Source organism: Coturnix japonica, chromosome 1 (assembly GCF_054131305.1).
Source record: "Coturnix japonica strain WE chromosome 1, WE-NBRP24, whole genome shotgun sequence".
Taxonomy (NCBI): domain Eukaryota; kingdom Metazoa; phylum Chordata; class Aves; order Galliformes; family Phasianidae; genus Coturnix; species Coturnix japonica.
The window spans coordinates 154,658,887-154,803,065 of NC_140663.1; the positions used below are offsets into that span (position 1 = coordinate 154,658,887).

At 41.6% G+C, this 144,179-nt stretch overlaps 3 protein-coding genes and 2 long non-coding RNA genes across 14 annotated transcripts; 2 read left to right on the forward strand and 3 right to left on the reverse strand.

Annotated features, from left to right (window-relative positions):
- Positions 1 to 20,199: 20,199 nt before the first annotated feature.
- LOC146762794 (uncharacterized) lies at positions 20,200 to 24,043 on the reverse strand. 3 transcript variants are annotated; one of them, XR_014948691.1, is made up of 4 exons: positions 23,774 to 24,043; positions 21,816 to 22,115; positions 21,458 to 21,498; positions 20,200 to 20,327 (listed from the first exon to the last, which is right to left on the reverse strand). It is a non-coding gene; the product is annotated as an uncharacterized LOC146762794 (long non-coding RNA). The 3 variants fall into 3 exon arrangements; XR_014948687.1 differs by having other exon boundaries at positions 21,458 to 22,115; XR_014948688.1 differs by lacking the exon at positions 23,774 to 24,043 and adding an exon at positions 22,802 to 22,837 and having other exon boundaries at positions 21,458 to 22,115.
- Positions 24,044 to 29,366: 5,323 nt separating this feature from the next.
- Positions 29,367 to 37,470, reverse strand: DLEU7 (deleted in lymphocytic leukemia 7). Its single transcript, XM_015851993.3, has 2 exons — positions 36,988 to 37,470; positions 29,367 to 29,629 (listed from the first exon to the last, which is right to left on the reverse strand). The coding sequence occupies exons 1-2, from the start codon at positions 37,468 to 37,470 to the stop codon at positions 29,426 to 29,428; spliced, it is 687 nt and encodes a 228-aa protein (XP_015707479.2). The 3' UTR covers positions 29,367 to 29,425.
- A 25,450-nt stretch (positions 37,471 to 62,920) lies between these two features.
- On the forward strand, positions 62,921 to 103,041 carry RNASEH2B (ribonuclease H2 subunit B). Of its 8 annotated transcripts, XM_015851854.3 has the most exons (12): positions 62,921 to 63,050; positions 64,574 to 64,659; positions 73,700 to 73,771; positions 76,834 to 76,941; positions 79,430 to 79,506; positions 81,275 to 81,395; positions 85,408 to 85,472; positions 86,337 to 86,442; positions 90,112 to 90,190; positions 91,130 to 91,172; positions 95,807 to 95,887; positions 97,841 to 98,512. In XM_015851854.3, the coding sequence occupies exons 2-12, from the start codon at positions 64,626 to 64,628 to the stop codon at positions 97,946 to 97,948; spliced, it is 894 nt and encodes a 297-aa protein (XP_015707340.2). In that variant the 5' UTR covers positions 62,921 to 63,050; positions 64,574 to 64,625; the 3' UTR covers positions 97,949 to 98,512. The 8 variants fall into 8 exon arrangements, 7 of the variants coding, with proteins under 7 accessions (XP_015707340.2, XP_085392344.1, XP_085392342.1 ...); XM_085536218.1 differs by lacking the exon at positions 64,574 to 64,659 and having other exon boundaries at positions 62,921 to 63,120; XM_085536216.1 differs by lacking the exon at positions 64,574 to 64,659 and having other exon boundaries at positions 73,700 to 73,870.
- A 5,109-nt stretch (positions 103,042 to 108,150) lies between these two features.
- Positions 108,151 to 119,490, forward strand: LOC146762795 (uncharacterized). Its single transcript, XR_014942138.1, has 2 exons — positions 108,151 to 117,629; positions 118,514 to 119,490. It is a non-coding gene; the product is annotated as an uncharacterized LOC146762795 (long non-coding RNA).
- An 11,525-nt stretch (positions 119,491 to 131,015) lies between these two features.
- Positions 131,016 to 139,216, reverse strand: C1H13orf42 (chromosome 1 C13orf42 homolog). Its single transcript, XM_032445263.2, has 3 exons — positions 138,299 to 139,216; positions 135,430 to 135,580; positions 131,016 to 134,354 (listed from the first exon to the last, which is right to left on the reverse strand). The coding sequence occupies exons 1-3, from the start codon at positions 138,710 to 138,712 to the stop codon at positions 134,113 to 134,115; spliced, it is 807 nt and encodes a 268-aa protein (XP_032301154.2). The 5' UTR covers positions 138,713 to 139,216; the 3' UTR covers positions 131,016 to 134,112.
- Between the last annotated feature and the right edge of the window lie 4,963 nt (positions 139,217 to 144,179).

Consider the following 144,179-nt stretch of genomic DNA (forward strand, 5'->3'; position numbering starts at 1 on the left):
GATAATTTGTATTCATCCAGATGCTGGGGAAGTTGTCCTGTTTCCAAGACGTCTAGCGCGTGGACTCAATAGGTTCTGGATGGCCTTTGTAACCCTGAAACACAAACCCTCGAGTGCTGCTGCGAGCAACAGATCCCTGCTGAGTGCAGGAGGAGGAGATGACCGGGCAGGGCTGACATTTGGGTTCCAGGTATCTTTGGGACATAGCACCCGGCTGGCCCTGACCTTTCTGAGTGTGCATTATGGCCTGCAAGATGTTGAAGCCTCTCACTCACAGAGATGGCTTTGTACCTTATCTTATTGCCCAAAGCAGAGCACTTAAACATTTTGTGTGCACCTTCAAACTTGGGCCCTGGCTGCTTGGCCCCAGTGTCTCTCCCTTCAGCTGTTTGGCTGGTATTCAATTTTATGGGGGGGATTTGATTTTTTTCAGTTTGGGTTTCTATTTTTTTGAAAGACTGATCCATTCTATTGGCTTTGAACTTCAAAAAGCATTTCAATGGCTAATTCCTAATGGAAGAAATACACAGAGTTTTGATGGAGCAAGAGGCTGTGAAGGCAGCCCAAAATGGAAAGAGCAAGGACTCATTTTCTACAAAAGGGTTGCTTTCTCCTTGATTTCTTACAAACGACTGGGGACACAGGGAGAAAACAATGGCCCTGGTGTTTCTTATTGGCACTTACCCTATCCGTAGAAATGGAGCTGTGTGCACGCACTAATCCTACTCCCAGCAGTGAAAACTGCAATAAATCTTCTAGTTTGGAGCAGGTTGGTTAGGTTGATGTGGCCGTGTCATCCAGTGTCCTGGTGGTGCCCCAGGGAGGGCAGGAGGAAAGGAAAACTGCACACTCAGCATCACAGCGCTTCAGAGCACCGGATAGAGCCAGGCAGGCAGTGCCCAGCCCCGCTTGATGATATTCATTTCACACAGCCCCTGCCTGTTCCAGCTGGAACGATAGGAGATGCAAACTTTGACTTCTCCGCTTGAAAGAGATATTGTCTGATGGAAGTGTGTGGGTGGCGGGTAAAACAAGCAGCTAAGTGTCAGCACAAGAAGCAAACATTCTCCTTCCCTGCTCTGCCCCCTCCCGATGTCGTTTTTGACGTAATGAGCGTTGCTCCCAATTTTCCTTCCAAACAGGCATTGCACTGGTCCCCATGGCAACTGTCATGCTCAAAAGATGCCCTGTCAGGAGCCATGAAAGGCCCAGAGACATTTGTATCAAATGGTCACAACCACCCTAGCTAATGCTTAACAAATACACTGCTAGGCTGCATTCGTCAAAATGAAGAGTACAAACATTTGTGTTCCATTAAACAGAAATTATTAAGACTCGAATAGGAAGAAACCAAACTGGACTATTTTTTTGTGTATACAGCTGTGTTATGAAGTAATACAGGGAACGTTAGTATGAATAATGATTGCACATGTGCATTCAATTTATTTCTTTTACTTCTTCTGCGGTCTCCTTTAACCCTTTTCAGAAATCAAACACAGGTCTAACAGCTGGTTAAGACAGGGATTTCAACTGCTGCTTTCACACTGCTGAGGTCCAATAGCACTTCTTTATTTGAAGGCACGCTGGGTCACCGGGAAGTTGTGCTTTTGAAAAATGTTCACATACATGATGATTGAGCACATAAATGTGGTGGTCAGATTTTTACCGGGGAAAAGAAATGACACAGGTTGTATCCTGAACCGCTGTGCATCCTTATACCTTCCTGGGCTGCAGGGAAGCAGATCTGATTTATTGCAGCTGAGGACCTGGCCTGGGGTCCAATGCATTAACAAAAAAAAAATAATAGCAATAGTGAATTGTGCTTCTAGCTCAGCTGAAAATCAAAAGTGAAAGTTGAGGAAGAAAGCAGAGCCTCCTCCCACCGCAGCTCTTCTCCTGGCTCGTTGTCACAGAGCATAATTTAGAGCAGCTCCTTTTACGCCTTGCTGAAAGTAAACAACAAAAGTAGACTGTGCTACACGGCCCAACAATGGCAGTCTGTGCTCAGTTCTGCAGGCCACAAAAGGCTATGATGGCTTTGCTTTCACCGGTCAGCTCAACCTCCCTTCTTTTCTTCCAAGAAAAAAAAAAAAAAGAAAAGAAAAAGAAAAGTTGGCCAGGATCCTGGTTCAGCAGTGGGCCCAGGCCAACTGCCCCATGCATGTGTGTCTACCCATGCCTGGACTGCCTCTGTCTTCGTTGTTCATAACTCTCTTCACTTATCATTGCATTTTCTTGTTTCAATGTTCTGACTTTGCAGGCAGCAGAAGTAATCGCTATGGAGTATATATTTCCATCACATGAAGCTTTTATTCCCTCAAGGTCTGGTTTTGCAACAGTTTGAATGCTTAAATATCTGTGCCAGGACTCCTACCTCCTCCCTTGCTTTCTCCTCACACTCCCTCCTATCTCTCTTTAAGCCTGTGAAACTCCAATTATCCCACTGAACCTGCATCTCTCAGGCTGAACTGAACAAGACCCTTATCCCAGGCTGGGCATGTGGGAGGGGAGGCAGCAAATGGAAAACATTTATCTTTCTAGATGTAATTGCAAAACAGGAATTTGCTGTTCCACAAGCATGCACATATCCAGATCTGGACTTCTACAGAAAAACTAACTTGCAGGGAACCACAGAACCCCATCATGGCTGAGGCTGGCAGAGTCCTCTGGGTCCCACTGCTCCAGCCCATCCTCCAAGCACCCAGAGCAGGGTGCCCAGGGCCATGTCCCCGTGACTCTGGGAGATCTCCAAGGAGGAGACTCCTGGGCAGCCTGTGCCAGTGCTCCATCACTGCACAGCACAGAAGGGCTCCTGGTGTTCAGAGGGAACCTCCTGTACTTCAATTTGTGCCCATGATATCTTGTCCTGGGAGTGTCTGCCACTGAGAAAAGTCTGGCTTTGGTATCTTGGCACCCACCCTACAGGTCTGTCTACAAATACCTGACTTTTCCAGGTTGAACAATCCCAGCTCACTTGCTGCCTCTGAAGGGACAGGGGAAAATTCCACCTGTACTTGTGCATCATCCCAGACTGCCCCAGTCCTCCAAAGTGCCTTTTGATAGCCCTCAGGCTACTCTTGGCAACTTCATTTCTGCCAGTTTCAATTATCATTAAGGAATAACAATCAGGTGAATCACAGTCTTTTAGTCATGTCCCTGATCTGGGCCCCAGGGAGGCAGCACATTTCCCTACTGGCAGGATCTGCACAACATATACAGCCCTCTGTTCTTTTCAGAAGGGAGTCACCTACAACAATTACCCTTCTTTCTTTCTTGGCAGAGGCAGTCTTGAGGTGTGGAGCTGATTTTCTCACCCTAGACAAACTCTTGAGTGGACCATCCACCTCATCCTCACTTATGTGTCCCTTGATTTTCAGAGCCTCAAACCTATTACATGGGAAGGCAAGATAGGTAGGGAGGGGGTTTGCCTGCCATGCTGAAATGAGATCTGTCTCCATTCTCCCCACCTCTTAGGTCCCCTCACTCTTCCTGACAGCGACAGAGCAGGGACACCCAATTATTTGAGCGGTATCACCCTGGTGCCTCATATCTGAGCAAACTTGTTCTTATGACTGGATAGTCATCCATCCAAAATATCTATAGTCAGGGCTGAATAACTCAAATTAATGGAAGTTGAAATGTAGGAAAGATATTGCTTTTTCTTTATTTGTTAGAATTTCTACTTTTGACTATAGTGTTTGCTGAAAATCTGCATTTTATTTACTTAGTCTATTTGAATGTGTGGTTATGCCTATAGCGTGAAAATTTTAGTAATATTCTATATAATAATAAATGCCCAAGTATTTTCCTTTGTGTCAGTGAAATTTCTGACAATGAATTTTGACACCCTATATTAAAATAAAAATAGAGAGTTCTTAACTGACTTCTTAGCCAAAAATATTGGCTTAAGAGATGCTTTAGAATTCTCAAGCTGACAGGTTTTTCTATCAGAAAATGTTGTTTGATTTGACCAAATGGAAAATTCCCATAGCACTGTACTGAAACTCTAACTACAAATGCAACATTGAATTCCAGCTTTCTTAAAATAGCTGCAAATTATTGCACTCCAGACTACTCAGAAGCTCTGAATTTTGAACCAAAATGTTGAATTCTTGAATGATCAAGGTGGTAAAGCTGTGTAAGGACCCCTTCCTCACTCTCCTCCAGGACAAGAACTGGGAGAAGAAGGGCAAGAGGGAGTCTGGCATATCTAGAAGACATTGGGTTGAAAGCAAGAAAAATAAGTCTTTTCAGTGTGTAAGCTGAGGATGTCCTTCAAACAAGAAGTTCCATATACTCAAAGTTCTGGGCACAAATCTCTTGAGCACACAAAGACGTTAACCCCAGCACAGAAATGCTGTGAGCCATGATTTTTTTGTTGTTTGTTTGGCTTTTTTTGTTCTCTATGACCATATTTTGATGAAGAAGCATTATTTGCTTTTTGTTTGATGTTTACTATGACAAGTCTGGTTCTGGTCAAGATGTGTCTTTGATCTTATGTCCCCAGGGAGGTAGGAAGTGGGATTTCTGGCATGCTATGGTAGAAAAATTTTGTCTCTGTGCAGTTTCCACCCATTTGTTCTATCTTCATCTTTTTCAGCAATAAACAAAGAAACCAACAAACAAAACACACAACGGTGTAGGTCTATTTTGAATAACAACAATGTAGCAACAATATAGTTTTATTGCAAATAATGGAATGTTTTACAGAAAGAAAACAACTTCTGCTAATTTTTAAGTTTGGTATGTACTTTAAAAGAGCAAAGGACAAAATAATGAAGCATGTGAGAGAAACTCCATCTTGATCTCCTCTAAACCTGCTACCAGCAGGCACAAACAGGACCAAACTTCTTTTTGTTATTTCAGACTAACACTTTGTCCATGATTCACGCATAGTTGTTTCTGCAAAGGGTACCCTGTGCTGTATGGTAACACACAGAGATGGTGTTCAACAGCTAAGCACAGTTTACAGTCCTGAGCTCCTGCTATGCAAGTCCATAATCTGGAAGAATTCAGGGCAGGTGTACCCTCAGGTTTCGGAGGAAGGGTTTCATTTATTTCTCTCAAGGGACTGAAAGAGTCTGAAGAGCACAAAAATTACTTAGCTGGTGTTGAAGTCTAGATTGGAGATGTCATCTTTATTTTTTTAATGTTCTTGGCTTTTCCTATTGGCACATGAACAACAACGTGTTACTGTTTTGGAAAGTTTACTTACTATTATTTTAATATAAACCTGAAAAAGACAACAAGATTAATCACTCTGGGATTAAGTATGAAAACTTTCATAAGGAATCTTTACAGTTTATTGAAACATTTACTAACTAATCATGTGAAGATATAATATTTACTAGCCCTTTAAAACTGTGGTTATTTTTCCAGGACATTGGAAGGTCTTTTAAGATTTGTTCCAATCCAATACTAAACAATTGTTCAGGGAGACTTCATATCACAAAATATTGAGCTATTTATCTGTAGGCTATTCCTAACACATAGATGTAGCGAGTTTGCAAGTTTTAGGTTGTCATGAATGTTTCTTGAGGAATGGCCTTGGACAGAAGTAATTATTCTAAATTAAATAAGTATGTTGGTCTTGATTTTCCAAAATACCCCAAGAAACTAGCTCACATTCTAGATCAATGGCCTGCAAAATTTCACTTTGAAATATGATGACATCTTTTACTTAGCGGAGCACAAAAATATCCCTGGAAACAAAGAAACTCTCTGCAGAGGGTCTGATCCTACAAAATTTACCCTCATGAATTACGGTCCTCCAGATGAGTTTTCCCATTGTCTTTAACAGAGCTACTTATCTAGGTTTTCATGTTAGCTGAGGTGTCTGTACCATTAAGTGTTTGATACTTTATCTTAGTATTACAGTTGTGTGCACCATTAACATTGCTTAGTAAGTAAAGCATACAATAGATGCTTTCCAGGATATCTGAACTATTAAAATAAATCAATGGTTGGCCGTTTTCTTGAGAAAAGGAAAATTCTAGCCCTCTAAAAGATGAAGACTTTTGAGGGTCAAATTCACAACCATTTTTACGTGATCCCCAAATCATAGGATCATAGAATCACAGAATGGCCTGGATTGAAAAGGACCACAATGATCATCCAGTTTCAACCCCCTGCTATGTGCAGTGTTGCCAACCACCAGACCAGGCTGCCCAGAGCCACATCCAGCCTGGCCTTGAATGCCTGCAGGGATGGGGCATCCACAACCTCCTTGGGCAACCTGTTCCAGTGCGTCACTACCCCCAGAGTGAAAAACTTCCATCTAATCTCTAACATAAACCTCTCCTGTCTCAGTTTAAAACCATTCCCCCTTGTCCTATCACTATCCACCTTAGGAAGTGTAGGGATGGGAAATAAAACCTCCTGAAGGCTCTGACCACTCTAAGGACAATAATTCAAACTGAGCCAGGAGCTCTGGGTACAGCAATCTGCTATGGACACAAATTTGGGCTGTGCAAGGTCTTTCCTGAGTTTGATTCAAACACACTGACTAAAGCCCTTAGGAATCATTGGAAAGAATACCATTGATTTCTGGCAGAGTCTGGATGTGGTTTTAAACGAGCACTTTGGGATAATGGCTTTGTTACAGACCAGGAACAAGAATGTCACAGGATTTTGTTGCTGCGATACTACAGCACGTTGGAAATGCCGAGGCTCAGGTGCACATGCAGCAGCCCTGAGCCATCTCATATATCCTCTGTGACAGCAGTGAGGCACCAAAAGTGAAATGGGCTCTAGGGTGTTTATGACTTCAGTTTGCTTGCAGTTATACATTGCTTTGGCTTAAATTTCTTTACAAGCAGGACCTTGTCTTGCATAAGATCCGCTTCTTGTTAGCTTTGGCCAGAGCTCCACAACTACCTCTCCTCTCACTCCTGTGCCAAGAAGGTAAATTGGATGTGCAGAAAGACTTGGGCCAGCTTCACAGAGCCTTATCCATAGGAACAGAGTCAGAGAGTCATACAGATGTGTACAGAAAGGCTATTAGATCATCATGCCCCATTTCCCAGGATAAAAGAGACCATGGTTTTGTATTTTTTTAACTCAAGCTACTTCCGTGTCACACTGTCTACCTGTAGTTTCTCCTAATCACAATCTTCCATACAGACATCTGGTCTTGAGGTGAACACTTCTGGTACTTTGGGCCAATAATTTAAATTATTCCAGCTTTCCAAAACATCTGCTTTATTTCTCTTCTGAATTTGTTTCATTCTTACTCTCCATTTCTTAGCACAGTAGTTTTCTCCACTCTAAGTCTAGAGCAGTGCCTTGTGCTGCAAGTACTTGTGGCATATTCAAATTACTGTTCTTCATCTTTTTGATCCGGTCCTTAGGTCTTGCACTGCATAGATGTTTGGTTTTTTTTCCATCCTTTGAATACTTTTCCTGGCTCATTTTCTGCATCTTCTTCAGTTTTTCAACATATAAATACGGGACAGCCAGAACTGTACGTAGCGTTCCAACATCTGTGTCACTGTATCTATGTGCAAATGTAAAATTACATCCGTATTTCCACTAGTTGCTCCTCTCTTTTACATTCGAGACTTGCTTTAGCAAAAGCATTGCCGTAGGAACTCTAACACAGCTGCACATCCATGAGTCCTAAGCCCTTCTCAGTAGTGTTGTTTTCCAAGCCCTGTAGGCATTCTTGCCTTCCTCTGTCCTACGTGCAGAATTCACCTTTTGCTCTATATCACTTTGTGTATCTGCCCAGCCCTCACCGCTTTGTACCACTCTACCAGTTTTAAAGTCATTAAGGTATTTCCAGAAGTAATTTATGTCCCTCTCCAGATTACCAACACCAACATAATCCAGCATGGTGCCCAGTACTAATTTACATAGGGCAAAAGTCTGCATTGTCGTCTGGTCTCTTTTAGGAAGCTTGTGAAGGGCTTGGAGTATATACCATTTGAGGAGCGGCAAAAAGAACTGAGGCTGTTTAGTCTGGGGAAAGGAGACTTAGGGGAGACCTTATTGCTTTCTTCCAGTACCTGAAAGGTGCTAACAGTGAGGTAAGTACTTACACCTTACAGTTGGTCTCTTCTCACTGGTGACAGGTGACAGGACAAGGGGAAATGGCCTCAAGTTGAACCAGGGTAAAGTTAGGTTGGATATCAGGAAACATTTCTTTACAGAAAGGGTTGTTAAGCACTGGAATAGGCTCCCAGGGAGGTGGTTGAGTCACCATCCCTGGATGTGTTTAAAAACAGTTTGGATGTGGTGCTCAGGGACATGATTTAGTAGAGGGTTGTTAGTTAGGGTAGTATGGTCAGGTTGTGGTTGGACTTGACGAACTTTAAGGTCTTTTCCAACTTGAACAATTCCACGATTCTATGATTCAGTTTGTTACCTACTTTAGAACTGCTTCACAAATTCCCTATTGTGCAATGCTGTGTAGACACATGGTTTGATATTAAAGCAAGCAGCTTTCAGTAAGCATTTCACATCTGTTCAATGCCTTTTATCAGTGAGCCAATATCAGACAGCGAAACCAGTTTGTTTTACAAGGCTTGTTTTTCTTTAAGCCATCTTGTCTGGCAGTGCATTCTCACCTGTTATTTCCTTATTGCAGCCAACTGAGCAGTTTCCCCAAGCCTGCTTTTTCACACTGAAAAATGTAAATGAAAATAGATCGAGATGTTTTCTAAAAACATGTTAATTTCCTCAAATTAAAAGAGGGAATGGCCTTAAATTGCAGCAGGGGAGGTTCAGGTTGGATATTAGGAAAAATCAGTTCTCGGGAAGAGTGGTGAGGCATTGGAACCCAGGGAGATGGTGGAGTCACCATCCCTGGAAGTGTTCAAGAACTGTGCAGATGTGGCACTGAGGGTCATGGTTAGGGGGTGTTGTGGGGATGGGCTCATGGTTGGACTGGATGATCTTAGTGGACTTTTTCAACCTTAATGATTCCATGGCTCTATGAAATTATTTCAGTTAATAAAAGGTGTATATGTTATATTCATGGATACAGGGACAATGTGGAAGAAAAGGAAATAAAAAGAAGGAGCATTTTTAAAACAGAACAGAGTTTCAGAGTTTATAAACATTTTTTAAAGCATTTCATTTAAAAATCTGTATAAGCTTTATGGTAAGTATATTTTATAGTTGAAAAACAAATTAGATATATTTTTGGGAGTAAGGCAAAGCACCTTCTTCAGTCTATTTGTATTAAATATTTGCTTCACCCTTTTCCTTCGACATGTTGTATGTTGTCACATTTACTTTATTCTCAGTTCATCTTTTCCCACTCCTTCTCTGTATGTGAAATAGAAGTTCTTTGGTCCACACAGTAAATGCCTTCTAAACAAGCTTCAGCAAACTTGCTGAGGGTGCACTTGCTTCCACTGTAGATGTCATTGAAAAAGATGTTAAAAAACACTGGTCCCAGTACTGACCCCTGAGGGACACAACTCATCACTCATCTCCATTCAGACATGGAGCCATTGATCACTACTTTCTGGGTATGATCTCATAACCAGTTCCACATCCAGTCACCATATTTTTCCAGTCATCATATATTTCCAATTTGGAGATAAGAATGTAGTGGGAGGACAGTTGGACTAGACGATCTTGTAGGTCCTTTCCAACCTTGTGATTCTATGATTCTACGATTGTGTCAAAGGCCTTACTGAAGTCCAGATAGATGACAGCAGTATCATTTCCCTTGTCCACTGATGCAGTTACACCAACATAAAAAGCAACATTAGGTCAAACAGACCTGCACTTGGTGAATCCATGAACCTGTTTGATTTAAGCATGTTTCCCCGAACGCCTAATACCTTTTTATTTTATATTGCTAGCAGAACTGCATACAAAGCATGCAGAGTTCACAGATGTAGCTCAAGTTAATAAGGGGAGGTATGGGGAGAACATAGAATCATCGAATAGAATAGTAGAATCATTAACACTGAAAAAGATCTCTAAGATCATCTAGTCCAACCACCCATCTACCACCAATACTGCCCACTCAACTGTGTTCCCAAGTACCACAACTCCATGTTTTTTGAATGTGCTAATTCCAAAGCTATTTTTTTTTCTTGCTATATTAATTTTCTGTGGTAATGACTTGTTTTTTTGCCCTAACGTTTGTGGTTTAAGGGATTCATCTCAATTACTTAGGTCATCCCCACCGTCCCATCCCTCATCTGCTGAAGGCAACTCTGGCTTTGGGAGAGGGCTGAAAGTCCTCCTGTCCCCATGCTCTCATGCTGGCTAGTAGAAGTCACAGCCACATATACAACCCCCATCTCTGTCATCCTTTGTGTTTGTGCATTACTTATCACAGTGCCAGCACAGGGGAATGCAGCTGGCTTGGAAGAGTGTTATAAAAATCAGGAGCATTGCTTCAAAGTTGCAAATAGGAAGAGTGTCCAAACAAAAGTTAACTTTATTGACATTAGTGGGAAAAGCCCTATTGTGTGGAGTTGAGTGTGTAAATGGTGGTTAAAATCACCTCTAACAAGGAGAATCTTAGTACTTAAATAATGGGATCATAGGGTCATACAAAATCCCCTCTAAGAAAGTAGAGTCTTTATATAAATCCTGGGAGCATAATCCCTCCAAAAAGCTCAACTAACAAAGAAGACTCAGTACATAGATGGCAGGACTACAGGTCACTCAAGTTTAAGTCCCTTCTATAAAAGGGGAATTCAATACTTCAATACTAAGAGAACAGTGTCATTGTGTACCATCATAACAATAACTAAATTATTTTTAAGAGGGAAATATGCAACCTCTTTTGTTCCACCATGAAAGACTGCTGATAATGTCTCAACATGCATTTCTGTGTATCTATAAAGCAAAAAACTGCTCTGCAGGCTTTGAGAGGCTGCCTGAGAGGGAGCTATCCCCAATCTGTATTGCTAGTTTCCTTTCCTGTATGAAGATATGTCCTAGTCCTCAGATTTTACACCTAGCAAATGTTATTCATTCTTCTTTGCTGCTCCTGCTGTTACACCCTGCTTCTGTTGTGCTCCTGTCCCTCTGCTCTGTGCTCACAGAGTTTTCCAGATGGTCCTGACTCCATCTGATCAGCTTTTGTTTGGTCAGAAATAGCCCAGGCTCCCTCAGCCCAAGGCAGAAAACAACGCTTTGCTTCCTGGTGCAATGCATGGAGGCAGGCACTGAAGGTAAAAAAGCAATAACCAAATGAGACATGAAAGGAGATGTGGCCTTCCTACAGAGTCCTTTTTAATAGCAGCCACCCCTGGCATATGGACAGAAGGTTTGGTGTGTGGATGTGCCATTGCTGCAAATGAACATGATGAGCCAAGCTGAAAAGTAGTATGAAAGGAAGGCAGCTGTTCCAGGAAGCCATGGACTTGACAAGTTCCCGAGTTTTGCTATTGCATATTAGAAAAAACTTCTCTGAAAGAGTGGTGAGGTACTGGAAGAAAAGGTTGCCCAGGGAGGTGATGGAGTCACCATCCCTGGAGGCATTCAAGAGCCATGTAGATGTGGCACTGAGGGACTTAGTTTAAGTAAGCAATATTGGTGGTAGGTGGATGGTTGGACTAGATGATCTCAGTGGCCTTTTCCAACCTTAGTGATTCTGTGATTCTGTGATCATGTAGTGTGCTTTGCAGAGTGGAGAGCCCCTGTCAGAAGACACACAGGGCATTTCTTCAGAGGCCTGAAATCAGTTTTTGGATTGCATTTACCAGAGGAAGGAGCTCTTGTCTTATCACCATGAATCATCTTGCCATGATGCATTGCTTCAGAAATCACTGTGTGGAGAGCATTTAGGCTAAATGTGCAACACACTATAATGTAAGAATCAGATTTCACACAAATATTCTTCCATAAAATGAAGTAAAAGTATTTTATTGTGTGTTCACAGGCAAAACATTTTATTACATACATATAATGCAGTCCTGTCTACATTCATATGTGCATTTAGGGAGAGAAGAATATCTCCCATTATGGATATAACACATACATCTCTAACTCAGATGGGCCCACTTGCAGAGATATAAATCTACCAAGAAGCACATATTCTGGCAGGCCTTTCATGTGCTCAGCTCAGAAGTAGTATATCTGCCTGCTGTAAGATCAGCAAAATCCTGAACAGAAGTTACAACTGAATGTTAAGATTCCTCTCAGTGTTTAACAGGGCTCCATGTCATTTGGATTATGTGCCTTACATATTTCTGATAAAAGTGTTGTCTTGATTTAATTCAATAAAGATAACTGGCACTGGCACAGCTGCTCAGAGAAGCTGTGGGTGCCCCATCCCTGGAGGCACTCAAGGCCAGGTTGGATGGGGCCCTGGGCAGCCTGAGCTGCTGGCTGGCGCTGCCACAGCTGGGTGGGCTTTAAGGTCCCTTCCAACCCAAGCCATTTTGTGATTCTATGAACTGCAAAGAAAATCCAGGGTTTCCACTGTTAAAATCCACACTGACTTCTGCTGAATTCACAATCATTTTGCACAGTTTTGGTGAAACAATAATAATAGGAACAAAAGTATCTGCATGCATGGAGTGAATACATGTGCCCATATATACACGATATATACATACTCTCTATAGAAGTCTTTCTGAGAGAAGATCATCCAGGAGGCTGAGTGCCTGTGGAAAGGCACAAGTACTTACTGGCTTTCTAGTTCTCTCTTAGGCTTGACACTGAATACAATGAAATCAAAAGCAGTGATTTCCACAGTGCAGAATCTGGCCTGCTCTGCAACTGTGGCTGAAAGATTTGAGTAAGCTTCACTGGAGCAGAAAATAAAGTGGCAGGCTCAATGTGTGGGGGTGAATTTTAAAGTTAATTTCACGGTCATAATAAAATCCACAATGTTAGTTCAAAAAAGGGAAAATGTAGGATTTGGTCCAGTCTGCAGGCATGTGGGTAACATCTCAGGGAGCAAGCCCTTGCAGTGCCTTCAGCAGACACTTAGAGTTTAGGTGTGTGCTTAAGAGCTCTTTGGGCTGTGACTAATGACTGCTGGTTCAAATCACATGAAATGGCCAAGGGTATGACAGCCTAATCAGCAATTAAAGAGGTGATAAGAGGCACTAGCTAGCCTTGTTTCACTTGAATATCAGTTGGCATTTCCATTATATTCTCTGTGATTATATTCTCCTGTGATCACCATTTCAAGTTTCTGAGAAAAAATAATTTTCCATAGGTGTAATCAGAGCAGCTCCGGGCTTTCCTATTTCTCTGAAGCAGTTTAAATCAGTAAATCTCTGAGGAAGGCACACGCTTGCCAAGATAAGGGTTGTGCCTTGGTTTGAAAAGAAGCTTAGAGCACAGCTGAGGGGATGGATTTGGTTGTGTGTCAGAAAGGTAAAACAAATTTGCTCATTTTTTCCCAATTTCTGCTCCTGGAACAAGAAATCTCGTCATGATGTGGGAAGCTCTGGCCTACAAGTGATTTGAGGTGCAGCAGCTGTGATCCCATTGGCAGCAAAAACTGCTTCTACAGCACAGAGTTTAGAGTATTTTTGTTGCCCATATCTCCACTTCCAACATCTCACCAAGTTTATGGGCTTAATTTTGGTGTCCACTATATACCCAGTCTCCCATCTCAGCCTGAGAGAGCATTAAACACATCACCTGGCAATGCAAAACAATGGCATCCAATGCCCTTCTCCATACAGAAGTGTTTTTATAGTGAATTCCATTGAACTTTTAAAATATCTGGGGGGCTCTCTTAGTCTTCTGTTTCCAACAGTTGTATTTCTTTGGCATCTATGTTGTTTCAAACATACTTGTTGCAAAGACCCACCTGTGATGTACTTAAAGGGCATTATATAAATTAACATAAGTCGTAAATCATTTCAACAAAACATTTGCTCCTTGGAACAAAATCAAACTCAAGAGAGGCTGATACTTGAAATATAAATATATATATGGGACCATGCAGAGAGAATCCCATTCCTCCTGCAGGAGGCCATTACCTCCGACCACCTGTAGCCTGGGGAATGCCAGGACCCACTAGCCCTGAGTTCTCAAGTGGCCTCTCATCCACACCCACGTGGGTCAAGGAAACTGAAGGAGTCTAACATTTGGAATAGAAGGAGTATGTTGGCACAGGTCCTCCCACCTCTCCCATTTGGATGTGCAACTTGCAGGCATAAAACTATTGTTTTGTTTTCTGGGCCTTGCACGGCAGCTGGGCCAAGCTTCCTACTAGGAGTCAGGATCTGCAACCTTATGAAAGTTGCAGGGCCCGGCAGGCTGTTGGTATTTCAGCTGGATCAAGCCCAGAACAATTTTATTTTCATCAGAAATGTTCCCTGGCCCTACCACATATGCAAGCCTACATGAAACCACCAAGAAGGCTCCCTCCCCCAGCTATCTTATTTAGCTCAAATTCAGCTGCCCAGCAGAACTGTTTCTTATCCAAGCCCTTAGAGACGGGAGAGGAGTGCAGAGATTTAATTATAATCTTTCTCTCTCTCCACCTCCCACAGTACACTAATGCTTTTCATTAGCTAAAGCCAAAACCTTGCTTTATAAGCTGTGAGAGCTGTCTTTAAAAAAAAAAAAAGAAAAAGTCCAGCTTTAAAGGAGTTCTGAATGGTAGTAACAGCAGCCTAACCTCTCGTCTGCAGGTGTGGGAGATCTACTTGAGGAGTGTTGGTGGAGAAGTAAGTTTTGAAAGTCATCTGATTCCTGTTTCTGTCCATTGGCTGATTACCACTTATGTTACAACACTTCTGTGCCCACTGACAATTTCACCTTCATATCCAAGTGAATGAGAGAAAATCTCATCATTCGGGAGCTGTGGATGATTTTTATAAGTATCCAGATATTTAGACTTCTATCTGAAGCTTGTCCAAAGATATGAGGCCACTCCTAGCAGCAGCTTGACGAATATCCACAGCCATTTGTTCAGTGTGAGTGCATGTAAGTCTTGAGGATATATTCTTATGGACATCTTACTGGCACAGGTTTATCGGTTGCCCATAGAAATAGAGAAACATAAAATTATTAAGGGAAAGACCAATAAATTCATCCAGTCCAAGCCCAGCCCACCCCCACTGTGCCCGCTCACCACATCCCTCAGTGCCACATCTACACTGTTCTTGAATGCCTTCAGGGATGGTGACTCAATCACCTCCCTGGGCAGCCTGTTACAATACCTCACTGCTCTTTCTCAGGAGATTTTCTTAATATTCAGCCTAAATCTCCCCTGCACATCTTAAGGTCATTCTCTCTCATCCTGTCACTACTAACCTTGGAGAAGAGGCTGACCTCCACCTTGTTACAACCTCCTTTCAGGTAGCTGCAGAGAGCGAAGAATATATAAGAATGCTAAACTGGGACTGAGATTTTTGACCCATAATGTGTTCTGAGTCATCTGACAAAAAGGTGCTGGGCCAATATAAGACACTGACTGAACTGTTGTCCTTATCTTAAGGAAGATATAAAGTTGATTTTCATCAATGAAAAATTAGGGTTTATTTCCAGCGCTTCCCCAGAACAACACTACCCTGAGGTCAGGGAGCACTATGAGGAAGATGGTGACTGGCTTTTCTTAATGGCTGATTTTCTTTCTTCTCCTTTCTTTTTTCTTTCTTTTTTTTTTTTTTTTTTCCTTAAACAAAACAGTTCTTTTCTCCTCATTGCCTGTGATCTGACAGCACTAGTAATGCAAATATTAAAAAGGACCTTGGCAAATCACTATGATGGCTTCAGAAGTATTTGCTTTTGGTATCCGGTAGCACTTGCAAGCTCCAAGTGCTGCTTAGGAGTGCTGGGCTGTGCAAACAGCGCAGGAGGAAATTTTGATGTGTGAAGGGCAAGGGTCTGCTTGGGGGATAGATAAAGCCAGCAGCATAACAAACACCTGCCTCACTGTTAGAGGGCCATCACTTGGGGCCACAAGATTACACAGACTGCAGTTGTTGGTCACACAGACTAACCAAGCAATTAAAGGAGGCAGGAATAAAAAATATGCATGAGAGAGGAGGAGCTGTTGGCTGAGTTGTGTTGCAAGCCAAATTTAGCTGTGTCCCACCGTAAGCTGGCTTTTCCACAGACACAGAAGCACAAATGCTGAAGGAGAGAGAAAGAAAGCACTTTAGAAGCAGTGCCATGGATAGGGACGTAGGGGTGTTCAAGGAAAGACTGGATGTTGTGTTGAGGGACATGGTTTAGTGGGAGCTATTAGTAATAGGTGAACGGTTGGACTGGATGATCTTTTAGGTCTTTTCCAACCTTGGTGATTCTATGATTCAATGATTCTATGAAGGCTTTCTGTGATTCCTTGAGAAATGTTACATAGCCCACTGGTTTTTGGTTATTTGGTTATTTTATTTTATTCTTATTTATTTTTCTGTGTACGTTTTGATGGTTTCTTATCTTACAGTTTTAAGAGGAAACCTGCTGAATGTCTGCAGTGCCTTCTGGCAGTCAGACCTTTTGTTGCTGATCCCTGCGATTTAAAAGCAGTTTAGCTTATCACAAAGCTGTGGCGTAGATCTGGTGCGGTGGGTAGGTTCATTTGGTTTTTAAATGCTTTCTTTTGGATCACTTTTAATCATCACTTACATCACGTACAGCCATTTATGCACTGACAGGTTGATGGGGACTTTAGTGTACATAAAACTTGCTCTGTCAGGACTTATGCCTCTCTGTCAGATTTTATCCTGCAGTAGAGAGGGTTTGTGTGCAGTTGCTGACAGACACAATAAGCTCCTCCAGCAGCTGCAGTCCTGCCTCCCACTGATCTTTCTTTCCCTGCTGCAGGAAGAAGTGCAGAATCAGGCCCAAAAGATGCTAAGCTCCTTAAAGGAGGAGATGGCAACACTGTGGTCATCTTCTGGATCTGATGTAGGTTCTGCAACACCTGGCACTTTCTTCATCTTTCTTTAACCTTGGTTGCAGGAGAATGGCATCAATGAGGAAAAACCTTGAAAAACTTGTGACTTTTCAACCCTGCAGAGATAACTTAAAAGGCAAGAAACCTACAAAACAACAAAACAAATAAAAGTAACAGTTTAAATTAACAAATCACTGAGAAACTGAGAAACCACATGAATTTTAAGCTGATCCCATGATTGTAAAGACTGGAAGCATGACTTGACACTCTAGTTTTCAAACACTGTGGCCTGCTCTGTGTAATTTGGAGGGCAAGCACCAAATGTTTCATCAGCCTGGTGCTGTCACAGGGCTGAGATACACAGATACTTGGTCTACTACAGAAAGCTGCCCAGCATCTGTCATTTCCACAGAAGCCAATGGAAACGGCAAGCACTCAGCTCTGAAGGATCAGGCTCTTAATCATTAATATGTTTCCAGATCTATAAAAAAAATGTTTCCTAAAATACTTTATTTCTTCAAGAAATTCCCTGTTGGCAGGAGAATTTTCATAGCTCCTTAAAGACCTATAAGGAACTGTGCAAGAAATAAAGCGAGGCTTTACTTATGGAAATCAGACCTACTGGAGAGCAACTGGAAATGTTTTTTATGAGTCTTCATAATGGAACTACAGTAGCTGCTCCATGTTGATTTTTATTCTAAGACCCCATGTCTTTTTTTTTTTTTTTCTTCTTCTTTTTGAAGCCAATTTTTTTTCCCACCTGAAACTTCACGTGTGGTCTCTTGGCAAAGAAGAGTATTTTTGGAAAGTTTCAGGCTGATCTGATAAGCCTTTTTAAGTAACGAGATTTGAAAACATGGAGGTATTTGCCTTTTAAAAAATCTTCAAACCTCTCCTTGTTCATTTAGAAGCTGAAAACTGCTTATACTAAAAAATTCCCATTTTGTTTTTATATTTGCCCTTAATGAGATGCAGCCGATGAACACAGTTTTAGTAATTTCAGTGGCATGAATTTGGGGATTTGATTAAGTTCCCAGGAAAGATAACTTCAAAAAGTAGAATAATAATAGCATGAAGATGAGATGGAGGTGTTGTATTGATGGAGGAGCAAAATATTACACTCAGCTGATGTGAAGATATTATGTAGTAGAGACAACAAATACAGATTGATATATACTAGAATCTTTGTAATAACCCCGGTGGTAATTTGTATTAAAATTTTAGAATTTAAAATACCTTTGAGTGAAGCTCATGCAAACAAGTCAAGGGATTTTTATGAGGGATGCACTTGTGATAGATGGCCTGACCACAGAGGTTACTGAAAGTGAGCTCCATTCTTGACTGCTTGCTCTGAGCTTTTCTCCATAGCCATGGCTGAGGCCACACAGCCCCCCCAGGCATGCATTCTTCTCAGTATGATGGATTGCTGACCCTTCCTCCTCCTGCCTTTGTCTTTGATGGACTCTCAAGTTTCAGCCCACAGAGATCTTGCCTCCATTTCCACTAAGTCTGCTTCTGGTGAAATTTTATGCTTTATGCCACTTTGCATTGTTAAAAACAATCATTACTGGAGATAAAGTGATTCGATTCTTCTCTGGGAAGAGTTTTGAAATAACCTTCTTCCTAGTAGACAGGAAACACCTTTACCATCCAGCCTCTCCTCTCCTTTCTTCCCATTCTCTTCTCCTTTTCTTCCTCTCATTCATAAAACCACTCTTGTTTTCTCTATTGAATTTCTTCAGTAAGGAATCGTTCCCTCCCTCCTTCCCTCTCTCTTTTTCTCCCTTCCCTCCCTCCCTCCCTCCCTCCTTCCTTCCTTCCTTCCTTCCTTCCTTCCTTCCTTCCTTCCTTCCTTCCTTCCTTCCTTCCTTCCTTCCTTCCTTCCTTCCTTCCTTCCTTCCTTCCTTCCTTCCTTCCTTCCTTCCTTCCTTCCTTCCTTCCTTCCTTCCTTCCTTCCTTCCTTCCTTCCTTCCTTCCTTCCTTCCTTCCTTCCTTCCTTCCTTCCTTCCTTCCTTCCTTCCTTCCTTCCTATGCACCTTTGCAGTTATTGCTGTAATATGTCTGTGCTGCAGAAGTTCCAGTGCCTACTACAAAACTTTATTTTTTCACCAGTATTTCTGGCATAACTAGAGAAGAAAATTATGAGCAATCTCATTAGAGTCTATTTGCATAGTTTTCATAAACCTCTCATTAATATTTAATTATTTTAAGTGACTGCATGACTCAGACTCAGATTTGCCCTTTTTTGCTAATCACTGCTTCTGAGATTTGTCATGTCCCCTTGTCATGGGCTAAGAGTATTTTTATGACATAGAGCTCATGGTGAGGCAATGCCATGCAATACATTCCATCTACTATCTTCTTTAATGCCCTCCCATTTCATACTGCATTAGCTTCAGTGATTTTGTTGTTAGAAAGACAATTGGAAGGCAGGTCTGAGTTTACGGGTAGATACTTAGCTAGTAATTGTTAAGGTTTTTTTTATATTTGAGTTGAAGGATATGATGGTATATAATAACTGGAGATATGATGTCCTTGTGGGTCATCATTTGGTACTGAAGTATTCCTTTCGTGGTGCTCTGATGGCTTCTTCATAAACATGATCTGTCTCTCAGGAATATCCTTGTTGAGAAACAATCTTTCTCAGATCATTGGGCTGACATTGGGCTGTCCACAATAGCGTTCTCCAGAAAGCAAACATGGTTGTTGCTTGGGCTTGACTGCATTGCCAATTTTCTCAGATGTCTGGTGAGTACTGCTGTGATGGCCCAGGGATTGCCATTTTTTATGTTATCCATAGAATCCCGAAAAATGTCAATTGAAAATCTATCATCTCAGAGATAAGAGAATAACCGGATAATGATTATCAAATCTGTGGTAGGAATTGATACGGAAATTCAAGTTTTCAGCTCAAATGATGACAATGTCACCTTTGGTACAAGCTGGACTTAGTGACAGTATTTCTGAATGTACTTAGACACTCTTCTACCCTTTTCTTCCAAGAAAAGGTTTTCATATTGGGAGTCACTTTTACTCTCAAGTCTGTAGCCATATTCTACAGGAAGTCATAGGATCTTAAAGGTTGGAAAAGACCACTAAGATCATCTAGTCTAACTGCCAGCCCATCACCACCATGCCCACTAACCATGTCTACATGTTACTTAAACACCTTCAGGGACAGTGACTCCATCACCTCCCTGGGCATCCTATTCCAATGCATTACCACTCTTCTGGAGACTACATTTTTCCTAACATCCAACCTGATTCTCCTTTTTGCCTAACTTGAGACCATTACCTCTCATCCTATCACTACTGAAAATGAACCTGTGAGTGAGGGTGAAGAAAATAAGGCTGGCACTGCCTTCGGGACAGTATGCTGGATAGTGGTCCCACTCAAAAATAATCAAGCCAAGCTTTGGTGTTATCATGGTCTTTATTGTTTATATACAAGCTACTGAAATATCTCACACTTCACAGCCAGTAGTGTATTGATGTAGAGTTTGTTTTCATCATGTATTCTATGTCAGAAGTCTGTGGTATCCTGGAAAATGGTACAAGTAAAAGATATTTAATTAGGGAGGGATACTGGAGATGAGCCCACTAGTTTTTCAGTACAATTCTGCTGGTCGTATATTATCAGCCTGCCAGGATTTGAGTCTCAACAGAAGTACAGGAGATGAGGTGTCAGATTTTATGGCTTTTTCTTTTTTTGTTGTTTTTTTCTTTTTCCATTATGTCTCCTTAGATAACTTGAAGCAATTTCTGAACTCTAAGGTGAAGAGTGTGGGATTTTGTACTAAGACACAGGAGGTTGTCCATTATCCTCATTGCTACAGGTGGGTTTTGAGGTTCAGAACTACTGCATCTCCTCTTCTTTAGCTTAACCACTGATAAAATGGGTCTGGTGTATTCTTAGGACTCAATGGCTACTCTTCCCTATGGAAAATAGGAGTTTTAATCATAAGAGTATTTTAGGTGTTTTGTACAGCGTTCATCTCAACAGCTTTATCCACTGAAGGGTTTGAATTCTACTGTTCCAAAGCAGATGCACACATGAGATAGAGGGGACCTAGAACAGCAGATAAGATGATCTTTGGGGAGAGGGGAGGGAGTACTGACATGTCCTTCTGGGCACAGACGTGGTAATCTGTCAATTTATTGCAGTTTTACAATTTATTCATCATCAACTGAGCTACGGTAATTGATTGTGTGCATGTTCCTAGCCCACCCCAGTTAAGTGCTTGCTTTAATCATTCTCTAGAGACACTCATTAAGCTGTGGTAACTTAATCGCCTGTGAATGTCTATTCAGACCTTCATTTTTCAAACTGCATGTTCATATTCACCAACTTTGTTCCAAAAAGTCATCTAAACACCAGCTAATACTGTGCAGACAGACAGAGACACACAAAATTAGAAAAAAAATGAGAGAAATAATAGGTCTACAGTTTTTCTTCTCATTCCCAGCAAACCTTCTAAAAACAAGAAGCAATTCAAATAAATGAAAGCAACAGCATCCAATGTTCCTTTTGGTGTAGAGCTGACTTTCAGGAGGGAGAAAAGCAATAAAGCTATTAATTAAATAAATGTATGAATATATCTTAATGGCCATATTATATTTGTATGTGTTTTCAAACAGGAGCTGTGTGGCTCTGGGAAGGGCTATACTGACCTTTTATTTCTGTGCTCTCCAGCTCCAGTGCTGCCGCAGGCCTGAAGTGAAAATAAGCCTACTGGTCTCATCCAAACCCCGGTGCATGTTAGCCCACATTGCAAAACACCAGAGAATTTGGCACGATCAGCAGTTTCTGCTCAAGAGAGGCCGAGAGGCCCAGAACTGCAATAGCAGAGGTGTGAGAGATCAGGACTTGGGAACGTTGGTTGAGTTATGTGGGAAAGCAAAATATTCGGTCTCTCGCCTTCGTTGGGACCGCGTTCAGTTGCACAAAAATAAGCATACTATGTACAATACAAAAAAATACTTATATCACACCAAATGATACTTATAAATAAGGCAAACAGCTCATTACCACCATTCATCCAAAGGTCACAGGCTGCTTTTTACGCAGAAATGTAGCTGTGCTGGTGAAACCGTGTAACATCGCTCTTATTTTACAGATGGAAAAACTGAGGCACACAGACACCTTCTCCATCCAAGACCACACAGGAAATCTGTGGCAAGACCAGCACAGACACCAGTGTCTGCCTGTCTCAGGGTTTGGAGAGGACCACGGAGCATGCTTGCTCTAAAGACATATGACAGAGATGGAGTTGAGGAGAACCCAAATGAGAGGTCAGCGCATCCCTTCTCTTGATCACAAAGCTTCAGCCTGAAAACAAAGACAGTGAGATTTTCCTGGCTTTTTTTTTCTTCCTTTTGTTTGTTTTTAATTACTTTGACTGTACCTTGTTTCTACTCTGACAGAATTCAGTTTTGTGCAAAAAATGTTACACGCTGTTAGTTCCATGTGTTTACACCATCTTCAATTTGAAGGGCTTAGTGAGAAGAATAGCTGCAGAGCACTGGAGCCTTGGGCTGATGTCCCCTTTAGCACATCAAACTGTTCCAGCTGAAACGAATAAGTGCCCCTTTCTCCCTCTTTACCCAGGTTATTGCTTTCTTCCTGATCAGATACCCACATCACTTCCTCTTTACATCAGTTTAGCCGTAAATTAAATTATACACTGCTTTGGGTCGTGGATTTGTGGCTACAAAAACAGGTGCATGGAGGAAAAGCAAGCATTTCTTCTCCAAAAGTGTGCTAAAGCAGTGGCACAGGCTGCCCAGGGATGTGGTGGAGTCACCATCCCTAGAGGCGTTCAAGAAACATGTAGATGTGACACTGAGGGACAAGGGTTAGTAGGCATGGTAAGGATGGGTCAGCGGTAGAACTGGATTTTGGTAGAACTGGTCAGCCTAAGTGGAAGTTTCTTAGTGCTGAAATATCTCATTAGCTTCTAAAGCCAAAGTGCAGTGGTAGCATTAACACTGCTCTGGGTGAGGTAAATGGCTCACCTTCCTACAACAGCTGCGGGAGACTGAGACTCAGCCTGAAATGAGAAAAGTTTCCCAAAGGTGAGTTCACAAAGTGTGGAGATGGAAAGAATCTGTTCAATCATCTGTCCCATCTCTCTGCCAGTTCAGAATTACTCCCCATAACTGCTTTTCTCATTTAAAATAATAAAAAATAAAAGGTTTTCTATCAAACACCGATACTAATTCTAGTGCCTGCCATTCCTTTCTTCAGATTAGTTCAGCATGTGCCAAGGTGAAGAATTAAACCAGCATATCCTAGAGGTACTCTTCCACCATCTGCCACATCCAGCAACTGGAAAAACCCTCCTGACATTTGTGTTGCATCTGCATTGTCTGAGCTGTATTCACTTTTTCCTTGCTTTGCACGAGTTACTCTTCCATGGTACTATCCTATGTGGTTACAGACTCGCCAATCTGTTAATTACAAGCAGACTGAGATACACCTTTGCTAAAACGATGGAAATAAGCCATTAATCTGAGCAGTGTTCTGTACAGTGCGGGTATGAAAGAACCCATCCTAGTTCAGCATGGACTTTTCCACCTCTAACGGAGGACTCCTTGAGACAAAGCTTCATTTTTTGCCTGTTTTAATTTACGTTTTAATTTACCGCTAAAGGGTAAATGTGGTTCAACACCAAAGGCTGTTTCACCCCTAGCACAGGTTTAATCTTGCACTCTCAGAGTCCAGATGTGCTGAGGCTCACACAGCGTCCCATTCCTGGAGGCACTCAAGGCCAGGTTGGATGGGGCCCTGAGCAGCCTGAGCTTCTCGCTCTGTTCATCCCCGAGATTCCTCCCCATGGAAGGAGGGATGTGCAGAGAAGAGCCGTGTAACAAGCTGTCACTTCTGCTTCAAACACAATGGCTCACACAAGCAAATTCCCTACTATACCAGCTTGGTATTTAAGGTTAGTTAATCAGAGGTTGGGGAAAATAAGAGATATATCTTACCCAAAGAAAACACTTCAGCCAGCTCCAGGATGGGCCTGAGTTTTGACAGCACGGTCTGCCCACAGACACAAGGTATGAATTGCTTAATGATCTGTGAGGGCTGCAGGAGCCATGTCACGCCTGACTCATCAGCAGTTATTTAAAAAGGCAAAAAAAAAAGAAAAAAAGCAAAATGAGGAGCAGCTCCTTTAGTGAAGAGGCTCGATCTCGCCTCCATGCGCCCATCAGAGCTGTTTATTTACCGGGAGATTTTTTACTCTCCCCACGCACGGCTTGTCCCGTTCCGCGCAGCCCCGCGCAGCGCAGCGCCCCGTCGGCGACTCGACAGCGCCACCCGCTGGGCGGCCGGCGGAACTGCGCCCCGCGCAACCTCCGCGGCTGCGCGCCCACTGCGCGGGACGGTTCAAAATAGCGCCTCGGGGAGAAAGCCCGGCTTATACCAATGTATGTTTATATATGCCGAAATCATAGGATGCTTTGGGTTGGAAGGGACCTTAAAGCCTGTCCAGTTCCATCTGCCCTTCAGGAACCTTCAGGGCAACCGTTCATCACTGCGAAACTGAAAATACCAGAGCTGCTCCGAAAATAATGCCTCCTGTTTTATTACGTTGGCCCACAACTTCAGAGGCAGATGTTGGTGCCTTGGAAGCAGTTTGAACCTTCCCACCAGTGTCCTATTACTTTTTGCTGCCATATGACAGATGGCAGGAGAGGTGCACTCTGATAAAATGGCGCCCCACAAGGAGGCACAGTATGCAAGTGGCACCCACTGACATTCATCAGTGCTTAATGAACATATATGTGTGGGCAGTGTTTTCTTAGCAAGGGTGCCATGGAACAGTGGTCACCTCCTCTGGTTCACATTTTTAGCAGTGTGGCGTGCAGGCTCGTGTTCATTGCTGGTGAAAATGCACAGCTAAATGGTGGTGGCTGTGCTGAAAAAATAGTGTTTTGTAGCCAAGAATTTGTTCTACCAAATAGTATTCCTGTGCTCTTTGTATCTGTGGTAGTTTCCATGGAAATAAATAGGAGGCATTTCTTTTGGAGCGATTTACGTATTTGTACTATGCTGAAGTAAGAAGGTATGGTAGGAAAATATATCCCTGGCAGCTCTTGCTTGCTTGCTTTCCCTTGCTTGCTGTGTGCCACCACTATAACAGTGCTCTTTGCACACTGTCCCCTTCTGTAGTGGCCACAAAGGAAACCTGAGCACGGCAGGCTGCAACTACAACAAATTTATGCTAGGAAGGCAAAAAGCAATCCCAGAATGAGGGATTCAGGAGCAGAGGTGTGCATCTCAGAGGTGAATGACAGCTGACATTTATTACTGGGACATAAAAACGTTACCTGAATGTGGGACTGGGCAAAGCAAAACACCTTCAGGAAAAAAAAATATTCCAGGGTTTTTCTCTGTTTTAAATCTCAGACTATTTCAAGCAGCTAAAATAAAATGCAAAGCAGTTAGAATTAAGTTTATTTAGGGGGGGGGAAAAAATCATCTGCTGAAACATCATTGACCTTCCCTTTTCATTTATTTTTTCAGTCTTGAATTTTCATCAATATTTCGATTTTGGACATAAAATCCAAGTACTCCTGCACATGTAATATAAAGGGTGTGCACGTACATTTTTATTGCCTTACTACTCATATACATCTTTTTTTTCCCCTTTTTCCTGGACCACTTCACCCCGTTTGTTAACCTGAGCCTCAGGTGCTGGATATGATGGGAAAAATGCTTTTATCTGATAGAACTGTTGATACTTCCATGCTCTGAGCTTCTTTGCCAGTTCAGCTGCTTGTTCACTTACTTCCTGCTGTAGCAAGTGCATCCTGTGCTTGGAAGACAGTGTGCTAGTGGAGAACATGCTGATCTTTCAGATGCTGCTGCAGAAAGACCCAGTTGGAGCAACAGAGCCCATCTTCAAGTGCTGCTCACGTGGGTAAGGATTTGAGATATCACAGCCCTAAAGGACTGGTAAGGAGGAGGAAGCTGTTCCATCAGGTGCCTGGTAGCAGGAGATAGAAATACACAACCCAGCTGAACAGGCTGGCTTTGTGGATCATATGCACAGCAGCTGTGCTAAATCGGGTGGTGGTATTTGGAAAGCATAACAGAAAAGACGAGATGCATATGGAGGGCTGTAAAACACAGATGCTCAGGAGCAGGATGTCAGGTCAGTTATATGAAATCCCAGAGGTGTGAACAGCATTAATTCACCATCAAAACCCAAAGTAGACTATCTAAGATTAAAAGTAAGTTTTCAGGTTGACAGTAACACGTGAGCTGGTGACATAGCTACCACTGAGCAAGGGCAGCTATTGGTTCTTATGCACCATCCTTGCTTCCCATGTTGGAGGCAGGAATGGACATTTCGGGTTGTTCTTTCCAATGTTCTGATTTTCACCCACCATGTAGCAGAGGACATATTGCAGAGAGCAGCTCAAAGTTGTTTGCTGTGCAGGAATCCACCACAAGGCCAGGCAAGCTGTGAATCCCCACCCCAGAGGTATGTCAGATGTTAATATCTTCTACTGTGCTTCATCTTGATTAAGGCGTGATGAAATGGGGCCTCGAGCCTCAAACGTGCCAGAGGGTAACCTGATATAAATGTGCAGCTGCACTGATCTCTTGAAAGGGGTGAGCTGCACATTTTGCAATTAGGGTGAGCTAATTGTATGCACACAGGCAGTTGCCACAGCTCAGCTGATGGGTGGCAACGTATTAAACCACAGTAACATGAGCGCTTTGAGTCATGAAACCAAACTCAAAGTGTTTGCAGATTCAGAGCCTGAGAAACCATTGCTCTCTGGTTTAGTAGCGCCGTCATCTTGAAGACAAGAAAAGGGACTGAAAACCTGTGCTGTGCAGTCAGATGCAAGATGACGTTTCCCAAGGGATTCTTAAATTTCTAGCCAGAATTTCAAAGAATTTAACAATGTTTTCTTTTTAAATGACCTTGACTAAAAATATTCGTTTTAAGTGGGAATGTTTGGGAAAGAAAGAGTTCTGGAAATTTTCAGCATAAACAGTGATTCTCGTAAAATAACATGGAGAGTAATATTCAGAAGACCAAAATTTCCCCTAAGTCTCTGGGTCTTGTGCTTCTTACCTGCTAGGTCTCTCTTCAGGCCTAGAGCCATCCATTCGGGAACCTGTCCAGTTTGGTGCAACTGGGGACTGACTTTTTTCTTCCAGATGTAATGTAGTTTTAATATACAGCACTTGCTAGTTTCTTAGAAGCTTGAAGAGAAAATCACATGCCAAATACTTTTGTACCCCTGTACTTGGGCATTAATTTTCTGTGCACGTGCATGCAACCGGGCAAAGAGTGTTGAAATCAGCCTGATGGGTTTTTTCAGAGCTCTCCTGATGCCAACCATGTTAGCAACCTTGATGAGGTCTCCCTGATGAGACCTTGATAGCATAGCTCTAATTCTGACCCTAGAGAAGCCAATGGGATTTTGCTTTTGATCTTCTTTAGATCAGGACTGCCATGTACTGGAATAGATGAAAGTGAGGGGTGCAGTGAGTTCTTATGAAAGCTTTTCTTTTAAATGACTTTTTAATGGTACTAAAGATAAAAATGTTAGTGTTCAGGGCTAATGCTCTGCTGAAGGAATGCAAGCACTGGAATATAGTGTTTGTGCATGAGAGCAGAAGTCAAAGCAGTAGAAACAACTGTAGAAATCCAGAATGTGTCTTGCTCAGTTTTAGTGGCTCAGGATTACAGCAGGTGGCCATCACATCAAAGCATGGTGATGGCACTCCTTTGTGGAGCATAAGGCAGGAAGACCTCAGAGTTGGAGCTTCCTTTCATTCAAAGTCCCTCCCCCAGCATCTCTGTTGCCCATGAATCTCTCCTCCAAGGGGTCAACTTGAGGAAAATGGCTACAAGGCTCATTTCACAAGACTTTTCCAGGCTTTCATCCCTTTGCTGTGAAGGATGGTGCCAATGACAGCAGATACCAGATCACCAATACTGATGCAGGGAGGCAGGTAATACCTTTGTGTGAATCCTGTTTTGAGCTCCTTGGTTTGTTTGCTTCTTGCTTTTGGGCTCAGAGTTACCCTGGAAATCACATTTCAGCAAACACTGCTGTATTCTTTTACTGAGAAAACCCTCTTTTCCTTTTCCTTTGGGAGATGGAGTCACATTTAAAAGAAAAAAAAAGAGAAAGAGAGAGAGATATCTTGTTCTGACTCAAACTTCATGGTTTTTCTTCCTACATCTAAATGAATTCCAAGCCGTGACATACCCCTGGGTTTCAACCTAGGGCATTTTTCTGCATTCACACTAAGAACCAGTGAATAAGTGTTTCGAGGTAGCCTTAATTATAGCTATGAGAATGACACCAGTGTAACATTTGAAGTGTGAAAATATAAAATATGGCAAATCAATCAGAGTATGGAAGCGCACGCGGAAAGTATTCCGCTGATGATGTTCGTGATCACTCATTAAAATAAAATAAAATGAAATAAAATAAAATAAAATAAAATAAAATAAAATAAAATAAAATAAAATAAAATAAAATAAAATAAAATAAAAAAGAGAGAAGAAAAAAAATCACACGTGGAAATTCACTCCTCCAGCCAATGGAAAGAGATACTTTTCTATCTCATGGTCTACAGAATTCCCTCACCTACTATCCAAATCACAGTTAAAAGGAGCTTAATTTATCCCTTAAAAAAAAAAAAAAAAAAAGAGAGAGAAAAGTTTTACAAGCCGTTATTCCTGCTCAGCAATCACACAGACATTAAATCTTATTGCAAAAAGAGGGGGGGAATGCCTCTTTTCAGCAATACAGCTGCAGCTGTTTGACAGAAGTAAGTGACTTCATAAACCCTCCTGATTTGGCAGTAGGAGAGCAGAATTTTATGCTGTCTGCTACTCAGTCACAGGGGCTGAGAAAGCTCTGCAAAGCAATCTTCACAAATGTTTCACCTCAGTTTATAAATACCTTTGCTTCACCGTGTTAATGCCTCTTTTGCTTTGCTTTCCATTCACCTCTACTGGATCATCTACCGAGGCCTTTTATGGCTTTAAAGCAATTGATCCCACAGGTCCCACATATTTTTTTCTTCTCTTTTTCTTTACTCAGTGGAAGATATCGCACCTTCACCTTTCCATTGATTTGTTGGCTGACTAAGGGAAAACGTAATAAAGATTTAGCAGGCTGTCTTTATTTGCAGTGTAATCAGGCTGTATACCTCCTCTTGAAGTGTTCCATGCTTAAACACTATATTTTCTCTGTCTCTACCAAGTGTCCACTCCATAAAGAATTACTTGGAAATGTATTTTCCTGAGTTGCGATGAAAATATAAAGATTTCTGATGGTTGTCGTATCAGCCTCTACCATTCTGTCTTCATTTTGAAACCTTATTATTTGAGAATCTATTCCTGTTGCTCCAGAGAAACTTCTGGAGATGATCCCAGCTCCCATTCCTATGACTTCGTTGTGAGTTTGATATGAGAAGGTTGTTCAATAGTTTACAGCAATATCGTCTCCATTGGGAAGTCTCCATTAGTGTAAAGTCAGCGGGAACTCTCGCTACAGTAAACATCTCCAGGATTCACCTTTCAAGTTATCTGTGATTGTTACAGGACTGTTACAGCTCATGTGCAATACAAGTTCCTTGGCCAATCTGCTGTTTCACACTGCCAGATTTTGCAGGATTTGTCTCAGAGCAGATCGGGCTGGGATATGGGATTCTGAGGGGAAAACTGCCAGCGAACAAATGTGCTTCTCGATGATCATCTTCAGACACTGGTGTGCTTCATGCAAGTCTTTCTCAAATTGCTGTCCCTCTCTTTGTAAAGCCATGTGACTACAGATGTTTCTAAACTCAATGCTATCCTAAAAATAAAAGCAAAAAGAAGCGGGTGAAAAATAACTCTCCCCTGAGTTTTCCAGGCATGATTTTCTTGACATAAGCTTCCTAACTATGCACGTTCATCTCTGATTTAGTGTGAAACATCTTTAGTTTTGAGATACATGTAGTGTAACCACTAAATGCCGCTGCAAACTCACTTGGCAGAAATCCTTGGGTAGCTGTTTCACCTATTCACTCTTAAGGGTCATTTGCCTTCCACAGGCGTCAGTGATTTTTTTTTTTTTTAAGTTCTGTTTCTTCCAGACAGAGCTTTAGTAGCTGTCCTCAGCAATTCATCTTCCCCTACACTGACAGGCAAGGATAGGACCTCAGGTAAATGTTATACCCAAACATCTCCTGAGAGCTCTCAGTGGCTCCCATGGGCACAATGTGACAGCAGTCCTCTGAAACACCACTTCTGTGTGGTGTCCTTCATCTGTGAGGTGACTGGGATCACCAGTGAGACAGGAGATCCTGATTAGCTCTGCTGGTTGTGCATCACAATGAAGCATGAAGACTTCCCAGTCCCTCTGATGTATCAAGGTCTGGAGCTGAGATGTGCTTTGATAACAATTTCACTGCTGGGGAAAATGCATTTCTTGACCCATTCCAGCCAACCTCACAAACTGCAACTCACAGAACATTCTGCCTGCTGGTTTCCCCTGAAAGATCAGTACTGCTGATGGCTGTGGGACCTTGTCTTGCAGGGGCAACCAGTGCTAGACCATTGTGTTCTAAATCAGAGACAAGTGTGCATAGTCAGAAAGTTGCACATTTGGAAGTGAAGAGGACAAAACATCTTCAGGCAGTAGGATCAGCCTCTGCCAGCCTAAAATGGATGTACAAATGTGGTCTCAGTCAGAGCCTCTGCCTTCCCAAAGTCCCCCACACGATGAACTCATCTAGATAAACTGCAAGGAACAGAGGAGCCTTCTCCCGTGGCTTATGGCACACACCAGATTTTAGCACCTCTTACCTCCTACGCTTGATGTATTTACTCTTCTAGTTAGTGGCAGCCTGTGCTTTTAGCTGAGAGGAAATTGAGTTTTAGGGTTATTCTTAAAAGCATGCAGGTTTAGACTTACGGTGGGTTTTGCCTTTGTTATTAAAAGAAACAAAGAAACCAGCTTTTAAAACTCCCTGTCACCCAGACAATCCCAGCTTCATAATGGCAGCAGCAAAAAGGATTTGCAGTTGAAGAATTGAAATGTGGGCTAATATCGAAAACAGTGCTGCGTGGTTACCCCAGCCAGCAAGCAGAAGGCAATCAGTGTGGAAATTTCTGAACTAGCCATCCGATACCATTCTTGGGCCCTTAGGTATTGTACAATAGCAGTTGTGGGTCTGCTCTGAGCAAGGTGAACTCATCGCTCTGGCACACCCTGTGCTGAAATCCAGGGAGTCCTGAGTCAGGAGGTTAGCTGAAAAGCAGCCTTTTACACATATATTTCCAAAGTTTCCTTTTTCAGAAAGATTTTGATGTTTCCTTTGAAGGTCACCTTTCAAATCTGTTCTGTAAAGTTGCCTTAGGTATAAAATCCTTACTCAAATATATTAAGAGGTCAAATAAATTGCACTAAGTAAACAAGCTCTCTTTGCTCGCTTTTGCAGGTGTCCAGCACATGGAAGCTTTAGGATACATGACAGGGAATAAAAACTTGACTTATCTCTCCTTTCAGTAGAAGTAGATCATAACTAACTGGAGCAAGTTTCAGACCAAAAATTCTTTCCGTTTTAACTTCAGGAAGTAGGGCCCTTGTGAGCTGAGCTGATAGTAAGCAGCAGTTCGCGTGGTATTTTGCCATTTAAGAGATGCTAACAAGAATATCTGCAGAGATCTGAAGTGTTTTCAATTGCAGGACAGGAGCGGATCCTCCCTGCAGTTTTCATTTGTCAAGATTCATATGTTTAGACAGATGAGTTAATAAAGAACCTCCCCCAGAACGAAAACACCATGGCCTACTAGTTTCAAGGCTCTCTAATTTATGGCTTAAAATTTTCCACTGCTCTGAGTCTGTTTCATGAAGTTGTCACTCAGTGGTAGGCTGAAGTTTCAGGATGTTTCTGATGGCCCAGCTTTTATTTTTGAACCTTAATGTAAAATTGATACTATCCACAAACTCGCTTCAAGTGAATGAAGAGGCCACTTTAATAAAGGCTCCTTTGGAGAAGATACAAACTGCTCGCTTCCATCTTTGATTTTACTCTGAAACGCCGACCTGACCCATCAAACATATTCCTACAGCTGGCTCTAACAGACAGCTGCCTTTTCCTTTTGCACGCTCAGATTTTAGACCCTGGCCCACTGCCAACCCTCAACATTTTTTCCTTAATCTCCACGCTCCCTTACGGATAAAATTTCCACTGAAGGCAGAGTGGCAGCGGTGCTGCCCTGGTCCAGGTGCTGGATGCTCTCCATGGTCAGCAGGCCAAAATCTGGGAGTTGGGATGGGAGTGCCGGAGCTCCTGATGCCCATTCCTGGTAACTCAGCACCTCCACCCACACTGACCTATTTTATATGTCTCTAGAATAGTATCTCAGGATGGCTCAGCCTCTGGAGGAATAAAATGCTCGTGTAGGAAATGATGTGAAAGTCAGGGACAGCTTCCTCCTGGAGGTTCTTCACACAGTCAGAGGGGAGAACAGGAGCAGTTTACCAGACCCAGATTAAATGCCTGTCATCCTAAAGGATGGACTGAAAATGGAATTGCCTCCTTCTCTCTGGTGACTCTAAAAGTAAAGTGGCTTGAGCTGAGCACACCCAGCAAAGATGCCATGAAGCCTTCACTGGGTAGATGAAGGGTGAATGGTCTGTAGCACAAGTCCTGTGAGAAGCAGCTGAGGAAATAAGGATTGTTTAGTCTGGAGAAGAGGAGGCTCAGGTGAGATCTTTTTGCTCCCCACAAAACCCTGAAGGGAGGATGTGACAAGGTAGGGATTGGCCACTTCTCCCAAGCAACAGCGATAGGACAAGAGGTGTTAGCATTAAGTTGCACCAGGGGAGGTTCAGGTTGGATATTAGGAAACATTTCTTCTTAGAAAGAGCAGTGAGGCACTGGCACAGGCTGCCCAGGGAGGTGGTGGAGTCACCGTCCCTGGAGGTGTTCAAGAATCATTTAGAAGTGGCACTGAGGGATGTGGTTAGTGGGTATGGTAGGGATGAGTTGATATTTGGACAAGATGATCTTAGAGGTCTTTCCCAACCTTAACAATTCTATGGTTTTATGAGCCCTGCCTCTTGTCACTACCCATCTCATCTTCTAAAACTATTGCAGTTGGAAGAGTTCTCTTAAACCGTGTATCATCAAAAATGCTGGAGTTGTTAATAAGTTCTCGTAAAGTTTCTATTTCTGAAGAAAAAATAATCCCACAATCCCCTAGTGTAGTTCATTCTGCGGTTTGCTGTTGTAAAGACTCTTTCTAACACAGCAGGTGCAGATGCATGCGGCGTGCAGCACTATCGGATTAATAAAATTGAACTGCATAAGCATATTTCCTCTGAGCTTCCAGAAAGATCTTGGAGGCAATTCTTCACTTGAAAAACTTCAGATCGCTCATTTGTCAGTATTTAAAGAAAAAAAAATCCACCGAAACAAGTATTAATGCCTACGGCTTGCAAATAACTTTATGGAAGGTGAAGCAATCTTTTCCAGGATCAGCCTTCATATCAATTACTTTAAAAAATGAGTTCTCAAACCTATTAGGTCCAGGAACAACTTCATAATATCAGTGGCTGCAAAATGAGAAACGTGCATGCTGGCACATTTGTTCAGTCCATGGTGGCAAATGAGGAGTCTGCTGCTGTTTTATGCGAATTCTAATGAAAACAATTTATCTCGTTTCCGTCACCCCTGAGCCATTATTTATGAATCAGCCTTCAGATCTCTCACAGAGGGAAGAACTAGTCACTTTGGCACTGAGAACCCATCTCCGATTTGTTTTCGGAAATCAACAACCAGAAAACAAGCTTGTTAAGTACCAATAGAGATGTCACTGAGCCACAGCCATCCCTTCCATATTCCTCCCCCAGAACATGCAGATCCCCCCAGTGTGGAGTCTTGTCCTTGTTCTGTGCCTTTGTTAGCTGTCCTGCAGAAAGCAGGCTATCTCTGGGTCTCCAGTTCACATGGCCAGAGTGAGTGATGCCTGATTCTGTGCCATTGTTTGGCCTGCAGTGGACTTGTGGTTTCCCTTTTGTCTAAATAGATGGGCCTAAATACAGTAGGAAAACAGAACAAGCAACCAGCGCTGCTGCTTGTCTTTGTGCTACCACTCAAGCCCTGGTGAAGAGACTTGCTCCTGGTACAAATGGAGTGCCACTAGACTAACCTCACAGCAGCTGCACTGTTTCACCTCAGTGGGAGATACAGGGCAAGGGAACTGTGGTAAACTTGCACCTCTGCTGATGCTACCCTAGACCCCCACCTTCTTCCTCCTCATCCAGCAGAGCAGCAGTACAGCAGCACATGGGCAGGAGAAGCTTGCACTGTCAGAAGCTTTTTTTTTATTATCCCTCCCTGCCAATCTGGCACTTTTTAGGGACAGTGTTTTCTTTTCCCCTTTAAAGAAAATACCATGACTGTTTTGCAAACGGGACGGCTATTTTAACTTCTTAGTATGATTTATATTCCACTCCCTGCTGGCTGCCATTGAAATTGGCCCAGTCCAATTCGCTCCACGTTTCTGATTTAGTACCGTTTGAACGACCCTTCGGTAACTCCAGCAAAGGAGACAGGATGTTATCAAAAAGCTGGAGTAATGCATAGCTGCACCTGAGCACAGCCAGGGCAAGCCACACACTGCTATTTTGGGAAAGTTTTCTACCTTTTATTTTTCCTTTTCAAATGCACTCAAATTGCTGCTTAAAATACAGAATCTCTCACTCTGTTAAAAAAGGGGAAAAAAAAAAAAAAGGCTGTTCTGTTCACCTTGGCAGTGTGTAATTACAGGAGAGAGAAAATGTGGTGGTTATTACAGGGCGTCTTTGTGAAGGTATTAGGCGCTAGGAGTTTGCCTGTGGGTGCCGATGCCAACAATCAGCCAGGTGGGCAATGGGATGATGCAGCCAGCTGGATCCTGAGGTGAGGGGAAAGGGGCCCCCTGCCCATCCCATCTTCACACACACTGTTTGACTGAGCAAACTTTGTGGCGGTACTGCATACAAAACCAGTGATTACACTCTGAGTCACTAGCAAAAGACTTTGAATTCCTGCAAACATGTCCCTTTTCATCAGAAATTAACACACAGTTTTTAATTGCTGAGGAAATGCACTGTCTAACACACAGTGGAACTCAGCAGAGGGTATTTCCAGTACTCACAGGCACTTAAGTTTTGTCGTTCCCATTCCTCAAATCTAAATTTTCTTCAGTCTTTTGTCTGCCTATGTTGATGCCATTGTATAGGAAAATTTTTATCAGTACCAATACTTCAAAAAGAAACTGAAGAACAGACAGAGAACATACGAGAAACAAGGAAGTCAGGATTGCCAAGAGAGACCAGAAAGACTTAACTGTACCAAGAAATAAAAAGTACCAAATACTGATTGTGTGTGATTGTCTCTGGGCCATAAAGCCAAAATCTTCCTTCAAAAAACAGTGAGTGGAAGGACACGTTACCAAGGGCTGCCATGTTGAAGGGATTTTGGCCAACTCATTTGCCAAGAGCTTATTTATAAGGGTTTGTTCATGTGAATTTATGAAGAGGTTATAATATAAATGGATCCCTTGAAATCCAATTTGCTTCAAAATCAAATCTGCAACAGTGAAATTACTTGCAGCTAAAGGGGTCAGTTATCCGTGACACAGAGTCTGTAGAAACCTAGCACAGAATTTATGTAACCTTCCTGTAAAACGGAAGGGGGGAAATGTCCCAGAGCTCAGTGGGTCATGATAATGGGTTTTCAATGAAGAAAAAACTAACTTAGCTTCAAGTGCAATAGGAAAATCAGAATCCAAAGTAAACTATATTCCCAGTGGTATCTAAAAACATACATTCACACAAGCAATATTAAGGTAGTTTTGGGAAAGAATAGGAAGAAAATAAAACGTTCCTTGAGACGGCTGTATTTTATCAAACCAACTTTTGTTTATACAGAAATAAACTGCATTAATTTTAAATTATAAGCATTGAAGCAATCCTGCTGTAAAATTTGTATTACAGAAGTCAAAACTATCTTTTCACTCTCATTTTTGAAGTGTGTTGTCTAACAATTTTGGCTGATTTTTAACACGCTCATGGGTAGCTTCTATTATCAACCCTACCACCTCTGGGCAATTTGGATCCAAATCTTCAACATTTGCTTCTGGCTCTTGGTGATTGCACTTATCATTGAGTTGTATCTTGACTCGAGATAACTCAGATGTGATTTTTCACAGACTATGAGCAATCACAAAGCAAGTCAGACCCAGCACACTGGTCTTGCACACTGCAAGATGCTATCTTCACATCTCAAATTCATCAGCAATATACTGAGAAACCCAGTCTTAATTTGTTTTTCCCTACAAAAAATCAACCATCATATCAGACTATGTGGCTACTTCTTTGTCACTTCCCTATCCTTCATCTTCCCATACTGTGGTGGTCTACTCTGGGAAGACTAGTATAAAGGAAAAAGAGCATATTTTAATTGTATCTCAACTTGCCCGATGGTTGGAGACAACTACTAACGGAGTTTGTGTGGTATGCATCTTCGCTACTAAGGGCTGGCTAAGAACTGCAGTCTTGTTCTACGTGGTACACCCAAGGCTCATCCTAAGGTAAGCTTTGAGGCAGTGCCAATGTCATCTGACTTGGAGTGAGACATATCGGACTGCTTAACCAACCCCTAAAACCATGACTTACAAGTTCACACCTAAGCTTTCTCTTAATTTTCTTCATGTATTAATATGCATAGTCATTGCATTTATTGGAAAACCCTCAGGAAAATGTTTGTTGGGTCTCATATGCTGGATGTATGGTGTACAATTGTGCCATGGGCTCTGCTGGGCAGTCACATTCCTTTGGTAGGTTACTGGTCATCTCTGCATCTTGTGCTGTTCTTTGGCTCATTTAGGGAAATTTAAGCACTAACTTTTGGAAGATCTCAGAGTAATATTTCCAGGTTACCCAGTGTGAAAGCAAACCAAAAAGTGCTTTTGTCACCTGAATCCTTGTGATGCAACTACACCGAACTATCAGTACCTCATCAACTGTATTGCAGGCTATAGGTTTAGATGAAAATTAGTGGACATGACACTTCCAGTCCACAGGGCAAAACCCAGCACATGCAGTTACCAGTGCAGTCAGCAGCTCCTTTGCAAAAAGCCCCAAAAACAAGTTATTGTTTTTTGTCCCTTACTTACTTTTGGGTGGAGAGGAAAAGAATGCTGCTGTACAAGAGGGAGCAGGAAGGTCTGCTCTACTGTTACAAGCTGGGTGGTTGCATCCACTACTCGGGACAGCTTGCTGCACAGAGCCTTCTCTCGCAGTGTCTCAGGCCTCTCCAACCTGAGTTGCAACCGCTGCTGTGGCCTGGGCTCCCCTAGGCTGAGGGGAGTTGGGTCTCCACTCTCCTCTTCTTCCTCTAGACTTCTCCCTGGGGCTTTTCTCTCCTTCTCCAGCTCCCGTGCCCAGCCAAGCCTAACCACCTCAGTTTTCCTTCCTGGGCTGAGCCGGGCTGAGCCATGCTGGCCAGTGCCATCACTTTGGTCCTGGAAAGGCTGTGAGGGGCTGCAGGGTGGGTGAGGGGCTGCATCATCTTCCCTGCCTCCCCACACTGCCTGGAGTGTGCGGAGAGCCTCTGCCTGGTGCTCGAGGGACTGGAGCAGAATAGCCACACCAGCCATCAGCCTCCTTCCCCCCACAGTCCTGACTGCAGCCTCTTAAGCCCTGTTGTGCCCCTTCCCTCCTCCGTATCTCTCATCCCATGGTGGGTGGCTGCTGACCCTGTCCCACCCCAGGTTTATTTTGGCAGATTTGGGGGAGGTTTGCACATCCCCAGCTGGGTGCAGAGCAGGGCGTGGTGTAAATCCCTCCACCATTTCCACTGGGACCAGCCTTGCCAGGCCTGGCCCATCCACAGTTTAGCCTCAGCCCTTTGAGGGCAGTTTTATAAAGCTGGGTGCTGAAGGATTTTACAACGTGCTTCCATGAGTAATTTAAAAGGGGAGCAAGGAATGATTTCCTTCCAAACTCCTCTCAGCTTTAGGGATCATCAGCATGGACCTGATTGAGGCTCCTGCATCTCCGAGTGACACCAGCTGCTGGAAATGCCCAGCCAGCATTTCCATCACAACTTCTCAGCCTTCCTTGGTTTTATTGCTATTATTACTCACAACCCTGAAATGCATCAAATGCATCCAAACTTATCAGCCTGACAGTGCTGCATTTGGCACACAGAGTGAAAAAAAACTCAAGTAGGAAAACAGTGGGTTGGAAATGGTAAGGCTGAACGAGCCCCACCTGAAATAACTCCAAAAAAAGGCATTTCTGGCTTTGGCAAGTCAGCCAGAAGGATCCTATATGTTTTTGTATATGGTTCCCAGAGGATTTCAAACTGTAAGATTTGATGCTAAACCTATTTCTGTGCTGTGAAACCAGGGACAGCTGTACAAATATTTGCTGTTTTTAATTAAACCTAACATTGCTACTTCCTTGATTTAAGTTAGGTCAAAGGACTGGCAATTTTATGCTTTGATAGATGAAGAAAAACAGTTGTGGGTGTTGCGTTTTAGAAATATGTTATAAAATAAGAAGTCTGAGGGAAAAGGCCACAGAGGCTATAATAGCTCTGCCCTTGTGCTTTCTTCTCAGAGATGTTTTCCTTGTCAAATATTTTGCCTTATCCTTATAGCAACTGTTTCTACTGTAATTCCGCTCATTATTTTTCCTTGAAAGACTGTTATCTAAACTTTCCAATTGCTCTCAAGTTCAATTTTAGGTAGCGTTCTTTCAGCTTTGTGTTCTTTATAGATTTAAATTAATCAGTTTTGCTGGGGGTAGATGAGGAGGGACATGTCTGACTACTCTCTCTTTGGATTGCTATACATCGTCTAAATCCTTCAGCAGAGTATTTGACAGCAGTTCTCTTTGGAGTAGCACTCATCTCCAGTTCTGCTTCTCAGAGCCAGGTTCTGCTGTCCCTGCCTCTTCCAAAATCAAGTAGACCAATCCCATCTAAAGGCTAACAATCAAGTAAATCAGTTTGGTGGTCTATTTATTGGTCATCAGAGCACCAACTTGGGACAAGGAGGAGAAAAATTCTCCTCTCAGATGCATGGCTGGTTTACTGCTTGTTCTGAGACTTTCCTTTCACCCACTCTTCCACTATGGGAAGCAAGGATGATAATACTGATTTTGGAATATACTTCAGTATAAATTCAGTTCTTCGTTAATATTATTAGTGCTAGTGTACTGTATTACTAGTACCAGCAGTTTTATGTTAGAGTTAGTACTGATTTCAAAAGGTATTTTGCTTCTTTCCTAAAGGCTTACACCTCTCCCATTAGTTAGGATTCACAACATGGCAGGACTCACAGCAGGCCATCAAGCTGAACAGCTGTGATTGAGGTAAAAGTGTGCAAGTTGTCAGGACTGATTAAAACTACCTGTGAAAGAGAGTGGAGAAGAACTGGACAATGTGCTGTTTATCAGCTTGCTCACTTCCTAAATTCTAGAAATATGATCATAGTAATCCGAAATGTTGGGCTGGATTAACATTTTATAAGTTCCCCCCCCCCCCCTCCTTTTTTTTTTTTTTTTTTTTTTGGTACTAAAACATACAGAAACTTCAAACTTTCTAACAAGACCTAATCAGGAATTTTTTAAGAGAAACATCATAGAGACACAATTGCACAAAGGAGAAGTGGAAGTCTGTCTTTATTTCCAACATCTGCTTCCCTGTCTGCTCATTGTTTATCTATCCACCATGTGGAGCCCTGAAGATATTGAGCCATCCATCAAGCAGAGAGTAAACCAAGAAGAGATACATCATAACTTAATGTTAAAGACATCATATGCTGTGACATCTACCTTCATTACTGCTAGTATCTCTCACCTCATAAGTAAAACCATGGCAGAATGGGTCTGTTATCTGCCTTTAAAAGGGTTCGGGTGTGTATCCATAAATCCAAGGGTTCTCTTCTTGCCACTAATGCTGGCCCATCTGCTTTGCAGAGTAGATCTGAAAGGGTAGAAATGGATGTAGAAGCTTTCCCCAAATTCCAACACATATAAGGGAAAGCCAAGTTTGTTCCTACTGCACTTCTGCTATAATTGAATGTATTTTTACAGTCAATGAGCTTTTCTCAATGAGTTAACCATCCTTTCAGAAAAATAAGATGAATAGCTGCTTATTTTAATCTGGCAGCACTTTGAGCAAATACAGCATTTTTTCTGTCTCATATAGCTCAAGGCTAAAACCAAAAGAGCAAGAAAACTCTTCCCCTCCCCAACCCCTCTCAAAATGAAAGTCAAGGTTTTGCGGGATTCAGCACAATCCATGGGATTTATGTTGCACCTGTTGAATTCTCACAAGAAATATCAATTAAAACATTGTGACTTTGGAAGGAGCGTAGGAAATCTATGGGGAGACTCGAGCTCCATGGATTTTCTGCACCTGCAGCTGTCCCGCCTCGGTGCCTCTCTCAGTAAGGGGGGCTGTCGGGCCAGTGCCATGCACTGCTCCATTTCCATCACTGCAGGGGGAGAAGCCCATTTCCCTGAGCTGCGCCTTGCTTGCTCTCTCTTGTTTGAGTTGGCACCTGCTGACCATATCTGGATGATGAAGCCTTCCAGGCACAGCACTGGAGCATTTGGTCACACAGCTCTGGGACGCTGTGAGGTGGATGCAGCCAGCACTCATGCTTGTGTTGAACATCAGGGCTGCAAGAGGGAAACAGGAGGCTGAGATGTTTTAGTCCCAAACAAAAAAAATCAAACCTATGATCAGTTTTAACAGTTTGAGTGGCAGTGAGTTCATAAGCCTTTGTCCCTGGCTCATTTTAGTGGGATTTATCAGGAAAATGGTTGGATTTTGCATTACTGCTGGTTACTGCTGTTGCTGTTTGCTAGTGGGATGGCAGTGCAGGACCACAGAACACATGGGCTCTTTCAGAAGCAAGCATATGTCCAGCAAATATCTACATATGTTCCTAGAGGTTGATCTAATTTAGACTTTATTAGGATATCCAAATCACATCTCTCCTCTTCTCTCCTCTCCTCTCCTCTCCTCTCCTCTCCTCTCCTCTCCTCTCCTCTCCTCTCCTCTCCTCTCCTCTCCTCTCCTCTCCTCTCCTCTCCTCTCCTCTCCTCTCCTCTCCTCTCCTCTCCTCTCCTCTCCTCTCCTCTCCTCTCCTCTCCTCTCCTCTCCTCCCCTTCTACTGTTATTCCTACCCCAGCATGAAAATGCTGAGGGTTGTTTTGCTGCTGCACAGGCATGAGCACCATGAGTATTTAGGCAGAGAACTACATGGATGTTGGATGTTGTTGGGGCTTAATGACAAAGGCAATCAAGAAAGTTTCCTGAGCAAGTGAAGATGCACAGTAAACTATCAGATGCATTGTGGATAACAGCAGAGGCTTTCTGGAGTGCAGGTGAATAAATGCTGCTATTTAAGTATCAAATGCTGTGGCTAGATCTTGAACCTAAGAACAGCTGAGCTGGTTTGAATCACTGCACCCTAAGCTAATATTCTGTCTCCCAAAACAGGAGGCGATACCCCCAGAGTTTTCCTCAAGGCTCATCCCCAGCATTTCAGGATGCACGCTGCAATAACTACCAGCCAGGCCACTGGGCTGCCTGAACTGTGACAAGGGGCAACCACATTCACTACATAACCCAGAGAAAAGGGAGACAGTGGCCACAAGGACGTGCCGGTTGATGAATGTGAAAAGGCAAGTAAGTTGTCAAGTGTTTCCGGAGCCTCTGACCAATCTCAGCTAGGGGTATTTTCTGTTCCTCTGATGTGTTTTGTTTTGTCTGTCTGTTTATTTTGTTTAGTAACCCACAGTTACTCTTCAAGTGCTTATCCACTCTCCCTTTCAACCCACCTCAAATTGTTAAAGCCACAATATCTCTGGCAACAAAGTCTTTGCCTACTTACTGCTTGCAGAATCACTTCTTTGTTTTCAGCCTGGCTTCTTTGTGGCCCATCATTATTCTACTGGAAGCAACAAGTGAGTTGCTTCTCCATGAAGTCAGGACTTTGCATGTCTCTACCATATTGCCCCTCTTCCAGGCTGGAGAACCCAAGACATCATAATCATGGAAGACATTTAATACTTTTGATCATCCCTGCTGCTCTTCTTTGAGCTTTGACATCCTGAGGTGACCAGAAGATCAGACAGGATTCAAAGAGAAGGTGAACCCTAGATTTAAAGACATTCACTGTAAAAAGAGCCCTTAAGGTGTCACTGCTCCTTTCTAGCTTCTTCCCCTTCTCCTACTGCAGCTTACTGCCCTCACAGAGCACCACCCCTCATCCTGAAAGCATAGAGTCTGTGCAGACCACTTACAAAATGCCAAACACCTGACTTAAAATGGGCAGCATGGCACTGGTGCAGCAGAGATGACCCATGTGGCCTGTTCTGCTGGTGGGGGGCTCTGCAGCCAAGGGCTGAGCATGGCAGCTCAGCCTATAAACCAGCTGGGCACTGCAGCGCTGCAACCAGCGTGGCTCCTCCTGTGGCCAATATTCGAATGTACTTCAGCAGATGTTCCTAGGATACAAACACAAAAATATTTTCACTCTCTTACGTGTCATTCAGGGGAGAAATCTTGCTCTCAAAAACGACCTTTTATGTAACACCAACTAAATACACATTTTCATCTACGTGGAGATACTTTGTTGGTAATGAATGTGCTTCTAAGTATTTGGAAGTGTAAAGGTGATATTTATAAAGTGACCAGAACACCCACCACGCGCTGCATAAGCCAGTGAAAATAACAGCTGCTGAGTTTTATCAGCTTTAGAGCACCACAGGAGCAGCACAGAGAGCGGTTCGACTGCAATGTGTCAGTGCTGAGCACAGCTGACTGATGTGCTGCTGTAGCTAAAGACAGGGCAATCATATAGAGACTGTACGTATGATGCTAAAATGAGTCACAGTCTCATGGCTTTTCAAATGTTTTTTTCCTAATATCCACATCTGTACTGTGTTTATGAGAGTAAAAGCAGTGAAAATTCCTGCCGGTCAAAATAACTTTATTCTGAAGAGCGTACCTAGGGTGTTGTCTTCCCTCCGTCCCAGTGGTAAACATGTTGATGTTGGAGTAGAGGAAGGGCTGGTATTTTTCCTGGATGAATGAAGTACGGCTTTATCATTTCGCATTAACTCTTTTGGGTGCTGTGCACACATTTTGAAGCTCCTATGCTGTGCTATGACTATTTCTAAACGATACAAACTGCCGTTTCTTTTTTACTATATTTTATTCCATTTTATTTCTGAAACCACTAAGAACCTCATGTAAAATCTAGGGTGGGAGGGGGGGAATCTTGTAAGAACTGAAGAAAATACAATTAATTACCTGAAAGGACAGTTTTATTCTCGGAAGAGCTGCCACCATACAAAAACTTCATTAATATTTTATTTATTTTCTAGGACCTTGAAATACAACTCGCATTTTCCCGAGGGGAAATTTCAGATAAGTTAATTGAGCCTGCATTTCAATGGACAGTACAAGTTCGAATCAAATGGCATGGGTGCTGGAAGACACAGTCCCACCTATCCCCAGTATTGCCTTGCCCACTTCTGCATTGCCTCCTCCCTCATATCTGTGCACTGAACTGGAGTGAGAAGCTGATCTAGGCTTAAATTTACCCAGAAAAACAAAACAAAACAAAAAAAAAGAATACTCTCCAGATGTATTTCTTCTCCTTGGAAGCTTGTTTTGCAGATATGCAGCTGCTGTGCTCGCACAGAGGAGGGATGCTGAGGCAGGCACAAGCGATAGGAGATGGGGGATCATTTTTCTTAGCCATACATGTGCCAATTTGTAATGTTCATCAGACCGTTGCCACAACTAACCCAACAGTAGCAGTATTTATTTTTGCCAGGAATAAATGGAAATATTTATTTAAAACCATGAATAAATATAGTCCTGTATCTTTAGAAGCAGGGACAGAAGAACGGTATAAGTAAGCTCAAGAAATCTAAATACACATTTTGTGACATGGAGTTGCTACAGGCTCGGTCTCACCTGGGCTATAGCTACAGTTTGCAGATGTGCTGAAGGATGGCTCATATGTTAAGAGCAAGTGACTCATAATTGGACCTTCTGGGAAACATTATGGGTTACCTAAATTCAGAAAGGAGTTCAGAGAGGGGAAACCAAGCTTAAAAGAGCTGTGAGACAGTCTTGTGCTGCATGCAGGATATCAGGTGGCAGGAGGAGGAACTGGCTCTGACCAGAGGGGCTGGAAATGAGCCTGTTTTGGTAGGGACAGATCTATAAGGCTCCCAGCAAGGACGTGAGCTGGCGAGGAAGGTGGGAGAGAGTCCCTGGATAATTCTGAACTTTACATTAATGAACCCGGCTTCCAAGCAGAACGTTCTTGGGAAAACAGGAAAGGAAAGAGGTTGAAGCGGAGCCAAAATTTAGACTGGGTGAACAGCAGGATTCATAAATCTGTGTGCAGTTTTTACCCACTCTTGCAGAACCCCAGTCATGAAAGAAAATCACAATTTTGTGTTTGAAAATCCACATGGCAATGTGTGAGCTGTTTATATGGGTGCATGCTCAGCTGAGTATCCGAATGAGAGACTGAATGTTGGTCCAGAGTTACTGGCTGCAAACAGACAGCTGTTTACATTGAAGGAGAAAAATGGCACAGAAATGTCCTACCATTGAAGAAAAGGTCAGGTCAGATGGATAAGAATCATTGTTCATCCAACAAAAGAGGCTGAGACAGGCCTTCAGAGTGAGATGTGGTGACAACAAATAGAACTACTAATAAATCTGTTTCCAGTATTGTGCCCCTGCTTGCTGTTTATGCATATGAGCTGGTAGGTGGCCTACTGAGTACACGTGTAGCAGCAGATCCCTGCTTTTAGCTGGATAGTAATTAAAAAACACCAGCCTGCATTTTCTATTTCATCAATGGTACGACAAGCAGCTTCACAGGGTGGCATGCTCCACAGTAAAACTGACACAGAGCTCCCCATAAATGATGTTTCTAGATGAACTGCTTAGGTCGGGCACTTCCCTTCTAGATGGCTGAGGTCGGGTGGGTGAAGCTACTTTTCTTCAGAGTCACTGTAGAGCTTTCAAAATACAAAACTCATGTCCAAGAAGCTGAATGCAATTTGAAGTCGCTAATACTGATCTATAAATATGTTTCCATCTTCCTAATATTATTTATTCCTGGATCCACACAACTTCCACATTTACGATGGCAGCTCCCACTAGATTTCACCAAAGAGGTATTGTTTTGCCATTGACACTCCCACGATACATGAGTTCATCAGAGTCCTCTGTTTGAATAAGGCATATGAGGGGCCAATTCATTGAGCACAATTTATTCCAGATCTTTGCAGAAATATACGATGCTCTTGAGCCTGTACAGATGTCTAGCCAATAGGGAGCTGTCTGGCTACACAAGTTTTTTATATATTTTTCAACTAAATCAGAAATCCAAATGCAAAAGTCAGCACTTGGGGATGTCTACGTGGATTTGTGACTCTCCAGTCTGAGTTCTGAGGTTATAAACCAACAAAGGGATTAAACTCATACGTACATTTTTCTTCTTTATGTGACAGACCTAAGATGAATAATATTGTTCATTTACAGAATCAGAGAGCATTTAAATGGGAAATGCTTCTTCAAATTGTTGAAGTAAAATCCTGGCCCAATTGAAGGTGGCTTCAGGCTGGTTTGGATGGTACTCAGTGTCACCATTCTTCACAAGTGGATGGATATTTCTTCTACTGACTCTGATGGTTTCCTGTGTGCATTTGAGGAGTCTGGTTCACTCCTGTCTAAAGATACACAGAAAAAGAACATATAATGGCAATCCTGAGGCATATACCAACATAAAGCAAAGGTATTTAATACAACTGTAATATAACTCATTTTATTCTGTCCTTTCAGAAAGCCTTGTGTGAAAGAAATGTGGACTGCAAGAGGAAAGAAAAATCAAAGTTGTTGGTAGCCAGTGCACAAATCGTGTGTCTGTTTGAGCACATAGAAATGGGTTCACTAAAGACTGCACACATTCAGCTTGTGAATCCCATCACACCCATCTCCCTGACCCCAGTGCTTCCCTCCCAAGAACTGAAAACCAAAACCACCAACAGCTCATCAGGTGCTACGCCAAATACACACGGGCTGTGTCACACCTGCTGCAGATCCCTCCTGCCAGAAGTAGGGAGGCCATAAACCCACATCAGTAGCACCCTGGGAAATTGTGAGCCTTAGCAGTGAGGAGGTGGATGCAAACCTGACCTGGATCAGCAGGATCCTGGCGGATGGCTGACTGTACTTGGGATCACAGCCTCAGGAAGAGGGAAATGCAGAATTACTGTCCCCTTCCACCCCTGTTCCTACTATTGTCAGTTTGCTGTGAGCTGGGAGGGCAGCACAGCACACTCAGCAGATAGTGGAGCACACCATATCCATGCACAAACAGTACAATTCACACTTAGCAGCGATGTGGAACATTTGGCCCAATGTGATGTCCTTATGCAGGTAAATGTGAATTGCTGGCAGCAGACACAAGCTGAACAATTCCATCTCTTGTGTATTTGCTTAGGAAAGGAGGACAAGGACTGAGATCCAGTTCTGGACCCTTGGTTAACTTGGCTTGTTCTCTCTCTGGCTCTACTATGGACCTTCTCTGCAAGACAGTGCCCAGGCATAGCTTTGAGCAAACCTATGCTACCTTTGCTTCTCTCCTTCTTACACCATTCACTAATGCTATCCCAGCGGGCTCTGCATCCCCAAACACCTCTATATACTTGTATTACCTAGTTCAGGGGATGAAACATGGACCTCAGTGTGATGCTGTGAAGCATAAATCTAGTGGGATACAGCTTTGGTTTTGCAGTACTTCAGAAACTTTATGAAGAAAAGGTTACAAAGAACAGCGATGACAACTGAGGGCAAGGAATATAACCTGAGGCCTACAGGAGACCTCAAGCCATGGTTGGTATGACTGCAGTTTGCTCGGAAGAAGGCTCCTGTCATGCAGTGAAGATGAAAGTCAAGTGGTATCTACTAAATGGATAGTCAGACCCTGTGCTGGATCCACACTGACAGATACTGGAAAACACAACATCTGTTAAATCTGTTAAATCAGGTTATGCCTTGGTATTCTTTACACCTGGGTGATGCTAGTGACCACAGGACAGGGCCATGGAAGTTGACCCTTCTGTGTTGGAGAAGCTCTGGAAGAGTCCCTGAGCTCCAGGGTCCCACCACTGCCTAATAAGAGAAGATAGAAGGCTGAATCTTGTACAAATGGTTGGAAGAATCCAGGATGAGAAGCATAAATAGTGCCAGCTTGGGAGAAAAGCCTTATACTTGCAGTTCGTTTTTCAGTGTAGGAAGAGGTGATGACAGCCTACTTGCTTCCATCCAAATCCGTCTGTCATCCAGTCCTGGGAGAGGACTGCAATCTCTACATGGGGCACACTATATTTTTAATCCAATTATAATATGGCTCAGCCTCTTTCCTATAGCTTAGGCTGAAGCATGAACAGAATTAGACAGCAACTGCATTTAAAAGCCATAACCATAGACTTGATGGTTTGCATAATTTAGATGGGTGTTTCCTTAGAGATTTGCTGTAAATACTGAAATTCGGGCTCCTCCTCCTTCCCCCCTTTCTTTTTTTTTCTTCCAAAGGCAAAAAGAAATCTCTGCAGAAATTTTGCAAAAGGTGTAGAAAAAAAAGGTAATCTCTCTAACAAGAGGGGACGGTGTGGTGCACAGCCTTGTCTTGCAAGCATCTCTGTGTATGGTTGTTATGTAGCTTTGGGTCTGAAGTAAGAGCCTGCAGCCTGCAGGATTTGGCTCATATCTCTGCAAGTGCACGTACAACTTTCCCCACATCCAGCATTACCTGCTTTCAGTACAGTGCATGGCTGTGTGAAATTTGTAGAGGGCCTCAGCATGCAGTGCCTCGAGTGGAAAACAAAAAGTCTCAATTACCAACAGCTTCCTGGTGGTTGCTGTAGGTGATTTGGCTTTTAATGTGATTATAGGTTAATATTCCATTACCACGTTAGGAAAATTAACACAAGCTTAATATTCTTTTTGCTGGCCTGTCAATTTTAATGAAATTTGTTTTGGCCATGTAAGAATTTAAGAAACATAATTCAGCTAAACAGCTATGGTTATTGCATGTCCCTGACCAAAGAGCACTTGCTACTTTATGCTGAAATTCAGACAAAACATAATGACTTCTTATTGCAGCATTATGCCTAAAAAGCATTAAGCTCTATTAGATGTAGTAACGGAGTTGTAAAACACCTACACCCCTATATGGGCAAGATATTATCATTTTCTTAAAGAGCTGGAGGAAGCCATTAGTTTTCCTATGCAGATCTTCATTCACACGTGTCTGAAGTAGTAATGTTGGCTACTGGACCTTCCACAATGAATCCTTTGCATCTTCACTCACCTGAACGCCCCATGGCCAAACTGAAAGCGAGCTGGAAGAGGTAAAAAGTCGCAGGGTGAACTTTTCTACTTTCCATTACAGGAAGAAAAAAAAGAAAAGAAATAAAAAACAACCTTTCAGTCTCTGGAAGGCTTCATTTGAACCATTGCAAATTTTACTTACCTATAGATTCATACCATGTGGTGGGTTATTTAGAGTTTATATTAAGGATGGTTATACTTACTTAATGCAAGAACATTTGTAAGAAAGACATGTGTACCGGATACAATATCCAGTCTATCTCTTCCCAAGCAGAAAAAAAAAAAACCTGCTGAAATCTTCCCCACAGCCCTCCCCAAAGATCTGGGACCTTGTCCAGGTATCTGTATACTTTTGCTCTGAATTTTCCATCCAGAGCTTGTGAAATGTATGTAAAGCTAATTCTGTAGGTCGTTCTCATGGCAGAGCCTAAGCTAGTTACACAGGGCTCCCAAACCAGATCGTGCAGTTAGTGAAGCAGGTAAATGGGAAACCAGGCTGCAGCACAACAGTCAGATGCACACCACATTCATCTCACTTCACCTTTGACTTCCACAGAACGTGACTGAGTGAATGAGTTTCAGTTCCGAGCCTCAGAGAGGTTGTAAAAGGATGGCTGGGTTAGCTGCACCCTCTAAGGACAGTGTGATGCTGCAAAGCATCCGAAGACATCCACACGGAGCTGACGGATGAGATGCAGGCCTGTGGCAAAGCAGTGCCTGTGTGGGACAGCAGCTGAAGCCAGCTGAGATACAGCCACTCATCTCAGACAGCACAGCATGGCTGCGCTTTGGCAATGTAGTCTTAAAGAACTAATTATTAAATGTTCTCGTTGAGTTCAAAACAGTCTCTCCAACTAAATAAATGCCCTAAAATTAAATATTTCATTAAAATTTCCCCAGCAATTTTGTTTTTCCCTATAAAATCAGAGATTTCCATCAGAAAAATGTTGGTTTTGTAAAGAGTGCCTTTTCCTTTGTGGCAGATCATTCCCAACAGAAAATTCCTAGCAATCTCTAGGCTTAGAAAGAGGTGTTATGTGGTTTTTTTCTTTCCTTTTTGTTATTTTGTTGGGTCTTTTGTTTTATACTTCAGTATCTAAGCCTCTAAAAGGTACAGGTTGGAGTACATGGCTTTTCGTAGCACTTCATACTGGCTCATTTGTCTCATTGTTATGTTTAGATAGGGGGCTGCTAAGAAGTCTTTTCTGGAACTTCCCATCTCAGATGTCTGGGATACTTTTTACTCCTTCGTTTTGAAATCAGAGTGAAGGGTTCTTTTCTGCTCTCTTTTCAGTTCTTATCATCATGCCAAAAGCTGTCTTGAATTACGCAGCTTTTGTAAAACTCCTTGAATTGTGTTTATACAAGAAGAAACCGTAAAAATTGAAGTGAAAGGAGTGAATCCTGCACTGCACTTGCCCTCCATTGACAAGGTACTTGGGGAACGCCTGAATGGCAGCATGTTAATAAGAGCAGAACAGTGATTAAATTACTCTTGAGGAGAGCTGAGGCACTGCAGGCAAGCGATACATCTTCCTACCATACTGCCCTATGGTCCCATATGTGATGGTTGAGTGACGTTTCATTTAGGACAGTGACACAAAGGACACTAAGCTACTCCTGTAGCTCATGGGCATTTCTGCAGCAGTCATACCTGAGAAATTTGTACCCTGGTAAACTGCATTGCACCTCTGAAGTTACATTACTTTGTTCATTCTGAAGACTAGAATAGAAACTTTATTCTACTTTTAAAATTCTATTTATTTTAATTTAGCATTTGATTAGAAAGAGAGAGAGAGAGAAACACCTGAATTCATGCACTTCCAAGCTCATACAGGACAGAGATAAACAATGTTACCAGAACTCCTGTTGCTGACTGCAACAGTAGCTGTGCTCACAGAGCAAAGCAAAGGAAATAAAGGAACTGAGAGCACACAGGCTGGCTGAGAAGTAATTGCTGAAGCTAATGCAGAGCACAGCAAACAAAGCATGTTGAACTGAGATACACACGAAACATAAGATGAGCAGTAAACACAGGAATGGACATATTGCAGGCATTGTGTTTCCCAGAGCAGGACCCCTTACAGGTCATGCACACAAGGGCTACGTGCTCTGCAAGAATCTGCCTTGACGCTGATGGTTCTTATCTACGTGCTGCTGGGATGTCTGGTGGTTCTGGTTTGCAGTTCATAAAAGCAGGAACGCTGAGAGCAACATTTTATTTGTAACCTATCGCGTTCCTGTTTTCTCACTGAAAAAGCCTAAAAAATACATGATGTCATTTTAGTGGGGGAAACTGCAATGTCAAATCTTTATGCACTTTCACTATCTTTCTTTCTCATTGTTTCTTTCAAACATCTTCTGCTACATGAAATACTGTGAAAAATATCAAGAGAATAAAATTTAACTACTGTTACGAAATGCTCAAATAATAAATACAATAGACATACAGCTAAACATTGATTAAATTGCACTGTAGGCCTGAAAAATATAGGAGAGAAGCTGATTGCTTCAGGCAGTGTTTGGCTAGTTTGCTCTATAGATTCACCGAGTCCAGGTTTATAAAGCACAACCACCTAATCATGCCCTTTGAAACACAATGGGTATGGGATACGTGCCTCCCCAGTAATGATGGATGATGAACGCAGTGTTCTCTAGCAGTGTTTGCAGTGTTCAAAACTCTATTTTTTATCAGAAGCCTCTTGACTTGCCACTCAAAGTAGGATATTGCTCCTATTGATGTCTTCATGTTGTGTAAGGCTTGCTGAAGCACCAAACAGGCCAGGTTGGATGGAAGTTGAAAGACCATCATAGACAATATTTCATGGGAAAAGGGAATGAGGTTATCTGACACCCTGTTCTATTGCATCTCGTATGCCTCCAGTGATGGAGTTTCTGGTGTGCCCCGTGACAGACTGTTCTCACTATACAATCCCACTGCACTCAGCTGAAACCTATTCAGTGCACTCAACGGAGCTCATCCAGGTACCTAAGCATAGGGATCTAGTTGAGATTTCCTAGTTCCATTCAGAGTGTACTGGTTAGGCCTGGGATAGAGCCAATTTACACATGATGAGCCCTGCTTTCCTGAATGTGGCTAAACATCTGCCCACCTATGAAAAGCACTGAATGACTTGCTGACTTCATCTCATGCTCTGTTCTTGCATTGAACCAGAAACTAGAATTTATGTTTTTCAGGACATTTCTGCATGAGCCTGAGTTGGTTCATCCATTCTCCAGGCCGGTTCCATATATAAAGGGTGCAGCAGACCCTCCGTGCCACACGACCACCAGTATCCCAACTATTCTTTAACTGTGCCAAAATATATGGGGTCTTACATCAAGAAACTGCTTAATCTCATTGTTTCAATGAAAAGATGTGTGGACTTAAAACTGAGAATATGTTTAAGTGGTTTTCAGAACAGAGAATATAAAGGAAAAAGTTTTTCTTTCTTTGCATCAGGCCAACACACTTGTTCTGAGCTCAGCAAAGCCATCCCAATTGTGACAACTGAATGAATTCACATATCCTGCCTCACTACTTAGCTCCAAGTCAATGAGAGAGACAAGAGTTGCAAGCAGGGACAAATGGGGCATGGATGGGACCTTACCCTTCCTGCCATGAGAACAGCAGCATCAGCAGTAATACAACAGAAAGGCCCAGAATAGGAGAATTCTATTTCAGTTATCCTTTTCACCTGATAAATTAATTGCAGAACAGAATGAAATAACTGGACATCATTGAGTGGACATCCAGCTTTGTACTTGTCTTTATAATATCTGATAACTGTATATTCTTTGGAGAAGGCTGTGTTGGATTCTCAATTGGCTCATTCATTGCACACGTATCTATTAGACTTCCAACCACTGAGATTTATTTCTTTTCATTAGAAGTCCACATCATCATTTGCATGGTCAAGAACATAAATAACGTTGGAAAAAATAAGTAGTAAATTCTAAGAAAAAAAATACTCAAGTCAATAACAACAGAAGAAAAATATATTTTACATATTAAAAATGAAAACAATTGTTATAAATATAATGGCCTTAAATGTTTGCTTTTATGTGACAGATGTTTTTAACAAAATGTCTGTGTTGGCAGTTTGAGCACACTTATGATTTTAATTTGTGTAATATTCCCTTTTAGTATTGATGTCTATTTACAACATCTGTGAAGGGTCTGTAACCTGAATGTGACAGGGAAAAACTAACAGACTGCTATTGGAATCTTTCCACTGGGTCCACGTAACAGACTATTAACCAAAATCTTAAATAGCTCTTCTAATCATCAACAGCAATCTTACACAAATTAGATCAGACCCAGAGGACCTGATTAACTTTAAAATGCCTTACAGACTGAAAGCATATATTTTGCTCCTCCTGCCCTCCTCTGTGGAGTCAAAATGGAACTGTATAACATACATTAGTTCAGCTGGGCACACACAGGATCAGAATGCGAGTCAAGCTGACAGCAGGAGTTCTACTTTCATGGAATAGAAAGTGCATTTCTGAGTACTGAAATTAAACGTGGTCTTTCTTTTTTCCTTCACTCTGTTACTCTGTAAGTCACATTCTGCAACAACTCTTTTTAGCAGCTGGAGATGGACAAATCCCTGGCATGGGAGGCATTAATATCAGTGTAGTGCTGTCATTATAGGGATGCCACTGACAGAGGAGAGCCATGTCTTACTTACCAGGATGGTTTCTGAGAACGTACTCAGCTCACAGGGAAGCATGAATTAGAGAACACGAACCATCCTTTGTTATTAATTGATTGATATTTGCACCAACATTTGAAAGATTGACTATCATTGTTATGTCCCAGAGGCCTTATCCAGAGACTTGCGCTTGTTCACTCCTTCTAAATCAGGAGCCAAGATTCTCCCCACCTTTTGCCACTTAGGCTCTCTATTTCCCTTCCCTCCCACACATACCCTTTGTTTGACCCCATCAATACTACAATAACTACTTAATTAACAACAGTTGTTAAATTTGTTTATGGACTGACCTTAAAATGCAGTTTAGCTGGCCAGTTACACTGAAGCCAAATTGTTTTATATTTAAGTTAAGAAAAAAGCCTAGGTAGAGAGCAAAAAGAGGGGAAAAAATACTCCTGAAAGGACGAGAGGACAGAAACAAACCCCAAAACACAAGAAAAATACAAGAAAAATATCATTCAATTTATATCACCCCTTGGCCTTATCCACACTGGCCACCCAATCCGCCTTATAACTAACTCCTTATCATTGGAAACCAACAGCCATTGCTGAAGCTTGCAGGTTTTCACACAGAAGAGGAGAAAAGGGGACAGTCCATCGGAAGCTTTTACTTGAAAGCATTTTATTGAAAGCAAAGAGCTCCATTCACCCCACCCATTTTCTTTGGCATTTGGAAGTTTGATCCAGCTTCTGACCAGAGATGCCTAATGTCTGATGAATATGGATTTGTGCTGGGTGCAGCAGCTGATGCACTCCCCAGGGAAGGAAATTTCCAGTGTTCCTTGCAGTTAATCTGTTCTTTCACACTCACTAGATGTACTGCTCTTTCTTTTTTCCTCTCCTTTGTCAAAGTTCCCCTTGTTTCTTGTGGTTTCATTTTCAATTAGCTTTTCCTTCCTTCAGTTTCTGACCCTCAGGATTTACCCACTAACTCAATTAGAAGGAGAGCAGCAAAATCTGACTCTAAAATTAAAAAAAAAATAAAAAAATTGTTAGCTTTAGTTTATCATTCTACGTGCAATGAATGTGGAAATCCTGTGAGGCAACTAAGGTATTACCCTAATAGCTGTTACAATTCTGTATAATTTAAAACTCAATTTGCACAAACAATATGGATGGTTTCCATATTAGTTAGTTTTTTTTCCTTTTTCAGAAACTCATGTAATGGTTTTAGTCCTTCAGTCTTTTGGTACCTCAGTGATAACATTTCTCTGAGTCCAGAATTCTTCCCAAAGCATTCTGCTGCAGAAGCAAAACGGACATAACGTTTTTATTCCATCTCTTTGAAACAAAATGCGAAGCCAGAAACAGATTATGGCACACTCCAAAGAGTGTCTGCACATCAGAGAAGAACCACGGCCCCATGGTGTGAGAATGGAAGAAGCTCACCTGCTTCCTTCTGATAGGCTGGTTACTGGTAATGAAGAGAGCTGGTTTTTATCGTCCCAGTGCCACAAGAACAGGCAGAGATCTTGAAGCACTTCTCATGAATACATACCCTGGCCAACCTGCACTCAATTAACTTGTTTTAATTAAAAGTTTTAATTGAACTAAATGAAAATGTATTTTTCGCTGTATTTTTCATTATCTGTGGTAATACTAAAATAGATAAATCAATATATTAAATAAACATGTTCCCCTAATTTTTCTGCCTGGCTCCCCATAGTTCTGCAACCAGGCATTCCTCCTCTTCAATTCTTCTAAGCCTTATGGCCAGTTTCAATCAGATTAGGAAGCATAAGGCTCAAACTAGAATCTTATCTTAAGTTCCTAATTTGAACAACAAATTAGGACAACTGGAGGAGAAACTCTCCTAGAGCAAGGTTTCCCTCCCAAGGACAGCAGAGGTAGATTATTGGAATTCCCTAAAGGCAGACCTTGTCCACCAAATTTAGGTGCCTAGTCTTAGAGATAAAGACAGTGCTGTTCATGGAGAAGGACAGAAGCACTGCAAGCAGAGTGGCTAACCAGCTTCCTTAAATTTAACCTCAGTTAGATCCTTAGGTTAGGCAGCCTTGATTACGTCTTCACTGTCTACAGAACAATGAATATCTCCTGGAGGATGGAGCTCCTGAGATCATTTGTCCCCACAAATTGGGACACTTGGAGCTGAGCTATCACACTGTTTGCCCAGCTGTGGCCAAAGGGCCCAACACACCACAGAGGACGGGGCAGGGAAGTTGAGACTATTATGGTGGGGAGCTGAAGAACAAAGAGAGAAACCCGTAAGAAATAATTTGCCCCTCTTAGGATTTATTTGTGCTCATTAGCTCTCCTGCTCATAAAACATTTCTTCAAGTATATCAGTTGCTTTTACTTTCTCTTTCACATACCAAATGCATACCATGTGCAACTGTGCAGGAATAACAGCTAAGTCCATCCTTTCCACACCAAACACAAATCCTGTAGTACAGGAACATATCTTCTGTGGGAGGATTTGCTGATATTGCAGGCCAACTGTCTAACTCTTACAGGAACAACCATTGCACTGATTCTTGCTTACATTTTTAATCTTTCTCTGGCTCTTGGCCATTTCCTAAGTAAATGAAACATGCCTGTATTGTTCCCTCCAGCAGACAGATGATAAAAAGTCTGTTTTGAACTATAGGCAAGTCAGTCTCCACTAGCCATTTTTAAAAAGATATGGAATAAATTCAGCTCTCTTTAAGATTAATCCTACTCTTTCCCATTTGAAATCAATTTTCAGTCTTTGTAATCAGTTTGGTTGCCTCCCAAATCCAGTAAAGCAGATATTTTATTGCCAACTCTTCGTTTCTGGTACCATGTTCTTGATAAGGGCTATGTCAAAGACAACACTTCTTGATCTGCACAGAATTTTTGGTATAGTGTCTCACATAGGCTGTTTGTCTAAATAAAGCAGTGGATGACACATATACCTTCATTATATTTATTTTTTTTAATTATTTTTTCTAATGATCTCCATTATGAAGGTTACAAAATACCATTGATGTTTCAAGTAACAAGGATTCTTAGCATTCTAGACTATCCCTTGACTAAATACTTGGCTGAAATCTATTTTTTATGCATATCAGCATTCCAATCTCTCTGCAGCACTCACAAAGTAATACTCTTACTCATTCTAGTGAAGACACAACATTTTATAAGCCAATGTATAATTCAGCTGAGAAGACTAAGTGTGATTTCTTCATGTGCAATAAGCCTTACACTTTCAGAAACATCAGGCTTACAGTGCATGAACTCCCACAGTACTACGCACCCAACACCTTTAGACCTACAGAGGTATCTTTATTCATCGCCTGCAAGCAGAGAGCAGGCAGGTCAACTCTCCCAGTGTATTTGTCTTTCAGAAGGAAAAAAGACAGAATAAAACAACCATCTCTAGTAATTCCAAACCTAGCAGAGAAGTCTGGTTTCTAGAGAGAATCTGAAACTCCCGTAGCTGATAGAGTATACCTTCAAATTGTTGCATGAGCTAATTTTCTTAATAGGCATTATCATGGCTTGCAAAGAAACTCTATGAAGAGGTTTGGATTCATGCCTATGAGATCAGATTTAGTATTCATCTCTATGAATGTACTTTATAGAGGTATGTATAATGACATCTTTTGGATCCTGAATGAAAACCATACTGATAACACGCTGTTACAGCTCTGGTAGAGCAGAGCTCAAAGAGCCAAAATCATTTCTCTTCCTGGTTACTACAAGTGGGCAAATGGGTACCCCACACATTGTAGGCTGTACCTGCCAACAGAATCTGAGAGAAAGAAGAAAGAAAAGGGGACAAAGTGGTTGAAACCATCCTAGGGAGAAACAGTTAAATGTGATGAGCCTTGCTTTATGGGACGGGAGCAAATGACTTCCAAAGGGAAGCAGAAAGGGACCACCAGTGCTTGGTTTATGCATGCTCACTGTACTTATATATATATACAACCAAACTAAAGTGGAAGTACATGGCAATCCTGTAAACACACAACCCCACCTGACCTAAAACACTCAGCCAATGAGGAACCAGGGGAGAAAGATAAAGTGTCAAGTAGGATTTTAATGAAAAGTTGTGTCCCTCAGGGGTCAGAGCCCTTTAACAACATCAGTAGCATCACCAAAGGGACTGAGTACAACTGCTATCTTGCTGAGGATTACATCAAGCTGTACAGTGAGACCAGCATGCCCAAGGGATGGGATGCCATTCAGAGCAGCCTGGACAGGCTCAAGCAGTGTGCCCAGGGGAACTTCATGAGGTTCAATAAAACCCAGTGCAAGGTCTTGTGCCTCAGTGATGACAACCCTATTACCAGTACAAGCTTAGGGATGCAAGGATGGAGCACAGCCCAGATAAAAAGCACCTGGGACTATTAGTGGATGGCAAGCTGGACATAAGCCAGCAACATGCCCTCACAGCTATAAGCTAACTATATCCTGAGCTGCTTCCAAAGAAGCATAGCCAGCAGGGTGAGGGAGGTGATCCTGCCTCACTGCTCTGCACTGGAGACATTCAAGGCCAGGCTGGACCATGCTCTGGGTAATGTGATTGAGCTGAGAATGACTCCACTCATTACAGGGGAGCTGGCCAAGATGGCCCTTCCCACTCTTGTAACAAGGTCTTGATGATTCTGAGTTGGGCCCCATTACTTTTCATGCTGCAGCACAGCCACTTGCTTAGGCCTCCCAAGGTGGGCTTAGGGGAAGAATTGGAAACAAAACAGAAGCTGCTAGCCATCAGAAAAACATAGCATGTCAGGCATGGAAGAGATTTTTTTTGATTGACATCAGGCTTTTAATTATTGCAACATCTAAAAGAGATAGACATGATTCTTAACAATGTCTTCAAACAGCTCCCTGTTGTGTTCTCTTGATTCGAGTATCCCTATTAGCTTGAGCAGGAGTTGCAAATGTGCCCTGTTCACCCACATCACTGTCATTTGATATCCTCAAAAGCAGTTTCTTCCAGATAGAAGATAGTGAGGCACTGGCAGAGGTTGCTCAGTGAAGCTGTGGGTACCCCATCCCTGAAGGCATTCAAGGCCAGGTTGGATGTGGCCCTGGGCATCCTGAGCTGCTGGTGGGCAGCCCTGTCTGCAGCAGGAAGATTGAAGCTGAATGATCTTAAAGTTCCCTTCCAACCTAAGCCATTCTATGATTCAGTGCTTACCTGCTGATCTGAAGTATCTACCATTTGGATATCTAGCCCTAGACAGGTAGGTTAAAGCAGAGATAAACTTACAGAATACCTCATAAGAATGCTATTTTGTTCCCTTCCATGACCTAGAAAAGGACACTAAATGATCAGCCTGAAGGTAGATGTCTAAAGTTTGACAGTGTGAATCTCATGCTTGTTTAGATAATACTGGCCTGGAGGAATATTAAAAAGAATTATTTTTCAGCTTAAAATAAAATGATTTTGTACTTCAGTTACAAATTCAAACATAGTTTTTAGAGCTTTGTAGATTTATAATGTTTACGTTACTGTGCATGTTCTTTCTGGCCATGCCATCTCTATTCTAGGGCTCTGTGTGTTCCCTTGAGTTGCACAAAAACCCTTTGAGGTCACCAGGATTTAAGTGTTGGAGTGAACAAGCTCTCTAATATTCTTGGATTCAAGAAGACCGATACAGGGAGAACATTCTCTGAGGCAAGCAAACTTATTCTGGTGGATAAAAGGATTGCACACCTGGGTGCTTTTCTTTGTATATGCCAGCACATGTGTTTCATGTGACCAAAATGGCAATTATTCCCATCACAGAATGAGACTGCGAGTGAGACAAGACGATCCCATCGCATGTGTGATGAGATGATCCCATTACCTGAACTGTGGGTGATAAATGTTGTGTTTTAGACACATCAGAGAGTACTTTTGGTCACATAATGAGGAAGGACTGTGATTTGTTTTGGTGGGTCAGAACGCAGATACTTCATCACCAGTTTATGCTCTGTTCGAGTACGCTAAGAATGTACCATTTGTCATTTAAATGAGCTTATTTTAATGTGTAATGAAGCATGATTCATGTTTCCTTATACAATTTTATTAGCCTTTTCAGTTTGGGTATTTATCTGTTGTTTCGCCTTTTCAGCGTATCCGCCGTTAGTCATGAGGATGAAGGAGTGTGATTCTTGTCTAATAGGAAGAAAAAGAAGAAGAAAAATAAACTTGTTTCAAAGCCAGGAGCATTTTTGTTTTGAGCAAAACCAAGCAAAACAATGATCTGACATGTAACAAGAACAGTATTTCATACATAACATAAAATTAATTGTAATTATTTCTGTGTTTTGGTGCATCAGCTAAAGTGACGTGTATTGACTGGACTTTCATTCTGATGGGATGTAGCACTGTTCCATACATACAGCTGACCCTTAAGCCTGCAGATCAATGGATTCAAAGTTACAACTATCAATGTTTGGACCATCGAAGCATAAAATGGGTAAAAGTGGCCGTAATTGTAATTTGTGTGTTGAAAAATTGTTAAATAAAACATAATAAGTGGCAACATTTCTGTCTTTTAAACAACCTTTACTTAACAAGGAATCATACTTCCTTCTGAAATTTGGTTCAGTTCTTGCTCCGAGTAAAAGTCGCTTCACTTTGTGTAGCACAGAAAGGGATAAATTCCACAGCTGAAGGTGGACAAAGGTAGCATTTCCTTGGCAGCAGGAAGTAATTTTTGCTTGGCAAAAAGGAATGCTTACATTTGCTTAGACATTTGGATTATTGGAAGCAGCCCTAGCAAAACTGAATGAATGGACAACAAGCAGGTGAGGTTTGAATGCATCTCAAATGGCTCTGAAATGTGTAAAATGATTGTCCTCCGATAGGATGCAGTCCCATATTGCATGCATTCAGCTTTCTGTAGTGATGAGTCATATTGACCCAAATGAGAATAGCCATGTGTGTAAAATTAAGATTGGAGTACATACAATGATATCACCACAGCACTTCAGAGCTGTCCAGTGTTTTCAACTGAGGCCTTTTTTCTTCTTCTTCTTCTTTTTTCCCTGGCAGGTATCAGGAAAGTTTAAAATCATTGGCAAGCCTGAAGGGAAAAGAGTCAATCCTTAAGCAAACACCATTTTAGTACCATCAGCTCCTGACAGACATCCCCAATTAGTATATCTTTTATTTATAATGATACCATATGTCATTGGTTTATAAAGACAGATAGTATATCACAAATGTGCGTGAGTAACAACAGAAAGCTTTAAATATTTAATATGTATAAATCACTGCATTATTTTCATTCCAAACTGATGTCATTTTAAAACATTATTCAGGCCCATTCAAGAATCATAGAATCATAAGGTTGGACAGGACCTATAAGATCATCTAGTCCAACCATCTTCCCTTTACCATACCTACAGGAAACCCCTAAACCATATCAATTTCAATTTTGGGGCAGAAATTTGGGGCAGAATTTCAGTTTTGAGGCATTTTGAAATACCTGAGAAAAACATTATTAAGTGGAAGTTTCTGAGAAAAAATCACTATAGATTTCAAAGCCAATATGCATCCAAAGATTGTGGAAGATGGTCATAAACGAGGAGAGGTGAGGTGAGGTGAGGTGAGGTGAGGTGAGGTGAGGTGAGGTGAGGTGAGGTGAGGTGAGGTGAGGTGAGGAGAAGGAAGGGAAGGGAAGGGAAGGGAAGGGAAGGGAAGGGAAGGGAAGGGAAGGGAAGGGAAGGGAAGGGAAGGGAAGGGAAGGGAAGGGAAGGGAAGGGAAGGGAAGGGAAGGGAAGGGAAGGGAAGGGAAGGGAAGGGAAGGGAAGGGAAGGGAAAAGGAGAAGAGAGAAGAGAAGAGAAGAGAAGAGAAGAGAAGAGAAGAGAAGAGAAGAGAAGAGAAGAGAAGAGAAGAGAAGAGAAGAGAAGAGAAGAGAAGAGAAGAGAAGAGAAGAGAAGAGAAGAGAAGAGAAGAGAAGAGAAGAGAAGAGAAGAGAAGAGAAGAGAAGAGAAGAGAAGAGAAGAGAAGAGAAAGAGAAGAGAAAGAGGAGGCATCTGGAACATCCATTCCAGATGTAAAATGATGTAAAGTACTCACTACCTCTGAAAATGAGCTTGCTTACCACATGCATGAATGAGGATAGACTGGTGCTTTGAAAATGTGAGCTTGACAACTCAGTTTTGCAAATGTACAGTGATGTTTGGTATAATATTTCCATCACACGAGATCCTGCACACATCACAGTCAGGGAGGAAACAGGGTGAGTGGAACAACTGCAGGTGATGCCTCTGGGCTTGACCTTGACACTGCACCTGTTGCTTGCAGAGCTGGATTCCTGTCTTCTTGAGCCTCGTGAAGCTTGGCAGTGTACAACAGCCTACCATGCATCACAGTGTCTTTTCAGGACTGGAAGCCAAGCTGTTATTGTTATTTACAGAGAACCTTTTCACCATATGGAAGGCTTTCCTTCTAGAAAAGTTTCAAATGCAGCAACCAACCCTACACTGCTCTTCCAGCACTCTTGTACAGGTGATGGTGGGACAGCTGGAAGCCTCTTTCTGTCTTCATTAAAACAAGTACCAAAGAGAGTTTTAGGAGATCCATCAGCAAATGCTGCAATCCAGGCACATGCCAGGGCAACTCACAGTCACTTTGAAAGCAGAACTGCCCTGTGATTTCAGCAGGGACTTCCTCAAAACACGTGGTACAGTGTGGTCTTTGGCATTTCTATCCCATCTCACTTCAGGCAAGGGGGAAAAAGAAAACAAAACAGGAAAATTTAAATAAAACAAATTTAGATTAGTGTAATCTCAGAGTTATGAATGTATATGCTCCGACTTCAGGAAATTATTTTTTTCAGCCTTACATCAACTCAGCTGTTTAGCATATGTTGGCCTTGGTTATTCTGTTATGTTTGAGGGCATAGACGTCAATATGTTTCTAATATTTGTTTCATATCTCTGAGATTTACAATTGATATGTATAGTTTAATACTTCTGATAACATATAATGTTTGTCTTCTAAATCTCTAGGACAGAGGCCATCAGCCCGTTCTTGTGCTGGTAACAATAAGTTAATGCACACGTGCACGTGTATGCATATCTATGGCTCTTGATATGTGCCTATGTCTCCTTGGGACTATCGGTAGGTGCAGGACGCATTTACCAGGATATTATGCACCTCTGGAGACACACTACTCCAGCTCAGAGCTGGGCCAATGACAGCAGCTTGATCAGAGCTGTGTCCAGTCTGGGCTTTAACATGTGTTAGTAGAAAGGTGGCAGAACATGAGACAGCAGTGGACAAGAAAGCCAATGGCATCCTGCCTTGTATCCGATAGTGCAGCCAGTGGGAGCAGGGAGGTGATCATCCCTCTGGACTCAGCCCTAGTGAGGCCACACCTTGAGTACTGTGTTCAGTTTTGGGCTACTCACTACAAGAAAAACACTGAGGCTCTGGAGTGTGTCCAGAGAAGAGCAACAAAGCTGTGAAGGTCTGGAGCACAAGTCGTATGGGGAGTGACTGAGAGAACTGGGATTGCTCAGTCTGGAGGAGAATCAGGGATGACCTTATTGCTCTCCACAACATGAAAGGAGGCTGTGGTGAGGCAGGGGTTGGCTTCTTCTCACAGGTGGCCCCTATAGGATGAGAGGTATTATGTTATTGGTCTTACGTTTCTTACGTTGCACCAGGGGAAGTTCAGGTTGGATATTAGGAAACATTTCTTCTCAGAATGAGTGGTGATGCACTGGCACAGGCTGCCCAGGGTGGTGCTGTAGTCACCATCCCTGGAGGTGTTCAAGGAAAGGGCAGATGTGGCACTGAGTGACACAGTTAGTGAGCATGGTGGGATGGGCATCACATCCCAGGCACCCAGAAAGGACCCAAAGGGCGACAGCGTGACGAAGCGACCCAACTGAGCCGCTCTGCCGCCGTCCGCCCCGCCTCCAGCGGCTCGTACCATTCTCTTCCATCAGGAGGGGGGACGGAGCGGGTGCCTGTTCCCGCTTCTCCTCGGCCCGTCCCCGCCCCGCCGCCATGTTGCGGAGGCGGCCGGAGCTGCGGCGGGAGCGGCCGGTGGGGTCGGAGGAGTATGAACGGCTCGGAGCGGCGGCCCGCGGGGAAGCACCCTGAGCAGTGGGTGCTCATTGCACCAGGTAACCCCGCGTGGGCCCCGAGGTGGGACGGGCTCATAAGACACCGCCGCTGACGGAGCTCGGCTAGGAGGCGAGTGCCCTGGTTGTGTGACACAGCCCCCAAACGAAGTCCCGAGAGGACCCCCAGTGTCCCGCACTGCACCCAAATGCTTTTATTTCCTATGGTGGTGGGATCGTCCCAGTTCATAGACGATGCTGTGAGCGACGGAGAGAGGTTGTGAGAAGTGGTCAGCGTTCAGATGGAGCCTCAGCACCGCCCCCCTGCCTGCCTCGCCTTCAGGCAGTTTGTTTTTCTTTATTATTTAATCTGTTTATTGAGGAAATGAGTTAGTGCCCTTAGCCTCAGTTTCATTAACGAGCTCCTTCGCCCTCGTCGGCAGTGAGATGTCTGTACTTCTGAAGCAGAGCAGGAAGGCCTGCACGTGTCCTAAGCAGACAGAGAGCTCAGGAGAGTTGGGAAAGGCCTATCAGTGCCTAAAGGGGGCTGCAGGGAGGAAGGGGACAGGCAGCAGGGTCTGCTGTGACATGGCACGAGGAAATGGTTTCAAACTAAAAGGGATGAGATTTAGAACTGGCACAGGTTGCCTTGGAGGTGGTGGATGCCCCATCCCTGGAGACATTCAGTCAGGCTCCTGCAGGTATCCCCTATTGTAGAGGAGCCAGAAGAGGCAGCCTTTAGGGATTCCTCCCAACTCAGAACAATTCTGTGGGAGCTCTGCTCTGTACATGGGCTGTAAACGTGGCTGTCAGATTTAATTTCACATGTCACAAAAGGTTTTAGTGTTAAGGAGTTTGGTTCAACAAGGATTGGAAACCAGGGAAGGAAGCCTTGGGGCACTGACAAAGTGGGCTGCTCTAGTTACAAGAGAACCAACAGAACCAATTGTTATGGTTTCACTGACTCTTGGTTTCACTTCTCTTGCTCTGGTTGTAGCTTTTCAGTTCCAGCCTTTGGCATCTGACATACTTGATGCCTAAGAAAGGAATTGATAATTGAGGAATTCCTTTCTCTGCAGACTAGGTTTTAAGTTGAATCCTGTACCAGATGACTGGCTGTGCCAACAGATGTCCATACTGTGCAAATATTTGTAAATATCCTTAATTTATGTGTGAGTAGTGGGTTCTGCGCAGTGAGTTAAATTCTTCAGTAAGACTTGGTAGGATTGGAGCCAGAGCTTGTAACTTCCACGAAGCCAGACAGTTTGTATTACCAATTATGCCAGAGTAGCTCCGACGGAGTTTATACAGTGCTCCAGACCTGTAAGAAACTTTATTAAGCCTTACTAGAACCCCAGAGCACTCAGTGATTTTAACAGATCACTGGCTGATCGTTTCAGATGTCCACTGCTGATAAGACTTGCCAATCATATGAGTAATACTGCTGAAATGGAATAAATGTAATAGTTATTGTTGTGGGGGTTTTTTTTGCATAAGGAGATTTTTAATTTTAGTGTCTATCCCTTTTTAGAGTTACATGTTTCTGTGCTGTAAAAAAGGGTTTAAGTGGCAAGTTTACCTTGCAGGAAGAAGAAGAGCATGTTCTAATGCTATACAAGAAGCTCCGAAAGTTTTCTCATGATAAAGGTTCTTTCCAAGGCCCTGATTTCAGGTACTTAAGTTAGTTTGGACTTCTCAATCTGTGTGGAGCAGCTTGTGAAGCTAATGCATATCATCCTACACAACTCAATACCATTTCTGCTTGGAAAAGTCATTTATGTTATATTGGTTGTGACATCTTAGAAGTTCCTGTATGGCTGCAGATGATGGCTGACTCCATACAGGAGTCTAAAAAAGAATAAAGTCTATTATAAGTATAGAATTAAAACACTGAGAACTGAAACTTGAGTTCTCAGTCAGTCTGACCATTCAGTAGCTTTCTAGAGCAAGGCAAGGATATGGCTGGAGTTCTGAATATTGCCATGTTCACCTTTTATCTGTTCTTGCTGCTTGTATGCCATGTAAAAGTGTAGACATAAGGAAGGTGAGATTCATATTTGGACTTTGGCCATTGCTCTTGAAGCGTGCACGCTGCTGGGCAGTTTGCAGCCTTATCATGAGCATTCAGAGGAAGCTTGTGATTCTGCCCCTCTGCTCTTGTGAGACTCCATCTGCAGTACTGCATGCAGCTCTGAGGTCCTCAATGCAAGAGGGAAAGGGGGCCATTGGAGTGTGTATAGAGGAGGGCCACGAAGATGATCAGAGGGCTGGAGCACACCCCCTACAAGGACAAGCTGACAGAGCTGGGGCCCTTCAGCCTGGAGAAAGAAGGTTCTGGGGGGGAGCTCATAGATGCCTTCCAGTACCTGAAGGGGGCCTACAGGAAAGCTGGGAAGGGACTTTTTAGAAGAGCATGGAGTAACAGGACAAAGAGGAATGGCTTTAAAGTGCAGGAGGGTAGATTTAGGCTTGATATTAGGAAGACATTTTTAACTATGAGGGTGGGGAGACACTGGAACAGGTCGCCCAGAGAGGTTGTGGATGCCCCCTCCCTGGAAGCATTCAAGGCCAGGCTGGATGGGGCTTTAAGCAACCTGGTCTGGTGGGAGTGTCCTTGCTTGTAGCAGTGGGTTGGAACTGGATGATCTTAAAGGTCCCTTCCAACCTCAACCACTCTGATCTTTTGGACGTGAATCATCAAGAGAAAGCAATAAACAATCAGGAAAAGGGTAGATGAAAGGATTGGTCATACAGAGTGAGGTGATCAGAGTGTAAAACTTGGTGAGGATGGAAAAACTGGGCATGCATGTAGAGGTAGAGCTGTGCTTAAAATAAAGTCAACCCTCTGGGCAGTTTCTCCAGTTGCAGATTAACTATGCTGTGGCTATACAGGCTCCAAATTTGGCCCATAGTAGATTCTTCTCAGCACTAACACAATTTATTATTTCAAGTGCCATGCTAACACATCTCTGCTGTTTCTAGAACCAATATTGCAGTACAGCTGCTTTTGGCGCTGTCTGAACTAATAAGTCCTGGTGGACCTGAGCTGGCTCTGTGTGGACCTGCCTGTGTCTTTGCCGTGCTCCTCGTTCCAGGGCATTTTATGAGCTTGGCTGGAAATCTGAATCTGAACTTGATTTTCTGGGGAGGTTGGGGGGTGGTTGACATCCATGGTTAAGAAGACAAATCTGGAGCACTGGAGGAGTCATGTTAGAGACACCAAAGTATTCCTGAGTACTGAAGGACCCACATGGACTTCGCTTTTGGGTGTCTTGAGTTTCCAGGTTGTGCTCTTCTGCATTTCTCTTAGTATTTAGATAATCTGGGTGGTTATATTACATAGGTGTCTGCTTCTCCCCCTTCCCCTTAAGAAAGCAGAGCTTTGTATGCAGCTTCCTCATACATAGGTTTAGCTACTAAATAGGTGCAAGGGAAGCAAAGCGGCTCCTGAGGGTAATAGCCCACCTACCTCCCAGCCAGGATGTTGCTAATGATAGACATTTGTGGAAGAGATTCTGTCTGGGTTCTTTAAGACCCCAATAGCATTGTGTGACACATCTGATCTAGGTTCATGATAACGAATCACCTTCACAGAATCACAGAATTATCAAGGTTGGAAAAAACCTAGAAGATCATCTAGTCCAACCATCACCAATACTTCCCAGCTAAATCATATTCCTCAACACAACATCCAAACGTTTCTTGAACACTCCCATGATCGGTGACTCCACCACCTCCCTGGGCAGTGCATTCCAATGCCTGACTACCCTTTCCGAGAAGTAATACTTCCTAATGTCCAGCCTGAATCTCCCCTGGTGCAGCTTAAAACCATTCCCTCTAGTTCTATCACTGATTACACGAGAGAAGAGGCCAACCCCCAGCTCACTACAACCTCCCTTCAGGAAGTTATAGAGAGCTATAAGGTCTCGCCTGGAGACCATCCTGAACCTCTGTGCTCTGTGCTGAGTACCTTGCTTATATAATGACTTCAGACTGGTCTTACCAGTAGCAGCCAAACACATGCACCAGCTGCTGGACAGGGAGCATGTGAAGGACAGTTTTGCAGGGGTAGGTGTTATCTCAGTACTGATATATTTAAACCTTCCATTGGCTTTAGCAAAGAGGTCACCATTTGAACGTGGTTTTCCAAGTCTGCTGTTCCTCTCTATGCTCTAAGTTAACACTGCTGCATTTGATTTGTTCTGCATTAAGTAAAAGTAGGGGTTTAGCTGCAAGCTGATGATTGAGCTCAACCTTTGTTTTTCTGAAGTGGGCAAGTTTTTTTCATTCCGTTGTTTTCTTAAGCAGCAGATTGATGAGCTTTTGTATTGTTTTATGAGAGCTGCTATTTTAGTGGCTCTGGAAGGACCGCACGAAGGGAGGGATTTTAACAATCCTATTATTTTTAGGAGCTACTTATTTAAAAATAAAATGAGCAGTTTCACAGAATGCTCGGCAAGTTTTTGGAACAAATTTCATATGCCAGAAGTCAAATGGAGGCAGAAATAAATGAACCGTGATGCCAAACCATAGGGCATCAACATGCATTAAATTAATCCTTTCTTTCAAGTGAGACCGAGGAGCTTTTGTCAACATGCAACAACAGAAGGATGCGTTTTACTTGAAAACTTGGGGTCCTATTGAGAGATGTTCAATGTTACCATTCTCTCCCCCTGTGTTTAAAAACACTTTGATACCTGCTTTTATGTAGCACTAAAATGATTGTTTTAAGTATCTGCTACAAGGTAACCCACAGAGCTGTGCTGGTAGAAAACTTGTATCAGAAGTTGTAGCAAATGTCAAAGCTGGGTGGGCCACCTGAGCATCAGAACTTGCAGAGTAATTTAGAGACAGAACTTGGAATTAGAGCTCACAGTTTAAAATGTGTATTTTTAACTATCTGACTTTATATTTACTTAGTCTTACATTTTATCTGCACGTATTTATACCTTCTTAACAAATGAGTGTGAATAGGCATATTTTAGGACTCTTTGGGCATATTTTTCTTCAATTCCCCCTAAACTGGCATTTGCATCTCTTGAACAAAGCCCTTTGCCTGCAGGTAAATTGCAGTATTTCTTACATCTCTTCAAATGTGTACTGAGCTCAGCTGTGTATAAAGCAGATAAAACTGGCAAGCTAAGGAGCCAGAAGGAAGCATAGCAAATAAAAGAAATGAAAAGAGATGTTTTAATGTGTAACGCCATCTCCTACCTCTGCTTTCTGCCATCTGGCTTGGAAGAGACCAACATATGCCAACTTAGGCCTCTCTGCACATAGGAATAAGGCTGATTCAGCCAGTAATACAGCTGCACCAGCGTTGACCCTATAAATATTGAGAAGGGAAATCTGAAGTTTTCAGTCTTTCAAGTGATAACCTGGTCTTGAACTTCTTAAGACTGACTTCTTCATTCAGCTTCGACCTCACTGCATGATTTGCCCAGCCTCTCATTTCAAGAACTGCTGAGTTAGTACTCTCCATTACTGCCAGTGAGTCTGTGAGCACGTGGCTTTGTGTTCAGAAGTGAACTGTGACAGTGTAAGATAAAGCTAAAGGCTGTTCTTAGGCAAAACTCTTACTGTTCAGTGCAGCTGTTTGGCTGCATATTGGGGCGCAAGGCTGCTCTGGCAGTTCTATGTGAAGTTTGATTGAAGATAGAAACTTGATGTTATTTTTTGTATCTCAGTAAACCTTTTTCTTGTAATGTTTCCAGGTGAAGTGGGAGCCAGGAAGAGCTTAAGGGGGTGTCATTTACACTGCATTAAATGTTATTTGCTTAAGGCAGCAGATAACAAATGTGATTACCAAATTGCTGTTCTAGCTTTCATAATAGGTGCTGCAGAAGTCCCCTTGCTGAAGCCAGTGCTATGTATGGTCAGGAGGATAAGAGGTGAGGTAATATCAAACTGTCATAACTGAGCAAGACCAAGGTAAGCTCTCCGAAAATCAAGTAGGTGCTCATGTGAAGCTCTGCCTTCTGTGCCAGCTCATGGGAGAGCAGCTGTTTGCAGAGGTGATGGAGCTGTGTTCTGTGTAGCAATCTTCTAGAGCACTGTCAACCAGGGACACACTGATGTCTAATGGCTGTTCTCGTGCTCTCCCACCTCAAATCGGCATATAATGTAGTTTTCTAATGCTCTTAAACTAATCAAAGAGCTCAATGTCACATACAGAACAGCATAGGTTGTTTTCTCTATTGCCTGCTGCTGCCACAGGTTCTTTTCCACATGAAACCCTATAGTAAGGGGCAGTAGTTTACTGATCAGGACATGGGGAAATGGTTTTGAGTTAAAAGAGGGAAGATTTAGGTTGGATGTTAGGGGGAAGTTCTTCACTAATAGAGTGATTAGGCCCTGGAACAGGCTGCCCAGGGAGGTTGTGGATGCCCCGTCCTTGGAGGTGTTCAAGACCAGGTTGGACGGGGCCCTGGGCAACCTGATCTAGTAAATGTGTATGTTTGGTGGCCCTGCCAGGCAGGAGGGTTGGAACTACATGATCCTTGAGGTCCCTTCCAACCCGGGTCATTCTGTGATTCTGTGATCTGGGTGGAAATGAGTGGTTTCTTCTCAGCTGGATCAGCAAACTGAGCTGACTTGCCATGTGGCCACAGAATTGCTGGTTTTAGTGGAAAGAAAGCAGCAGAGGTGAGGAATTCAAGACTGCATTTTCTAGTGACCTGTGAATTTTGGTCATTTGAAGCCGTTTATAGAACTGTGTCCTCAGTCAGTGCATACCTGATTTTTTTCATTATGCTAATCCATAATTATCTTGAAACTTGCAAAGATATTAAAAGTTAGAATGATACAAAGTCCTGCATTATTCCTTGTTGGGCTTTTTTTCAGGGTGTGCTGCAGGACAGAGGACTTTGCTCATGTACCGTTAGCACAGGCACTGAATTAAAGCCATTTACTTGACTGATTCTAGAAGGAATGTAAATAAAACAATTATTAGATGTAACATATTTGCACCTCTAGACTACATAGTTCAGTCTGCCATAAAATGTCCATTAAATGAGCTCCGTTGTGTCTCCATCTGACACACCTTTTTTGCATGACTTGAAGTTGAGAAGGGAATGGAAAAGACTTGTATAGGTGACGTATGGTTTAATATCTGTTTTTAAATGAAATCTTAACTTTATAATTCCAGACTATTAAACGATCCTGGTTTTTTGTAGGGTGGTGGTGGAGGGTTTTTTCCTCTGACGCAATTGACAGATATTTACAGCCTTTTGCTTGCTTGGCTGGCAGCTTTTTGCATGGGATTTCCATATAACTCGATATTAGTCTGTTATATATAGTATCTATAAGCAGTTTTTAAGAAAAGGTGGACAGACCTTGCATCATCTGTAACGGTTGCATAGATCTTAGTGGGAGTTTTATGTTCTTTTCCAGTTCATTCATGTTGCAATACCAGCAGCATTTTTTTAGTGGCCAGATTCATTAATGCCTCATATCAATCCATTGTGGAACAAACCATTGCCAGAAATCCTTAGACAGCTGGTCCATTTTCACTTGGTTCTGTTTATATGTTTTCCAGGATTTGTCTGGTTGTATGTGTGACCTCCACAAAATACAACAGGCTTTTCTCTTTCTCTGTAATGGAAAGCTGAGCTACAGAAAAAGCTGCTGTTAAGAGTAGTGACATTCATCTGTCATTTCCCATTAGACCTATCTTAACTCTTAGTTTTGCTCAAAAATCTCTTCAGAACCGCTTTTTTAGAAGTCTGTTCATTTAGCCATAAGAGATCCTTGCCCAAACACGAGGGCTGATAAATGTAATGACATTAAAGAAATCCAGTTACCTTTCTTGGCTGAAGGCCTGAACACGCACCAGAAAGGCTTCGGACACCTCACTTTGAAAATCCCTTGCTCTGCATTTTCCTAGTCAGTAAGTGTTTAAATTCAGATAAATAGGGCCTTCTTTGCCCATAAGGCCATGTTCATACTGCATCCAGTTTTCCAAGCAGGCATTTGCCTGCCAACTTGACATCTAGTAGAGCCGATCTGTAACAGAAGGATACCTGGATAGAAAGATAACCTGGACTTGGAAGCAGAGCATTGAACACAGATGGAAGAAACCCAAGGTGCAAGAAGCTGGAAGAAACCACTTCTCCCTTTGCTCCCTCTTTGTGTGTCCCGTCTGGAGGGTGCCATGTGAGATGAGGGATCAGCACTGCAGCCCATGGCTTTGTAGCCGAGTTCCCTTCGTGCAGGCATCCCAGCGAGGATGGAACATGCACTTGGTGTTGGAAAGCTGAGGAATGAACACATCAACTAAATAAAGATGCAGACTTCATTAAAAACAGCTACATTAGGAAGGGTTGTCTGCTTAATTGTTCACGTTCTACAAGATGCAGCTAAGGCTCAGCTGGACCTGTTCCCAGCGTTCATAAATCTACGCATGAAGAAAGCGGAGCAAGTGAGCGCTCAAAATTCCTTTGTGTTTTGTTTTGTTTTGCTTTGTGTTTTAGATTTTGAAGCTTGTATTTGGTGTGTATATTTTCACATGTTCGTATGAAACACATCAAAGTCAACACATGCGGTGCATTTCTTTTCGCTGTCATTAATCACGGCAGCGTTTTCAAAAGTAACAAAAAAAATACAGCAATGTTAAAGTATGGTCAAAAAATGAAATATACACGGCTATAGATATTTGAAGTTCTCCTTTGCCAGGACAAATGTAGCTTGACAACCGTGTGTGTTTATGTATCAGCATATGAAGTAAGTCTGGTTAGCAAATATAGACTCCTTTTTTTTCCATTAAAAACCTCCCAACTTATAATGAAACTTTTTTCAAGCATTTTTTCAAGCTACCTGAAGACTCAGCTGAAAATTCAAGGGAAGAAAATGGCTGTAAATTCTTCAAACACCTTTAAGAACCGTTATCATCCAATGTTTTATCACAGAACGCGCTTGAAAAACAAACAAACAAAAAGACATGCCCTGCTTATGGCTTCACAGAATCGCAGAATTGTAGGGGTTGGAAGGGACCTCTAGAGATCATCGAGTCCAACCCCCCTGCCAAAGCAGGCTCCCTACACCATGTCACACAGGTAGGCGTCCAGGCGGGTCTTGAATATCTCCAGAGATGGAGACTCCACCACCTCCCTGGGCAGCCTGTTCCAGTGCTCAATTAGGCCACTGTTGCTTCATCTGGGCAATTTCTGTTTGGGGCACAGCTGAATGCCCAGGAATAGATGGGAAAGATGAAAGTTGTTTGTCTGGGGCTTTGGGTTTTTCTAAGCCACTGAGGTACCTGAGGACAGCCTGTGAGAAGTCCACCCACCTGTCCTTTCCTGAGGTGTTGGGGAGCAGCTTTCAGTCAGGGGGCGGCTATTTTTGAATGCATTTGAGCTGTATACTTCCGTGTTTTTCACAGAAAAGAACTGGGTAGTCTCTGTCAGTAAACCTCCTGACTACTTGACTACTACCAAAAGGGGAAGGACAGTGTCACACTTCTGTTCCCTCCAGCAACCTCCTTTGGGAGGAGCAGTTGTGCAGCCACCTCTGCTGCTTCTCTCTTCTTTCAGCAGCAGCCCAGCAACCCAAGCAGCAGCCTGGTCCCTGTCAGCCTGTTCTCCAGGGTCTGGATGCTGGTTATGGATGTGAAATGCTTTAGTTATTTTCCTTGCTCTGATGGATGCCTTTATGAAAGGAACTGGGACAGAACTGGCAGTCTGCAAGCTAAGAAAGATGAAGCTGTCATGTTGCTCTTCACTCAGATGTGGGAAGTTGTTTTCATAAATATAAGTAGACTTTCCCTACAAAGAGAACTTGGATAGAATCTAACGAACTGGGGATCCTTAAAGATGGTTTTCAAGCTTCAGTAAGCATCCTTATGGGAGCTGTTTCCTTTCTGGGTTTTTTGCTGTGTTTTTTGTTTTGTTTTTAATTTCACATAGAAAATATACTTTTGCAGCTCTGTTTTTTGTCTGGCTTTTATTTTTTGCTTAAATACACAGAAAAGAGAACAACCATCAGGAGGCTAAGCCAGAAGTGCTGTATTTTCTCAGCTTCTTTTTCCTGTGTGGAGAATTAAATGCACTCTTTGTTTTTCCAGATTCTATACAGCAGATAAACAAGTGTGTATATTTTTCATGTAACAACCACTCAGGCAATTCCTGCTTCATATTGCCGAATAATCTGAAAATTCCTGAATGCTTTAGAAGATCACTGTATCTTCCTACAAATCATAGAATTACCCAGGTTGGAAAAGACCTTGAAGATCATCAAGTCCAACTGCAGCCTAACCAGAACCCTAACTCTAAAAACCCTACACTAAATCATATCCCTGAGTATTTTACCTGGTGTGTTTTTAAGATCCACACAGTGGTTTGCCTAATTTACCAGTGTTCCAATCATCTTTGAGACTAATTAGGGCAACACATCAATTCATTTCTCTTAACTGAGATATCAAGCTTAGGAGTACTGTTGCTTGAGGCTCTGTGAGGGGAAGTGGTTTTCAAAATCTAAATCCCCAGGTGCATATCTTTTCTGTTGCAAATAAGAGAGTGCCAGAAGTCTGGAATTACAATTGAAGTACCTTGATCAGGTAGGATGGATTTGTGCTGATGCGTGTAACTTTAGACAGAAAATATGTGAGCTTTCAAACTGCTTCAATCCAATTAATTGTTAATGTCTTGGAGAAGCGTGGCAGAATGTGAACTGCTTCTCAGTTCACAAGTTCATAACTTTTTCCTTTCCCTCCACAGAGGCTGCTACTGAACCCCCTAAGACACCTGACAGCGAACCTGTGTTTACAAAACTACGCAATCCAAGCACAGGCAAGTTTTGGAATTGTGACATGAGCCTGTTAATGCTTTGGTTGATTCCCTCTACTACCAAACTATTTGTATTTTGCAAGCTGAAATAGTGATGATAATGTAAGTCTTATGTGCCAAAGATACTGCTGTTGATGCCAGATAGTTAATGCTGTGCAAACATTTAGGATTTCTTTTATAATTTTAATTGGTTGAACTGTTTATTCATCAGGAATATTGGCAGCACAAAAAAGAATTGTAATTTAAGTTGTGTTTTTAAATGCATTCGATTTGGGAAACTTGCAGTGTTGGGTATTGAACTTTGACTTTTTTTTAATCCAACTTTAGGCTTCATACCATTCATCTTATGCTGTAAAATAAACAGAAAAGTAACTCAGTTATACTTACCAAGCTTTTTGAGTTTTTTTTCATTTTTAAATCTAATATTCTTCTTTCCTTTTTCCAAGCAGTGGTGTCTCTTTTCTTATTAGTAGATGGTGTGGCACTTAAAATTCAAAATACATTGGAAGGACCAGCAAATGCAGGTGATCACACCACCATCCCACAAATAGTTACTTTCTTCTGGTCAGATTGCCCTTTTTGTCAAGGATTTCTTATTAGTGTTTAAGTAACGTGATATTTGCAGTATGAGATACTGGAATAGAAACTAGCAGTAAGCCTTGGTTAGGGTTAATGTTTTTTGTTTAAAGACATAGTTCATGCTTTTTTTCCTTTTTCACCATCTCGTTTGATTTCTAAGTTACGTGTTTTCATTTTGAAATTCTCTATTGCTATTTATGTGTTTGTAACTGAAGTCTTCATGTACGCTTTACTACATGGTGTACTCATTTCTAAGTCTTCCTGAAAGAGTAATTTAAGAACAATAGATACAGAATGTGAAATCATTTATCCTCATCATGTTACCTATTTTTTGATTGCTTAGATTTGCTGTGAGAATATACAGCCACAGACATTTTCCACCTGCTTTATTATGTTGTCTTGTAATCTATTATGTTTTGAAAAGCACACATATCAACGCCTTTCTGTGTGGAAGAGGAGATATATTCAACTTGAAGAACAGGAGATCTCGGGAAAGGTTTTTGGGAAAAACTAAAAGTGCAGTGATTTGACTGAAAGCCTGGATGTGTTACTTTAGAATTTACAGAAGCTTATTTATAGACCTGAGTGAACTTTCAGTGAGGTAGCGTATAAGTGTAGTATTTGAAAATGGAGGGACTGAGAACTGGTAATGTCTGTTGCTTATGCTTGGGTCTAACAAACAAATTGTTGTTGACAAATGTTGTATAAATATTTTGCTGATGGACAGTTGGTTGAATATGAGCCAGCAGTGTGCCCAGGTGGCCAAGAGGGCCAATGGCATCCTGGCTTGTATCAGCAATGGTGTGGTGAGCAGAACTAGGGAAGTCATCCTGCCCCTGTACTCGGCATTGGTGAGGCCTCACCTCGAGTACTGTGTTCAGTTTTGGGCACCTCAGTACAGGAAAGACATGGAGGTACTGGAGCAGGTCCAGAAAAGGGCAACAAGGCTCATGAAGGGCTTGGAGAATCAGCCCTATGAGGAGAGGCTGAGGGAGCTGGGGCTGTTTTTCACAGACAGGTAAGAAGGTCAACATTTCTGTCCTGTACAAAGACTACAAACTAGAGTTTCAACTTATAATTCAGAAGTACTGCGAGAAGCATTTTTCAAAGCTCTGAACTAGAGCAAGGGGAATAATTATGCTACAAACTGAAGCAGCTAAATGAAGTGATAAAATTAGGAGCAAAGCTGCCTAGGTTCTCTCTCCGTCCACTGGAGAATGTCTCTAATGATAGTGTTGATAATCACCTGTGGTGCTTGTCATTTTAATGTAAGCAGATAAAACAAGCTGAAATTGGGCAATAGAAATGGTCCATTTCACAACTTTTCCTTGTTCTCCACCATGTTTGGCTGGCACACTCACTGGTAGGAGTCTTAAGTTGTGCAACTTCTGTGATTTCATCTTGATGCCTGGTGCTGATCAAACTGATGTAGACCCTTGCTGAGAATCACATGGTAGTGATGGATAACTTTGCTCTCCCTAGTATCTGCTGTTCATTCCTCCCACATCCAAAAGAAATGTTATTGTCAGAGAACTGAATCTGTAATCTTAGGTGAGGTTAAACATCCTGTCAGCATTTGGATAAAGGAGGAACAAAAGCATCATCAGTCATTTCTGAAAAAAGATGCATCTGCCCATTTTAGCTGACCTCCTTCAGTAAGACTGGGGGATCTGTCCAGGCTGAAAACAGCAGTGCTGACATCAGCTTGTAAGGGCTTGCACTGAAACTTTTTGGAGCTAGCTGTATATTTTGAGCAGGGGTGCCGTAGCTGATGTTGCCTCTAGAGGATGACAGGACTAATCCAGCCTGCAGACTCAAGTAGCTGAACATCAGTGGCCCCTTCTGCAGTTCTGGTGGCTTCCTCCCAGCTTAGACATAGAAAATACAAGACTTTTTTTGTAAGGTGTTTGTCATTCTCTCGTTAGAACCCAAAACTAACATGAATCAGCAGAGCTGTGCTATGGAGCAGCCTAAAATAAAGCTCCCCTTTTCAAACTGTCAATATTCTCTTGTTCACCTTACACGTCTGCTCGTACCAAGTTACTGGTGTCTGTTTTAATGCACAGAAAAAGACATCACACTATCACTTGAGGGTTTTGTTACCCTAACCTCACCTCTGATATCTTGGAGACGAGCATGACGGAAGGAAAGGAAATTTTCTGGGTTTCCACCTTCCCCCTTCAGCACAGTCAAAAAGTAATTTCTTGTGTGATTTTGATTTGGGCTTGGATCAAAGGCTTTGTGTTGTAAGATGAACTATTCACACATCTTATTTATTGATTCAAATTCAGTTTGGTTTATAGAGCTGGTAAACGAACATCTGCATATAATAGTTTTCTTTGTCTGAGCTTTCTTTGTAGTGAGTTTATGTAGAATGTGTGTATGTTTGTGTGTGTAAGTATATAAGGCACATTCTTCAGGCGTATTGGGTATTCTTTTGATTTTTGTGAAAGCCTACAACACAAACCAGATTTCTTTTTCAACAGGGGAAGCAACTCTTTACTTATTCAACAGCGGTGCACAGCAGCTGTTTGAAGTAAAAGCTTTTCATGAGGAATATCATTCCTGGTTTATAGGTGAGACTGTTCAACAAGGTGAGTAATGTTATGTATCCTTCCCTTAACCGTAACTAATGTTCATACAAAGAGACCTTCTCTCTTTCTTCTATTAAATTTACAGGTGTTTCTTTTAGTTGTTTGAGGCATGCTGCATCACATCCCCACCTTCTGACACACTCATTTGCCATCTGGATTTAAGCGGGGCTGGGGGCTTTGTGGTCTCTTTTTAAAAGGCTGCCTTTGGCAAGTTCAATTAGACAGATGTTCATTTGTCTTTGAGGAAGGGTATGGTGGGGTGGGGGAGTCGTTCAGTTGTGTTTAAACTGAGCTGCCATAAAATACTTAGCTTTCCTTGTCAGTCAGACCAGAAAGTCCTTGCTGTACGTAAAATATTTCTTATCCTATAGAAGGGAAAAAAGGGCTGGAAAGCCTGAGCTAGCTAAGCAGAGCAATGCTAGGCAGAACTTGAAGCACTGGAGTGTGGTTTGATTTGGTTTTCTTTTAATTACTTCTGTAGTCTTCACTGTAAGTGCTGTGGGATAAGCCTGCTGTCTGAAGGTGATGTTTCAGTGCTGTGCCTAAGTGACCTCATCTGTAGCATCATAGTCTCTGATCCTAGCTCATCTTTCTGAAAATTGTTGAAAAGAAGTTTGTGTAACCGCTTATGATGACTTTAACAATCCTTTTTCATTGTGGGCATCCCTGGTATAGTGTTTTGCTCGCATAATTTCCATAGATTATGTAATTAGTATCCATTCAGGAGATGAAGGCATGTCCTTTTGGTCTGCTTGTAACTAGAAAAAAGACCATTTATAATAATAAAATAAATGGTGACCCCACCAGACATATACCTTCCTTAATGGTAATATCCCAAATGTGTGTTAACATTTAAATGTACTTTGCAGGTGTATATAGCAATGCAAGCAGTCTGTGAGCTTTTCCTTATTCCCTCTGGATGAGCCAAAAGACCAAGTCTGCTCCCTGCTCCCAATTATGTCCATTCTATATTCTTCCCCCTCCCTTTCTAACCTCTGCTTTGGCCCTTGGGAAACAGTTGCCTTAAGGAGTAATTGCCTCTTTTTTTCTTTTTCTTTCTTTTTTTTTTCTTTCTTTTTCTTTCTTTTTTTTTTTTTTTTTTTTTTAAATATAAAAGGTGGAGGTTTTTTTCCCAAATGGAGTTGGGAAAACACTCAGGTGATGAACAACACAGGAAAGCCGTGTGTTTGCAATTAAAGCAAATCTAATTATCTGCAAAGAAGGAAACGACTAGAGTGTAGGAATAGACAGGGATAAACTCTTCAGGAAAAACAGGCAGGGGAGAAGGGGAGAATCATCGTAGAATCATAGAATGGCCTGGGTTGAAAAGGACCACAGTGATCATCCAGTTTCAAGCCCCCCTCCAGCCATATGCAGGGCTGTCAAGCACCAGACCAGGCTGCCCAAAGCCACATCCAGCCTGGCCTTGAATGCATCCAGGGATGAGGCATCCACAACCTCCTTGGGCAACCTGTTGCAGTGTGCCACCACACTCTGTGTGAAAAAGGGACTTTTTAGAAGGGTGTGGAGCAACAGGACAAGGGAGAAGACAGCAAAATACAGTGTAAGAGCTCACTCTGCACCAGCCTTACGTCATTTAGTATCCTTGAGGCTTGTCAGAAACTGTAGAAGTAGTCCTATAACAACTAGCCGTGTCCTTGATACTCCCTCTGGACAGAAAAATTGGAATTAGCTTAGAAATAAATGAGAATTGGATCCCTAAGCTAATTTGGCTGTACAGATTGTAGAGACTGCACACATTGCATGATCTCAGTTTTACAGACAGATTGTCAACTTTGACCAGACCACTTTGCTGCCACCCTGTCTTTAGTTAGTTTTAAGGCTGTTCCAGTGGGATTTTCTTTCTTTAATTATCTTAATTGTGTGAACTGAAACAGAAAAAATTAGATTTATTTGTTTTTGGTTTGCTAATTAATGTCATGTTCTTATCAATTATTTTTATCTAATTGGTGAAAATCCTTCATGTTACATTGTTTCAAATTACCTTCAGTTGTGCAGGAAGCAGAGTAAGCCATCATTCTGAAATGATGGTGTAATTTTGAATGAAGCACTTGGTGAAATGTTTTCTGAACTGGGGTTCCCTTGTCCAGCATTTGGGCAGAGTATGCTGGATATTTACCTTGTATCTCAAAGTAAGATTCCATTTCACTCAAATCTGCCAATAGAGGGCAGCTTTAATTTTGTTGTTTTCAGTGTATCACTGGAAAAGGGAAAACATTGTGCTTCAGGTCAGAAGCAACAGAGCTTGTACTTTCATTTGGCAGGGTTGAGAATTGAGCTCCCTGTATTTTTAATATAAAATCACAAATAGAATTTTCCTGCCCATTTTAGTGAAATACTGGAATGCTTAATGTGAAAAAGATCCTCTTTTCTCACCCACGCTCCTGAAAAGCATCCTAACAAACAGATCCAGTAGTAGTTCTGTGTCTAGTAGTACTAATATCACTTTTATATATCTGTCCCTTAGATGGGCGCCTGCTCTTTATTACACCGATGGACCCCTTATTTCTGATACTTTATTATCTCATGAAGGCAGACAAAGAGGTAAGCCTGCTTAATTTTTTCACTGAAAGTCTCAGGAGAAAACATTATTTCTGTTACTGTTTTAATGTTATGAAGAATGATTTCCCTGCTGTGGGAAATTTAGTTTGCATTTAAAGCAGAGATGTTCACCTTATACGTATCTTTGTTTTCATCCTTCTTAGTTTTGTGTCCAGTAAAGTATATTCCATGAATCAGCTTGGAACCTGAACAAAATGTAATCCCCTCTTTGTAAAAGAAGAAGGGAATCTTTTGTCCTTTTGTGAGAATTTATCCCAGAACTATTCATTTTAAAATGGTAGAGATCATCATAATAGAACAGACTAATGCCCATCCTGAGGTGTGGGTGATTCACTTTGAGAAAGAGGGGGAAAAAGAAAGATGAATTTGGATGCTGTGGAAGGGGAAGAAGTAACTTTTCTGTGGCAGTTTGAACTTGAAACACTGCCTTTTCAGAACCTAGTATTTGTAGAGATTATGTATTGTTAAATAGCAAAGGGGTGAGCAAGTACCTGTCTCTTGAGTAAAGGGAAGTCTTGAGGCTTGTGTAGCAGATACCTCATGCAAAGCCAGCTTGAATGCAGCAGATTTATTTGCCGACCTGAACCTGATGAGTGTTAAGATACTGGGTTCTGTAGAGTCATTCTTTGTGCCATCTTTTCATTTTGAAAGTCAGATCCAGGGTTGCTGAAGTCTCTGAGCAGAGCTATCTCCTGTCCAGTAGACCTCCTTAGCTTAGGCTCTGTTCCTTCAGGAGGTGAATGTAGCTGTCTTACTTCTGGACACAAGCTGGCTTGTGCAGTTAAGTTACCTACAGGAGGCTGTTAATTTCAGCTCTGTTTTTGCCTCTCGTAGTGTTTTGCCATTGTAATTGCATCTTTTAAATTGGAAAAAATAAAAATTCATTCAGTTTTTTTTTGTTTTTTTTTTTTTTTAAATCTTATTATACAGTATATTCTTATTTTTATTAAGGCTCTGTCTGCCTAATAAGAGGATTAATTAATAATGAAAGCATTTTACCCAAGTGCTTTTTTCCATGCTAAGCGATGTAATGATTTCAGCTTTGGCTCCTGACACCATGCACTCTCCAAGGGTGGAGAGCTCACTGAGTCTTTGTACTGATGCGCTAAAGGATCTTTCCAAGGGGAAGGCTGCCAGTTGTGCCAAACTGTGCTGAGTGATTATGCATTGTTTGGCAACGGCAAGATTTGTTTGATGATTCTGTCATGTGTAGGGCTATTTAAGTGCTGCCAAAATTGCTTTATATGCATACTGTGGCCAAACTGAAATTGACTTTGCAGAGGTGAAAGGTTAATACTATGTTCCAGAAGCTGCCCTGCTCCTTTGAGATTTATCTTTATGGAGGGAAAAGCAAACTTTGAATGGGAGTTATGACACTGGATTTAATCCAACAGGTTTTGGTCTCAGACACTATTGGCACACATTGACTACTGCATCTTATGTCATCTTCCAAAAAAAAATGTTGCTGTACTTCACATTAGTTTTTCCCATGTAAGTTTTAAATTTGGACTCTTCTGAGCAGTAGTTGAAGAGTTCAGCATTTAGCAGATATTTACTGGTTTGGAATAAATATTTATAGTTTATTTTGTAATCAGTTTCTAAATGTCCTGTGGTACCATTCAAAGTAAATCTTCAAGTCCTTTATTCTAAAGCTGTGGCAATTGCATGCATCTGTATTTCTGTATATGCGTATGTGTATATGTCTTAAGAGTATAATAATGCTTTTATCATCCCTTTGATGTATTTTCAGCAACAAGGAAAGTTCCAGCCACTGGATCAAGTTGTGCTAGACTCGGAGTACCCATACTGCCCATTGCTGCTGAAGTGTGAAGGAGTTAAACGATCCATATGTCACATAGCAGAAGAAAAAGGTGAAAAAAGAGCAGGGGAGGGAGTGAGAAAAGGCTGGGTTTGTTTGTGGTCTTTCATTGCAATATAGATTTCAGGACTGTTTTTTTGCTTTCCAAACACCCAAGGTATGCAGGATGATGAAGCTGTACATTCAAAGCAGAACTTTAGGCTTAGAAGTCATTGTTGCAGTATTGTGAATCACGTGTAACTGCTGCAATTGAAACAGTTGTGCAGTCTTCCTGCAAAGTGACATAAAAGTGAAAAGCTGATCAGAGCTGGCTTGCTAGACATTACTGTCTCCCGCTAACAAGTAAAATGCCAGACTTCTATATTGTTGCATAGTGCATCATTGTGGCTGTGAGCTTTTCCTGAAGGATTTAGATGCACAAGTTCAAGTATTTCCTGTATGATGTGGTTTATATACAGTTAACATGGAGCTCTTACTTCTCCAAAAGAGTCAGTTTGAACTTTGAGGACAAATTTCCATTGAAAATGATAACTAGGCAGCAGCAAATCTAGGCAATGAAACAGTTAGTACGTTTTGCTGGGACTGAAATAGTTGGAATTATGAGTTGTCTTGGACTTCCAAAAGAAACTGAGAAAAGCATTATCTTACATTTGGTAATGGTGGGGGTAGGCAACCCTTTTCCTAGAGTGAGTTGTGATTTTTGGGAAGGCTTCCTTAACACACATGCATCTGAGCTACAAAACCTCTTTTGCCTTCCAACAAAGCGATAAATACTTTCAATAGAAATTAGTGTTAAATTTTTAGGCAGTTTGTGTACCTTTACAGCTTGTCTGATGCTGCCTAAGGAGCTGCGAGAGAGAGAAGATAGTAAAATTCTGCCCACCTGTCTGGGAAGGTGAAAAATGCTGTCAGATTCTCTTGACTGTCAGTCAGCTCTGCATAGGAATATAGGGCAAGGTGAGATCATTTTTCTGAAAGGCCGCTTCCTCCAAACAGTGATACTGTCTTTGGGCAGTATTTGTGTTTTCTTTTTAACAGCAAAAGAATACATACATATATTTAAAGTATTTGCCGTAGACAAGATATAAGATGTGGGGCTTGTTATTAGGCTTTCTGTAATTTCTTAGAATGCTGAAGCTGTGGTTATGCAATAGACACATTAAGGCTTGCTCACTTGTCATGTACAAGTTCACTTTTCTATACAGTTTCCTTCTATGTGTTTCATTTTCACATCCCTTTTACTGCTTGTAAAAAATACCAGTATTATGACTAATATACTCTTTTCCAGTGCTAAGACTTGTCCCCTATGTAGCCTTTCTTATTTAAGGAGCAGGGCTTTAGGGTAAGAAGTATCTGTCATGTTCTGTCTGCTGTAACTCTGTTCTGTTTGGCAGAAGCTAACAACATAATTAGTTCACTTTCAATTTAATCTAAAGGCTTTTAACATCTGTATAACAAGTTCTTACCCTGGAGCACTTACAGTTTACACTCGCTGAGTTAGTAGAAAGTTCACCTTCTCTGGCCTCACCGTCAAAGGGTACTGAAATTCATTTTGCTGGATTAAATTCCCATTTACCTGCTTTAGTAGTTTGGGAGCTGTGTTACAGCTCACTGAATCTGGGTGAGGCAGGTTGTTTGCTAATAAATTCAAAGACTGGATAAAGTGTATGATAGAGAAGGTTTAAAAAAAGGTTATGAACTCCAGTGCCAAAGTGTTATTCCTTGTTTCATTTTGCAAGGCAAAAACTGCACTGTGATCTTGTCTGATGTGATTAACATGAAGAGCCAAGAAAACCTACCTGATTAGAATAACTAAGTAATATTGCCAAGCTTGTATTCCCAGAAGGTAGGAAAAAGGGGCCGTATGAGTTTCTGAGTTATGGAAAACACTGAGAAAATGGATGTTAAAATGTGCTTTAGGCAGTTTGCTCAACAATACATTGGGGAAACTTCCAAGTCTACATAGCGATTACTTGATCGCTGAACATATTATTTAATTGTAGAACCACTTCTATTCCATCTGTATTTCTCAAACCCAATCTTTCCAGATGTCTCAGACCAGTTTTATAGGCACCAGACACATTAGGGGGAAAAAAAGGCTTTCCAATATATACTCATATTATCAAACATAGTTGCTAACTCTCACCAATATCAAATGTGCGTCACATGTTTAATCCACGTTCCAATTTTGTCAGCAGTTTGTGACTTTCATAACTCACTTTAATTCTTCAGAGGTCTCAGATATTGTCAGTTCTAGAGTTTAATAGTCAAAACTGTCAAGCACACAAAATATTTTCAAACAAAGTGATCTCTGAAGAATTCAGCATAATTATTTTTCACATGTTTTAATGAAAATGGCTTCACAGTTCTACGTTTCCTTTCCCTAACCGAGTCACTCTGAATCTCACTGTTGTGGGGGAGTCTGCCTGGGAATCCAGACTGGAATTACTTTTCAGCACAGGTTGGGGGATGGTGGCAGGAGGTTGTCCCCTCCTCGAACTTTCTCAGATAAGAGAGGAATCCATGAATCGTACTCACTGTATTTGGACCCAAACCATGTGAGCTCTTTGAGAAGCAGGTTCAAGAATCCAGAGTGTCTCCCCCCATTTTCTGCTTCTTTTCTTGCAGATTTTGTAAGTCACTGCAGCCAGGAACGTCACACCTAATTATTTTATCTGCAGTTCATCAACTTCATGAAGCAAAGTGTATATTAGCCTTTTTTTTCCCCTTTTACTCCAAAAGAAATTTGTTTTGCTCTTTTGCAGCGAGATGGATTTAAAGACAGCTTTCCCTGACCTCTCTGTACCCCCTACCATGCATACATAAAGAGTACATAATAGTTAGATATTTCTATGCAGTTTGAAAGAGCCAAGATAAACCCCAAAGAAGGAAATGCTGAAACAGTCATAAATAATATGTTGTTGTTTGCAAGGGGAGGAAACTCCCTGAACCAAGTGTTGGAATATGATAGCGAGTCAGTAAATGACATGACACAGATGTATGTATTTATGGGAATGGTATAAGGAGATTAAAAGCTATTGACATACCTGCTAAAGAACTAGCTTCATACACCATAGGCTCTGAAATCTCCTGTTATCTGATTCATGAAGCATTCATTTCCATTTCTAAACTGTAGCTCTGTGAAATAATACTCAATAATTTTTATCCTTAAATTTTGATCGGCCTGTGTAATTTTCTCTCTCCTTTGCCTCAGCGTCCTGAATTCACATATCTGCAACTCACTGATCACACATGAATATTGAAATGTTCATGGTACCCTAGTTGTCACAGGGGAAACAGTTTCTGAAGTTCTTACATCATCGAGTTAATTTATGCTGCTCAATAAATCAGAAATGAATCTTGTACTTCCTCCCACTAGGAGTACGCTTTGCTGTTTTAATTCCGTGTCTTCTGACACTGTATTAAGCCTCATAAAAAGGGAACAGAGGCAAAACATCAGCTAGAGTTGCATTGTGACGTGAGAGGAGAGGGAAATGATAGAAAAAGGGATTCCTGAAAGGGCAGATGGTTTATCTTCCTAACCAGCCCTCTCTCCTGACCCCCTACGAAGTTCTGGAATTCAGTAAACTAAAGGTTTGACCTACTGTGTAGCAGGGTTTGATGTGGTTTTGTGAGATTGTTTGGGGTTGTTTGTCTGCTTTTGTATTTTTAAGCATTCATAGAAACAATGTTTTATGTTGCAAACTGTGCAATTAAAATGACCATTCTGGTGACACAGGGCAGTGAAGATTTGGCAAACAAAAAGGGCTTGAAAAAAGACTTACTGAATTCAGGCAGCATGAGATTACACGTATATAAATAAAATGTGTACTATGCTGGATTAGAGCCTAATTAAGGATTGTTAGGCTGTTCAGACTCATATCAGTTCAGTCTGCTTATCTTTTCATGTTTCCAGTAATTTTGAAACTTTTTGCACTGATATCAAACATTCAAGTTGCAAATTAACTTCCATACTCTGTCTACAACTCTGCAGATTTTAAGTGTATTGAGAATGCAGTCCAAACCAGTTGTGACTTTCTTCCCCTTATTTGGTCTTATTCCAGAGATTGGCAGTCAGAAATTTCACAAGTACAGCCAAGAGAAGACATTGAAGTGGTTAAAAAAAAAGGTATTGTGTTTTTCTTTTACTTTCAGAATTACTTTATGTTTAAAATCCAAATGCATGTTGGCTTGTTTGTTATCTGTGTTTCTAGGCATCCCTCAATTGAATGGTTTTAAGTTAAAAGAGGGAAGATTTAGGTTGGATCTTAGGGGGAAGTTCTTCACTAGGAGAGTGGTTCGGCCCTGGCACAGGCTGCCCAGGGAGGTTGTGGATGCCCCGTCCTTGGAGGTGTTCAAGGCCAGGTTGGACGGGGCCCTGGGCAATCTGATGTAGTAAATGTGTATGTTTGGTGGCCCTGCCAGGCAGGGGGGTTGGAACTACATGATCCTTGAGGTCCCTTCCAACCCGGGTCATTCTGTGATTCTGTGATCTGTGAATCTAGGGGAAATGTACTTTGCAGCAAATGCCTGAGGTTTTATGTTCAAACAGTACCTGTTTGTACTGCTGAAAATTTCTTAGTCTGACAGTGTTCTTTGTTAGATGTGGTATAACAGTGCCTGGTAATGTCCTTAATCTTTGATTTCCATGGGTGTTACCTTTGAAGTCCATCTGAGCTCAGGGATTCTATGTTCTCCTAGCAGGTATATATCTTACCTGTGTAACGGTGGCCATTCCCTCTGAATAGCTCTGCTTATCTCAGAGTGCTGCAAAATCGGTGCTTTGTTACCAAGGCAACATGCTCAAAAACGTGCTAGCTTCTTTGTGTTTTTGAGCTCATATGCTAGTCATTACAAATGTATATTAAATTTCACCACAGTCCATAACTCGAACTTTTTATATGCTTGAAACAAAATTACAAGAGCTTTGTCACTGTATTAACTTGTGCATAACAACACTGATATAGACATTTCATTCTGTGGTTTCCTACAGGTCAATCAAACAGTGAAAGCACTTAAAAGCAATGGTATATGTGTAGGGGAAAGGATATATTCATCTACATTTGTCAGCAGTAAACAAATCACCGATTCTGAAGAAGGTAAGGAAAGGAACCATTTAGGCACTGTAACATAATCAGTTTTTTGTGAAGTAGTATGCCTGTAGTTAAAACACAGTTAGCATCTGAAATGTACTAAAAGTGGCCTCTGCAGTGAATGTATTCCTTACACAGAAAAATTCAGACCTGTTGTGACTGAGTCTCTTGACTTTTCTGAGGTGGTATCTTCACCAGGGCCATTGCATTTAACTGTAGGTCTCGGCTGGGATTGTTTTAGCTTCTTAGCTTACAGACCAGTTGTTTTCTCATTGAAATGTGTGCTGAAGTGTTTTGCTGAACTGAGACCATCTTGTGTAATAGGGCACATGCATTTAATATGTATGAGCATCCACACAATAAATGTCTCTGTACTAGAAGAGACTGTTTTTATTAGCATGCAAATGCTGTTGATAGGATTGTCCTTAAAGGGAAGGGGTCATAAGGAACACGTAGTCATAGAGGAAGCATTAGGTGTAGAATACACACAGGTGCACTTATTCAGGGCAAAAACTTCAATACTATATGTATTAAATATATTATTTATTTCAATATTAATATTTAATTGTAATTAATAAATTAATTGAATTAATTAAATATTAAAAAGTGGCTGTGCCTGTACCAGAAAGCCTGAAGTGATCCGATTGATTCTAGTCACCTTTTTTGCTAGTGAGGGCTGCATCTTGAATGTCACTTGGATATGAGGTTGTATAGATTAACCTAAAAATGGTCTCTGGGAAATGGAAAAAGTTCCAAACAAAATGAACAAAATCACATTGTTTCTGATTACTGCTAAGGCATTCAGAAGCCTGCACACCATTGAAAAATAAGTAACGGCAAAGCAATTTGCTGACAAAGTGGAAAAGGAGTTACTAAATAATGATATCAAAGGGAACAGCATAAATGAGATTTAAGAGGCAGCTAGACAGCTTTATAGAACAGAGATTGTAATATAGTCGTTTTAATTGTAGTAATAGTTTTTAAAAAGAAACAAAGCTGCAAAGCTTGTAAGTTACTTTAACTTTACAGTAGCTTTTTATTCTTTTTCTCTACCTCTACTTTAATGAAATGGAAAGTTTTCTTGCCCTGACAGTGATAATCTCTGATACTTGTTATCAAACTGCTAATCTGTACTGTTTTTTCTACCTTCCTGCTTGCTTACAGAAGCATGTATATACTTGTCTTTTTAGATTTGTAGATCTAAAGAGCAGTGATTAAGTAGGGAGTACTGAAGGTTAAAAATAGGTAAGTTATGGGAGGAGTTCCACTGTATGTAGCAAGGTGAATGGCAGGGAGTCAGACAGACCTTACTCAACACTTATTCTTAATAAGTATCATTTTCTTGCCTGATTTCTCACTGTCATGACAGTGCAGTTTATGTCTGCAGAGAATTGCTTGTGTAGGAGTACTATGAAATTCCAATACCTTACTAATAGATTAATATTATAATTAGCTTTTACACATGTCACAGGGCAAAAACCTAGATGCATATAATGAGAGCAAGGAGGAAAGGAGGGAAAGCTTAAGATGTGAAACTCTAGTATTTCATTGGGAAGACAAAGAAGATAGGTGCACAAATATCCCTGGTGTTTGACAGGTTAGTAACAGATCAAGACTAAGCTGAGAACAGTACCTGGAAAGCAAACAGCAGCTAGGGTCAAGTGCACCTTGAGCTAGTTTGCTGATGACACCCCGGAATGCCAACAGTATCCTAGGCTACATCAGAAAAGGGGTGGCCAGCAGGGTGAGGGAATTATTTGTCCCTCTCCTCTCTGCCCTCATGAGACCCCATCTGGCTTATTGTGTCTGGATTTGGGATTGCCAGTAGAGGAGGGATGTAGAGTTCTTGGAGTGTGTCCAGAGCAGGGCCATGAAAATGGTCAGAGCAGCACCTCTTCAATGAAGACAGGCTGAAGGAGGTGGGCTTGTTCAGTCTGATGAAGAGAAGGCTATGGGGAGACCTCATTATGGCCCTCCTGTGTTTAATGGAAGATGATAAACAGGAGGGAAGTCAACTTTTTACATGGGTAGATTGTACAGGACAAGGGGGAATGGTTTTAAACTAAGGGAGGGAAGATTTAGGTTAGATTTCAGTGAGAAGGATTTCATACAGAGGGTGGTGAGGTACTGGAACAGTTTACCCAGAGAAGTTGTGGAGTCCCTGTCCCTGGAGGTGTTCAAGTCCAGTTTGGATGGGGCCCTGGGCAACCTGATCTGTTGCTTGATTTTGTGGCTGGCAACTCTGCCTGTGGCACAGAGGTTGGAACTTGATGATCCTTGAGGTCCCTTCCTACCCGAGCCATTCTATTTTTCTAAAGGAAGTCAGTGAGGATTGCTTGAAGACAGAAATACATTTTCTGTTTTATATTTTGTTATAATAGTGAGCAGTTAATTTGTCCTTGCCATTCAGCGTTACAGTGCTAAGAGTGAAACGATGGGAATAATTTTCTTAGGAGATAAATGAGCCATATTAAATGCGGAGGTGAAGTTGTCTTGGATTCTAATTGTTTCTTCTTCTCTTATGACCCTCCAGAAAACTTAGGGAGTGTCAAAGACTTGGTGAATAAAGACAGTGCAGGAATGAGAAGTGCAGACAGAAGATTCTGCAGATTTGATGACAGTCTGATTGAAAATTGAAATGCATATGCTGATGTCAGTTTGTTAACGCTCTCAGCTTCAATGCCAATTTGTGCTGAGCTTTTTCTATTAAGAAAAAAGAAAGGGAAACTGTCTCTGACACCTTAAAAATAGTTCTTTAGCACCCTGAGGCAAGTTTACCACACGCTTCTGAACTCTCTTAAGCGTGTCATCATAGGAGCAGATAGAACTGGCCTATTGTAGGTGGAATTCAGAGGTGAGATTTTAGCTTAGTGTCACTTTGGCAAATGCTTCTTGTGTGTGGATAAAGTTACTCCCTAGCAGCCTCAACAACAGCAAGTTTAGAAGATCCGGCCCATGATCAGTCAGTGCTAGTGTACAACGTGACTGGAAAAGATCTGGTTTAGAACTTCATGTTTTAAAAGAGTCGCCTTTTTTTTTCTCCTTTCTCTCAGAAAGACATTTATAGCAGGAGTGCCCTGTACTGAGAACGGCTTCTAGTAGTTCTTATTTCCACAGATAATTATCCTGTCTTGCCAGTGATGTTTAGATAGGCCTTGGCATTTTCCATAAAGTACTGAAATTAAGTACAAGACTTTGAAATAGACTCATTGTCTCATCTAATTGTTTTCAGTTGAAGCCAGAAAATGTACTTTAGTACTGAAGCGCTTGCCAAATAATTGTAAGATCCAGATGCTTTAAAATTAATGATTGCATGTTCTGTTGAGTCAGCTTTTTACTTTTGCAGGTTTTTAAAATTTAATTTCTTCGGAAAAATACACGATATCTAGTATTCTCAGCAAGTGAACAGCTTTTGTTAAGTACATATAGCAGATATTAATAACATGTGCTGACAAAGTGAGTGTAGTAAGTCTTAACTTTTTAAATAAACCTACAAGTGTCACATAACATAAACTACTCAACACAGAGAGCCATCACAGTGTATCCATTAGAAGTCTCTTACTATTAGTTCAACCTTATGATTTATGGTAGTGCATACATCATGACTAAGGCAGCGTGACTGTATAATGTGAATGTTCTTTTTTTTCTTCTCTTTTCTCTTCCCTGTTCCTGAAGACTATGTGAGGTATGCCCATGGGTTAATATCGGAATATATTACTGAAGAGCTGAGTAAGGAGCTGTCAAAGTACCTAGGGTAAGCATTGTTCTAGCTAACTGCTAGTTGTATGTGTCAAGTATTAATGTGCTTTTGGTCATTTCTATTGAGTATTTACATTTGGTTGTCAAAGTTACAGTCAATAACACAATCCAACCCCTTCAATTCTGTTTAAATGTGATATTTTCAAGATGTACATTGTGCCCTTCTGTGATACTAAGAACATGGGCTGGAGGAGAGATGTAATAGTATCTGAATCTCCTATATCTGTTATCACAGTTGCATCTGAAAAGCTCAAGCAATTTATGCAGTTCTAAAGGGAAGTAGAAGAAAATCCAAACAGTTAAAGCACCTCGTTCATAATTGTGGTGCATGAATAACACTGCCTGGAATACAGTCCTCATCCCCAGTGCTCTTTCCTTTTTCACTAATCACTCCGTGCTGCTGGGATTTGAGTCTACATATCTAACCTGTACTAATTTATACTTCTTCCCTATTCTATCTATCAGGTAAATCAGTCTCCTCATACTGGTGTTCTCAACCAGCAGCAGTTTGCTTGGAGCATGTGTGGGACTATCCATTTTCTCCTCCATTCAAATCTGTTTAGTGCATTCTCTTATTTTGGCCTATTAAAAAAAATGTGCAGTTCACACCTCGGAGGTCCCACATCTTGGTTGTAGTTATGTGTTAGTGCTGATAATGTACTTGATAATATCATCTTATTAAAAAAAACAACAAAGTTTTCAAAGCCTGTTTTGGCTGCCCAGACTAAGAAATTTTAAAAGAGCCTGTATTTCTGGCTCTGTTTTAGTTACCTAAGTGAGAAATACAGACAGGGTCTCTGGGCCACTTTTTTGTAAACACATGCCACGTGTGAGCAACTGACACACAAAGCAACCTCTGTCGGGGAGGAGTTAAACTTTAGGTTGTGCCATCCAGCTGTCTAAATGTATAATGTGAAGTCTTTTTGTTCTACAGTCTCCCAGAACTTACAGTCCCAGCACAAGAGCCACCATTGAAGGTAAGAGAATGACAGACACAGTATGTTGTAAGCTAATCTCTCTGCATTGTTGTTAAAACTGAATTAAGCCAAGCACTAGGTACAATACAATAATATATAATGGTTGGTTTTCCAATTTAAAAAAAAAAAGGTGGGGTGGAGAGGAGGGAGGGATTTATTTTATGATTTTGGTCAGCAGTCTTTTCTTACGTGATTTGCTCATTTAGCTTTATTGAGGTTGATAGGACAATATGACCTCATAGTTTTCCTTTAATTTATGAGGACCCTAAAAGGGACCTCCTGGGTCACAGATTCCCAGACAACCATGTTGGATAATCTCTCGTACTTCGTACAGTGACTGTTCTCCACTGTAGGACTCATTAGGATTTTTGTTTCCATTACTTCTCTTGGAAATCAGTTCTATAACCTCATTCCTCTGATGCTCAGAAACCTTCCTGTAAATTCCACCTTGAATTTATTCATAGCCAATTTATCCCCCCATGGTTTTGTGCTAACATTATTATTGTGGTTTTTTTGTGGTTTTTTTTTCACTGAAATGGCACTTTTCCCTCCCTAACCACTGGTTCTCTCTGTGTGTAAATCCTTTCACTTTTTGGTTTGTGAATCCAGGCTTGATTGTGGAAGATGGGTTCCCCATTTTCTCGTAATTATAGTAACATTTCTTTGCACCTGTTCCAAGATTGCTTGAAGACAGGTGACTGGAGTAATGTAATTTTTCATGATAACATCTTAATCAGTTAATCTTTTCTGGTCTTGACTGGAAGTGCTGTATCCCGTTATATTTTAGAATCCCTTTTGCCACTCTTACTGTGTTATGCTGTAAACAGTTAAAACACACATGTCTTTTTTTCTCCACTGCAACTCTTAGTGGATCGGCATTCAGTTTATACCTGATATATTATCCCTTTACTTAGGGATATGATTTAGTATAGGGTTTCTAGAGTTAGGGTACTGGTTAGGCTGCAGTTGGACTTGATAATCTTCAAGGTCTTTTCCAACCTGGGTAATTCTATGAAATCCCTGCAGCCAACTGATACGTACATGACCTTGTACTTCTGTACATTACATCTGTTCATAATGTTCCAAGTCTTCAAGGTTCCTTGGCTTTTCCTTCACAGTGTTGCGAGCTCTTTGGGTAGCCATAATAGTACTCAGTGGTGTACATTCAGTAAATATTAGCATGCTTTTATCTTTAATTAACAATGACCATTTTGATTATATGCTGTACATGGCACTCAATTGGTAGTATTCGTCAATCCCTTTCTGCATTATTTGCCTTAGTTTCCCTTTCACAGTTTCTTACCTACCTTAGAATCCTCATGTAATCTTCATTTTCTATCATTTCAGTTACGTCAGTGGCTCCATGCCAGATCCTCTGGCAATCTCTTACATTTACTGTTGCCAGAAAATGTATTATCAATGTGGGGGGGGAAAAAAACTCCATGTCAGTGGATGTTACCCACGATTAATTTTCACTTAGTCTATGCCTTTAATTATTCTTCCTTCTTTTGCTGTTTTCCCTTTTCTGTTCTGCTGAGTCCTACTATTACTTCTTTTCTTTTCTTAACATTTGATGGATGTTTTGCTGTTCTTTGGAGTTTAGCCCCTATCACAGTTGCCAGGGTTCACTTCTGGACTTGTGATTTCTGAAGCATTCTCCCAACAGTGTCAGCGTATTGAGTTTTACTTCTGTCTTGAACAAAGAGATTTCTTTTTTCTGCTCATGTTTAACCTCTTCTTCTTCATCAAAAGCAGTTTACTGAGTCAAAGGATTTAATCCATTTTAGGGTTAGACATAGATTAGTTTTAATATCTATTCATGTGTAGAGCCATGCTTTTTTGAATCCATTTTTGCTTCTGTGGCTAAAACACCTTTTACTGTTTGTTTTAATTTCCTTTCCAAGGTCTAACTCAGCTTGACTTTTTGGCAGCTCTCGCTTTATCCCTGTATTACCTGATCCTAAAACAAATGTGGTTTCTCCTTTTTTTACTTTCTTTTTTCATTGTAGATTTTTGCTTACTCCTAATATCTCTTAATTTGAGGAGGTTTGAGAAATGTGTGCGTCTGTACAAGTGTTTGTAGGGGTAATGTTCATCTGGTTTAGTCTGAGAAACTCATTTCTTCAAGATGTATCACTTTGAGGTGGAGCATCCAAAATTACTGCATCTTTTTCTTTTGCAGTCAAAATGTCTTTCTCGCATATCAAGTCTTTTGCTTTGGCTTTGAGAAATAGCACAAATGATTTGCACAGCTTGCCCTTCTGGAATCCTGAGCCCCACTTTTTAGTTTCTTATTTAATTTAAACTGAGGCACTCTGTATACTGAATATTCTGTATACTGAAACTAGGTTTCTTACTTCAGTGACCTTTCTGCAAAGTCCCTGCTACTTACTGAAACAAAGTCTAAAATAACTTCATTTCTGGCTGGTTCAGTGACTGTTTTGTGAAGCAGTATGTCAGCTAGCACATGTAGGAATAATTGGGCCCTACTGTTATTAATAGCATTTGTTCTCCAAAGTATATCTGTGGATAGAAGTTATTTCCATGTGGTTGGACAGTTGTTCTGGCTGCACAGTTACTTGGCCCTTTGATTCTGTTAAGAATTATCTTTACACGTTGTAAGAAATACTAAGCACACATCAGGAGCCAACTGATATTCATTAGCTGTATAAGCATGTTACAACAACTATATTAAACTACACGTGATGTACATTACATATTGTGTATGAATAGCTTTTATACCATTGGGATAGTTCTTAGAATCTATTTTTAAAAACTGTTGTATTTTAGCAGTTGGGTTACAGAGGAAACGAGGCTTAGAACTTTTCAGTTGTTGGGCAGTGAAATCTTGCTGAGGATCCCATTAATTTCCAAAGCAGGATGTGCATGATGCATCTGTCTTTGCAACTTCAGAGCTTCAAATCCTCCATTATTCCACAACCTCAGAGGAGTGTGACTTGTACACTGAAATCTTTAATGCATTTTAGACCATTTTTACTTGCATTTAAATTTTTCCTTATGAGGGCAAGATGTCTTGGCAGTCATAGTATACTATTACTGCAAATAAAGTAGGGTATAACATGTATTTTCTAGTATAGTAAAGTAATTGCACATTTAGAGATGATGTTAAGATAAATTAATAAGGATGGATACATTTAGAAACTTCAATGCAGAAAGTTATGACAGATTCTGTCTCTTTTAGTACCAAAGTAACCTGGATGCAGTCTGGACATTGTGATTTAATCATTATATCAAAAATTATCTGTTACCTGTATCAGGATTGTGCCACTGATCTTGCTCTGTAGTCTTCATAATGTCCAGTTCGTCAGCACAGGGAGTCTGGCCATTGGCCAACGATGAGACAGCTTACAAAGAATATGTGTGCTCTGCTACAGCTGAAGAGCAAGTGCTTTGCTGAAATGCAAACATTTTATTGTAAATTCTAAAAATCTGTCTATCAGATTCCAAAAAGAAGAGAATAGTTGTTATTCATTAATTGTCATTTAAAAAGTTATCAGAGCTCAGTAAACAGCCTCCCTGAGAGTCTGATCCAGATACCTTTGAAATCAAAAGAGAGGCTGCTGTTGGATCTGGTTCTAAGAGCTGAGACATCTAAGCTGCAGACCTGGTTTCAGTGCCAGAGAAAGAGAGAAAGCGGGGGTGGGGAGTGGGGATCGCAGACTCTGTAAACAAAATGAATAAAACAGGATCTTAAAATGGTACAGTACCATCCAAGTTGCTTGCAAAATCACTCTCCTTGGCACAGAAACTGGGAAAGCCACAGCTTAGATTTCACAGGATATTAAGGACAGAGTAGTAATATCAGATATATAATAATAAAAATACAACATTGTAAAATACTATACACTTTTTTTCCCCTTTTGGAAGCGTACCAGAAAGTTTTCACCTTTAAACTAAACACATGCTTACAGTTTATGGAAAGAAATATTCATTCTTACAGCCCGATCATGTGAAGTTCTGAGAACCCTTAAGTCCTATTATTTCTGAAGCTAGGAGGCACCCAACACATGCAGAGTCAAACTTCTCAATATACTGCTGGATTCAAGTGATGAAGCAGTCAGCAGAACTTTGTCGGTATTTTCTTTTTGCCAAACTGTAAGAACTAATTAATTCATAAACAGATAACAGACTGGCTGGTGATCCACCTGTGCTGGCAGATGGCATTAATGCAGGCTGGAGTAGCTAGTCCTTCACAATTCTGTGAGACTGACAAGACTGGGTCTTGTCTGGGTTCGCTGGCTGTTAGACACTGGATTCCAACAGCTGCTCCATAAAGGTTCTGTAAATATTTAGACTCTGACACCACAGATACAGATACATGGAAATTAGAAACTGGATTAAAGTCATTTCTGTAAGTCATTCTTCAGAGGCTGGGAAGAAATAATAGCTCTTAAGACACTGAAGGATCTCTTCTGAATACCGTGGAGAGACCGTATGTATGTGAAGAAGACAATTACAAAAAGAAATCCTCAACTTTTACTGCACATTCCTCAGTTCATTGCCAATCCTGTTTTGGTGCTATGGTTACGTTACAAAGCCAGAGCTTTGTAGCTTGCGTGTGTATACATCATAAAAGTGGTTGACAGGGCAACTTCATCACTCTAACATTTCAGAAAAGGAAGTTATCAGATGTCCCTGTGGAAGCAGAAGAAGACTATACTAAGTTTAACAGCAGTAATCTGAAAAACAAAAAGGTAAGTGAGCCTTGTACTCATGCATGTTTTGTTAAAGCATAGTTTAAAACTCACTATTAGCACAGAGTCTCTTTTTCTCTACTCCAAAACACATTAAAAGGAAAAATAATTAAAAAATAATTTAAAAAAAAAAAAGAAAAAAAAAAAGCCTAATGGCAGATGTCTGCAGCTGTATCATCATTAACTTTCAGGTGTAGTCTGACTTGGGTCTTCATGTTCCATTGTGAACTCTTCTGAACTGTTGTTTGACTGTATTTTATCAGTGAACATTCCAGTGAAACTCTCAGTCTTTGACATGTTTTAAGATGCTCAGCTGATGTTTGCAAAGCTCTTTGAGATCAATACATGATAAATCTTATGGCGTAGTGATTGCAACTGTTATATTGGTTATTTGAAAAAGTGGCAAAGGTGGCAGCGTGCACTTAAATTCCAAGGGCTGTGAAGACAGGCTGTATTTTAACATAGAAATATTGGTTGTGCACTTATTTATGTCAATTTAGCACAGTTAAATCAGCACTTAGCTTGCAGTCTGCCAGCTCCAACACAAGTTTGGAGGCCAATTCAAATCTGAGTCCAGTGTTGCTTGCCACTATACTATTCCTAGGAGAGCAACATAGATGTGAAAAATAGATTGTCTGTGTTTGCCAAGCTTGTGAGGCTTGTACTGGGTTGTTTCTTGTAGTACTGAAAGAAAATGAATCCTTTTGTGGTCTACTGAGAGCTAAAATGTCCCTCTGTGCTGGTCTTGTGACCTTGAGGCCTTAAGGCTGACTTTGTTCTTAAGAAGTACTTCATTCTTTGCAAAGAAAAGCAGCTAGTGACAGATAAAGCCCTTTCTCAGTTTCTTAAGTAGTTTCATGTTTGGGGCACACACTAGTTTTGGAGTGAAAAGATTGATCTCTGAGTGGAGATGACGACTGGTGTAAAAACTACATGTTTTCCCCTTTCTCTCTTATCTACCTCACTGAGCATAAAGGTAGACTATGTGAGGAGAGCAAATTCCTTTTAATGTTAGATATGATAATGAAGCACGTTTATGAGAGATTCTGGGAAAGATAGCTATTGGATTCCATATAGTATAGTACTCTTTTTCTTTCTTTAAGCATTGTTTATGTTTGTACAGTAACACAGTCATACTGTAGTTATATATCTCCATCTTGTCTGTAACCTTCAAGCTTATCCCAAGTAGTGTGATTATGAGGTCCTGCAGTCTGAGAAATATCCTAAAGGAAGGACAATGTGAAGTTTTCTTAATAGGGGGAACACCTAGAGATTTAAAACATAACATTTTAAAATGTAAGAAAGAAAAGAGGTCAGCTCTGTTTAAACAAAGGAAAAAAAAAGCCTCATAAAATGTGTTTTAGGTGTAGAAGTCTGGGAAGTTGTCCCAGTGGCCTCAAAGTGCTTTGCAAATGTTGGTTACCTTCTTCATTCTCAGTTCTTCGGTTTCTTTTCTCTTTATTTTGCTGCACATGAAGAATTTGATAATAAATCAGTGTGAATTATTCATCATCAGTAATGCAAGGCTGTAATTCAGCCTGCTGACAGCATAATCATGAGATTGAGTCGGAGGGTACAGTATGCATCTGTTATATTGCATGCATTATTCCTCTTAATGTACACTCAGGGATTATCCAAAAGTAAACGTTTGAGTTGGGATATCTCATTCTGCAGAAAGGAAAAGATGTTTCGCCTCCTTTTCCTTGTAATTGATTCTCTGTCTTTGTCTGAGGTTAAGCAGTTTATGACAAGTATTTTTCTGATTGAATAATCTCAAATTTGTTTTGTAAGGTGTTTTTTTATCTCCCTAGAATTTAAAGCCTGCATAGCATTATCTTGCTAAAAAAGTAATTCAGATTCTTACTTGACTTGACTATTATAGGAGTTTGTACCTTATACTCCCCTCCTATGGACATGCTTTTTAACTTGTTCTGTTCCTCATTTCACTCACAGACAAACACCAAGATGTCTGCAGCTCAGAAGGCTCTGGCCAAAGTTGATAAGAGTGGAATGAAATCCATTTCTTCTTTTTTTAGCTCCAAACCTAAAGCATCAAAATGAACACTTGTTCTTGAAAAAAGTTTTATATAGTGGTTACTTTTACATTAAGCTATTTCTTGGTTGGTTTTGTTTTGTTTTGTTTTTGTTACTAGTGTATTTGAGACACGTCTGTGTCTGTGGTGGAGTGTGATGAAGGTATCTGTGGGACTGCTGTTGTCTCAGTACCATGGAGAAATTCCAGCCTGGATTTAGCATGTACCATACAGTGCAGCCATATTAATTCATCTTCCAGGGCAACTTCAGTCAAGATCACCACAGAGTTTTTTCATTGCACTTCATTCTATAGACGTGGCCTTTCCTGTGACAAGTGTTAAAGGAAAGGATTTTTGTTCATTAGGAGTGTCGTTTTTTGAAACGCTCTGGAGGTTTTTACTCAGTATAACACCCAAATGGGGTGGCATAATCAGATTTCTCTGTTGATGAGAATCTAGGTGCTGAAGTGCATCACCATTAGCGCCAGTTTATCAAGGCAAAGATGTATTGGGATTTTGGTTTGCAACGTGCTGGAAACAATTGTGATAAATTTCAACATCCATGTAATGCAATAAAGTGCTTTGTATAACAGTTTGTGTTTATTGTGTGTTCTGTATGTTTCAAGGGTTGGGTTCAGCTTCAAGGCTTTTCTTGTGGGCTTTTGGAATTTTTCTGTGTACGAATTGTAATCCTTAAAGATTTACAGCATTGCTGTGGGCTTAAATGATAAATCTCTTAACACATAGTAATAAGGGATTATTTTATGTTTAGTTCCGAGGTCCTTACAAAAATAATCAGGGAAGGATTTACTTAAAGACAGAAGTGTGCATTTGAAAAAGCCTATGTGGTGTTGGATACAAAATTAAAACTGTTGAGTATCTTAGATAAGATTTAGGTTTATGAGGATGTGTGCAGGGTTGGACCGCAGCTTGAACATACAACTCACTCTTGTACATATTCTTTCTTCATTGCAAAGTATTCATGTATTATACAGATTGATACAGATGTCTACTATGTTGCAACCGCCAATGAAAAGACTGAATAAGTGTAGAGTTACTTCTCCCAGTTTATCCAAAGTGGACCCAGAATGACATTCTTTAGAATAAATAAACACTTTTCAGACATTCTGAAGAATCATTGCTATGTCTTCCTTATTTCTGGAAGACAGTTTGTAGCATTTCTCGGTATACATCCGAACAGTAATGTGTGATTCAGACTCTGTTGATTTTGTTTTTAGTTCGAATCATTCTCCCAAGTCATTTGGTACTTTAATAAAATTCCACTCGTGAATGTAAAGCTTTCTAAATCAATATATGGGGCTAGGCAATGGTAGGGGACACACAGAAAAACGGTGGGAGTTATGTGGAAGTTTAGAGAAAGGTCTATTAGGTAAGTTTAAAAAATAACAGTACGTGTCATTGTGATAATTTTGGGAATTGCCATCTTGCCTTTCTTTTCTGCCTTACTTGTCTGGACTAAAGTGAAAACAAACCCTGCAGCAGACATATTTGTTTATCCAGAGGGTTTTCTTACTGTGAATTGGAAATAACAAGTACTCGTTGAGCCCGGAATGAGCAACTGCAGTTGTGAACTTGGAAGGGTCAGGTTTTGAAAAGCATTCGACTTAGCCCAGCAGTTTCTTTTGAGAATGAAAGATGCCTTCCAAGTTGGTATGGGTACAAAAAGGGATGCACCAATGATGAAGCCTTTTGAAGAACGCTAATGAAAGTGCAGGATAACGTAATGAAAAAGGAACAGTTGGACGTTTATTGTCATGTTAATGGTGAGGCTGTGTGCAGTAAGCCTCATCTTAGGGAATGTTTTGGAAAACAAGAGGAAAGAAACTGCAGCACTTAAAGAGAAAGCCAACTCAAAGCATTGGGAAATTATGAGAAAGGAAGCAAGTGTGGAATGGGCATTTAAGCAGAAAAACATGAATGAGAGATTTCAGAAGAAGCAAGTGGTGAAGTAGGACAGATGATAGTATTTCTCATTCTGGATACATAAATCTGCTTCTTTCAGTATGTTTTTAAATAGCTTTGGGAATGCATCAAACTGTTAATTGACTGAACAATTTGAGAACACTTCTAAGAACAAACCCTGTTTCTCTGTCAGACTTCAGGACAGAAGGGCAGTCCTGATACGGATGGAAGGCTTTTGGGGACTTCTGATATGGGCTTTTCTTTTTTACTTTCTCTAGACATTGCTTTCACATCAATCTGCATGTAAGAAATAGCCTAGAGTTCTTCTGTACATGCTTGTACTGTGCTGTAGTTTGTCACATCTCAACTTCAGCTGGCTGCTGTGCTGTAACTTACAACAACTGTAGTTGGAATAGTTACTGTGTCTTTGGGCAGAAACTGGTGCACGATAGAAGAACACAAGCCGTTTCCAAGAGCCATTACAGCTTTCATGTGAAAACAAAGCTCTTTTCCTGTTAGGAAGGAATGAAATACATTTAGTAACTTTGAAACTTCCTTAACATGTAGCTGCGAGAAGTTATGAAGAACGCATGGTGCCAAATACATATAACAATATTTCCTACCACAGTGAGGATTTAAATATAGTTACAATGACTGGCCAGCAGTAGCACTAGGTCGTTATGAAGTGCTGCTTTGCTATTTCTTGCTTGGTTAGCTTAGTTCGAGACAGTATGCCAGCACCATTCAGAAATGTGGTTTTACTTTATTCCTCATTCAGAATTAGCGTGCTGTTTCTACACACTCGTGTAAATATCTGATGAGTTGCGATGCTTTTATTGCGGTTGGTTTTGGATTAAGCTGCTCTTGTAGTCCCACTCTTTTAAGACTTCACATTGCAAACAGGCTGACATCAGTGGGCATGGAAAACTTCATATGGAAACAAAGCACTGACTTGGGGATATATCAGGTTTGGACTTGCACATTAGTTTCAGTCTGAAGTAATAAAATTGGTTCTATTTGTAGAAGTGACAATTGATGATTTATTTATTTTTTCAGTGAAAATGATGGCACAGTTGGTAGAATTTGAATTCAGATCTGAAATTTAGAAGAGTCAGTGATTCTTTCAGGTGTTAATTGCAACTGACTTAATGGCTTTTAGAGAGAAAGTAAATGCATGGATGCTTACTTGAATAGATGAATTCTTATGCCTAGGGTTTTTTTCTTTTCTTTTTAGATGCCTGCACAAAAACATTCAAAGAAGAAATTAAAGAAGCATGAGGAGACTTGCTAATATTATTTTAAATTGCCATAATCTCAAAGCAGCTTTTAAAGGCTTTTTTAACACACTTTCTGAAAATAAATGCTTAAAGTTAGACATGCCCTGTTCCAAGAAAAAGCAAATCTCAGCAGATTAACATTGTTAAATATGCGGTGTGTTAAACATACAGTGCTTCAGATTTTATAGCTTATCCACTATTGGTCTATCAGGCCCTTCCAGGAAAGCACTTACAAGCATGCCTAATGTTAAGCACATGAGCAGTGATCTTAAAGTCAGCAGTGTTGTTCGTGTGGATAAGTGCTTTGCTGGACCAGCGCCTAAAGTCCTGTTAGGTGCTGAGCATCCTGATCCATATCCAGCAAAGCACTTATGTCTATGCTTATCTTGAAGTGGAAGAGCTGGTCTAACTAATATTTGTGCATTAGTGTTTGCCATGAAACCTCTCTTGGCACAGTGACTCACGTGCTTAAAATTAAGCACCTGCCTATGTATTCTGCAAGATCAGACCAACAGCATCCTTGAGCAAGTACTATGTAATTACATGATTTTATATGAATTTTCTATTTTCTGGTTGTTTTTAACCGAGCAAATGATTTTAGTGGCGGTAATTTCAAGAATTAGAGGCTTGTGTAGCAAAATGCTTTATGCAATTTTCACATTTATATTTCAAATTCCAGCCAAGTTCAGCAAAATTCTCTTATGGACTAGAAGTCCAATTGTTCAGACTTAAAAGCATCAAAGAATGGAAAATGTTAACTTTTTATATTTTAAGGACATTTCAGTTTTTTTCTTCTTAAGACTTATTACGCTGAACTTAATATGAATGATTTTGTCCAACCCTATTCTGGTATCCAGAAGAGGTTACCTGGCTCAGTATGTGTGAGCAGGCTGATTCTTGAAGTGCTAAGGCTAGAGCGAGGGTGTGTGTTGAAAGGGGCTAATGGAGAAGTTGTAGTTCTGTTTTTTTCTTCCTGGGGGAATGAAACCTAACCATGATTAAATCAACATGTACGTTTTCTAGTGTTGAGAACAAAGCCGAAGCCTATATAGTCCTTTAGGTAAGAACAAAAGAAATAAGAGAGACCTCATTATATTATTGTTCTGAATCTATAAAAGATGTTTTCTATGGAATGTCAACCAGAGTTCATGTAAAATATGGAGGAAATGGATGCTAATGAGATCCTTAATGATATGCCAAGACGAAGACTGACATTTTAAACTTAGATAACTTTATCAAACTGCCTTTGCTATCTAATTTTTTGTTATAGAACTTTTAAAGTAACGAGGGACGGGATTTTAAGCATCATGGATGTTTATTTCTATGCATTTTAACTATGAACCCAATTCACTGTAATACCTACAGCACATGACCAAAATGTTCTGTAAATCTTGAATGTGTTTGAGGCATTCTAGATCAGAAATCAAGAGATGCTTTGCTTCCACAAGATTCGTCCGACTTCAAGTCAAACAAGAACATCCAGAAGAGTTCACTAGGACATTCCTGAAATCTGAAAGATGAAGAGGTGTCGGTGTATTCAGTTTTCCTTTGCGTTCATAGTTATTTTTTTTGTTTCAAAATAGGAAAGAACTGAACTGTGAACCTTTTACAAATCAGGTATGAAAGGGAATTTGAGAAATTTGCACTGAATTCTTTGTTACCTTCACACTTGTCAATGTTCACTGTCCCTTTTCAAGGAAAAGGAATGTATGTGTTTTAGTTTTCTGGGCGATAACGCATGAATATTATGTGGGTCCAAGGTGAAGTTTCTATTTTTCTAACTTGTATTCAAAAAGTACTTGATGTAAAAATAAGGCTATATATTTCAGAAAACTATTGTTCCATTTTTTTTAATTTCAGATTTTACTTCTAACTCGTGCAAATAAATAAATAAATAAATAAATAAATAAATTTGGAATAATTTGTTGGTTATTCATTAATTTCACAGAGAAATAATGAAGAGAAATGCGGTTCCATCAGAATGCAAGTTCCACTGGCCACTCTTAGACTGAGCTGAAGGGAAAAAATGAATCCTGAGATAGATACAAATCTAAGAGTTTTGGTAAGAAAGATTCAGTGCTGCAGTCTTTAACCGTTGAGGACTTCACTGTACAGGTAGTCTAGTGAAAACCCATCTATGTTCCCATCTGTATACGTGTAGTTGTTTTTATTTATTACTTTTAGTTGTTTGCTTGCTCGTTGTTTTTTTCTCTGGTTTTGTTTTGGGTTGGGTTATTGGGGTCTTTTTTTTTCTTCATGGTGGTGTTTTTGTTTCGTAGAAGGTGTTCAATCAGACTCAAAGGAAAAGCAGTTCCTCAGTCAGATCATTATTCTGGTTTCGCCAAGTATTGATATGAGGCTGCAGGGCTGTTAGTAGACTTACTGCCATTTCTTTTGCAAAATTCAGAGAACAAAGGACAAAGCGAATGTAGAGGGGTTTTCTGTGTGCATTGTTTGGTTGGTTTTTTGTTGGTTTGTTTTTTTTGGCAATTAGATTGGTTTATTGGTATTAATGAGAACCAAGCACAAAAAGCAATAAGGTTTATACCATTTCAGACCCATCGCTTGCCAGCAGTTTTCTGTTGAAACAGAATGACCAGTGCTAAGGACAAAGCACATAAAGCACCTTCTGTTTAAATGTGAAATGGCATTTACACTGCTAAGCTTAATAAAGACAATTTGCAAAGTAATGCAAAGGCTGGACAATTGTCACAGCTTAAGGGTCTTAGGTTAGCTCTCCAGTACCTTATGTGCCCAACACTTAAATCTTTTGGGGTCTGTCACATCACAAATGTCCCTACTTTTTCCAAAGAGCCCTTTTCAATGCATTTGGTTGCGAAACAAGCAATGTTACCACAGCTAAAACCATGCCTCTCTGAGGTTCAACAACTGTTTTAAAAGGAAAGCTGATTGAAAATTGAAAAGCTGTGCATTAAAATTCAGCTTCTCGGTTTGGTGTATGTTCACTGAATGAGCATTCATTATGTTCATCCTTTGCTTTTTCACTTTGAGAGCTGGGTTCTTTTTCTGAAGATGCTAAGTGCAAGAGGGTAGTTATAGACTAGATATTACGAAGAAGTTCTTTACTGAGAGTGGTGAGGTACTGGAACAGGTTGCCCAGAGAGGTTGTGGATGCCCCCTCCCTGGAAGCATTCAAGGCCAGGCTGGATGGGGCTGTGAGCAACCTGGTCTAGAGGGAGGTGTTTCTGCCTGTAGTAGGAGGGTTGGAACTAGATGATCTTAAAGGTCCTTACCAACCCAAACTGTTCTATGATTCTATTCTATGAAGTAAGCCACTCATTTCACTTCATTTTAATCACCTGCAAGTTGAACCTCTATGCAGGTTCTCCATTATTAATAAAGAGAATCCTGAAAAGGTGACTATATTCCAGGAAGAATCGTCCACTGGAGCTATGGCTCACCTCCAGTACTGTGTGGGGTTTTGAGCACCACAGTACAAAAAGGATGTAAAACCATTAGAGAGCATCAAAGGAGGGCTACAGAGATGCTGAGATTTCTGGAGAGGAAGACATATGGAGTGGCTGAGGTTCCTTGACTTGTTACCTCCTCCCTCCCTCACAATTTACTGTTCTGTGATTGTAAGGGCAACATTTGTTAGTGCTTGTTTTGGAGTCCACTCTCCAGTGCCTGAAACATTCCCACCAGCACACAAGGAAGCACTGGGAAATTGAACTAAGCTGCCTGCTTAGCAAGCAAGCAATGAAGGTAGGCTAGTTTATCCAGACCCCCTTTTCCAGACATGCGCTTGTGACTGATTTTAAGGAGTTTTAGACCCTTAATTTCCAGTTATTGTTTCTCAGCTGTTAACTGCCCCCCACCCCTCTGGCTGTGATGCTGTGAGGTATTGGTGAGGTACATCCGGGCTTTCAGTGTGAATTAAAGCAGCAGCCAGCAGCCAAGGGGTCATAAATGCTTAAGCTGTTAAGGCTCAGCTGAAAGAGTATATCCAAGCATACCCTTCAGCTCTCTGTCCCTCAGCCTTCAATCTATAAACTGTGAATTATGTCTCCCAGCCTCATCACAGTGATTTGTGACAGGATTACATTTAAATAAAAATATATTTAAAATTGAACCCCGTGAACTCAACCTGAACTTTTCCATATTCCCACACGCCTACCACAAGGAAGAATACCTCCTTGGAGAATGGAACTACACAGAGACACCAATTTGCTCTGATTTCAGGAAAAGCAGTGTGGGATTACCACTTGGTTCATGACACTATGGGAGGCTGACAATAGAGAGTCCGGGCCCTGACCTGGGCTCCCAAACCTCAGCAGAGGGAAGTTTTCTTCTAAATCCAGCAAAAGTTGTTAGGCTGTGCCCTAAGGAATAGAAGCTTTGTGGAGGATTTAGGACAACCAATTGCTCCCACAAGCAAAAGCCCCTAGAGCTTTTGTGCTGCTTTAGTAAGCACAGATTGAAACCTCTGGCCTTCCTGGAGTATTGAACTATAAGCCCAGCAGAAGAACGTAGGGTTGTAGTGGGATGATTGCTGCCAAGGTAACATACTGGATGGCACATTAACTCAGCAGCTTGCGAGGTCTGCAAGCATGTGCTCAAGGGCAGAAGTAGAGAGGGGAGAGAATCAGAGCTTGGACAGCAAGGGAGAACAAAGACAACCAGAGCTCAGCACTTTTCCATCCCCTCCTTTTGTCAGGAAGTTAAGCAGTAAATGCTTTTCTTTAGTTGTACGAATGGGATGTGAAAAGCACTCGGTAGTGTGCAACCATAAGGAGAAAATCTTACTGGACCTTTTTAAGAGAAAACCACCGCAGAAATGAGTTGGCTTAGTAGCACTTGTAAGGATCAGAGGGATTCTGGGACCAGAGTTTTCCAGGGTCCTACTCAGCAGTTCTTTGCAGAGGACGATTTACTTTTACAGTGCATGAAAAGTTCTGCTTGGCTTTGAAGACCACTGAGAAGTATCTATCCCAGGGGACTTGGAGAATAACTACAAGCAGTGGCTTGCTCAGATGCCTTCATCCTTGTGTCCATGTGTTCTGCCCTGGATACACAGAGGTGTTTTAAACTCTGCCAAAATTTAACCACATAAATCCTATTGAAAATAATAGGACTTGTGTAGCTCAATTCTGCCCTGGAGTTTGGAACTTTTGAGTTTAAATAATCAGCAGGTATTAGCACATTGATGGGTTGACAGAGAGCAAGCTCTTATCCTAACAGTACCAGGTACTCATGAATGAAGGGGAAATGCTTGGGATTGTGGTTGAGAGAAGGGCATCAGGCATCACTTTGCTGATTTTAGCGACATTTTTGACACAGTTTCCAATAGTATTCTCGTAACAGCACCACTAGTCCTTTCAGCAATCTTTAACATCCTCAAGCACTGCTTTCAAGTTTTGTCTCCTGTCATGTGGCTAGGGATGAAATAAGTAAGGACTTAATGAACAGGGGACACATTCTTGAGGGGGATCAGGGAAAGAATTAAAACAGAAGCTGGGGCCAGGGCAGATAGGTCAGCAGGAGAAGGGAGCAGGGAGTTGGAGAAGACAGTGCCGGACAGGTTTCTGTCCTGCAGCCAGATACATCTGTGCTGGTTTCCTGCCCAAGACCTATGGATTGCAGCTTCCAGACAGGTTCTTTGGGCTGCAGGAATGGAGTAGGGTCATCTCTCTGGACACAGCAGATGTATCCAGGAGCAAACAAATGCCTCTGGGAGCTTCAGACCTCAGGCATCTCCATCCTGCTAAATCTGAACCCACATCTGTGTTTATTTTTTCCCTCTCCCACTGGTAAAGCTGACCTTCCTAACAGGAAGAGTTGAAGAGGTGTAGCTGGCATCTGAGTCATTTTGATTTGGTTCTTGACTTCCTCTAAAACCCCGCTGAGATCTGGGATGAGGCACACCTTTATTTCCTCATGGAGGAGAGAGAGGAAAGACTGAAATCTGTGTTTTTCCCCCTGCCTGTGGTTTAGTGATGCCTTGTATTTTTAAGGTGAACTCCTTGAGGCAAGACCCATTTCTTCAGCTATGTTTGGTGCAGCCCTTGGCTTACCAGGAGTCTTGATCTCCAGCTGACCCTTGTAAACTCGACCATAGGAACTGTGCCTTACTGAAGAATGATTTGCCCATCTAAAATATCCATTAAGCAAAAACAAAAAGTCCTCCCCGAGCAGTATTCAGTGCTTTTTGATACTGCCTTTAAGTTGATTTATTTAGATGCTTTGTTTTTGATGTGCAGCCCTTACTGAATGCCATGTATTTACTGAATATCTGATTGAAACATTTTTTAAAAGACTTTATTCTTCAGCTTGTTCCTTGGGCTCCAAATTCATGTTGATTTCCTGGCATAAGCACAACTCCTTGGTCCATGCTGACTGCCTGATGACTGTGGGCTGCTGTTGGTCAACAGCTCCTGGGAAGCAGGATGAAGCTAACGGTCAAGGGCAGGGCATAATTACATAGAATGCTGCTGAATGCAGCCAAAAATAACCAGGGGAAGGCAAGGAGGAGGAGCGAGGGCTGTACCACATGAGCTGCACGACAACAATGTGGGCTGAGCAGAAACTCAAGCCATATGCTATGGAACTCAGTCATTACTGGGTGCAGGACCTCAGCTCCCTACACTGAGGATGCTGTCTGGCAAATGCAGAGCTGACATTAGATGAACACGGATGTGGCATGGCTCTCCCATCCATATGGTACTTAAGTGGCTCTACTGCATTAAAACTGCTAGCAAAGCAGTGTGAATAACAAGCGTAGGACAAGAGGAAGCAGCCTCCAGTAGCACCAGGGGAGGTTCAGGTTGGGTATTAAGAGAAGTTTCTTCTCAATAAAAGTGGTGAGGCAGCGGCACAGGCTGCCCAGGGAGGTGATGGAGTCACCGTCCCTGGAGGTGTTCAAGAACTGTGTGGATGAAGCACACGGTTAGTGGGCATGGTGAGGCATGGTGTTGATGAGCTGACTGCTGGACAAGATGATCTCGATTGTCTTTTCCAACCTTAACGGTTCTATGATTCATGCAGCAGCATGCTGGTTTAACCCTATGTGGAAGTTAAGATAGGGTTGAAAACGTGTATTTCTATTTTAAAAGGCTACCGCCAGGCTCCTTTCCAAGGATGGGTTAAGTAGACCCATTGTCCTGTCCTTACTGCATCTTGAAGTTAAACAGCCCCGTGATCTATGAACTTGAATCATGCAGTTAATTACCCCACGTCCCCGCCCCAGTCCTCACCCCACCCCCCTTTGCTCTTGAAATACATTATATTTCTTTGACAGCCCGCCGAGAACAATGTCTGCTTTTGTGACAGCGACATTGCCAGTGGTGTAAAAATCTATGCATCTGTCAGGTTTCCCCATGTGAAACATAATTGCTTAATTTCCATTTGAAAGTACATCCCTGACATTAGAACAACGTAGACACACCAAGGATAACAGTGATTTCCTGACACCTAGAATGGGGCATAATGCGGTAATAAATAAGTGTGCAGAATGAATGCTCTGCACACAGAGGGAGCAGATCCGAATTTACAGCTGCAGATGAAGTGTTCCTCGGGAAAAAAAAAAATAAAAAATTATATATATTAAAAAAAAAAATAAGAAAGAAAGAAAAAGAAAAAAAGCAACAGATTAGCATCAGTGTGAGTCTATGTCAACCAGATGGCTCGCTGTGGAAAAAGCTTCCCTGCTTTATTCCAGTAACCCTGACTAGCAGGCTGAATGTCTTAGATGAGAAGAGAAAAATGATCTCATTCAGGACTTTTTTTTTCCCCCTTGCATACATGCAGCTTGAGCTGAAGAAGAGAAAAGCTCTGAAAAGAGCACAGAAGTTGTCCCTGAATGGTGACATGTGAGACGTGGTGGACCACAGGGAGCTCATGGACATGGTTTCAGAAATGCAGAAAGAACAGCATGAAAGCACTGCATCACAGGTGGGTAGGAGGGAGCCTTGGGGACAGCACCTTGAGATGGTGATATGCTGTTCTTCTGGCTTTTCCCTTGTGTAGTCCCTGACAGATCTGGAACAGAGTTCATCTCCCCAGGCCCTACTTTGTGGAATCGTAGCACCATAGAATGGCCTGGATGGGAAGAGTCCTCAGAGATCACTGAGTTCCAACCCCCTGCCTGGGACAGGGTTAGCAGCCTCTAAATAGGACACTAAATCACACTGCCCAGGGCTCCATCCCACCTGGCCTTGAATACCCTTTGGTGCAGATGGGATATCCACTGTGGTTAGGCACATTGGCCTTAACCTGCCAATGGACTTGGCAATAGAGCACACAGGTAGTTCATATGGAGGCAGCTACATGAGCTGCTGCCTGGCCCTGGCCACCCTGCCTTGTTTTACACATGTAATTGAATGCTTGTTAGTTCAGTTCACTCCAGAGTCACTGTAGACAGAATTATATCTTCATTTGAGTGCTGACAAGGGTCCTCGTGATGCCTCCTTCTGCTGATCGTGGGGAAGAAAAATCCCATTTATAATAAGACTCTGAGCTTGACCTGGAGTCAGACAGGATAAGCTGAAGCTCAGCTACCTGCCTTCAGGGCAGTGAATGCCCTCCCATCATGGGGCAGGTCAGGATGCCCTCACCAGCCACTTACCTGGGTCATACATCACCTTCCCTGGAGGTATTGCAGGTTTACAGCTGGGGAAAGGTCCTGGAAGCAGCAACTCAAAGAAGGCCAAGTCTACTTAATTGTACAGACTTTTGAGACCCAATACTAGATTAATTGCTGTGGCTCACTACTGAACTAACATTTCAAGCACACTCTAGTGCATTGTTCTATATCAGGCCATGTTGTTGGACACCGTGCTTTGCAGAGCAGGAAATTTGGCTTGGAGTGTCTGGATTCCAGTGAGAAAAAAAGAAGTGCATTTTAGTGACGTTGTGATGAGAGCCATCCTACAGAGAGGTCATAAAAGTAATTGGGGTGACTTGACCTGTCTTATCTGCAATAGCTAATAGATATGAGAGTGTCCCAAAGAATGGGAGATGGGAGTCCTTCTCAGTGGAGAGAGTGTGATGTTGTTTGACAAGGCCTGCTTCAAGGTGTGATTCACAGGGCAAGAACTGAATGGTAATTTTTTTTCGGTTGTCTTTGTTTTAGTTCTGTGTCCAGTGGAAATTTCTCACAGTAAGAAGGGAGGAGGATGTTTAACTTTGATTGGGCCCATGGTAGAATTAATGTGCATGCAATATCCAGTCCTTGATTCTTTGCTTGTCTTTGGCAGTGAATGAATGTCTGTCAGTGCAAATGTCTACAAAATTACTATTTTAATGACCTGTTTGCTTCAATTAAGGCCTGGCTATTATCTTTCCAAGAAGCGAAGGGTTGGGGAGGGGGAGATGAAGCGAGAGAAAAGAGTTGATCACTGGGACGCGTGAGCAGAGCATTTAAGGGGCCAGCTGAAACCAAGAGTAGATTTGGAAAGGCTGTGTGATGAATCTGTGACATTGCAATATTTCAATCATCACATTTCAGATTCTGGTTCATGCATCATTTGCTATGAAAGTTTTGAGATTTTAATCAGTGTTTCAAGAGTAAATTGATACAGCCTAATCATTTAAAATCTCTGGCATGAGACCAAAGTGTATTATGTTAAGTGTATGTTATGTATTATAAAAGCTGCTTGCTGAAAATTAATTGAGTATTCCCGTGCTAGATAATGTTTCTCCATTCCCCAGAGCCCATCCCTTTGCGTGCGAGTGTTTTCCCAAGTGCAATGCAGATGCCAGACAAAAGGTGAATATATAACATATGTAAAAGACTGGCTCAGCACAGTATCAGGCCTGCTAACCTCCTTGGCTAGATTGTATGGCTGTTTATTTGTCTGCACGATGCGTAGGAGGAAAACTGCCGGGTACGAAATAAAGAAAGTATTTTCCATAGAAATGAAGCATGAGAGAGCCTGTGCCGTGACTCTAATTCATATAAAAAGTTGGAAACGTGTTTGCATTTCTCCTGATGACTTATGTGGACTTGGCAGAACAAGCCACCCAAGTAAATGACACAGATAGCAGCCAGCGAGTCTAGGTAATAAATGTGCCGTCATGCTGTGTAATCAAAGGCTTGGGAACTTCCACATGCTTGTCCTTCTTTTTGTACCTGTGACAATGCTGATAAAATTAATGTGTATGGAGATGAGGGGTTGGGTACACCTTTAATTCATCAGCAGGTAGTCCCCAGCATTATTTGTGCCCAATGCTGACATTTGTGATGCAAACACCCCTGCGCCCTGACTCAAGGTTATGAACAAAGGCTTTCCAACTGAATATCCCCAGCATTAAGGTATTTTTCTCAGAATTCTTTTGTGCTTTTTAGCCATTCTCAATGTCCAGCACATGGAGATGGGTTCCCACTGCCCATCTCAAGTCATCCTCACACTTGCTTCCTCTTGACCATGCAAACACCAGACTGTTTCTTACTTTCCATGCGTTATGACAAAACATGAAACCCAGAATATCTGTTGCCATTGCAAAGCACTGCTTTCTTGTGTGATTGGAAAACCACTCTTCATTGCTCCCTTTTGTACACCCTCCACGAAGCCAACTGGCTTCAGCTGTTGACAGATAACAAGTGAGAACAAGAGGAGGTGTTAAAAAAAAACTGCCAGGAAATTCTGCAAGCAGTGCTCAGTGTGAGCAGACCTCTCTCGTTAGCCACCCCAGGAGAAAGCTCTGGCCAAGGCAACATGCCTTCATCTCAGATGCCTGTGCTGTCCTGTGAGACTCTTCGTTCTTCTGGGCTCTGCTGGTGCACTGAGTCCAGCTCTGTCTGATAGAGCTGCTGCTTTGCTTCTGATTCTCATTGTCTGCCACATTGTGAATTCTACACACCAGGCAGCAAAAGAAGCAATTACAAATCTGAGAGCTGCAGAGTGAAACTGTGCTGGAATTTGCTTATGGGAGATGGAGGAAGATGAGTGTAGTGGAACATGGCCAGGCCTGGGGAATGCATGTGGGGTGTCTTGAAGAAATGTATCAGACCAAGGGAATAAGAAGGCAAAATCCTGAGAATCATATCCCAGCTGTGACTTGGCAGACCAGAGGTGATGACACAGAAGCACAGGATGTATGAATTCTTGTATTCCTTTGTCTTTCTTGTATCTGTTTCCACTCCCCTGGGAAGCCAACAGCAATTTTCTGACATCCCTAGGAGATTCCAGAAATGTAGAACAAAGAACACACTCAGAAACTCAGTGAGGGTCACTTGAGATTTTAAAGCAAGACCTCCGTGGGTAAATGGCTCCTGGAGAGGCAGGTAATTCGGCATCAGTAGGACTATTTGCCCATGCAGCTTGGAAGCTGATGGCTTGTTCTATGCAAAGTAAATGAGCCTCATACTAATTTGTCATCAGCCCATAAAAAACATGAACTGTACTGTGACCAAACCAGATTAGTGCTGTACTCAATGGCAGCAGTTCTCAGAGCAAATAAGGCCAAATCAGGTCATAAAACCCTTTACCTTGTTTTGAAGTGTCCCTTGTAGCGCATTGGCTGAAATCTGGCTCTCAGTGTGGATTTGCTACTGTTGCAACCCAGCAGAGATGCCCTTTAGCTACAGTTGAATTTAACACTAACATCGATCTCTGCTGACAGATGCCATTGTTGCCATGTGGGTCCATCAGGCTCAGCGTAGCTTTTCGCTGGCATCAGCAATCATGAGATTTGCCCCGGGAGTGGCCAGGAACCAGCTACACACCCAGGTCAGCAAAACCATTGCTTCTGCCAGCACTAAACAGAGGTAGATCATTAGTGGTGTAGTAGCAGCACCAAAGGGGCAGTTTTTAAAGGGACCTAATGGCTTTGCTCCTAGGGCAATTAGAGGAGTGGAACACATCTGGGGCATGCTTTCCATGGCAGATGTATGACCTGATTCATCTAGACTATCCCCAGCCCGCCTGCCCTTGTGTGAAATACAGCATTAGGGCCATTGTAAAGCTTGCAATGAGCAGCTGGTTGTCATCAGTGTGCTTCATCCAGCTGCCATCCTCCTGGCAGGGCTTCTGCCTGCAGAAGAAGCTAGAAGAAGGAGAAAGCAACCCCTGATAAGCAGAAAATCTGGGGAACCAAGGCCTTAAAAGAGGGCTGGGAGGGAAGGAAAGCTCTGAAAGTCCGCTCTTTCTTATATTTTTATTTTCTTTAACAAGCTCAGGCGTGCTTGGTTTTCTCCCATATGCATATTGCTGCCAAGTGGTGTCTGTGAGTGCAGCTATTACAGAGCTGTGAAGTAATGGGTCCAAGAGCGGATTAGACAGATTCAGGGAAGGTAGGGCAATGGCTGTTTAAACCTGGTGGTCTGGACACAACCCTGGGGACAGGGAGGCTATAAGTTGCTGGTTGCTGGAAGCCAACAAGCTGCTCTAAGTGGAGCCTCAGCAGCTACACTTCCCATTCTCAAGGATCTTCCCTAAGGAATTTCTTCTGGCCCGTAGCAAGGTGCTGAGCTAGATGGACCTTTGATCTGCCTTCAAACTGTTATTTCCTCATGTAACTTGGGCACAAAAGTAAGAGATGAGCTTAGCCATCCTCCTACATCCCAGCATGCCCAGCACATGCTGGCTCAGCGACCTGGGCTTGTGCAGGCTGAAGGCTAAAGGCTACGGGCATCTAGGTGGAATACATACATCTCTTCCTGTTTTCACAGTTCAGTGTGTAGTCTTTTCCATGTTGATCACTGATTTTGACTGACTCCTACCAGAAGAAGGGAGAGCAGTGGTGGTAGTGGTGGTGGTGTGCAGCCTGGGGAGATGCACCTCGGTGCAGTCATAGGCTGCAGCAGGTGAAGATCCTAGGGCAGTTTATTCAGAAATTGAGCTCAAAACCAGCAGTTTGAGTCATGTATCTGAACATAATCCATCCCTCAATCTTCTCTCCCTTTTACACCGGAGAAAGCTTCTACTCATACTGATGACCCTTTGCAATGCCCTTTCCCTGCTCCCTTGTCCTTCCACGTTTGTCTCCTGCTCTGCCCAGACCATTTCAAGACCTCCATGCTCCCTGCCTCCTGCCTCTAGGTTAGGTCTTCCACTGACACTCTATAATGTTAAAGTTATTGAAACTAAGCAAAAACCTTTAGCTCTTAAGTCACTTGATATCTTATTCATGTAGACTTTGTGTTGTGTCCTTCAGTTGCGAGCTCTTTGCTGGAGACCTACCTCTTCTGGGCTAGGACAGTGTTTCCCTTTTTTACATGTATGGCTTCCCAAGCATGAGGAGATCTAATTGTATGTTTACTGCTGAAATTTTCCTCTTCATCTGCTTTCTAATGACATCCAGTCATGTCATCCAGTGTGCTCACTGACAGCCAGAGCAGGTATATCTTGTGCACTGTAATATTATAGGATCTTAGAACAGTTTGGGTTGGAAGGGACCTTTAAGATCATACAGTTCCAACCCCCCTACTACAAGCAGAGATACCTCCCTCTAGACCAGGTTGCTTAAAGTCCCATCCAGCCTTAAATGCTTCCAGGGAGGGGGAACACAGCCTCTCTGGGCAACATGTTCCAGTGTCTCACCACCCTCACAGTGAAGAATGCCTTTCTAATATCTAGTCTAAATCTACCCTCTTCCACTTTAAAGCCATTTCCCCTCATCTTGTAGCTACCTGACATTATGAAAAGTCCCTCCCAGCTTTCCTGTAGGCCCCTTCTGAAAGGCATGATGAGTTGTAGATGAATTACTCAACACAAAAAAATATATTGAACTCACTATCACCATATAGCATTCAGAGCAGCATTGTTTTACCTGCTACATACTGAGGCAGCAACTCTCCTGCACTTGCTGTTGTGCTCACTCACTGCAGTGCGGTGCCCTCACTTTGACTCCATCCTCCCTCACCTGCATGCAGATTCTTCCTCAAAAATCATGCAGTCCTGCTCTCTGTGTACTATGTCCTTTTGTAGAGCATTGCATAAAACCACCTGGCAGTGTAAGCTCCCATCCTCCAAGTAATCAGTATACCATGCAGTACTACTTCTGATAAGAGTCATGGAATAATTAAGTTAGAAAGACGTCTACAATCATCTAGTCCAACCATCAGCCAATCAACACCATGCCTGCTAACCACATCCCTCAGTGCTGTGTCTACACGGTTCTTGAAGACTGCCAGGGATGCTAACTCCACCGCCTCCCTGAGCAGGCTGTGCTGCTGCTTCACTGCTCTTTTTGAGAAGAAATATTTCCTAATATCCAACCTGAACCTCCCCTGGTGCAACTTAAGGTCATTTCCCCTTTGTCCTATTGATCTGGGAGAAGAGGCTGAATCCCACCTCACTACAATCTCCTTTCAGGGAATAATGCAGAGCAGTAATGGAGAGCCTCCCCTGAACCTCCTCTTCTCCAGGCTGAACAATCCCAGCTCCATCAGCTGCTCCCTATAAGACTTGTGCTCCAGACTGTCACAGCTTTGTTGCCCTTGTCTGGACACACTCCAGGGTTTCACTGTCCTTCTTGTAGTGAGGGGCTCAAAAACTGAACTCGGTGCTTGAGTTGCAGCCTCACCAGTGCTGAGGACCAGAAGGATCTGCTGGGACTGGAAGAGATACCAAGAGCGAATTTGCTTTGAGAAAGGAAAGCATTCCTACAAAGCTGTGTGGAGGGTGAGGTCTCTGGATGTTACCTTGCTGTGCAAATGAATTCAATCAGAAAGCCCCAAATCCCTATTCATAATGGACAGAACATGAATAACAGCCGAAACACTGCACAAGCACGTCAGGCTGCAGGACTAGGGTTCGGTGATACCCTCTGTAATGGTATATTTCATTTATATATCTAAATTCCATGCACAAAACGGAACAATGCCAAACAAGAAAACAAGAAAACGTGCGGTTTGAAATAAGAGCGTGAAGGTTCACGTTTATGGTTTCTGATCTGATTTGCTCAGCTTTTACTAGGAAATCTTTCATGTCTGCCAACTTTACTGCCATTCAGCCTCTGCTCTTTTCTGGCTCATGCATCATCACTAGAAATAAAAAACCCTGCAACTGGAACTTAACGATTCCGCTGTGAGGCAGGAATCAGAAATGAATCCAGAGTTCTCTCCTGCAGCACCATTAGCTCTGCAGTGCTCATAAAAATAATTTGTGGCAAGCAAATTTTTTGAGCAGAAAAGAACTTCACAGGACTTTTCAGGAAGAGATCTGCTCTGGACATTTAAGGCTTAATTGGCACACTTGTTTTGCTGTTTGTTATGGCACTTTAGAGTACTTACTACTGGTGTGAAAAATGTGAAGGTGTTACCCATAGAGCACAGCATGTGGCATTTTGTGACTCTGTAATGAGTATTTCTGCCTGTTTTCGTGGGACCATATGTCAGTAGTGCACAATGCAAATCAAACAGACTCTATGGTGCTGCGCTCTCAAACTGCGCTACTATAGCATTTTTTCCTTCTTTACATAAAAACACATAGTTATCTTGATCTCGCGAACTGGACATTGTTTTTTCTGCTGGTAAAACCAAAAGTATTCTGGATTGTGTGTTGCAAAGAGATGCCCAAATTGACAAGGTTATAAGAGTCTGCTGAGAACCTCAGCCTTACCCAGGGAGCAGAGCAGGCCAGCTCCAGTGGCACTGCTACATGGCTGTGCAGATATTGGACTACAGAGGCAAAGTCCCATTAACACCACCAGAAATTATTTCTGAACATGAAACGCAAAGGAGAACTCTGTTATTTGTTCACTAGGGGAGGAAGTAATGCCACAGTAAGAAAGCTGTTCTTGCAAATTATTTATTGCTGAGTTTGGGGTTGATTAGGACTTGTGCCAGGTACTAAATCACTGCAGGCCACAGAAATTTTATTTTTAAGCGTTGCTCTTTTGGATGCCCCAAAAATTGCTTTAGCTGTGAGTTATTCTGAACGAGCATGGCCAATAAAAATTTGTGAACCATAAATCAGAGCCAACGCATCCCTGCTGGAGAACCTGAGTATAAAATGGAAAACCAGAATCAGGACTACTAAGAAATAGGTTTCTTTTTCTTCTGCAGGTACTAGTAGGTGTAAATCCTGAGCCTGTGTGTTCAAAGGGGTTGCCTCAACTACTCCACAAACCTATAGGCATCCACAGCAAAATCACCTTTGTGTACCCAAGCAACTTGTCGACATCATCTGTGTGTGTTGCTTTCCTCTCCTATCAGTTCTGCCACTTTATTGAGTGTAAAAGCCTGGTTCCAGCCATCTGTCCCACACTGAGCATGGCAACCATGCTCTCATTGCTCTTGAGCTGCAGCAGAGAGGACAGGACCAAGTTGCTCAAAGAATCTCCAGCTCCTCTGTAGCTCAGCACTCTCAAGGTAAAAGGCTAAATAGAAAGAGAAGGGGAGCCTGCCAGTGAGGAAGTCCAAACAGGGAAGGCAGTGGATGTTCCACTCCTTCCAAGTCATTACTTCACTCACCACAGCCTGTTTTTTGGAGAGCCCATGGAAAGCTGTCCAAGCAAGGAAGCATGCTGCTGCTGAGAAGTCCATCTCTGTCCATCAGCAATGGATGCTTGTGTGAGCAGAGCAATTGCAAGGAGTTTTACAAGGTGAGTGGTAGTTGAATCTGAATTTTAGGTGGTGGATGGAAACACCAAGTAATGTGAGAATAATTCTGTTCATACGACCTATGTCTGTGGGTGGCAGCATTTACACCTCCATTATGACTTCCCGTGCTGTGTGAGATGTTCTGGGTTGTCCCCCTGGAGCACCAACACACTGATTTGTGTGTTGAACTGGCTGATTGTATGAGCACCCCTCAGTGAAACCTTCAAAACACCCAGTTATAGGTAATATTAAAATGTCCTTTGTCAAATGACTGCTCTAGCCAGAAGTGATGGGAAAGAATACATTCAAGTTGGCTTGTTCTGTTTATTACTTCTTTTTCCCTACCTAAAAGCTGTTGGGAAGAGTGTGACTCTCCATCAGTGGAGTTCTGTTGGCAGTGTCAATAGGTGTAAGCTGTAAAACAAACTGCATTTTTGGCATTTTCTCACCAACAGACCAAACCAGCACTAGTCCAGGTTGGATCCCAACTCTGAATCATAAGCACAAATCAAAAAGAAATGCACTTTACTGCACAAACAAGGACTTAGCTAACAGGGAGTGCACTGTTTGTAAGGAGAAGAGGATGAAGATGTGTAGCAGTATGGCTCCTTTCCCTCTTGTGACCTCCTCTGTCATATGATCCTCACCCTGGTGATGTTAATTTGCAGAAGAGAAGTGTGAGCAGCTCTTGCAAGAGAGGAACAAGTTCAAAATAAATCATTACCTCAATTACTTTATGTCTGTGCACAAGTTACTAATTATCTCTGAATATAAACACCAATGAAGATAGGGACTGTTTCAGAGTATTTACTTCTGTAAATTGTCAGTGACCTGAGTACTTGGCTACTACATTAAATGATTGTTTCTCTGTGTTGATGTATTCCAGACTGCGAAGTCCTGCCTGCTCTAAAATTAAAGCTCTGAATTAAGCATTGCACGTGGATATTACCTTGAAGTGGAAGTGCTGGAATTTCTGGAACTTGAGGTCCTGCTTGAAGCATCCTTGATAGATAACATCAGTTTGAAGTAAAAATTCACTCATCCCTACCTGAATGGTCTCCTCGGTCATGGGGATCGTGACCTCTTTGGAGGTACATCCCACACCAAGTCCAATTGGCTAATCTTGGTGCATGGTTAGCAGTGGGGACAGTGACTCAACTTATTTATATCCTGTTTCTCCAACCTGATGGAAAGAAATTCTAATAAAATGAAATAAAGTACTTGATCCCTTTGACACACTGAGGTCAATGGAAAAACTCCCATAGATGTGATATGGACTCAGATAAAGACTTAGTCTCCATTTCCATTGATGGTAGGCATGTTCAGCCATTGAAATGATAAAGAGAGACACGTGTGTTGGATTAGGAAAATTCTCATTTCAAAAATTACTCAGATACAAATTTGGAGTTTGTTATTTTCTACACGAACAAAAGAAAGAGAAATGGAAATGATCTCTAAATTCTTGTCTTGATACATTGAAGAGAGAGCAAGAACGTCAGGTTGCAAGAACTGATGGATGAAGGAACTCTGTTCATCCCAAATTTTCAGCCAATTATTTCATTTTATCACCGCCCATTCTGTTTTGTTAAATGTAAGAACTCTCATTGTTAATTATTATTATTATTATCATGGACATTGATTAATCAATCAGACTTGGATGGGCTCAGAACAAATATTTATGATTTGTAATCAAAGATTTCTATGTCATGCTGTGGAGATGCGCTTTCATGGGCTGGGAATTCAGGCTTCTGCCAATGAGATAACTCCAATCCTTTCCCCCTCAGTGATTCTTCCTGCTCGTGGAAAGTAGTGTGCTGTAGTGGGATGGGGAGAGAGGGGAGAATAAAAGTGCTGCTGAAGGTGTTGCATGCCTTTCTGCTCTTTGTAACTCCAGAAATGTTCTTTCTCTACAGCAAATCCCAGCTAATTGGCCAACTGATCAAAGTATATTTCTTTTTCTACAAAAAAATGTCTGAACAAAACCAATTTGTAGAAACTCGTCAAACATTTATATGGGGTGATGCTTATGACAAAGTGAAAAATATATATGTTTTCAGATTTCCAAGGAAATCTCAACTATTTCCGTGAACTTTCATTCTACTTTGCCCGCAGAAATGTTTTTATTACGCTTTTCATCAAATGAATGAACTGAAAATGTGATTAGCTAACTTATTCAGGTAAAGAAATAATCATACAGCAATGCAGCAGTTTGAAATATTTCTGTGGAGCAGATGGAATGTGTTTGGGTTTTTTTCCGGCTCTTATGACATTGTGCACATGCATTGTCCCTTTCTTGTTGACTGCAACCTTATCAAAGTAAAAACAGCAGGTGATATACCAAGGATGAGCCATAAAAACATGCCAGAGAGGATGAAATCTGCATGCCTGAAACCAGGTACAGTCACTTGCAAATTAACGATGTCCGTATTAACATTAATTTCCCAAAAGAAAACAGAAGAAGGCCTTAGTTACAATGTTGTTACTGCTCTCCAGTGCCAAATTTCTGCCCACAGTGTAGTTTTATGGAGAATTCTGTGAGTTCAGAAAATAAGTTTTGTGGAAAAGCAGCCAAAGAAGAGTCTGCCTATACTAGTATAAACATTGTTCTTACTGCTACGCAGAACTGCTTTGTATAGTGCTGGAGGCTACCTCATTGATTTCAGAGATGGCACTGTCTTCATTACAAATGCTCTGAAGGCAATAGCCGTAGTTTGTGTGGCTCAGTAGATATGACAATAGCTTCCTGCCTCAGCCTACTGAAATTCTGTGGCTGACCAAGAGTGCAGTTATTCTTTAATTGACAGGGGAAGAGTTCAAAAAGAAACCAGAAGCAGTCTCAAAAAAGCAATGAAATGCAGCGCATCTGGGACTGTGTATAAATTCACACCGTGTATGAAACCATGATCCTCAAAACTAAGATCTTGCCTTTAGCCAGTGTACACGCACACAGAGTGTATGTATAAGCAGGAGTGGTAGCAACAAACTACCATCAGCAGCTCAGACCTGATATCTGAACTGTTACTCTGTCATTAATCTATTCTTATAAAGAAAGAGCTGTTTCTTCTCCTCCTCCTCCTCCTCATGATATCAGTGTCCCATATGACACCATCAAGGGTGTCATTTCCTTCACTTCAGACACTTTGTAAATTTAACTGAGAATAAATGGTATCTCTTTCACTGGTTGTATAAGCAACCATAGCAATTATATAACTGCCCAACTTCCTTTCAGGATAAAATGCGCATAGAATGATAGAAAGATACATGAGAAGATCCGGAATATGTGTTTTTCCTGAGAAGCTAAACCAAAATTTCCAACTAGAAAAATGAAAGTTAAGCAAAATTAACACGTACAGCAATATGAAGAAAATGAAATATGAAGAAAATAGACTCACTGCATATCACAGTCTGGCTGCATTTGGACAAGAAATCCTCTCCCACCAAATCCAAACTCTGCAGTCCTGGCATAAATCAATGACTTCATCTTTGGTGACTCACTGCCTACAATATTTATATTCAGCAGACTGTGTTCCTCGTGGGAAAGTGTCTGTGCTGCTGGGACCTATATCTCTTTCTGATCCTTGTAGACAAGGTAAAGAGGATGTTCTCTCACCTTGTCTTAATTCCACACACTTTGCACAATATCCCAGTAGGATTTCTATCCTGGATATCATAACAATGTTGAACAGTTCTTCGTCTCCTGAGAAACTTCATCTTGTGCTGTCGAGGGAATAGCGGAGAGAAGAACGTATGTGAGTGCGTTCAAGTTCATGATGTGAATCCTCTTGGTAGACTGTTATAACACGGTACCCTAAGAGAACAGGAAGGCTGAAAGATAAGTACTTACTAAACGTGAGATGGCAGTGGTGCATGCAATATTCATTTAGCCTCAGTCTCTGAAAGAGCGATGATGCATTCTTTCATTACATGCTCATACACTCTTTTGCAGATACTCTCTCCCATTTTTGGTTATGTTTTCCTATTATCTGAGCTGGTCACCCAAGGCTCCCTTTATAGTCAATAAGAATAAACTGGCATTTCTGCAATGCAATTCATCTCATCTGAAAACAGACAACTAAAATATGACAGCCAAATCACACTTTGGAAGTACGCTTCAGCCATTTACACCTGCATAAAATATAGCCACGTGGCTTGATTGAGCTCACAGACAATTGCCCTGTATGAAAGGCAGGATAAAGGACAATCCAACTCACCCATTCCTATTCCTCTTTAAACTTCGAGGCGGTGATGTGAGTTATCTCTAAAATATTTCTGAGAGATGAAAAGAAAGCCAAACTGGCAGAGAAAATTGCTTACAATTTCCCTCATTTCTGTAGATCATTGAATGTGCCGCATTATCTTTATGAAAGGCTTCATTTTCTGAATTTGCCTCCATTCTTGTGTTTCTCTTTGGGCTGCTGAACTTCCGCAGCAGAAGGAATACTACATGCTTCTCTCTCCCTTTAGGATCCAGTTCTGTTCCTAAAGGATTTCCTTTGTTCCTTCAGTGTGGGAGAACTCTCTGGCAGCAGCCTCCACCTGAATTAAAAGCAGTCACATCTGAATTGTGGCCTAATTGTTTAAGTACATAAAAATTATTCTACATAAAATACTTCTTTTTGTTTTTAATTTATTGATGAAACATCTTTTTTTTTTTTTTTTTTCCTCCTTTTAGCTTGACTTGCCTTTCTGCTGTTACCTATTTCATCAGCAGCACTATTTGGTATAAAGTATCATAGAATTCATAGAATCATAGAATTACCCAGGTTGGAAAAGACCTTGAAGATCATCAAGTCCAACCACAGCCTAACCATAGTACCCTAACTCTAACAACCCTCTGCTAAATCATATCCCTGAGCACCACATCCAAATATGCCATAGAAGGGACAGTTATAACCAGATTTAATAATGATTTATGCTCCCACTGGTTTGTAAATCTCTGTGAATTTTACTCGAGGCATAACGACCCCAGATTTACACCAGAAGAACTGCAGTAAACATCTGGCTCAGTTTCACTGAGAGTAAGAATGGTTCAAACTGTGACACTTCTTTGTGCATGTGTTGGTGGAAAGTAAAAAAACCCAAGAAAGCGGGTCTCTTTTTGAGTTGGAAACATCAGGCAATTTCATAATTATATTATTAAAAGCTGGGAAGGCAATTTTTGTCTCCCATGCCAAACATGAAATTATAAACCCAAACCCAAAAGCATTCATTTGACCTTATAAATGCTATCTGAGTTACTTTCAGTCTATGGTATTTATAGAGTATCTATCACTGTATACAGACACCAGCTGCATGACCACAGCTATTTGGATATGTTCAAATTAAAGCCATAGGACTAAGAGTAGCAATTATTAATTTATATTGCGATTCCCACTGCCCACAACAATGTGTTGCCCACAGTAATGCATACATATGTATAGAAAATAAATCATGATCTTCAAATGAACAACCAGAGCTGTCTTTTTGTAAGAGGATATGTCTTAAAGCCCAACCAACATTTCATGCACTTGTAAGTGTAGATAATGCAAATCATGTGTTGACTTCAAGGCACAGTATTTCTAGATAAACTGGTATGGCTCACAAGTAGCTTAGGCTTTGTTCATGAAGCCTCCTTTAGGTACGGTTTTGTTGGCAAGGGGACTATCATTTCCAGCCTGCCCAAGAAGTTTCTTACCACCGTGCATGCTGGCTAGATTTGCCAGTTGTGCTACTTATCATAGAACCATAGAACCATAGAACCATAGAACCATAGAACCATAGAACCATAGAACCATAGAACCATAGAACCATAGAACCATAGAACCATAGAACCATAGAACCATAGAACCATCGAATAATTAAGGCTGGAAAAAAACCTCTAAGATCATCTCATCCAACAATCAACCCATCCCACCATGCCCACTAACCATGATTCTCAGTTCCACATCTACACGGTTCTTGAACACCACCAGGGACAGTGACTCCACCACCTCCTGGGCAGCCTGTGCCACTGCCTCACTGCTCCTGTACTGAGGGGCCCAAACAGAGTTTAGGGTCATTTTCATTACATAAATACAGGTCTATAGTTATATTTGAGACAACCAACTTGGCCCAGTGCTGTTTCTCCACAGGGGATGTGAGTTCTCAAGTTGGCCGTATGGCTGTAACCTCATCATACGCAGCACAGATCATGAAGGTGTTTTTGTACTTCTCCTCTCTAAAAAATAGAGAAGATAATCTCTGCAAGGAACACAGAGGGAAAAATCATCTGGTCTTGTTTCCCCTGAAAATAAACCTTCTGGTTATAGGGTTGGACACAGGAAAGCCGGTAAGCAGGGACCGGCAGTCTTTCAGTTTCTGGATTTTATAGAAGGAGTTCCCAATGGGCAATAAGGAAAAAGTGACAGGTTGAAGGGAACTTCAATGAGGTCAGTGTTCTATACTTTTTCCAGGAGGTAGTTTCTCAAACAGAAATGCAAGTGGGAGGAAAGAAAATATTATCTCGATAGATGCTCACAATAAATAAATAAATGATGAAAACAGGCAGAAAGCTACAAACAGTGGTTCATTAGAGATTTATTCCTCTGCATTTTGTGCACTTGAGCAACTTCTAAAGGGCCCAGACAATCCCCTGTCCCTGGTGTGTCAGATGCTGCAAATATACACCGTAATAATGACCCCTTGCCCCAGTGGGTGCATGCAAAGGGTAAAGCATAAAGCCTACGGAGTGGGAGATAGGTTTTCAGACTACCCACAGAGTGCTTAAGAGTATGACCCCTTTCTACTTATGACCAAGAGCAGTGGATTCAAGCTTCTCTGGGTATTCAGCCATCTGTCTGAATGGCACATTGCTATAAGGTATCACACGTGATTTTCGCTGTTAGGACTGTGAGGCCATGGCACAGCTGCCCAGAGGAGCTGTGGGTGCCCCATCCCTGGAGGCATTCAAGGCCAGGTTGGTGGGGCCCTGGGCAGCCTGAGCTGCTGGCTGGAACTGTGCACACAGGAGGGGTTTGGAACTGGATGGGCTTTAAGGCTCCTTCTGACTCAAGACATTCTGTGGTTCTAGAACTCAATGGTTCTATGTGCAGCTTGAATGAATGGCTGTCAACCTGGAAAAAGACAGTTGTGCTGGGGAAAGGAGGAGGAATAAAATGCACTGTGTGCAAACCCGTTTCAGAGGCTGAGAGCAGAAAATCTGAGTGCATGCAGAAGTCAGAGCGATTCTGGCGTGCTCATAGGCACAACACCAGTGAACAGCTGAATGAAAAAACTACTTCTATCAGCTCAGCAATGAAAGTTGCCAGATTCAGACAAAAATGAGTGTGAGGCCCAACCTAAGCATGTGTGTGCATGCTGAAGGGAGCCAAAAACCCTCCACAAGTGTCACCATCCACTCATCCACTCCAGTTTGATGTACAGGTCTCAGAGGCCAAGAACTCAACTTTCAGATCTTTTTGTGCAAACTGTGATAGCTCTGACTCACATCAAGAGCTTTCTATATGTTTTGGCTTAATATCTGCTCCCAGTTAGGTTGGTGGAAGGAACTTCAGATTCACACCAACGTAGCAGAGTTTATTTTGCCATCTGTCTGTGTTTAGTCTTCATATTAATAATTAAGGCAAGCGATGAGGATTGGGATGGAAATTCTTTCTCGGGGAACAGAGCAGTATGCCGTGCTAACCACCTCATGGCCTCTGAAACTTGGTTCAAAACCTGAAACAAGTGAGAGAATGAGAAAGCTCTCTGCTCATTTTTCCATAAGCATCGACACTTCTAGCCTGCCCATTGCCATGGACCTGTTATTTGGTGTTTCTGCTGAACAAGAGCACATCCAAAAGCAGTGCGCTCTGTTAATATCACGCTTTGTGAGATAATTTTTAAGTTATAGATGTGTTTTCTGTGGTCTGTTAATGAAATCATCCTTCCTGTCAATGAAACAGGGCTGTGGAGAGTTTCTCCTCATGGATTTTTTCCCAGTCCGCTGCACTGAGGGTAGTGTGAGGCTGCCAGTCCAACTCCCCTCACTTTGCACATACGCACAGACATACACTCACACCTGCACGCTGTCTCACTAATGCCAGCAGCTGCACAAGTCTTCAGGGGCGCAGCACATGGTTATCTGCACAGAGATATGATGGGCATTGCTGAGATCCCCTGAGCCTCCTCTTCTCTATCTGAGCAGCCCCAGCTCTCTCAGCCTCTCCTCACAGAAGAGGTGCTCCAGGCCCTTTGTCATCTTGGTGCCCCTGTGCTGGACTCTCTCCAGTACGTCCAACTTATATGCAATGAATGAATTCCCAGAGGGGAACAGTGAACCCAGCAGAAGGTGAAGGCACTATCAATCTCACAGACAAATGAATCTGTCACCACTGAAGTGGGATGTCTTTGCTTCTTCTCAGTTGTTTCCTGATTTACACTGGTCACAATCCACCCAACTTCTATGGGGATATGACTCAGCACTGAGTTTTGGCACAAGCTGCTCTGAATTAATTATAATGGTGAAGTGCAGAGCTGTGGGGGCCCCAGTTCTTTTGATAATCCTCTTCTTGACGTAATTAGATTTTAACCCCCTTCGGCCCCCTTACAAACGTCCCCATCCACAATAGTACTTCTCTTTGGGAGTATAAAATATGTAATAGTTGTGTTTTTTTTCCCAGGTCTCTTTACCAAAGTTCTCTATAATAAGTGATTTCGGACAGGAATTGACAAACCCATAGTAAAGGCAGGGAAAACATTAACATATTATACCTCATGGAATAAAAAAAAGGGGAAAACAGAGCTCTTGAAATTCTAGTTAAAATGTAATGGCAACTCTCTAAAGAAAACAGCACTGCCCTCATTTTGTGTACATTTGTTTTTTTAATAGCTCTGCTCATTTTGACCCCCAGTCCTAAATTCTTCACATCAGTAATCCAAGTTTCCATAAGGAAAACACAGTAAATTTTGAAGCCAGACTGTAATTAAAGACAGTTACAAGAAAATCATCTCTGGGTAATTTGAGCCCTTTTAGAACAAATATGGCAAAACTATCGACAGAATAAAAAATAAAAATAAAAAAGGGGGGGCAGGAAGGGGGAGAATTAATGGATCTCATATCAGACTTGAATGGGGGGCAACCGTTTTGTTTGGGAAAACCACATCACAACTGGCATTTAAATCTGACTTACAATGCTTGCCATCGAATGTCTTTTAAGTGTTCTCTCACCGCATATTTTCATCTTAAACAGTGATGCTGAAGGAAGCTGGCCATGGGTTGGCTGTCTGCTCACAGCTTCTGCAAGGCAGGTGCTCAGCTCTTTGCAGGGACCAAGTTGCTCCTGCTTGTTGCTACTCTGGCTCACCAACTGTGAGTTTTCTTCTTCATTTCCTTTTCTTTTTCCTTCGTACATCACTTTTGAATGTACAGAGCCCATGGTACGCAGGACCGAGAGGTTCGTAGAGGAACAAATGAATGTAACCCAGTGTTGGCTTTTCTATTAACCTTTTCTCTGAAGAAAACAAAAAGAAAGCAATTTATCTTGGTCCAAGTCTGAAATAATCCTTTCAGAGGGAAAATATGAAGTTGCCCAGGAAATGTTGGGCATGAGGGCAACAGAAATATTACTTTTAACAGAATAGATGTGAAATTGGTCACACTGAGTGACACGGTCTAGAGTGGTCGCAGGCATGGGTCGATGCTTGAGCTGGATGATCTTAATGGTCTTTCCAATCTCAACAGTGCTATGATTCTGTGAAATCCAAGGGCTGTGGAATCACACTGCTCACCTACTGTTAGGACAGTTCAAATGCTGTCCACCTGAATGTGTCTCAGGGTATGTCCCATCAAGACAGGGAAATCCCCTGCCTGCTCCATCTCTTGGCAGACCAGGAACTCTCCATAGGTTGCACACTAACTGCACTGGAAGTCCCACTGATTTTTGTCACCGTAAGGCATCATACTACATGAGAAGTACAAAGAGCCATGCTGTGATGAAAAGGACAGTGCTTAAAATAGATCTCTTTATCCTGGGATCTCTCCCAGCTTAGTTCATTTCTTCCTATCTTTTGTTTCCTTTCAGCCACTTAAAGCCCACAGAGGAGTTCCAAAGGTTCTGAAGGTATCACAGTAAAGGAGATCAGCCTCTGATCTTTCATATCTTCAGTATAAAACAAGTCTGAAATCTCCTGAGGAAAGGTATGTGTGGTTGGTTATCTGTGGGAAAATGCCATGCTGTCATTTGCAAGTACGTCAGTTGCCAGGGCTGGCACAGGTGTACTGTTGGCATACTTGTGTGAGGATAAGACCAGCAGCAGTTCTCATATTCACACTGCATTTGTAGAAATTCTATTCTATTCTTCCTTCCTTCCTTCCTTCCTTCCTTCCTTCCTTCCTTCCTTCCTTCCTTCCTTCCTTCCTTCCTTCCTTCCTTCCTTCCTTCCTTCCTAACTTCCTTCCTTCCTTCTTGCACTTATAGGAACATTATCTACAAATCCTTAGGGCCCCAGTTACACAGGAGCATCAGCAACAACCAGCAGTGCTGCACAGAGGAGGTAGCAAGGGATGTGGAAATCTGACAAAGGTTTGGGATGATTCCCTTCCTAAGAACTGCATCACTTGAGAGCTTCAAGTTAGCAGGCCTGAAGTTAACCAGACGTGCTAATTCTGGGCTTCTTTTGAGTCTAATCTCATTCCTAGAAGTAGAGCTGTGTCTGCTCAAGCTTGGCTCAAGACCATTTCCAAACGCAGTCAGGCACCAGTGCAATTGTCAGTCACTGCTGATGCTGGTTACGTGCCTCTTGAAAATCCCGCCAAGGATGCTGACTTCAATTTACTCAGCTGTAATTAGAGGTCAGCCCTGCACTCACTGTAGTCCTCCCATTGAATTACTCACAGCTAAAGATCAACACTATCGTGATCAGGGGAGAAAAAAATAATTCTACATATTGGAAACTGAAAAGTGAAGCCACTGAAAGGTAAGAATGTGATGAATCAGTGGACAGGCTCTAAGGCTTGTATCTAACTTCCAAACAACACAAGGTATTTTATTGTTTATCACTGTGCTTCTCCCTTCACTGCTTTGGAGACAGAAGTGCTGTGTTTTTTAGTTAGCAAACTGTAGAATAGAAGCATTATAGGCCATAAGGACCTGGAAACTTCATACACTGATTCTCCTGAGCTTCAATATCAGGTCATAAACTTTTAGCTCAGACCTATCCAGGCTCAAGACTGAACTTTTGAGTCTTTGCATCCTCTGCTTATTATTTTCAGTCCCAGTCTCTGTATTTTCTGTGCCTAAGCATGCATGGTTTATAGCAGTTTCATTACGTTAGCCATTTGTTTCCAGATGCAGTCAGAGGCAACTAGTCAGCAGCTCAGATACAATTTATTGATTGAATCACAGAATCACAGAATGACCCAGGTTGGAAGGGACCTCAAGTATCATGAAGCTCCAACCCCCATTATGAAGACATAACGCTAATTGGAAACCGCCAAACAAGTGTTTGTCAATGCAGGAGCCTAGCGGTGAATAACGAACACGCACTTACTTCTGACCATGAAGTGGGACTGAACAATTGCTTCCCCTTCATGCTCAGCTCTCTTGCGGATCACAGAAACCAGAGAGCTGCAGAATAGCTGGGAATGAACTGCCATCGTGTGGCCAACAGATGTCTGTAGCCACATTACTAGGAAACTGCTTCAGGAGCTGCTGCTCTCAAATAAGGAACAGCCCGCAGTACTTCCTAGTGAAAGTTTTTGGCTCCATCACACGTTTCAGCTGGGCTGTACTGGCAGTGCCTCACTAGCGCTGCCACAGGCTTCCTGCTGAGGGCTTGCTCCCTTCTCCTTCTCACTTTAAGTAAAAGGTGGTATATATAACTTATAATTCCGCACATCCTTTTCATCGTTTCTCTGACACATCACCATTTCTTCTGGCAGGCATCAGGAGATCAGGATCAGGGCATTTAGGTAATGATGCCTTGCCTTATTTTAAAGAAGATGGGTAACTTTTGAATTGCCTGTTCTGGGATGGAAGATTGCAACCAAATGGCCCCTTCTAACCCAAGAAATTTTGTGACAAAACTTCACCATGCACTGAATTGCTCTTAAGCAACATGCTCTACTGTCTGCTACTCAACCTGGTCTGAAGCAGCTGGATTCCTATGTTCTGATTCTCCCTCAAAATTATGCCAGAAAAATCATCCTTTTCTAGCTGTTAGACTTAATTCAAGACCAGCTCCACCAACTTGATGCAGCTTCTTTCCACCTTACCAACAGCATAGCTCAGAGCTAAAGGACCAAAAGGTTGCTGAGGCTTCCTAATACATAGCCTGCTTTGACTGGCCAACTTCATATTGCTTTCTTCTCCTTGTAGGCCTCCTTCACCACGGAAACAGAAGAGGAATTATCCTAAATTTGCTCAGGCAGAGTTATGAACTAGCTCTACAACTGAACAGTTCGAACACAACTACTAAGTGCTAATCTAATCTTCTTCATCCATCCCATTCAAGTCTCAGCAGCAGATATCTTTGCTATGCATTACCCTGGAGAACTTCTGGCATCGCTTAATGTGGAGCTCACACCCACCGCCTTTGTCTGATCTTTATGGCACAAGAAGGTGCAAAGCAGTGTGCTCATCTTATCCAGCTGCTGATTTTCCTTTAGCTGTCCATATTTCTTCTGTTACTGCCAAAGATGCTGCAGTTCCATCTCACTTGCATGCATTGTGGCTACATCAAGCTGCTCAGCACTATAGGACAGTCTAAATAAAATGATTTTGAATCCCTCTGGATGTGACTTCTTCAAAAGATGTCATTTCTTTTCAGTTACTGGATTCCAGTATGCAGCGCCTTTGGTTTCTCACAGGTAGCTGCAGATGTGGCATCACTGAAATTCATAGCCAGGCTCCCTTCAGGAGAAGTGATCATCAGTGACACTGGTTAGAGGAATGTGAAATACCTCAGTACTTCAACAGAGCTGGATTTGAAGCAACAAAGTAAGAGAGACTCTCCCAAAGATCTTGTCCGTTACTCCAATGCATTTTTGGGAAAGAGCCTTTGGAGATCCGTGCTTGCACACAGCAGCCTAGATCCTCAGAGCTCCCAGCTTGTTTACTTCACTATCAGAGCCTGGGAACAAGACTGAAAGAGCTCACTCACAACTGATCTCTGTAAGGGATCTAGGTCATGCAGAGCTCTGCTGGTCATGAATAATTCTTCTGTACAATAGACATCATCAAGGCTCTTGCAGTAGGTTCTTAATTTCATCCTCCCAATGCCTGAAAACAGCCACACATTGCAGTGAGTTAACTTAGAGGCCCTGCAGCAGGCAGAGGGACTCCCTTTGCTGTTGGGGCAGACAGCTCTGCCTCCAAAGCCATGTGGGAGATGATTTTTCCCCCTCACTCTTATTCATAAAAACAAGTATGTAGGTTGCTCTGAAAGCAACACCTCCCATTTATTTTAATGAAAATTACAAGATACAAAGAGTACAATACCACTATTTGATAGAGAAAATTCTCAACTACAAAACACTGTTTTCCAACATAGTGACAACCATTAGCTGTGCATTTTCACCAGTAATGAACCTGCATGTCATGCTCATAAAAAACTGTGCTGATGGAGGTGACCCACTGTCCTGTCACTGATGTTGAAATGCAGCCCTCATTGCCTCACTGTGCTCACATCCACTGTTTGGTCTCCATGAATGTTCAACAGATGTCTATGAATGTCCATGGGTGCCATTTTTCCTCATGGAGGAATTCAATTCCACACCTTTGCTTTGTTTCCCACCATCAAAACAGTAAACTGCAGACTTAGGAAACCTGTTCCTCAGTAATTTCCATGTGAGATTCTGCTTGGAGAGCAATTTCAGGGTGGCAGAGCTGCCAGAGCTCTGTCCATTCCCTTTACTCACAAACACACAGCTGCAGTCTTGAGATACTTAGGAAAGGGTCTCTGTTTGGAGCATGCTGTGCTTTGGCTGTCCCATGTGCTCAAGTGAGTGGCTTTGAGAGGCCATATAAAAGGCAGACATGTATGATGCTTACAGAAGTAGAACAGGACTGGTGAATTACAAAGACAGCAATGCTATCTACACAGACCAGTTGTGAGAAGCACAAACAGCAAGGAAGCAAAACTTAGATTTCAGTTTAAGCACTTCTCAAAGATGTTAAGGAGAAATTTTTTACTGAGGTACAGGCTGCCCAGAGAAGCTGTGTATACCCCATCTCTGGAGGTGTTCAAGGCCAGGCTGGATGGGGCCCTGGGCAGCCTGATCTAGTGTTTGATCCAGCAGGTGGCAGTCCATCCTGGGCTGGAACTAGATGATCTTTGAGGTCCCTTCCACCTCAATCCATTCTGTGATTCTTTGTCAGTGATGCTGGCTGAGCTGGGTAGACCAAGAGTAGCAAAACACCTCTGGAATTAAAGTGCTACAGAACCAACTCCTCTCTCTCCTTCATGAGCATCACTAGGAAAACAAACAACATGCTTTCATCAAACAGGAGACGCCAGCTGTGGAAAGAACAGCATCAGTTTTTTGGCACTCTCCTATCTTATGACAGAAAGTGTCCTAGATCAGTGAAATCTCTGAGAGAGGTTCTTCCTCCTCATAGAAGAAATGCTGGTTGAAAAACATAGTCCCAAAGACTGGGAACATACATCAGAACTGCCACCTGCCAAGTATTCTGTGTGGTGAGTACAATGTTCGCAGTGGTTATAGAATCACAGAATCATATAATAGCCTTGGTTGAAAAGGACCACAATGATCATCCAGTTTCAACCCCCTGCTATGTGCAGGGTCACCAACCACCAGACCAGGCTGCCCAGAGCCACATCCAGCCTGGCCTTGAATGCCTCCAGGGATGGGGCATCCACAACCTCCTTGGGCAACCTGTTCCAGTGCATCACCACCCTCGGAGTGAAAAACTTCCTCCTAATATCTAACCTAAACCTCCCCTGTCTCAGTTTAAAACCATTCCCCTTTGTCCTATCACTGTCCCCCCTCATAAACAGCTGTTCCCCTCCTGTTTATACACTCTGTTCAAGTACTGGAAGGCCACAATAAGGTTTCCCTGGAGCCTTTTCTTCTCCAAGCTAAACAAGCTCCAGGTCCCTCTGGATGGCTTCCTTTTCTTCCAGTGTATCAATTCGGCTTGGTGTTGTCCACAAACTTCCTGAGTTTGCACTAGTTAAATTAAATGTAAATTATGTATCAGATAGGTTATATTGATCATTGGTGCCTTACAAAATTTATCCATCCAAGCCTGTGGGCACATAACCTACAAAATGTAGAAATGAGAAATGGTCACATCAGTGTTGTTGTGATTTATCTGTCAATGTCAATCATCAATAGAACATCAGAAGAAAAAATTATAGGGTTAAGAAACTCTTGATCCAAACATCTTAGCAAATTCCTAAGACCAAGCAAGAGCTGGGGATGTCTCAGGCTGATGCCTGTGGTATAAACAGAAAAAGAGGCAGAGTATGGCTCTTGATGATTTCATGTGTCACATGGAAAACATCACCTCTAAGATGAAAAAGCCTGAAGAGGAGCACCTCTGGACTAAATTCTTCCTAATATATGTAATATGTAATGATGGGCTGGCAGAAATCAGAATACTGTGTATAAACTAAGGCTGATGTAGTGGATTTACCTGCAAATTGCATTCTGCCCTTGAGGATAACCTTTGCTTCACTCCATTCACAAAGTGTTCTTTTCTAAGACATCAAGCACTTTCCATGCATAGCAGGATGCCTGCGTTCCTAGCATTTGATTCCAGTTTACTCAGCATCCAGATGATGAAATAGATGTAAACTAAGAGGTGGTGTAACAGCTGAGCATATTTTTGCAAGCAGCAAATCCTTTGATCCTGTAGTGCCCAAGTACTGAACTATTCCCACTACCAAGCAAAGTACTTGGCTATTTTTTTTTCCCAAAAACACACTGAAGCTATTCCTCAAAGCAGCAGTAGGTATCTGATGCTGATGCCTTCACTACAGCCTATTCTGCTTGTACCACAGCTTTCTTGTATCTCTGTGCTGCTGTATGCTCTCAGACCACAGAGTCAACAATGGCACAGACAAAATTTTCACATACAAAAACAGAAAACTCTGCTTCTCTGCTCTGAAGTAGGAAACACTGGTGCAAAAGCTCATAGCGTATCAGCTGCACTGTCTTGCTGTACTGGAGTCAGAAGATAATTTACCACACCAGATAATTTCTGAATCGTTGCTTTCAATAACAGCACTATAAGAAGGGTGGTCAAGTTGGGAGTTCCTCCCCAGTGCCGAATAACAAAGCAGTATTGTTAGGCACGATGAACTCGATGAATTAAATCCTCATGTGAGTCCAGTGTTGGAATTGCCATGGCTTGAAGTGTATACAAAATGAGGAATCTTCAGTGAGTGCACACGTTACTTCTAGAGTGCAAAAGATGGGCTGGGAGTAAAAAAAGAAAGAGCATCAAGTCTTCCATGCCCTGTTTCAAATGCTCTGTCTTCAGCTGAAGATGGAATGTTCTTTCAGTGTTCTTTCTTTCGTGTTTTGGGCTTAAATTTTAATGTGTTATATGCTCCTTCCACAGCTTTGGGCAAGTACATGGGATGCCTTTCCAACCTCTTTCTAGAGCCAGTGGTTCTTCGTTGGCTGTTTTTTTGTGACTGGTTTGCAGCCTTTGCTGTTTGGGCAGCATCTTCTGAGTACCTGCGAGGAGCACGAAGGATCCAGTTTGAATGTAAACTGTGTTCACTTGTGCTGGTAGCCACTGAAAGACAGAAGGTAGTCCCAGGTTAGCAGAGTCTGTCAGTTGTCTTGGTTTAACCCAGAAGAAAGTTAAGCACCACACAACAGATCACTCACTCCCCTTCTGTAGAATGGGGGAGAAAACTGAAATGAACTCAAGGCTTGAGATATAGACAGCTTAATAAGAAAGGAAGAAAGAAAAGAAAGAAAAGGGGAAAAAATAACAACAAGAACAAACAAAAAAGTAGGCAATGCACAACACAATTTCTCACCACCCTTTGACCAAGATCCATCCAGTCCCAAAGCACGGTTCCCCTCACCTCAAACCAGCTCCCCCACTTTTAATGTTCAGCACAATGCCACGTGGAATGGGACATCCCTTTGGCCAGTCTGTGACAGTTGTCCTGGTTCTGTCCAGAAGCTGTCTCCCCAGCTCCTACCCCTCAGCCCCCTCACTGGTAGGGCAGCATGAGAAGCTGAAACATCTGTGACTGTGCAAGCACTGCTCAGCATCAACCAGAACATCAGTGTGTTATAAACATTATTCTAAATACAAACCACAGAACCATATCAGCTGCTAGGAAAAAAACAGGACACTCATGATATTTCTATATATACAATAAAAGAATAGGGGGGTTGCCTGTTCCTTCTTGGTAATTATGTTGAATAACCAAGAAAACACCTATTAACAGCTTTCATCTTTTGGATGTCATTTCATCTTTGGGAAGTCACTTTGGGTGTGATTCATCTTATCTAATGTTTCAGTGCCTGCAATATGAACACTTGTGTCAAAGTCCTCCAATATGCACTTGAGGACAGAACTGGTCTGATCTGTTTCGTGTATGTTCCCTAGCCAGAGAGATGTGGCTCTGAGAAACATGGTTAGTGAGCATGGTGGGGATGGGTTAATGGTTGGACTAGATGATCTTAGAGGTCCCTTCCAATCCAAACCATTCTATTATTCTAATGCTCTTAAATCTTAGAAGCAAAACTGAGAGGAAAATTGTCATTTAAGTAAATTTGGTCTTACATGGCCACTCTTCCCTTTACTCATTACACATTAAAAGTAAACTTATTTTTTCTGTTTTATTCTTCACCTGCAAAATCAACATCCACATTCAGCAGGTCCGTGTCTGGAGCTCTCCGGCATCTCTCTGAATCCAGATCTGCAATAATTGAGTCAAAGAACGCTATCGCTTCTCTTACATCTGAATTGGGCTGTGAGACTTTTCTTCTGTCCATAGATGTCTGTTGATAAGATAGGGAAAGAAAACAAGTTAGATATGGTTGGGGAAAAAAATATATATATTAAAGAGAAAATTGTATAAGGAAGCTGCAAAAGTTGTATTTCATTCCATATTTCAAGATTTCAGAAGGGCTACCAAGTCCAGATTACTCCACAGCAGCCATCAAAGAAAGTAGAACATGAATCCAAGTGTCCATCTTGTTACATGCTCAGCTCCAGGCATCTTCCACATCATCACTGCCAACATGTCTTTACAAAATCTCTCAGACTCTCTCTTTTGAGACATCTAATTGGGTGGCTAGGTGACAGCTGAGCACTGTGGACAAATTCTTCCTGCCTAGTGCTAGGCACCTAATGAGATGCACACATTAGAAATGGAGTCATACCAGGTTACTTCTTTAATTAATGCAGCGCTCAAGTACCTTCAAAAGATGAGTCAGAACCTAGGTAGGCTGAATTCCCCTCTTCAGTCAGCTCTATTCCCTTACTGCAGAGGGATCGTAGAGCAACTTGGTTGCTAATTTAAGTATCTTATTAAAATGCCTTGGTTTGATGAAATGAAATCCAGATCTAAATGTCTAAAGTCTTTTTTTTTTTTATATGGAAAAGGACCGTGAGTGCTAAAAAATGAGTCATTCAACACTATGATAATTCCCACAGGAAAGCCGTGGGGTGTCAAATTAGGAGCCTGTCTTGTTAAAAAAGCAAATGTCTGTCTATAGATGCTGAAGCATTCATAAAGCCTCGGTTATTTATTCTGTAGGTCAGTACAGGATGAACCCTTCTGCCATTCATGAAGGCTCTGCCTAATGAAGGGCTGTGCATTTTCCCCACCAGTCCAATTGCCAGAGCAATTCTGAATCAGCAACTTATTGTCCTGGGTTTCAAATGCACAAGCAAAATATATATGCTGTGTCACATCTCTGATGGACGAGTTTGCTTCCCATTCTGTGGGATGGTGCAGGCGGAGATGAGTCGGCTTCCCCTTCTGACATTCTAGATTGATTGGCACCTTCAGAAGTGCTAAAAGATGACTGCTACCACACATTGACTGAGAATAGTCACTGCTATTATAACTAAGCCTTTATTACTTAAAAGACATTTTTTAGAAGTGTATGCTCTAGAATCTTACACACTTCTCTGTTCTTTTTTCACAAGCCACAAGTGACAAATTCTGAATCTAGATTCCTACACTCTACACAGTCTATCTCACAGACTCTTGGTCTGTGGTTTAGATGTTCCTTTGCACTCGTATTTCTCCTCTGCCTAGTGGTTAGCCATGTTTCATGCTCCATTACATCACTGCTCAGCTCATCAGGGGAAATGACATGCTATAACTGTCCCCTGCATCAAGCCAATCTCTGTGCATGAAAAACTAGTTTGCAGTTTATATATCTTGTAGTGTTGAGATTCGTCTCCTGGTCCCCTGGCACCACCATACCACTTTCCTACAACTCAGTCATTCTCTTTGGATGTTTCCCTAGTCCTAAATGGTAAAGTCTTTACAAAATGTCTTCACCAGACCCCTTAACTGAATACTGTTTTTTGCTCAAAGCATTAAAAAGTGACATAAAAACCAATAAAACCAACTGTGGGATTCCCACTAACTGAATGGGTGCTAGATCAAGATGTACGATGAAAAAATGTGGTATCTAGCTCTAAAAATATGAATCTTGTCCTTTGGTTAATGTCTGCAACAGAACTCAGCCTGAGCTATTCTGACATTATGCTGTGAAAAAGCATATAAATGTGGAATAGTTTCCTGGTAAAGTCTACCTGGCCTAGTCAGTAGGTAATCCATTACATCCCTTCTTCCCACCATTCTTATTAGTATCCAATTAAAAGGCTGTACTGGGTAACTTGCATGTCTGCTGCCAAAGCCATGTTGCTCTGGTTTCCTGAATAGATCTCCCCACCTGCTGCAATTAATTTTTTTCCTTTTCCTTGCTGAATCAACACCACAGTCAAACAAACTACTGACCAGTCTAGTGACGTGCAACTTAAAAGGTGCGGCCCTACAGAAAGTTGTATTGCTTTTCCCTCTAGGACTTATAGAAACAAACTGCAACAACAAAAAATATCAGTGCTATTCTGAGGTATCATTATAGCAATGGATGAAGAACTATGGTGTCTGCTTCAAAACTACCTAGCAGTTCATTAATTCTGAGAAAGGAACCACTACCAATTCTCCTTTGCCTACAGTGTATCAGTAGAGTTTGCACAGATGATGAATGTAGCGCTGACAAGCTGTCAAAGAAAATCACAGCTGTGTCACAGAAAACACAATTATTTTCTGTAAGTAATTTCTGCCAGTGAGAAGGCTACCAGCAAACACAGGGACTACTGAGCTTTTCAGTCATTAGCAACTACAGGTAACCACAGCTGAGAACTCTGAGCCACTTACGTAGTCTGACAGAGCTGAGGGAAAACATCTCCTTCATAACAAGTTTTCAGATACTTCCCATCTCCTCATATTTCTTATTTTCTCTTATTTTCTCTCCATACCTCTAGAAACACATGTAATTCTTTCCATGACCAGTCATTCATACTTGACATTCAAGTGATTCTGGAAGTATCTTAGGGCGTTTAGTAGTAGTTCAATGAAATAACAGCAACAACAAAAGGCAGACAGCTGAGACCAGTAAGTCAGAAAATCAACATAGGTCATACATCTAATTGCTTTATAGTTCAACCACACAATAAAAGTTCTTAGGAATTACCTTAGAAAAGTCTTTGGAGGGAAGTGGAAGAAATGACTTCTTTCCAGATTTGGATGATTTTGTGGATGTTGGGGAATCTGCAGTCATATGCATAGATTTCAACTTATTAATGTTATCAAGATATTTTTTCCTCAAGGCTAACAAGTCCTGTAAGTACTTCAAGCAGTCCTGAGTCTTAGAGTACATCCACTCCCTGTCTTCCTCTTTTGACTGGCTGCAGGAGTCAATGCTGTTTGTACTTTTGCTTTTTTTTAATGGTTCACTAACTTTTTCCTGCTCATCTCCGAGGACATACATAGAAGTGCTGCGGATCAATCTGACAGCAGAACCTGTGCCGTCCCAGTAAGGAATGTCATCTGTTGCATTTTTTCGGTGGGAGTTGGGATGAAATATGGAATGGATCTTTTTAAACATAATGTGCTTCTTCGACCCCGTTACACTTTTCTCTTTTAGCTTCTTAATTTAACCCCAAATCTTGTAACCAGTAGCTGCAACCCTTGTCCTCATCTGACAAAGAGTTTTGCCACTTACTGTAATGAAGACAAAAAACACCTATTACTGCTTCTGTTGCCTGCAGTCCAACACATTGTGAAGAGCGCGATCAAAGAGCAGACGCGTGTTCTCTATTCCATTTGATTCAGTGAAATAGCTCTGTTCTTTCCTCGGATTAAAATACAGCACAGGAGGTCAGAGGTCATGCTTTGACCTTTCCTTTGGCTGGTCTCCATAAAAGATTATCATCAGCTGGAAATCCCCCCCTCAACTTTTCTCGGTCCCCCGCTGGTCGCCTCCTTCACCGCCGAGCTCCGCGGGCAGGCGGGTGCCTGGTGCTGGCCATGGTGCTGAAGTGCTTCTGCCGCCCTGTCAGCATCACAGATCCTTGCGAGGGAGCTTCTTCGGGACTGCTTCTTGCGATCAGTTTCTGCAAGGACAAAGTGCATACGGATGGTTTCTACTGGGCAGAATTTAGATATCGCTCCGAGTTTCACCCTGTGGTAATCAGGAGATGGCTGCAGCTACCCGATACCACAGCACCAGTGGGAGCAAAGTGGATTCATATGTCAGGGTCTGTTACACTCAGTGCAAAGCTGCTCTGTGTAAGGAATGCTGTAAAAGAAAACACTATTAAAACACTATTAAAATACTATTTTGTGGTTTTGTTTTGTTTTTTAAAAAAGCAGAGAGAAACAAATACATTTATACTAGTTCTTTTCTTAGACTAATGGAAGAGCATGTGAACATGTAGAGTTTCTATTGACTGGAAGCTACAGAGAAATTGGCCGCTATCAGCATATTCAAGCATTGGTATCACTTGTGATTGTGTAACAACATGATGAATGTTTTAAAGATAAGTAGAGTGAATATGCTCATCTCACACCGCCAAAACAATCAGCTCTTTGAAAACAAACAGGAATGTCCAGATCTAATATATTCAGAATAGTTATTATAGTTTATGCTCCTCAAGCTTTGAATATCTGAGGAAATTTTGAAGGGCTGTGAATATCATCCTGCAGACTCTACTAAACAAACTTCCACTAATTATACTGGAAGTGTCAAATGAAGGTTTATGCAACCTAAGAGTCATAGGATCTCAAAAGGTTCTAATATGAATTTGCCACTGCTAGGTAATAAAGTTGATTTTATGCTAGTGTGGAATATTAGAACTAGGAAAAGAGATGTAACATCTCTGTAAAATCACGTCTGAAATTTTTTACATCAGAGAAAATATCTGATCATCAATAACAGCTTGATTTTCTATGTGGTCTTCTGATCTTTGGTTATAAGTATGATACAATACCAGAGAGCCTCAGAGAGACGCTCTAAGTAACCTTGAAGTCACTTCACCCAAAAAGTCTATGAGTCAAGAAAGTCAGTGGGAGCTCAAGGAATTATTGACAAAGACACTAATCAGTAAGAGTGATGGGAACTCCACAGAGCAACTGCTTATAGGATTGCACATTGTCTCGCCATAGCAGACTGACTTCTGAGCTCAGCTGATCTTATGAAGAGACATAGGTCAAATTCACACACACACACACACACACAAAATAAAGGACAACAAAAAATCCACCAGGCTTCTGTTTGTGAAAATAAAAAGTAGGTGCGTCATACTCCATGAAGAGTAAACACGTATCATTATACATGCTGCTTTCTAAACAAATAAAAAATAAAACAAAATCCATATGGGCCTTAGATACTCCTGTACTGTCTCAACAAAGCACTTAAAACATATACTGGCATCTCACTGATGTTAAAATAGATAACTAAATAAAAATAATTAAAAACCAAACACTTTTAAGCCTTTAAGAGGTTTCTCGCTTTTAAGTGCATTAATTCCCAATGTTTTAAAGAGCTTGCTGGTTCACATTCATTGTGCATCAACTTACACGCAGTTCTCATTGTTCACTGTGGTGTTAAAATAAGTTAAGATTAATAAATGCATGAGTCGGTGTAATACCTGCATTACAGAGTAGAATTTCATTTGATATATAATTGCTGCATTATATAGTAGAATTTCATTTGATGCAATGAAGGGACATTTACGATTATTTCTGACAATATTTTATTTTGTGTACTGGTTATGAGCAGTGCAAATACAATCTTCCTTTCCAGTGGTAAAAATTAATATTAATCTGTTTTCTTCAGTGTCTCTACTGTAATTTAAATAGATCCCCTGAATTAGAAAGTTAAAGAGTAAAATTATAGATATCTTTAAAGGTAAAAAATGTCTCTAGTGTGTTTTGTGAGAAGAAGAATGCCCTACATCTTTTCAAGGTAATTTCCTATAGGGTAGTTTTCTTCAGACAGGCTTCCTGAATAGTTTTTATTTATTTGTAGTCAAACTCCAGTCTTCTTTTACCTGTAACTGCTCCCATTTAACTAAATAGCAGGGCAATTAGAATTTGACCTCCACAGATCACGGGTCTCTTCCCTTCTTACTGCTGGGGACAAAATAAGTTACTGTATCTAAGCCAGTCAGTGATTGTATGATACATACATCAGCTAGTATGGTTGAAGAAGAATATTTACTTTCATAATATTTCTGTCTGGCTTTGTATCTAATGGACTGATCTGAGTTCCATAGACCACTACTCATTAGCACACAAAACTTCCTTGATTATCTACACTCATAATGGCAGTTCCTGAGCCATCGTGACTGGGTAAGAAAATCCAACTAGAAAATATAGCTTATGTATTCTGATGTTAACTATATAGTTGAACACAAATGCATATGATCAAACGTGTAGATAAATGCCGTTAGAATACCTTGATCACATGAGTTCATGATTAATGGGTGGATTAAATTATAAAATCACACATCCTTAAGCTTTGTGGGGTTTTCTTTGCAATTACTTAATTGTCAAAATGTAAAGCTCTGAAACCAAAGAAGGAAAACTTTGGCAACCTGTAGATGAACCTCCCCACCATTCCATTACACTTTATTGCTGTGCAGCAGATGGCAGCAGAGGGGCAGTCTGATAGAATGGCATTGGACAGGGAAGTGCGCACAAAGCAATGGTGTGGAATTGAGTTCTTCCATGTGGAAAAAAAATTGCACATATTGACATTCATTGATGCCTACTGAATGTTTATGGAGACCAAACAGTAGATATGAGCACAGTGAGAAGGTGGGAGGTGCGTTTCAGCAGTGGGTCACTTTCAGTGGTGCAGATATTGAGCGCAACATGTAGAGTCTTTTCCCCTGTTGGCAAAAAATGCACAGCTTCGATCCCCACCCTTTGCTGGCCACTTCCTTCTTTCCCTTGAAGTTCTGTAAAGACATGCAAAAAATATATATACATAGTCTCCTAAGAATCTCTCATTTAAGAGAAATATGAAAAAGAAAGCAGGAAGTCTGAGGACACAACGCTAAATAAAAAGAAGTACATTGCTCCAAAAGTGGTGGCTCCTATTTATTTCTGTGGAAACTGTGAAGGCAATGGTCTGGAGTTCTGCCTCCTAAAAAATGCTGTCAGCAAACACTCGATATCCTTCCTCGTTCAGGATGTTCCCATAAAATGGTAACTGAGAGCAATTTTGATGCCATGCATTTGAAAAAGAAAAAAACCAAAACCATTATTGCTTCTCTGAGCCATGAAATTGGACAAATCAGTTCCCTAAGAATTTTTCATTTGAGTCAATTTTCAGGTAAATGCAGTGAAGTCCAGATGTATTGCCCACGTCAGATTTAACTGTGATCTTCTTTTTTCAAGGCTATGCCTCAGTTATGCTAAAGCAACACTGACCTGCAAAACCAGCTGAGTCAGGAAAGCAAGTCTGCTGTCAGAGGATGAATACAATTTTGTAAGTCTGGAGCACCATCTTCCCAGCTAATCTAGATTTGAATATGTTATTTCCATTTGACTTAGATCCTGCATATTCTCCATGAATTTTTACTACGTGTGACATCTTCAGTCACTGAAACAGGTTTTATTGCAGCATAAGCACTGATAGTAAGTAACCAAAGGAGTGATTACATTTGCATCAGGCATGGAAAGTTAAAGAAATGCCATAATTTTTGGACATCTAAATGATTAGAAAAAGATTTTGCAAATGAGGAATCAGTCTATTATTTTACTTCATTGTTATAATTTAGCATACATTGGCTTTGCTCTTTGGAAATGCTTTGTGTACATCTTATGACAAAGCTGTAAAAATCACTCTAGCAAAACTCCCCTCGACTATATCCGTATCTCTATAGCTGTTGCCTGGCAGCTTTTTCAGAGAGTGAAAGGTTACCAGGCTTACCCCCTTCTTTATCTAGCCTACTTCTTCCCTTTGTTTCCTCAAACAACCCCACTGTCATTAAAAACTTTATCTGCGTGACAAGGTTTACAAGGAAACCTTGTCTTGTCTTCTGTCACACAGGGTCAAGGAACAGCCAGTTGTCCTGGCTTGTTTCATTGGAAGAATTTGTGTCCTTTTAGCATAAACATTGTTAGGACATTTCCAAGCATTGCTAGTCTTTGTTGAATTATTCTCTCAGCTCTTGAGTCTTTTGTTGCAGAGATGGCAAGAAGAATTGTGATGTCTAGCTAGTTGCCTGTCACATCTATCACCCATTGATAAAGTCTTTGACAGAGGAGGGCGATGAACAAACAATTAGGATTCCTTCAGGATGGCTCAATGAGGATGAATGCTGTAAGTGGCCATTCTTCAAATTCGTTTATATAGGGCAAACATTAAATGAACCATCTGTCTTGACCTGCTTTTCATTCCAATTAAATTCTAGTGCACTATTATTGCTTCTCACAAAAGAAACACAGAGAAGGATTTAAGAAAAGAGGCAGCATGGACTTCTTTGTAAATCACAGAGTTGCCAGACTGTGTCAGTCATCTCCAGGCAAGAGCCACTCAAGATACCTAGAGGCTTTTTTGTAGGTACCCTTGGATTCCTGTTTCCCATTTCTAATTCCTCCCTCCTTTGCTAACTCAAAAAAGCAGGGCAAAGGCTACTTAAACAGGGGCAGCTAAAAATGAGCAAGTTTGGCTGAGAGATATGAGAAAGGAAGACTTAGTGCAAGTGAGATCCTATATGAACACTAGGGAGACCAGACAGAAAGAGAATAAATTTGTCTTGAAATAGGTCCTTTTGAACATATCAACTATTTTCTTCTCAGATCACAGACTCCATAGGGGGAAACACAGGATGGTTATTTCCTATGACTGTCAGGAGCAGTTTTGTAGCCTCCCCTTGAGTGTTCCTTGAAGGAGGAGAATTAAGATTCCATGACAGGTCAGAAAGTCACAAAGAGGGAATGTCCGGGTGGGCATCAATGCCAAAAAGGGCTCACACCCTAGCAAGATGTTTGCAGTAATCTGCAAAGCCAAATGATGCTTCCCAATCTAAGATACCCATGAAACTCTAAATATTTGCAAC

Bases quoted from the DNA above. Each gene is read 5' to 3' on its own strand.
- RNASEH2B (XM_015851853.3), top strand. From the start codon at position 62,987: ATGAACGGCTCGGAGCGGCGGCCCGCGGGGAAGCACCCTGAGCAGTGG. The intron at 63,051-73,699 runs GTAACCCCGCGT...TTCCCTCCACAG, and splicing joins GTGGGTGCTCATTGCACCAG to AGGCTGCTACTGAACCCCCT. The intron at 86,443-90,111 runs GTAAGGAAAGGA...CTGTTCCTGAAG, and splicing joins AATCACCGATTCTGAAGAAG to ACTATGTGAGGTATGCCCAT.
- DLEU7 (XM_015851993.3), bottom strand. From the start codon at position 37,470: ATGGCTGGTGTGGCTATTCTGCTCCAGTCCCTCGAGCACCAGGCAGAG. The intron at 29,630-36,987 runs GTAAGTAAGGGA...TTTTATTTTTAG, and splicing joins CTTTTCCTCTCCACCCAAAA to GATAGCATTGAGTTTAGAAA.
- C1H13orf42 (XM_032445263.2), bottom strand. From the start codon at position 138,712: ATGTTTAAAAAGATCCATTCCATATTTCATCCCAACTCCCACCGAAAA. The intron at 135,581-138,298 runs GTAATTCCTAAG...TCTTATCAACAG, and splicing joins CCTCCAAAGACTTTTCTAAG to ACATCTATGGACAGAAGAAA. The intron at 134,355-135,429 runs GTGAAGAATAAA...TCTGTCTTTCAG, and splicing joins TGTGGATGTTGATTTTGCAG to TGGCTACCAGCACAAGTGAA.